This window comes from Nicotiana tabacum, chromosome 12 (assembly GCF_000715075.1).
Source record: "Nicotiana tabacum cultivar K326 chromosome 12, ASM71507v2, whole genome shotgun sequence".
NCBI lineage: Eukaryota > Viridiplantae > Streptophyta > Magnoliopsida > Solanales > Solanaceae > Nicotiana > Nicotiana tabacum.
This window is the reverse complement of record NC_134091.1, coordinates 117,068,580-117,212,758: the sequence shown is the minus strand read 5'-3', so window position 1 is coordinate 117,212,758 and position 144,179 is coordinate 117,068,580. Positions and strand designations below refer to the sequence as shown.

General features: G+C 37.8%; 4 protein-coding genes and 2 long non-coding RNA genes across 17 annotated transcripts; 5 read left to right on the top strand and 1 right to left on the bottom strand.

Annotated features, from left to right (window-relative positions):
- The first annotated feature begins 22,814 nt into the window (after positions 1–22,814).
- On the top strand, positions 22,815–24,629 carry LOC107760545 (putative late blight resistance protein homolog R1A-10). Its single transcript, XM_016578612.2, has one exon. The coding sequence runs from the start codon at positions 22,815–22,817 to the stop codon at positions 24,627–24,629; it is 1,815 nt and encodes a 604-aa protein (XP_016434098.2).
- A 10,747-nt stretch (positions 24,630–35,376) lies between these two features.
- Positions 35,377–45,208, top strand: LOC107760541 (putative late blight resistance protein homolog R1A-10). 8 transcript variants are annotated; one of them, XM_075226884.1, is made up of 4 exons: positions 35,392–36,264; positions 37,011–37,422; positions 44,095–44,815; positions 44,951–45,208. In XM_075226884.1, the coding sequence occupies exons 2-3, from the start codon at positions 37,086–37,088 to the stop codon at positions 44,805–44,807; spliced, it is 1,050 nt and encodes a 349-aa protein (XP_075082985.1). In that variant the 5' UTR covers positions 35,392–36,264; positions 37,011–37,085; the 3' UTR covers positions 44,808–44,815; positions 44,951–45,208. The 8 variants fall into 8 exon arrangements, with proteins under 8 accessions (XP_016434094.1, XP_016434092.1, XP_075082984.1 ...); XM_075226883.1 differs by having other exon boundaries at positions 35,383–36,264; positions 37,011–44,815; XM_075226881.1 differs by having other exon boundaries at positions 35,383–36,264; positions 36,844–44,815.
- Positions 45,209–50,416: 5,208 nt separating this feature from the next.
- Positions 50,417–50,857, top strand: LOC142167348 (uncharacterized). The gene has a single exon (XM_075227511.1). It carries the CDS (start codon positions 50,417–50,419, stop codon positions 50,855–50,857), a length of 441 nt encoding a protein of 146 aa, XP_075083612.1.
- Positions 50,858–73,618: 22,761 nt separating this feature from the next.
- LOC107760542 (putative potassium transporter 17) lies at positions 73,619–82,157 on the bottom strand. Of its 2 annotated transcripts, none has more exons than XM_075226880.1 (8): positions 81,886–82,157; positions 79,660–79,882; positions 78,759–78,992; positions 78,598–78,648; positions 77,880–78,140; positions 76,123–76,175; positions 75,662–76,031; positions 73,619–74,837 (listed from the first exon to the last, which is right to left on the bottom strand). In XM_075226880.1, the coding sequence occupies exons 1-8, from the start codon at positions 81,991–81,993 to the stop codon at positions 73,993–73,995; spliced, it is 2,145 nt and encodes a 714-aa protein (XP_075082981.1). In that variant the 5' UTR covers positions 81,994–82,157; the 3' UTR covers positions 73,619–73,992. The 2 variants fall into 2 exon arrangements, with proteins under 2 accessions (XP_075082981.1, XP_016434096.2); XM_016578610.2 differs by having other exon boundaries at positions 81,859–82,068.
- Positions 82,158–83,421: 1,264 nt separating this feature from the next.
- Positions 83,422–101,761, top strand: LOC107760543 (uncharacterized). Of its 3 annotated transcripts, none has more exons than XR_001642417.2 (4): positions 83,422–83,988; positions 93,854–93,920; positions 100,452–100,519; positions 101,483–101,761. It is a non-coding gene; the product is annotated as an uncharacterized LOC107760543 (long non-coding RNA). The 3 variants fall into 3 exon arrangements; XR_012697465.1 differs by lacking the exon at positions 83,422–83,988 and adding an exon at positions 88,679–89,995; XR_012697464.1 differs by lacking the exons at positions 83,422–83,988; positions 93,854–93,920 and adding an exon at positions 88,680–89,995.
- A 34,994-nt stretch (positions 101,762–136,755) lies between these two features.
- On the top strand, positions 136,756–141,872 carry LOC107760544 (uncharacterized). Of its 2 annotated transcripts, XR_012697463.1 has the most exons (8): positions 136,756–137,303; positions 137,395–137,757; positions 138,067–138,302; positions 138,399–138,607; positions 138,692–138,782; positions 138,879–138,980; positions 140,899–141,281; positions 141,585–141,872. It is a non-coding gene; the product is annotated as an uncharacterized LOC107760544 (long non-coding RNA). The 2 variants fall into 2 exon arrangements; XR_001642419.2 differs by having other exon boundaries at positions 138,399–138,782.
- Positions 141,873–144,179: the final 2,307 nt, after the last annotated feature.

The window sequence follows — 144,179 nt, the reverse complement described above, 5'->3', positions numbered from 1 at the left end:
AATAATATTTTTCCACAATAAAGAGCTCACGGCTCATGATAAAATAAATCATCAATAATAGTTTGCCACAATAAAGAGCTCACGGCTCATGTCAAAATAATTCATCAATAATATTTTTTCACAACAAAGAGCTCACGGCTCATGTCAAAATAATTCAACAATAATATTTTTCCACAATAAAGAGCTCACGGCTCATGTCAAAATAATTCAACAATAATATTCTTTCACAAAAAGAGCTCACGACTCCCTCACAATGAGTATAAAAATATTCAGGAGTAAATAATTTAGGAAAATAATATTTCAATATCAAGTTTAAAAATGTCAAATACTTCATATTAATAATATTTAATTTAAAAAAAATCAACCTTCAAATAATGCACAGAATAAAAGAAACCAAGTTTCAACTAAACATGTAAAATAATTAGTAAGAAAAGATCAAACAAATTTGAAGTATATATCTCAGATCAATGATGAAGAACATAACAAGATAAAATAATTTAATAAATGCGCAACAGTGATCTACATAATTTAAAAATATAATCTTTCACAATTTAGCCCGTGTAGACACTCGTCACCTAGTGCACACGACTTTCAATATATTTCAATAATCACATCAATACCAATCCTAGGGGAAATTTCCCCCACACAAGGTTAGACAAGTCACTTACCTCGACTTGCTCCAATTTAACCTAGTATTATGCTTTTTTCTCGATTTTCTGACTCCGATCGACTCGTATCTAGTCATAATTAATTCGATACAGTCAACAAAAATTATAGTAATCAATTTCATAAGAAAATATTACATTTTCATTAAAATCCAAAATTAGCTCAAACTTTGCCCGTGGGGCCCATATCTCGGAATCCGGCGAAACTTATAAAATCCGACAATCCATTCAATTACGAGTCCACCCATACCAATTTTACCAAAATCCGATAACAACTCGACCTCCAAATCTTAAATTTTTGTTTTTGGAAGATTTTGCAAAAATCTTGATTTTTCTTCCATAAATTCACGGATTCATGATATAAATGAGTATGAAATCATAAAATATAATCAATATAGGATAAGGAACACTTACCCCAATGTTTTCCCGTGAAAATCGCCCAAAAATCGCCCAAGAACCGTGCTCCAAAAATCCAAAATGAAATGAATGAAATGACCATTTTTGGTCCTTAAGTTTCTGCCAATCCGTCACTAAAAGTCCATTTTCTGTTACTAAAAGTCCATTTTCCGTCACTAAAAGTCAATTTTTCGTCACTAAAAGTCCACCAGAAACTGCTCTACCAGCCTTCCTTCAATTGATCATAACTTTATGTACAAATATCCAAATGATAAATGGTTTAACTTTTTGGAAACTATAATCCAACGACTACAACTTTCATGTTTTGAAAATATTCTGATTCCTTATGAATTGCAAGATATAAGCTTCCAAAATTAGCTCCACGCATCAAAAATTTTTGGCGAAACTGCTCTACCAGCCTTCATTCAATCCATCATCACTTTCTGTATAAATGTCCAAATAATGAATGGTTTAACTTTCTTGAAACTATAATCAAACGATTACAACTTTCATGTTTTGAAAAAGTTCTGATTCCTTATGAATTGTGAGATATAAGCTTTCAAATTTGGCTCCACGCACGAAATTTCTGCAACAGAAATTTCCAGCACTCTTTGTCCGAAATCCATTCCGTTTACCTTCCGAAATCCACCCGAGACCCTCGGGACCTTAACAAATTATTTCAACATGTCACAAAATACCATACAAACTTAGTTGAGGCTTCAAACTACATCAAACAACATCAAAACGACGAATCGCACCTCAAATCAAAATCAATGAACTTTGAACTTTCAAATTCTATATCTTATGTCGAAACACATCAAATCAATTCGGAATGACTTCAAATTTTGCACACAAGTCATAAATGACATAACTGAGCTATGAAAATTTTCAGAATTGGATTTCGATCTCGATATCAAAAAGTCAACCCCTCGGTCAAACTTCCCAAAAATTTAACTTTCGGCATTTCAAGCCTAATTCTACTACGGACTTTCAAATAAAATTCCGATCACACTCCTAAGTCCAAAATTACCATACGGAGCTGTTGGAATCATCAAAATTCTATTCCGGAGTCGTTTGCACATAATTTGACATCCGGTCACTATTTGAACTTAAACTTTTAATTTTTCATCAAAATTCCATATCTCGGGCTAGGGACCTCGGAATTTGATTCCGGGCATACGCCTAAGTCCCAAATCACGATACAGACCTACCAAAATTGTCAAAATACTGATTCGAGTCTGTTTGCTCAAAATGTTGACCAAAGTCAACTCAGTTAAGTTTTAAAGCTCTAATTTATATTTTAATTCATTTTTCACCTGAAAACTTTCCGAAAATTTTTTATGGATTGCACATGCAAGTCGAGTAATGGTAAATAGTTCTTAGATCACATAATTAATAATTAAATTTAAAGATAACATTTTGGGTCATCACAATAAGAACTTGATGCTGCAGGCAAAACTAGAACTGGAGTTGTGGTCAAGGCAGTCTTGAGCTTCTAAAAGCTCTCCTCACACTCATCCGACAACCTGAATGGAGCACCCTTCTGGGCCAGCCTGGTCAAAGGCACTGCAATGGACGAGAAACCCTCCACGATGTGACGATAATATCCGGCCAAGCCGAGAAAACTCCGAATCTCAGTAGCTAAAGACGGTCTGGGACAACTCTAAATCGCCTCAATCTTCTTCGGATCCACCTTGATCCCCTCACTGGACACCACGTTCCCCAAGAACTCCACCGAACTAAGCTAAAACTCACACTGGAGAACTTGGCATACAACTTCTTCTCCCTCAACCTTTGTAGTACAATCCACAAATGTTGTTCATGCTCCTCCCGGCTACGCGAGTACACCAAAATATCATAAATAAATAGTATGACAAACGAATCAAGATATGGATGGAATATAGTATTCATCAAATGCATGAATGATACTGGGGCATTGGTCAGCCCAAAAGACATAACAAGGAACTCATAGTGACCATAGCGGGTCCTGAATGCCGTATTCAAAATATCCAAGTCCCGAATCTTCAACTGGTGATACCCAGACCTCAAATCAATCTTAGAGAACACTCTAGCTCCCTGAAGCTGGTCAAATAAGTCATCAATGCACGATAAAGGATACTTGTTATTAATTGTAACTTTGTTCAACTGCCTATAGTCAATGCACATCCGCATAGTACCATCCTTCTTCTTTACAAAAAGAACCGGTGCACCCCAAAGCGACACACTAGGCGTAATGAACCCCTTATCAAGAAGCTCCTGAAGGTACTCTTTCAACTCCTTCAATGTTGTTGATGCCATATGGTACTGAGGAATAGAAATGGTTTGAGTGCCCAGCACCAAGTCAATACCAAATCGATGTCCCTATCGGGTGTCATGCCCAGCAGGTCTGCAAGAAACACATCCGGAAAATCTCGCACTACCAGAATAGAATCAATAATAGGAGTATCAGCACGAACATCCCTCACAAAGCTAAACATGACAAGCACCCCTTCCCAACCATCCGTTGGGCCTTCATATATGAAATCACCCTACTGGGAACATAGTCTAGAGAACCTCTCCACTCGATCCTAGGTAACTCCGACATCACCAATGTAACGGTCTTAGCGTGACAATCCAAAATAGCATGACATGGGGACAACTAATCCATACCCAGAATCATATCAAAATCAACCTCACAAAGCAATAAGAGATCAACTCTCATCTCCAATCCCCCAATGGTCACAACACATGATCGATACACACGGTTCACAATAATAGAATCGCCCACCCGCTTAGATATATAAACAGGCAAAACTAAGGACTCACGGGGCATATCCAAATAATGAGAATAATATGATGATACATACGAATAAATGGAACCAGGGCCAAATAATGTAGAAACATCCCTGTGGCATACTGAGACAATACATGTAATCACTACATCTGAAGCAACGGCCTCTAACCTAGAAGGGAAAGCATAGCATCGAGCCTAACCCCCACCTGATCGGCCTCCCCCTCTAGGGCGACCTCTATCTTCCTGAGCCCCGCCCCGAGATGGCTGGGCGGGTGGTGAAGTAATTGGTGCGGAAGTCATAACCTGACCCCTCTGTTGAACTGGACCTCCAAAATGACGGGTACACTATCTCCACACATGTCCAAACTCCCCGCACTCAAAGTAACTCCCCGATGGTAGTGGAGATTAAGTCGAACCTCGAGAGCCAGAGTAGCTACTAGAAGAACCTGGTACAGATGAACCCTGAACTGATGGAGCATAAGATGAACTCTAAGCTGGGAGGGCACTGAGGGATGACTAACCCAGGTGAGCACTGTATGAACCATGGCTAGTTGATGCACCACGATGAACCGGACGAGCCATCTGAGCGGGCCTATAAGGATTACCCCTGTTGTGGTGGAACTGCCCTCAAGAAGAAACACCGCTGAAACCACTTGCACCACGAGGCCTCTTGGCCTCCTTCTCCTCACGCTCCTGACTATGAACCTTCTCTAGCCGCCTAGCAATATCAACCACCTCGTCTAACCTATCACCTAATGCAATCTCCAGAGTCATGAAAAAGTGCAGTGCATAGTTGAGGCCATCAATGAACCTTCTAATCCTCTCCCTCTATGTGGGAACCAACTAGATCGCGGGATGAGCCAACTCTGAAAATCTCATCTCATACTGGATCGCGTGATGAATCTCCTGGCATAGCTGCTCAAACTGCCTACGCAACTCCTCCCTGCGGGTCTGTGGAACAAACTTCTCCTAGAAGAGAGCGGAGAACTCGTGTCTCTTCTACTGCTCATCACTCATAGTTGGACCCACCTGGGTATGAGCAACTACACGGCTGGGCTGGTAGTACCCCCGGTATCTAAAGTCCCTGCACCACCTGCTCTGGAGTATGAGCGGTGGGAATCTAAGCACCTCCCCCGGCCTGAGAAGTGGCTGGTGTGGCCGGAACTGAAACCGCCTGAGCAAGGCTAGTGCATACAGTCAATATCTGGGCCAAAGCCTCCTGAAGGCATGGAATCACAATGGGCACAGCTGGTGTCTGAGCTGGTCCTGTCGGCTCAGCTATATCTGGAATTTGCTCATGAGCAGGAGAAATTGGTAGCTCCACGGGTGCTACTTTGGCTGCTGTACGAACTGCACGTCGGCCTTGTCCCGACCCCAAATTCCCTCCGTAGGATGTCGTGATGGCACCTAGTCTCTAAGACTAGGTAAGCCTATCAATACGGAATAATAATAAATATCTTAAATAAATAAACTATAATTCAAATAATTTTAACTCCCAAAACCCGGTAGAAATAAGTCACAAGCTTCTAAGAATTTATTCTTTATGTGTCTATACATCAGAGTCTAAAGGAAATAAGGAAGATAACATAGTAAGATAGAAGGGCACTCCGGAGTCTGCGGACGCTGGCAGATATACCTCGAAGTCTCCATGCGCAGGTAACTCACTGACGTCTAGGCTGGTAAAATGTACCCGGATCTGCACAAAAAGATGTGCAAAAGCGTAGTATGAGTACACCACAGCGGTACCCAGTAAGTGTCAAGCCTAACCTCGGTAGAGTAGTGACGAGGTCAAGTCAGGCCCAGCTGGAAAATAAATAATGGCATGGTAAAATGTTTATCAATGTAGTAAAATAAAATGACATTGGAAATGAATCAAGTAGTATGTCATATTTAATTACATCAAATAATGGCAAATAAATACCTCGTTGAAACAAAATAGAATTCTTTTCAACTTTAAGAAAATCACAACAATAATCAAAGGCAACTACGGCCATAAATCAATATCAACAAGGGCACTCCCGAGGTACCGCCTCGTAGTCCCAAATCATAAATAAATTCACAATATCTCATTTTCTTATATCACCGCGGGAGCCTTCACAATTTATTTAAAGAAAATATTTTTCCCGAAATAGCATCCCGCGTTTTAGCCACCCTTATCACACCGCATGACTTCTAGTAGTTCCCCTACTAGCCACGCGTATCAAGCCACCCTTATCTCACCGCATGCGTTTCAACACCCAGACCTTATACCACCGCATGCGTATCAATATCACAATATATCACAATTTGCACCTCAAGTGCTCAAATAATTTAACTTGCCAAAATAATTCAACAATAATATTTTTCCACAATAAAGAGCTCACGGCTCATGCCAAAATAAATCATCAATAATAGTTTGCCACAATAAAGAGCTTCACGGCTCATGCCAAAATAAATCATCAATAATAGTTTTCCACAATAAAGAGCTCACGGCTCATGTCAAAATAATTCATCAATAATATTCTTCCACAATAAAGAGCTCACGGCTCCCTCACAATGAGTATAAAAATATTCAGGAGTAAATAATTTAGGAAAATAATATTTCAAAATCTTTACTACGTTGCTTCAATATCAAGTTTAAAAATGTGAAATACTTCATATTAATAATATTTAATTTAAAGAAAATCAACCTTCAAATAATGCACAGAATAAAAGAAACCAAGTTTCAACTAAACAGGTAAAACAATTAGTAAGAAAAGATCAAACAAATTTGAAGTATATATCTCATATCAATGATGAAGAATATAACAAGATAAAATAATTTAATAAATGCGCAACAGTGATCTACACAATTTAAAAATATAATCTTTCGCAATTTAACCCGTGTACACACTCGTCACCTCGTGCACACGACTTTCAACACATTTCAATAATCACATCAATACCAATCCTAGGGGAAATTTCCCCCACACAAGGTTAGACAAGTCACTTACCTCGACTTGCTCCAATTTAACCAAGTATTATGCTTTTTCCTTGATTTTCCAACTCCGATCGACTCGTATCTAGTCATAATTAATTCGATACAGTCAACAAAAATTATAGTAATCACTTTCATAAGAAAATATTATATTTTCATTAAAATCCGAAATTAGCTCAAAATTTGCCCGTGGGGCCCACATCTCGGAATCCGACGAAACTTACAAAATCTGATAACCCATTCAAGTACGAGTCCACCCATACCAATTTTACCAAAATCCGATAACAACTCGACCTCCAAACCTTAAATTTTCGTTTTTGGAAGATTTTGCAAAAATCTTGATTTCTTCCATTTAAAATCGGAAATAAATGATGAATATGACCATGGATTTATGAAATATAATCACATTTGGATATAGGACACTTACCCAAGTTGAAGTCTTGAAGAAATCCTCAAAATCGCCCAAGAACCGTGCTCCAAAACTCCAAAACGAAATGAAGGAAATGACCATTTTTGGTCCTTAAGTTTCTGCCCCAAAAATACTATTCTGGTCCCTAAAAGTCCAATCCCCTCGCTAAAAGTGTCACATCTGGTCGCTAAATGTGCACACCAGGACTATTTACACCAACAGTTTTATTTCACTAAAAAGGCTCTAACTCCATCATACGAACTCAGAATTTGACGATTCTTGTTCCTATGAGTCACAAATAAAACTACGAACCCATTCGTTCAATCGAAACTCAATTCGGAGCACATTTGCTCAATATGATACCAATTTCACTCGTTAAACAATTAACTCATATTTCGCGCTTAAAACTCAATCGCGACTTGATGAAATTAGACCAAACTTTCCAGATCACTCCTATAATTCATTATCAAAATGTCGAAAGTCTCGAAATCAAATTTTGATCTCTAGAACTAAAAATGGACTTTTGGATCATTACATGCTTATGTTGAAAACATCAAACTCTTCCTCGACAGCCTGTAGTCTATCAATCATAACTTCTTGTGCTCAACTCCAACTACCAAACGGGTTATCATTCTGGAAACTAGATACAAAGGGCTACAACTTTCATGTTTTGCTCATTGCCCAACTCTTTATAGATTGTGAGATATAAGCTCCCAAAGTCAGCCCTGTGCAGCAGAAATTTCTGGCGATGTACACTGCTGTAGCAAAAATCTGCAGTACTAGCTTCAGTCAATCGATCATAACATTTTGTATAAATGTCTGAATGATAAATGGTTTATCATTCTGGAAACTAGAATCAAAGGGCTACAACTTTTATGTTTTGAAAATTTTCAGATTCCTTATAGATTTCGAGATATAAGCTTCCAAAGTCAGCTCTGCGATTGCACCGGTTGCTGTCCAAAAACAGCTTCTGCAGCAGAAAAATTCCAGCAGCTCCTTTTTGTCCGAAATTCATTCCGTTAACCTTCCGAAATCCACCCGAGGCCCTCGGTAACTTAACCAAATATACCAACATATCCCAAAATACAATATAAACTTAGTTGAGGCTTCAAACCATGCCAAACAACGCCGAAATTACGAATCGCGCATCGAATCGAATTATGAGTTTTCAAATCTTTCAACTTCTATATTTTACGCCGAAACATATCAAATCAATTCCGATTGACCTCAAATTTTGCACACAAGTAACAAATGACATAATAGATTTATAAAAGATTTCAGAATCGGATTTCGACCCCGATATCAAAAAGTCAACCCCTCGGTCAAACTTCCCAAAAATTCAACTTTCGGCATTTCAAGCCTAATTCTACTACGGACTTCCAAATAAAATTCCGATCACGCTCCTAAGTCCAAAATCACCATACGGAGCTGTTGGAATCATCAAAATTCTATTCCGGGGCTGTTTGCACATAATTTGACATCCGGTCACTATTTGAACTTAAACTTTTAATTTTTCATCAAAATTCCATATCTCGGGCTAGGGACCTCAGAATTTGATTCCGGGCATACGCCTAAGTCCCAAATCATGATACGGACGGACCTACCAAAATTATCAAAACACTGATCCGAGTCCGTTTGCTTAAAAATATTGACCAAAGCCAACTCAGTTGAGTTTTAAAGCTCTAATTCATATTTTAATTCATTTTTCACCTAAAAACTTTCTGGAAAATTTTTTACGGACTGCACACGCAAGTCGAGTAATGATAAATAGTTCTTTTCGAGGTCTTAGAACACAGAATTAATTATTAAATTTAAAGATGATATTTTGGGTCATCACATTCTCCACCTCTAAAACAAATGTTCGTCCTCGAACGGAGTTAGAAAAAGTATCTGAGCTTGTGAATAAGTGTGGATAACGGCTACGTATATCATGCTCGGTCTCCCAAGTCGCCTCCTCGACCAGATGACCCCTCCACTGAACCTTCACGGAAGCGATGTTCTTTGACCTCAACTTTCGAACCTGCCTATCTAAAATAGCCACCGGTTCCTCAATATAAGATAGATCCTTGTCCAACTGAACCGAACTGAAGTCTAACACATGAGACGGATCCCCGTGATATTTTCGAAGCATAGAAACATGGAATACTGGATGAACTGCAGAGAGACTAGGTGGTAGCGCAAGTCTGTAAGCCACTTCTCCAACTCTTTCAAGAATCTCTAAAGGCCCAATATACCTAGGGCTCAACTTGCCCTTCTTCCCGAACCTCATCACACCCTTCATAGGAAAAACCCGGAGCAATACCTGCTCACCAACCATGAATGCAACATCACGAACCTTCCGATCCGCATAACTCTTCTGTCTAGATTGGGCTGTACGAAGTCGATCCTGAATCAACTTAACCTTTTTCAAGGCATCCTGAACCAAGTTTGTACCCAAAAGTCTAGCCTCGCCTGGTTCGAACCAACCCACTGGAGACCGGCACCGCCTACCATATAAGGCCTCATACGGAGCCATCTGAATGCTTGACTGGCAACTGTTGTTGTAAGCAAACTACGCAAGTGGTAAGAACTGATCCCAAGCACCCCAAAAATCTATCACACACGCACGAAGAATATCCTCCAGTATCTGAATAGTACGCTCGGACTGCCCGTCCGTCTGAGGGTGAAATGCTGTACTCAACTCTACCCGAGTACCCAACTCACGTTGAACTACCCTCCAAAACCGTGAGGTAAACTGTGTACCCCGGTCAGAGATGATAGATATTGGTACACCATGAAGTTTGACAATCTCGCGAATATATACCTGAGCCAGCTGCTCTGAAGAGTAAGTAGTCATCATAGGATTGCAATGAGCTGACTTGGTCAATCTATCCACAATCACCCAAGCTGCATTGAACTTCCTCTGAGTCCGTGGGAGCCCAACAACGAAATCCATAGTGATCCTCTCCCATTTCCATTCTGGAATCACTAACTTCTGAAGCAATCCACTAGGTCGTTGATGCTCATATTTCACTTGTTGACAATTTAGACACCGAGCTACATACTCCACTATGTCTTTCATCATCCGCCTCCACCAATAGTGTTGCCTCAATTCCTGTTACATATTCGCAGCACCCGAATGTATGGAGTACCGCAAACTGTGAGCCTCCTGGAAAATCAATTCACGAAAACAATCTACATTAGGCACACATAGCCTGCCCTGCATCTGTAATACATCGTCATCTCCAATTGTGACTTCTTTGGCATCACCGTGCTGAACTGTATCCTTAAGGACAAGCAAATAGGGGTCATCATACTGACGCTCCCTGATACGATCATAAAGAGAAGACTGAGAAACCACACATGCCAAAACTCGACTCGGCTCAGAAACATCCAATCTGACAAACTGGTTGGCCAAGGCCTAAATATCCAAGGCCAAAGGCCTCTCTGCTACCGATAAATATGCTAATCTGCCCAAACTCTCAGCCTTACGACTCAAGGCATCGGCCACTACATTGGCCTTCCCAGGATGATAGAGAATAGTGATATCATAATCCTTAAGCAACTCTAACCACCTCTGCTGCCGCAAATTAAGATCATTCTGTTTAAATAGATGTAATAGACTTCTTTGATCGGTGTAGACCTCACAATGGACACCGTACTAATAATGCCGCCAAATCTTCAAGGCATGAACAATAGCTGCTAAATCAAGGTCGTGGACCGGTTTTTTTTTTCATGTACCTTTAACTGTCTGGACGCGAAGGCAATCATCCTACTGTCTTGCATCAACATAGCGCCGAGACCAATACGCGATGCATCACAATACACAGTATAAGACCTTGAACATGTAAGTAATACCAACATTGGGGCTATAGTCAAAGCTGTCTTGAGCTTTTGGAAGCTCTCCTCACATTCCTCGGTCCATCTGAATGGAGCACCCTTCTGGGTCAATCTGGTCTTAATAGTTGTTCATAATCAATTACAGAATCATCAATTAACTTCATGTTAATGAAAATCTCATTTCAAACTTTCACAATACTGATAACGAGACACGAGGCATGAAGACCTCAAAATTATTTACCCGAATTGACGAGTCACATTTAACGCCACCTAGGCGGGCACCTACCTCGTAGGTTAAAAATTAATAATTACAACACGAATTTGACAACTATGCACAGAGAATTTCATATAAGTATTTTTAAATAAGCCTAACAGGCATGACTCCCTATTAGTACTATAGTACAAATTTAAATTTCACAAGGGAGAACTTAAACACAAGAATTTTCCTCACAAGGATCTCGTCCTTATATAACTTCCACCGTAGCTCGTAGCCCGGTTTAAATATATCAATTTATATAAAAATATGAGGATCTCGTCCTCAGTTCTGAATCACAAGTAATATGCACATCGTGCCAATTGAAAATTTCCATTTTCTACTTTTAAATAATTTCGGTTACACCAAATCACAACACATAATGAACCCCACGCCGCTAGGACATGTAATTCACAATTTGTAATTAATTATTCGGAATTTACATCAAAATTTACCGAAATGAGTAACAGAAAGCCACATTTAGACTCGCAACTCTTATTATGACCAACACGAATTGATAGGCGTAGTTATCTCCATAAAATCTCCCAACAAGGGTAAACACATAAGTAGATTATAGAATTATGAAGCTCACTCATAAGTGGAGCACCATAGAAGGACTCGTTTCGATACTGAGAACGGAATCAAGTTAAGGAAATTATTCCTTTATATTAAATCGAGGTCGTACCTGTAACGACACCATCTGATGCAGCGACATTTGCCATACCGTAAAATAAATATATCAACGGCTGGGTCTCCACCTCTAGGACGCCTTTTACTCATATGTCCTTCACCCCTAACTGGTCGTATGGGGTGGTGTAGTAACTGCAATAGGACACGTAGCCTGAGTGCTTTGATGAAATAAGTCTCTCCCAAGTTTTTGACAATTTTTCTCATGATGTGCCTAGTATCACCGTATTCATAACAACTCATTTGCGGGTTAGGCTGCTCATATTGTGTCTGTGCCAGATAACTGGAATAACCATTGTAGGAACTCATGTCGGTGGTGCATTAAAAGAACTTACTGGAGCACCCCGAGTAATCCGATGTGCATATTGGGCTGGACGACTGCCTGAGCCAAGTGGGCGGTGTTGCATTGGCTGGTCTGCCCTCTTTATAGGCTTACCACGAACACTGGTGGAGAATTATCTCTCCCAAGGCAAATTTCTTCTTTTGTTATGCTGACTCAACACTGTTGAGCTGACCCATTTCTTAACATACTCTTTGATTCTTCTTTGGGGTAACCCTTACCCCTATTTATACACAACGATCACAAAAGTAGAGCTCCATACAGACAAATCTTGGCACGAACCACATAGTCCAGAATCTCGTCAACAACTATACTTACTCCGAAGCACTCCAAAATCCGCAACAGTGACGTCCACGCTGAGTAGACCTTCTACAAATTTAGAGTTGTTTCTATAACTCCTTTGCTATTGAAGTATAGGATTATTAAGGAGGCGGACATACCGCAAGTCCCAACCTTATCCTCTACAAAATCTCAGGTCTTAAACATGTGTAAATTTTAGGGAACCTTTCAGTACCACATATATACATTTCAGGCCAAAACTGGTCGGTAAAAAAACCGACCAAAGTTGGTCTGTTTTTCAAAATATTTTTTTTTTTTACGAAACCGACCAACTTTGGTCGATTTTCTTTGGCGCAAAAATGCGGGAAACTATTTTTGAGTCCCGCGAATTTTATGTTTCAAGAAACCGACCAACTTTGGTCGGTTTTTCAATTAATATAAATAAAAATTAATATTAAAAAAATGACCAAAATTGGTCGGTTAATTCGGCGGGTCATTTAAAAAAACCGACCAACTTTGGTCGGTAATTTTACTTTTTAATAAAACCGACCAACTTTGATCTGTTATTTTCGTGCGAAAATACAATTAAAGAGTATAAATCAAATAAAAGACAGTCTTAAAACAAAATGTATCAATGATCTAGTGGTAGAATAGTATCCTGCCACAGTACAGACCCCGGTTCGATTCCCAGATGGTGAATCTTTTTTTTACATAATTAAAATACCGACCAACTTTGGTCGGAAAAAACCGACCAACTTTGGTCGGTTTTTTTTTGCAATATTATTTTTTTGAATTTAATTGACCGACCAAAGTTGTCAGTAATTTCCGACCAACTTTGGTCGGTATTCCTTTCCGACCACAAAAATACCGTCCACACGTAAATGGTCGCGTTTTGGTCGGTTTTTGGCCATTACCGACCAACGTTGGTCGGTTTTTTTGGTCGGGTTTTACCAGATTTTTAGTAGTGTTAGGGAACCTTTCAGTACCACATATATACATTTCAGGCCAAAATTGATATAATACATGACCCCGCAATCCACCCATTGGTAGTGGACTCCCCCTACTCAGCGCGAAGTCATAGGTCACAACGTCCGATAATCCACAATAATAATTTTCACAGCTTGTATAAATCTACCAGACGCCAACGTCCGTTGCACCCCCACATGAGTCACTAGGTGATCTCTCAATACGCCCATATCTTCAGTCGGAACCACACATTGAGGCAATGTTTGAGCATCTATGGCTCCCTCATAGTCCATATACGGCATTACAACCGTCGACGCACAACTGATACCGAGTGCGCAATGTCATATACGAGTGGATACAAAGGAATATAAGATATATGTTTCAAGCTAAATCAATGCCGCACGATAAGGAGTCAAAGAAGTGAATATTTCCTAACAGTTCCATAGCCTCTCGAAGATAAGTACAGACGTCTCCGTACCGATCCACAAAACTCTACTAAACCTGCTTGTGACTCATAACACCTATGAACCTAGTGCTCTGATACCAACTTGTCACGACCCCAAATTCCCTCCATAGGATGTCGTGATGGCACCTAGTCTCTAAGACTAGGTAAGCCTATCAATACGGAATAATAATAAATATCTTAAATAAATAATATATAATTCAAACAATTTTAACTCCCAAAACCCGGTAGAAATAAGTCACAAGCTTCTAAGAATTTATTCTTTATGTGTATATACATCAGAGTCTAAAGGAAATAAGGAAGATAACATAGTAAGATAGAAGGGCACTCCGGAGTCTGCGGACGCTGGCAGATATACCTCGAAGTCTCCATGCGCAGGTAACTCACTGACGTCTAGGCTGGTAAAATATACCTGGATCTGCACAAAAAGATGTGCAAAAGCGTAGTATGAGTACACCACAGCGGTACCCAGTAAGTGCCAAGCCTAACCTCGGTAGAGTAGTGACGAGGTCAGGTCAGGCCCAGCTAGAAAATAAATAATGGCATGGTAAAATGTTTATCAATGTAGTAAAATAAAATGACATTGGAAATGAATCAAGTAGTATGTCATATTTTATTACATCAAATAATGGCAAATAAATACCTCGTTGAAACAAAATAGAATTCTTTTCAACTTTAAGAAAATCACAACAATAATCAAAGGCAACTCCGGCCATAAATCAATATCAACAAGGGCACTCCCGAGGTACCGCCTCGTAGTCCCAAATCATAAATAAATTCACAATATCTCATTTCCTTATATCACCGCGGGAGCCTTCACAATTTATTTAAAGAAAAATATTTTTTCCGAAATAGCATCCCGCGTTTTAGCCACCCTTATCACACCGCATGACTTCTAGTAGTTCCCCTACTAGCCACGCGTATCAAGCCACCCTTATCTCACCGCATGCGTTTCAACACCCAGACCTTATACCACCGCGTGCGTATCAATATCACAATATATCACAATTTGCACCTCAAGTGCTCAAATAATTTAACTTGCCAAAATAATTTAACAACAATATTTTTACACAATAAAGAGCTCACGGCTCATGCCAAAATAAATCATCAATAATAGTTTGCCACAATAAAGAGTTCACGACTCATGCCAAAATAAATCATCAATAATAGTTTTCCACAATAAAGAGCTCACGGCTCATGTCAAAATAATTCATCAATAATATTCTTCCACAATAAAGAGCTCACGGCTCCCTCACAATGAGTATAAAAATATTCAGGAGTAAATAATTAAGGAAAATAATATTTCAAAATCTTTACTACGTTGCTTCAATATCAAGTTTAAAAATGTGAAATACTTGATATTAATAATATTTAATTTAAAGAAAATCAACCTTCAAATAATGCACAGAATAAAAAAAATCAAGTTTCAACTAAACAGGTAAAACAATTAGTAAGAAAAGATCAAACAAATTTGAAGTATATATCTCACATCAATGATGAAGAATATAATAAGATAAAATAATTTAATAAATGCGCAACAGTGATCTACACAATTTAAAAATATAATCTTTCGCAATTTAACCCGTGTACACACTCGTCACCTCATGCACATGACTTTCAACACATTTCAATAATCACATCAATACCAATCCTAGGGGAAATTTCCCCACACAAGGTTAGACAAGTTACTTACCTCGACTTGCTCCAATTTAACCAAGTATTATGCTTTTTCCTTGATTTTTCGACTCCGATCGACTCGTATCTAGTCATAATTAATTCGATACAGTCAACAAAAATTATAGTAATCACTTTCATAAGAAAATATTACATTTTCATTAAAATCCGAAATTAGCTCAAAATTTGCCCGTGGGGCCCACATCTCAGAATCCGGCGAAACTTACAAAATCCGATAACCCATTCAATTACGAGTCCACCCATACCAATTTTACCAAAATCCGATAACAACTCGACCTCCAAATCTTAAATTTTCGTTTTTGGAAGATTTTGCAAAAATCTTGATTTCTTTCTTTAAAATCCGAAATAAATGATGAATATGACCATGGATTTATGAAATATAATCACATTTGGATATAGGACACTTACCCAAGTTAAAGTCTTGAAGAAATCCTCAAAATCGCCCAAGAACCGTGCTCCAAAACTCCAAAACGAAATGAAGGAAATGACCATTTTTGGTCCTTAAGTTTCTGCCCCAAAAACACTATTCCGGTCCCTAAAAGTTCAATCCCGTCGCTAAAAGTGTCACATCTGGTCGTTAAATGTGCACACTAGGACTATTTACACCAACAGTTTTATTTCACTAAAAAGGTTCTAATTCCATCATACGAACTCGGAATTCAACGATTCTTGTTCCTATGAGTCACAAATAAAACTACGAACCCATTCGTTCAATCGAAACTCAATTCGGAGCTCATTTGATCAATGTGATACCAATTTCGCTCGTTAAACAATTAACTCATATTTTGCGCTTAAAACTCAATCGCGACTTGATGAAATTAGACCAAACTTTCTAGATCACTCCTATAATTCATTATCAAAATGTCGAAAGTCTCGAAATCGAATTTTGATCTCTAGAACTAAAAATAGACTTTTGGATCATTACATGCTTATGTTGAAAACATCAAACTCTTCCTCGACAGCCTGTAGTGTATCAATCATAACTTCTTGTGCTCAACTCCAACTACCAAACGGTTTATCATTCTGGAAACTAGATACAAAGGGCTACAACTTTCATGTTTTTCTCATTGCCCAGCTCTTTATAGATTGTGAGATATAAGCTCCCAAAGTCAGCCCTGTGCAGCAGAAATTTCTGGCGATGTACACTGCTGTAGCAAAAATCTGCAATACCAGCTTCAGTCAATCGATCATAACATTTTGTATAAATGTCTGAATGATAAATGGTTTATTATTCTGGAAACTAGAATCAAAGGGCTACAACTTTTATGTTTTGAAAATTTTCAGATTCCTTATAGATTTCGAGATATAAGCTTCCAAAATCAGCTCTGCGATTGCACCGGTTGCTGTCCAAAAACAGCTTCTGCAGCAGAAAAATTCCAGCAGCTCCTTTTTGTCCGAAATTCATTCCGTTAACCTTCCGAAATCCACCCGAGGCCCTCGGTACCTTAACCAAATATACCAACATATCCCAAAATACAATATGAACTTAGTTGAGGCTTCAAACCATGCCAAACAACGCCGAAATTACGAATCGCGCATCGAATCGAATTATGAGTTTTCAAATCTTTCAACTTCTATATTTTACGCCGAAACATATCAAATCAATTCCGATTGACCTCAAATTTTGCACACAAGTAATAAATGACATAATGGATTTATAAAAGATTTCAAAATCGGATTTCGACCCCGATATCAAAAAGTCAACCCCTCGGTCAAACTTCCCAAAAATTCAACTTTCGGCATTTCAAGCCTAATTCCACTACGGACTTCCAAATAAAATTCCGATCACGCTCCTAAGTCCAAAATCACCATACGGAGCTGTTGGAATTATTAAAATTCTATTCCGGGGCCGTTTGCACATAATTTGACATCCGGTCACTATTTGAACTTAAACTTTTAATTTTTCATCAAAATTCCATATCTCGGGCTAGGGACCTCAGAATTTGATTCCGGGCATACGCCTAAGTCACAAATCATGATACGGACGGACCTACCAAAATTATCAAAACACTGATCCGAGCCCGTTTGCTTAAAAATATTGACCAAAGCCAACTCAGTTGAGTTTTAAAGCTCTAATTCACATTTTAATTCATTTTTCACCTAAAAACTTTCCGGAAAATTTTTTACGGACTGCACACGCAAGTTGAGTAATGATAAATAGTTCTTTTCGAGGTCTTAGAATACAGAATTAATTATTAAATTTAAAGATGACATTTTGGGTCATCATATGCCTCTGCCGCGGCCCCAGCCTCTCGTGGCCCTAAATGATGGTACTGGTGGCTATACGACAAGAATACAAGAGTGAAGTTTTCCTAATGGTTCGGTAGCCTCTCGAAGATAAGTACGGACGTCTCTGTACCGATCCGCATGACTCTACTAAACCTGCTCATGGCTTATGAGACCTATGTAACTTAGGTTCTGATACCAACTTGCCATGGCCCAAAATCACACATGTCATGATGGCAACTATCGCAATACTAGCCAAGCTGATAATCACAAATAACCATGCATTTTTAAATTTGCAAACATAATGAAATAAGCTTAGCAGTGAAAATCTCATAAATAACATATAATAAAATACCGCGACTCAATAAAAAATCCCCAAAATCCGAGTGTCACTGGGTATATGAGCTACTAAAGTGTCAACATAGTTAGACTGCTAACACAAATGTCTAGAAAGATGGAACAATGCTAAATAAACTGAAAGGAATGAGAGTTGAGATATGCGGACGCCAAAGCAGCTACCTCAAAAGTCTCCAAGCAGAGGAAGCTCCAAATCTAGCAACCGCCGTGCCCAGAAGTACCTGGATCTGCACATGAAGTGCAGAGTATAGTATGAGTACAATCGACCCAATGTAATCAATAAGTAACAGGTCTAACATTGGGTTAAAAGTAGTGACGAGCTTAGATAGGTACAGTCCAAATCCAGATAATAACAATAATAACTCAGAGAGAAATCCAATAATCATTTATAGACAATACAGAAATGTAGACATGCTTTCTAGTTTTAACAGTTTGAGCTTAACACAAATAGAACATGCCAAGTATGACCAATATAAGGAATGCCACATCTCAATATCTACATGTCAAGTATGCATGTCAACTGTAATGCAACACAATGATAAAGTCATATACTCATACTCTCGGAGTACTCATCCTCACTCAGCATGCTCAATCACTCAGTACTCCCAACCACTCAGCACTCTCAATCACTCGGCACTCGCACTCGGCCCACGCCCTCGGTAGGTACATGCGCTCACTACTGATATGTCTAACTCAGGAGGGGCGGATCCTGCCCAAGAGCTAATATAAGCTAATCATGGCATGAATCAATAAAGCCTATTATGATGTGAAGCCCGATCCTATAAATATCACTCACAATCAGGCCCTCGGTCTCACTCAGTCATCAATCTCTCCAGTCTCTCGTGCTCACAAATCTCATGACAACCAGCCCAAACAATGACAATATGATGTAATAATAAATGGTAATAGAGACTGAGATATGATATTCAAATGATAGATATGACTGAGTACATAAATGCAATTTAAGCAAATAATTCAACAACAAAAACGACCTCTGTGGATCCAACCAGTACCAGTATATAGCCTAAATGTGAAATCTAATATGGATCACATCTCAATTCCTCTAATACATGGAGATTATATGAATAATAACAAGATTGGGTAGTTGCACAGTCCCACAGAATAAACCGAGTCATAATTACTACGGTGCACGCCTATACGCCCGTTAACTAGCATGTGTGTCACCTCAACACCAACCACATAACACGTAGTTCGGGGATTCATACCCTCAATATCAAGTTAGAAGTGTTACTTACCTCAAACCGTACAAATATCTACTCCAACAAGCCCTTGCCTCGTGAATCGACCTCCGAACGACTCGAATCTAGCCACATACAACTAAACAATCAACACAAGCTACAGGAATCAATTTCCTATGATAAAGCTATGTTCTTTAACAAAAGTCAAAAAGTCAACCCCTGGCACACGTCTTGGAATCCAACAAAATTTACAAAATTCGAATACCCATTCAATAATGAGTCCAACCATACCAAAATTACCAAATTCCGACATCAAATCGCCGCTAAAATCCCCAAATCTTAAGCTACTCTCCAATCCCTAGTCCAAAATTTTTCAAATTCGACCTTAAAAACACATAATCTAGTTGGGAAATTCAATGGGTATTCAATATTAATAGATAAACGACCAAAAGTTGCTTAGCTATTCAAATCTAGTGAAACCCCTCTCAAAATTCTCCTCCAATCGAGCTTGCAAAGTCCAAAAATGAAGAAATCTCGGAACCCTTAGAATTAATACACTGCCAGTTCCATCGCACATGAGGTTCACTTAACCGCATTTGCCTCCCCGCAGGCATGACCAAAATTCCTTTTCTATTATTTCCATGAAGGCCCCCTACCTTCTCTTCTGCTGACCAGACTCCGCTTCTGCGGAGTCGCACCAGCGACCTCCTCTCCGCTCGCACCAGACCAGAAACACTTCGGCATTTCCCTTAAGTCTAAACTCATTCTGATTTCAATCTGAATCATTCCCGAGGCCCTCGGGACCACATTCAAACATACTAACACATCCCAAAATATCATACGAACTTAGTCGCGGCTTCAAATCACATCAAACAATATCAAAAATATGAATTGCACCCCAATTCAAGCCTAATGAAACAAATGGATTTCCAACTCCTACAATTGATGCCGAAACCTATCAAACCAATTTCGATTGACCTAAAATTTTGTACATAACCCATAAATGACACAACGGACCTATTTCAACTTCCGGAACTAAAACCCGAGCCCGATAACAATAAATTCAACCGTCGGTCAAACTTCTATTTTTTCAACTTTTGCTAATTCAAGCCAAAATGACATGCGGACCTCCATATACATATCCGGACGCACTCCTGTGTCAAAAATTACCATACGGAGCTATCAGAATCATCAAAACTCCATTCTGAAGTAATTTACACATAAGTCAACATTCGGTCAACTCTTTCAACTTAGGCTTCCAATCTTGTGACTAAGTGTCCCAATTCATTCCGAAATATCCCCGAAACCAAACCAACCACCCTGCCAAGTCACATATTAATAATCAAACACATAATAAGCAATAAATGGGGGAACGAGGCTATAATACTCAAAACGACTAGTCGGGTCATTACACATATGAGCCTCGCTTTCCGTATCTTGTCATCCATACGAGCCACACGCACATTCTCCCGAATATCTTCATTCCTAACCTTATTCTTCCTAGTGTGTACGTACATCCATCTCAACATCCTCATTTTTGCTACTTTCATCTTCTGGATGTATGAGTTCTTAACTGACCAACACCCATCCCCATACAACTTGGCTGGTCTAATCACCGCTCTATAAAATTTAACTTTGAGTAACAGAGGCATTTTCTTATCACACAGAACTCCAGATGTTAATCTCTATTTCTTCCACCCCACCTCTATACGGTGTATGATATCCTCGTCGATCTCCCCATCCCCTTGGATAACCGACCCAAGGTACTTGAAATTGCCTCTCTTGGGGATGACCTGAGATTCAAGTCTCACTTCCGTGCCCGCTTCCCTCGGCTTCGCGTCGAACTTGCACTCCAGGTATACAGTCTTAGTCCTGCTCAACTTGAAACTCTTAGACTCAAGGGCCTGTCTCCAAACCTCCAACCTCTCGTTAACGCAGCCTCACGTCTCATCAATTAGAACTATGTCATCAGTTTCTAATGTTAGGGTAGACATTTATTATGTGATGTTCTCAAAATTTTGTGATGATTAGGAATAATATATGGCTTAAGAATAATTTTGTTATTCCGTTTACCAAATAAAATCGGTTTGTTGCTGTACATTTTATAGCATGCATAAAAACAGACAAATCAAATATTTAAGGTTGTAAGCATCGGTTAGGTTTACATTAATGGTTAAAATTTATTTTATAACTGTCGTCTTAGCTCTTTTCATGTCCATTAAGAAAAATAATAAATACAATATATAATTTACTAAGTTTTCCTATTAAATATTTTTTGAGAATTGAGTAGTATCAAAAAGAACTACTACTTCTTTAATATTAAGAGTATAGTTTGAAATAATTAATAAATTTAATCTTGAAATCCTAAAGTGGCAATTATTTTTGGACAAACTTTTTGTGTTAAAGCGACGCTTAAAATGAGACGGAAGGAGAAGATATTTTAAAAAGCCTTTAATCAAATGAAAATGGATGGAGTATTTATTGTTCCCACTATTCAACATAACTTGACAGATCGGATTCCACGAACCAACCGGCAATGAGTTAGCCTTTTTTTTAGTAAGTCAAGAAGTTTATTCATGACCACTAACATGGAGTTAGAAATAAATTAAGGGTGTTATACAACAGTTGGTGCCATTAAAAATTATTTACACACCCAAGGCAGCCCACATTATATTAGTTGTTATATATTAGTTGAGATATCTTGAATTAAATCCTCCCTATATATATTAACAGACAATACAGATTCCATCATTTCCACAATCTTATTCTTGAATTTGATGGCTTATACTGCTGTAATTTCTCTTCTTCAAATTCTTGAGCAGAGAAACCCAGAACTTATTCATGCTCAAACTACTAAAACGATCGAAACACTTCATGCTACTGCTAAATATTTTCAAAAAGTTCTTGAAGAAGCTGGCAATAGTAGGTTTGACCATGAAAAAATCAAATCTTTGGACGAAAAAATAAGAGTTGTTGCTAGTGATGCAGAACATGTTGTCGAGCTGAAGATTTGCCAAATCATCGAAGGCTTAAGTTGGACATTTGGAATTTTACAACACGAGGATTTGCTACCGGTTATTGCAAAAATGGATAAAACAAAGAAAGAAGTAATGGAGATTGTTTCTGATTTTAGTACAAGTACTCATAATGCTGACGGTGATCAAATTCTTGAATTATCCGAGGATTCCTTAATTGGCACTTCTTCTAGAAGTTATCCAATGCGGGAATATTTGGAATATGATATGGTGCAGGGACTTGATGATGACTTGGAGACCATAGTTCAAAATTGACAGGACCACCGTCGGATCTAGACATTGTCACAATAACAGGCATGGGTGGCATTGGCAAAACAACACTTGCCAGAAAAGCTTATGATCATCTCCCAATCAGGTATCATTTTGACATTCGTGTTTGGGTTACAATATCTCAAGAATTTCGATGTAGAAATGTGTTGTTAGATGCTTTACATTGTATTTCAGGGCCAAATGTTTTCAACAGAATAGATTATGATAAGAAGGATGACAATGAGTTAGCCGACTTGGTGCAGAAAAACCTCAAGGGTCGAAGATACCTTGTTGTTGATGATGATATTTGGAGTACGGATGTCTGGGATAGAATAAGGAGAATATTTCCTGATTACAACAATAGGAGTCGAATCTTATTGACTAGTAGGGAAACTGATGTAGCGATGTATGCAAATAGTAGCAGTCCTCATGAGATGAACCTCTTAAATTTAGATAATAGTTGGAAGTTACTTGGTGATAAGGTGTTTGGACCAAAACATGATCATCCTCCAGAGTTGGAAGAAATTGGAAAGAAAATAGTAGGAAAATGCCAAGGACTACCCTTAACAATTTCAGTGATAGCGGGACATCTTTCTAAAATCGCCCGGACATTAAAAAGTTGGAAGGATGTTGCCCGAACCTTAGGTGAAATCGTTGCTAGCCATCCAAATAAATGCTTAGAAGTGCTCGGTTTGAGTTACCACCACTTACCTAATCACCTCAAACATTGCTTTCTTTCTATGGGTAGTTTCCAAGAGGACTTTCAGGTTGAGACGGGGAGACTGATCCAATTATGGATTGCGGAAGGTTTTGTAAGGGCGTCTGAAAGTGGTAAAAACTTGGAGGAAGTGGCAGTAGATTATTTGGAGGATCTTATCAGCAGGAACTTGATATTGGCTCAAAAAAGGAGATTCAATGGTGAGATAAAAGTATGTGGAATGCATGATCTACTGCGTGAATTCTGTTTGATCGAAGCTGAAATGACAAAGTTTATGCATGTTGAGAGAACTGAGCTAGATGTCCCTACTCTTCCAACACAAAAGCATAATGTTCGTCGCTTCAGTTTTCAAACCCAATTTTATTCAGTTGACGATTGTTGTAAGCTATTACCCCCTGTTGCCAGATCTATCTACTTATTTTCTAGATTGGATCTACCTTTTGCGACACGTGTTAAGCTTCACGAGGTATTGCCCATCTACCACCGTCGTCCTATAATACATGAATTTTTCTCCCGTTTCCACCTTCTCAAGGTATTGGCCATCTTCCATGAACATGTAGGGTTCAATTCATTTCCACTAGTGATTACAAAGTTATTTCATTTAAGATATATCCAAGTTCGATGTAACGGCAACATTCCTGATTCAATTTCAGAGCTTCTGAATTTGCAAACTCTTATTACTCATAGGAACAAATACGAAGAGAAAACTTTACCAGGGAAGATATGGATAATGAAGAACTTGAGGCATATACATCTGGGAGGACCCAGTTATTTACCCAGTCCAAGAAGAGAAAGTATTCTAAACAAGCATCTCGTGTTAGGGATGCCAAATCTAGAGCAACTTTCTGGTCTTTGTTCCACCAGTTGTACAAATGAAGTCTTTTCTGTCATTCCCAAAATAAAGAGATTGATCGTACTTTATTCCCCAAAAGATCATATGGCCAATCGCCTCATTGATATGTCCAGCTTGAGAAAACTCGAAGCATTGAAGTGTTTCAGGAAAAGTATATTGCCAAGCTCCATCAAAAGTTCTATTTTCCCAACATCAGTTAAGAGGTTGACTTTAGCTGGCTGGTTTCAATTTCCTTGGTACGAAATATCAACTCTTGTCATGTTGCCAAATCTTGAAGAAGCTCAAAATTAAATATAATGCAGTCAGAGGTCAAACATGGAGATTGAGTGATAAAGACAAGTTCGAACGCCTAAATTAGTTGTTATTTAACAGCCTAAATCTTGAGTGTTGGGAAGCTAGCAGTGATAGCTTCCCAAATTTAAAACGCCTCGTTCTGAAAAATTGCAACTATATCAAAGAAATTCCAACAGATTTTGGGGAAGTTTATACTTTGGAGTCAATTGAGTTACATAATTGCCCGACTCCTGTTGAGGATTCTGCAAGAAAGATTAAATAAGAACAAGAGGACATGGGAAATAATTGCTTTAAGGTCTATATCTACAGCAGTCACAGTAAGTTTAAGATTTCTCAATAATATTCTTCGATATATTCTTTACATTATTAAGTACCTCATCTTTGTTAAAATTTTCCTCCTTGAAATTAAGATGATTTCTACTTTTTATCTTGCAATATATGCAGGTGATTGAGGCTTATTTTGAGGGATCATCTAACACTATCTTCCAAATACAAAAGTAAAATCTTTTCTTTTTTAATGTTCTTATGCATTGTTAAATTTTGGACAAGAGGGGTTGCTCTGATGGTAAGCAACCTCCACTTCCAACTAAGAGGTTGTGAGTTCGAGTCACCCCAAGAGCAAGGTGGGGAGTCCTTGGAGAGAAGTATGCCGAGGGTCTATTGGAAACAACCTTTCTATCTCATGGTAGGGGTAAGGTCTGCGTACACACACTACCTCCCCAGACCTCACTAGTGGGATTATACTGGGTTGTTGTTGTTTTTGTTGTTATGCATTGTTAAATTTATGTTTTAGGAATAAGCATGTTTCTTTGCATAAATAGCCGGCGATATTCATTGTTTATTTTTTATAGCCATATTAAATAGATTATATATTGATTATACATAATTATATACATATAATACATAAATTATGCATATATTATACCTCAACCAGTTATTTTTAGTTTAAATAGTTAGGTGGGTGGCTGGGTTAATTCTTTTTACCATACTATTAAACCTTTTATTTATTGTAATTTGAGCTCACCAAACTCCAATCCTTTTTACTGCTCTGCTTCAACTTCCTATTTCATGTGGTTCCATGCGCTCAAAGGTGCCTTATCTAAATCTTGTAGCTTATGAATTGTGTAAAAATATTGTTACTGGTCAAGCTGTTTAAGCTAATGAATTGTGTCGAAATGTTGATATTGACCAGTCCAGTTCACTTACATCAATTTCGTGAAATCACTCATCGAGAGCCCCAAAGATGTCAAAAAATAGTCAGAAAAGAGATGGAATCCTACTTTTGTACATGTGAGGAAGTGATGACGAAGTAACAGAAAGGATATAAAGAGCTAACCCAAACAACATAATCATTTTTCAGACATCAAAGACAAATCCAGGAGAATTTTGATAAGATAATTGTATTGGAAGGGAAAAATAAGGTTCGTTTTAGTTGGCAGAGAAAAAAGGGAATTGGCTATGAATTGGACTTAGCAAGTAAAGAAGGCTAGAGCAACTAGAGTACCATTATTCATGTTAAGAATTATTCAGATGCGATGCTTAATATTTTCCGATTTTCCCTTGGTTTTAACTATAAGTTATATAGCTTTAGCTCTCTGCACCATCCCTATGATGTTCCATACATCCATATCAGGCCAGAACTGTTATTGACCTTAAAAAGGGGATTTTTTTCATTCCTATACCATAATTCAAACTTATCTACTAAAGTTCTCCAAAGTTTCAAATTTAGCTACTTTTTTACAATTTATATACAATCCATTATTAGTGCCTTAAATTAGGGGGTTTAGTTATACTCTTTTTCCTTTTTCTCTTCTCTCCTCTTTTTCTATTCTCTGCCGCTTCCCTCCACCCAAAACTCCCTTAATTGAGTGCGCACATATTGATCAATGGAGACATAGAGGACTTGGAATGTCACATATCCATCTCGAATGGAATCAGCTCTCAGCAACAAACTCACAGTACGTAACTTAAGATGCTCAGAATTGGGAACACTTGTCGATGCATAACTCTGCAACGTACCACTCTCTGTTCTCTACTTCCGTTGATGTAGCACCAGCAGCAACAACAGTTGAAACTCAACGATGACGCTTTTAATGTGAAACTCGAAATTTCTCCACCCAAACCATTTAGTTCCCATCAATATTCAAGTTTTTCAGTTCAAACAAACATGAATTAGTGCACATGAGTCGATTTGAAATTCATTCTCTATTTTTCTTTCTTTAACAAATTGAGTAGAAAAGAATAATGTATGATACAACAACATACAACAAATTCCGTACAAATTTGATACAAATATAATATATCTACAATAAAATACAATAAATTTCATACAACTAATTATACAGTATACGACCTTTTTTTTAAAATCAAAAGGGCCAGATTTTATTCATTTGTGGGAGTAAAAATTCTACATTTGAGAAGAGAGTGCTCAACACCTGCCCTTTCTTTGTCTTTGTAGGATTGATAAACAAATCTATGGAAATAGAAGATAACCAAAAAATAAGAAAGACTCCTACTTGAAACTATCAGCTAATTCACCATGTTATGAAGGTTCGAATTGGATTTCTGTTGCTTTCATTTGCTTGTAAATTTTGTGATTAATTGGTTGATCAATTAGTTATTGCATCCTTTCTCAGCTTGTTTCTATAAGCAAGCTGCGAAATTTTTGTCTAACTATTTTTGAGAGATTTAGAGATATCAAGGCTATTGACCTTTGGATAGAAGGAGCTCAGAACCATGTTTACTTGCACATCTTGATCGCCACAGTTCCCACATAACCATTGGAGGTAAGACTTTGGCTACAAAAGAAGTCACTATGTTGATGGATCTGTAATTCCACCATGAGTATAAAAGTTGTACTAAGAGCACATTCCTGCACTAATACCAAAGGGAGCACAAAAGTTACTCTAGGCTGCCTTTACAAACTATCCTGAGCAAAATAAATACTACTTAGTATTTTTCATAGTATGAGAGTTACAAAAGTAACACTTTGCCACCATTTGAAACCCCATTTTTGAAACTCTTTCATCCGTAGGAATGCGATTATGGACTGCTCTCCAAGTTAGGAATGTCATTTTAAATGGTACTGACTTGTGCCATATCTTTGCATCAGTAGTGTGATGGTTTCTCTTTTTCTCTTAGCACCTCCCAAGCTGAAGAGATAGTAAAAACTCCCTTGCTATTTGGTTTCCATATTGGCTTATCTGGCTTATCATCACCTAATTCAATATCTACATTTTGCAGTATGTCTTTGATAGAATCATCAAGTCCTAACTAGAAATATCTTAAGAGAGGAAGAGAAATCATTTGGATTTTAGGCGAAACCCTTCTCCGCAGTTACGGACTTGAGTCCTCTCTATACCTCTCATGTCCTTCTTTCCTTCGCTTGGGACTCACTAGCACACTCCTTGCTGCTTTCGTGCTTGATGGCTTCTGATGAACTAATGATAGAGATCCTTCCCTAACAGTTACTGTTCAATCCGTCCTTGAGAGTAGAGAGTAGTAGTAGGAATTCACATTGCCTCCATTGCACTCCAGTGTTGTCCTCTTGTCATTCCCCATTTACAAGAACTTCATTTAGCTTGGTGTCTCTGCGTATGCTCCCCTCTGCTAAATGACTGTAGGGTGTGTCGTGTGAGGACCAATTATCATACCAGAAAGAAGTGTCTCCTTTCTTTACTAGCCACATCATCTGCTCCTCCACTTCATCTCTAATCCTACACAGTTGTCTCCAGTTATGAGATGAGTTTTGTCCAGGTTGCTTCACTACTAGGTGTACCATCCTACAATACTTTGCTAGCATGAAGTCCCTCCAGAGTCAATCTTATGTCCTTAATTTCTACCATGCCTTTGTGATAGAAACTAATGGTCCAACAAACTAATATAGAGAACTAGAGAACTAGGTTCTCTATCAGTTACCACAGAACACACACACATGGTTGTAAGTAAATAACTCAAGATAATTTTACGTGAAAAACTCACATCTCACGGGATTAAAAACCACGACCTACCCTTGTAGGATTTCAACTTCACTACTGAGCAAACTTCAGATTACAAATTGTTCTAACCTAGGAATTAAATCCCTCACTAACTTGTAATAACTCTAATATAAGCTCCTTATTTCTCAAGTGAGCCTTGCATTTTGCATACACAACTGTCAGATGCATTGGCGTTTGGCTCAAATAATGACTGATCTGGCATGTTACTTATTGTTCGGTGTCCTCTAAAATATTTACCACGTGACCGTGCCAAATCTTATTTTTACAATTGAAGAGGTTATGTTGTACTCCGAGCTGCCTGTGAAATCTTCCTATCTTAGTAGATTTTTTCATGGGTTCTTGCAGAGCAATAAAAGTAAGGTTATGTTGAAGTTTGACAGTTTTAAGTCTCTCATATGATTTTTGAGCTTTTATGCCCTAATATTACAAGAAATTGTGTTAATCATGGGAAACATCATGGGTTGAATTTTTTGTTTTATTTCTGTTTGTCTTTCGGGCCTTAGAAGAAAACCAAGGTCCTTTAACTCCACCAATACTTTGATTCCCCCTGGTAGATAGGTTATTAAACTTTGCTATTCTATCTTGAACACTTTGTGTAGCGTCCATAATATCAAAGTCGAATGTGGGTCTTCTTGTAAATTCATCATCTCACCTGACCTCCACTTCGACATACTATAAATGAAGCATCACCTCATCTAGATTGTCAAAAATTTTCCTTACTTCTGTTTGCATCATATTTGTATTCTACACCTTGTTACCCTCCGACACCACTGCTCCTAGTTTTGAATACATTTCAGAAGTCCCAGAGTGCACTGCTAGTTCTAGCTCAATATTCAGGCTGTGTTTTGATTTTCACTAGGTGAATCCTTATTGTTTAGATTCAACATTGGAAAATCAATCTTCCCAGCATTTGATTTTGGCAATTTGGTCTTTGGTACATTTTGTAGGTCAATTTTAGACTTGAACTTCTGCTTTTTTGTCGCATACAACTTTCTAGTTTGATCTATAGCTACATTAATCAGTTCTTGCCCGGTTGTCTGCAAATGTTCTTCCATTTGTTCTGGCATTATGATTCTCTTCTTTTTGCTCCTTTTTGCTTTAGTAATAGAACTTGTCTTTGCTTTCTTCTTCTTATTCTTCTTCACATTTTTATGTTTTTTTTCCGACATCTCCTCTATACTTGTACCCTTTATCACTGGAACATGGTCATATGTAGGAACCACAATCCCATCTCCCTGAATTGTATCCTCATCTATACCTTGCTTGTCAGATTCTATAACCTCCATAGCACTAAAGCCATTAGTTAACTTCAATGGAATTGTGTCATTAGGAAGTGCCTCATGTGTCTCTTAGATCTGTTTGTCGCTACCCTGCTTTCCTTAATTCTTTTGATTCTTACCAACACATTTTTTCTTTGAACTAGTAACTTCCACTCATTCTTCTATTTTTCTGTTATCATATTGAACGACCTCCTTCAGTTTTCCATCCTTAGATGGTCCCTGAGCAGACTCCTTGGGCAGTTGCAACCTACATTCAGCATCAGAATGCCTTTGGATCTTGCAATAAAAATAGAAATTCGGCCCTTGCTCATATTCCACAGGTTGAAGGAAGGTTTGAATCTCCCCGGAGTTATCTAGCAATGCAACTTCAACCTCCTTAAGCATCCGCCGAGTCAAGTCAGTTTCTATTCGTTCCTTGGCAGTTGTAGGTCTAGTGCGAGCAAGTGTAGCTTGTTCCAAGGCAATTATCGTACCGATCAAATTTGATTTGGTCTTGGTTTTAATTTTACAAAAATAACCAGAAAAATCGAACCAAACCGACTATAGAAGTAGCTATTTAAAATTTATTATTACACATATACATATGTATTATTTTATGTAAAGTTTTTGAAATTTTATGGTACATGTTAATAGCTATTATAATAATCTAGTTCCTTGCCTTTAAATTCTAGTTTGATTGGTAGTTTTCTTTGCTACGTATAACAACATATTTCATGTTAAAAATAATCTATTTTTAATTGAGTCCTTAAATTATTCATCACTATTTGATTTAATTATCATCAATATATTTTGGTAAATAATGAATTTCTCAAAGAGCAATTGGTTTGATAGTGTTACTTTGAAAATGTAGTCGCCGGAATATGTGTTTGGTAATATATGTCTCATATTTAAGAAAAAACCCGATAAATAACTGAAAAATCCAAAAAATCGACATAAACCGAATGGATAAAAGTAATAAATTTCATTTAAAAAGAGGCAAAAAACATGCCCATTTTGGTGTACAAGGAGTATACCAAGAAATAGAGAATCTCACAACAGTTCTAATTTATGTTATAATAATACATGATTTAAGTTTTCCATCAGCAGGAAAAAATCATAGATCTGTCTCTAGTTGACTCTCTCTCTCTCTCTCTCTCTCTCTCTCTCTCTCTCTCTCCGTCTGTAGTCATGTAAGTCTTTATATTTCAAATTATGTTTCTCTACCACTCCCTTGTTTGTATGTAATATTAAGAGTTATTATTTCTTGCATATTAAATGCTGCTTTCTATCTGCATTACTCTTGGTATATGGTTAGTCCCCTAACTCCTTAATAACAACGATGGATTAACCTGTAAATTCCTAGGTATTGAGGTCTGTATATACATAGTGAGCCATTCCCGTGAAAAATATACACATGGGGCAATGCAGTACTTTGTCTAGTTTTGATGAATGGAAAGAGATGAACAGAGTAAAAAAAAAATAATATATATATATTGTTGTTGTTGTCTTTTGTTCTTTTTTCTTTTTGCTGGTACCAAAGGGGGAGAAAAAATTTACAAGTTTAGGGGGAGCACACCTTCAAGACATTAATTGGTTACTACGTATTGTTAATATATTAATAATTGTCATCATTAAAAATGGGAGACAGCTTTTAGTTTTAATGGTGACATTAATAAGTTCAATTCTAAGCATATTCGGGTAAATGTGCAGGAATACAATGATGCTTTGATCATACACTGGGGAGTACAAGGAAGGAAGATGTGCAACGGCCGAAAAAAAAACTGAGTCAAAGACCCAAAAAGGAAAATATCAAGAAGATCAAGTACGAGACTGGAAGGCGTGCAGCTTAAGGAAGACGGTAACCCAGAGGAATGCAAGAAAAGGAAAATAATGATTTGAATAGAAGCAAATTACAGTGGTCGAAAAAGGAAAACAAATGAGAAGCTGATCAAGCTGTGATTTAAAAGGTTCCAACTTTATTCTTGGAAAGATTTCCAAGGATCAAATCTCTTGGGTTGTTTTCTTTCTGTCAATAGCAGGTAAGCAAATCATCTACAGAAAATCAAGGACACCAACGGGCTCCATATCCAGTATATAAAAGACGAAACAAGTCCAGAAGCAAGACATATTTTTGTCTAACCATCTTCAAGCTCTTTGTTCTCATCTTAGCAATATTGTAATACTTTTGATTTACTGTGTAAAAGAAAGAGATAAAAGAGAGAAAAATTATTGGTAAAATATTGTATCAAAATTGAGAGGAAAAATAGAAGAAAATTGAAGAGCTCATAGAAAACGCACAAACTAACTGTAACCAATTTACCAAGTAGCCATCATATAGAATAAAACCCTCTTGGAACATAAAGGGATTGGACTAGGATTCAGAATTCGATCCAGTATAAAATATCGTTGTACAATTCGGAGTACTTTTCTACAATTTAATTTCTGCACCCTTTATCCTATTCAGTTAGAACACCGAGAAAGCATAAAATCATTCACCCTCTATCTTGAACTTTCACCTCACAAGACTTGAACCTGCTAGGTAATAGCTTGTTTGGTCAAAGCTTCTCCCATGCCAAAACTATTTTTTTTCCAAAAAATTCTTATTCTCAACTTGAGGTGTTTGGCCAAGTTTTTTATGGGAAAAAAGTATTTTTGGATAAAAGCATAAGCAGTTTTTGAAAAACAAAAAAAAGTAGTTTCTTCTCAGAAACAGAAGCAGTTTTGAATTTTTTTCCTACCAAAAATACTCTTAGAAAAATATTATATTTACCAAAATAATCCTACTTAGCTTAAATTATTAAGTAATTATAAATATGGGATGAACTTTATATTTGTTGAATAATTTTTTGATATTTTTAAATCATCTTGAAAGAATAAAATACTTTCAATTTTATTTTTATACTTTACTTAAATAAAATAAAAAAAACTTCATTATTATCTTTAATAATAAATATTTATAATTATTTATCTATTTATATAATATTAACTATTTGATAAATATTTTTGCGTCCTTATTTGTAATTTGATACTTCGAAACACTTTTTGAAAAGTTTGACCAAACACAAATTGTTGCTCAAAAATACTTTTCAAATTGATTAGTCAAACACAAACTAAACTATTTTTCTTTGAAAATACTTGTTGAAAAATTACTATTAAAAAAAAATATTTCTAAAAATAAACTGATTTTTTCAATTTGGCCAAACAAGACTACAAGTCTCCGGAAGTTTTGCAATGACTCGCTCAGACGCGAGTCGAGAAAAAGCATTTTAGGACGAGTCTCCTTCAACGCCACGCAACCTTCGTACTGTAAAGATGCTTGTGTACTCCTCCAATCAGAACACATACACAAATTGATGCATTTTAAATCAAGTAAAAACTGTCCATTGGAAGAAAGAAAACATTAATCAAATGAAAACGATATACATAACGCGACAGATCTGATTCCACGCACCCAACTGGCATTGACTCTTTTTTTTTAATTAAGTCAAATAATTATTAATAAACATTAATTAGGAGGTGCGGAAAATAATTAAAGGTACAAGGTTGCTACACAACAAGTTGCTGTGTTAAAATATTGCCAAACTCAAAGGCAGAAACAATTTTTGTTTTTTTTTTATAGATTTTAACATTGTTAGTCTCTTTTTAAAGAATATCTATATAAATAACATTACTTTTCCCTTTATTTTAAAAATAGCACATTTATTTACGGTTACAACATTTTTTAAGATACTTTACATGGCAAGGGTGTACAAATAAAACCAACAAACCGCACCAACCCAATAATCCGAGTCAAATAGAGGAAAAAAATCCGACTATGGTTTGGTGTTGGAAAAAAAACCGACCATATTTGGTTTGGTTTGGTTTTAACTAAAAAAAGTCAAACCGAAAACAAACCAATCCGGCATTATATGTATAGAAGTTTTAAATATATTTAATACATAAAAATATTTATGGTAGCGTAGTTTATAAAAATTTCTTAAGCTTTTTCATAGTTTTATCTTTTAATGTATTATTTTAAGTTTGGACTTATACTTTTTGGATGCTCCAATAAGTTTTATAGTCCATAAATATTAGTAACTCAAATAAATCCTAAACCAAAATCAAATCAATATTAATATTAATAAAAGACATTCAATTCAATTGTACTATGAATGAAAATAGTATTGGATATCTAATTTTTAAGTTTTTTCATGGTTTAGATAAAATGTAAAACTTATTTTTCTTTTAGTGATTAGTCATGTAAATAATTGTACTTATTAGTCATAATTTTAATTTATGTTTGTTTTTATTATGGCTTATTGATAATATTTATTTTATGCGATTTTATTATCTTTATTGTTGAATATTTTAGTACAATGCCATTACTCATCTCATATTTATGTTATTTTATAGAAAAACACCATATATAGTTCTTTCTTTCTAGGATTAAAGAAATATTTGGAGCAAAAATTTTACGTTTTGTGCTATGAAGTCTTTATGAAAAAAAAACGAAAAAACCCGAAAATCGAAAAAAAAAAAAAAAAAGAAAAACCGAGATTAGAAAACCCGACTTTTATTGGTTTGGTTTGGTATTTAGATTTAATAACCCAATACAATTGGTTTGGTTTGGTAATTAGAAAATCTGAATCAACCCGACCCATGTACACCCCTACGTGACATTAAATTTTGAAACGTAAACACTAACCACAATTTATTGTTGTTACATGTGGTTTCATAATGTATCGTATTTTATTGTACTGTATTGTTTGATGAATACAACGTTTGGATAGACTGGGTTATTTCATGATATCATGCACCAACAATATGAAGAATAAACTTGTAATATTACTAAGAAAAAATAGGTTACGGAGTAAAATTATTATATAAAAAAGTAGGGTAAATGATAGAATATGATTATTTAATAATAAGAAATGGTAAGACGAGTAAAAAAAAAAGCAAGAGAACGATATCACCACACCAAATTCGTCGTTCCATAAAGTGACACTTTTCGTCGTTACGAAACGATAGATTTAACGATACGATACAATAAAATATAAGTAACAATCAAAACAAATATTTTATTTAAAGTAACAATACGATACAATACAACAGGCAACGATTAACTACGAATTTTGATACTAAATTAGTTCAAATCACCTCTAATCTTTCTCGAATTTTGTATATTGCCTCATCTATGTGTCTTCAGCAAATTCCAACCAAATTCAACAACAACAACCCAGTAAAATTTCACAAGTGAGGTCTAGAGAGGATAATGTGTACGCAGACCTTACCCCTGCCCGAGGGAGTAGAGAGGATGTTTCCAACCAAATTCATTAAAAATATATATTTTTGCTTAGGTTTTTAGAATGTTGTAAATTATTGACGCCTTTTTCTAATTATTTTTGGTAGCATGACTTAATGGCTAATTGTTGGTAGATACTATCTGTTGCTATTTCTGTAGTTCTCTCAAGAAAATTTCAGTTAAAAAGAAAAAGCCTAATCTCCCATCTGCAGGCAACCTACACTGCTCCATTAATAAAGATGCTTGCTTACTCAAGTGTTGAGAGCAAATAAACAAATCGGTGATTTTTTTTAGTCAGGGAAAACCTGTCTATCAGAAGAAAGAAAATGTTAAGCCTTTAATCAAATGAAAATGGATGGAATACTATCATTCTACCATATCTCGATAGATCTAATTCCACAAGCGGCAATGACTTAGAGGGTGTTTGGATTGGCTTTTAAGCTGATCAAATCAGTTTTTAAGTGTTTTTTTTTTTTAGTTTTTTTTAAGTGTTTGACAAAGTTAAAAAGTACTTAAAATAAGTTAAAAACTCCTTAAAACAAGTCAAAAGCAATAAGATGGGCAATATGTTGAAGAATCGAGCTGTCACTAGCTAAGTTAATAGAGGTAGTTAGTGGAAATTAGTTAGAGTTGGTTAGATGTACTTGTATATATACATAGCTTCTGTACAAAAGTTAGTTGCAGATTTCATTATATGAAATGAGTTCATTCTTCTCTCTAACTCGATCAATTAGTTCTATAATTCAATATGGCATCAGAGCCCGTGAAGACGATCAATTCACGCAGATTGCTTGAAATTGATTTCTGTATCTAGAACTCGTTGGTCGTCATCTATGCAATTGCTTTGATTCACCTCGTCTTAGGTTGAGTTGTCCTTGAGCAATTAGGTATTTTTTTGGTTTCTCTGTGTTCGATTCTATCCTAAGATCTCGATTTTTTATCTTCAATGGTGATCGGAGCTGGTGGTACAAGCTCAGGCACAGGAATTGAAGATACGACTGCTGATGCAACTCCAGTGGCAGATCCAAGTCGTGTGGGTGCTATAGTTGTCGATCAATATCATCCTCTATTTCTCCAACCGTCTGATACTCCAGGTAGCTCTCTCATCTCAATTAAACTAACTGAACATGAAAATTATGCTCTGTGGAGCAGCTCTATGCGTATTAGTTTACTAGGCAAGAGCAAACTAGGTTTTGTAGATGGAAGATGTTCTAAGGATAAATTTGATCCTTCTATTCATGATCTGTGGGAAAAGTGTAATGTTATTGTGCTTTCATAGATAATGAATTTTGTGAGTGTTGAGCTATTAAGTGGAATGGTGTATGCTACAAGTGCACACAAGGTGTGGAGTGACCTTAGAGAAAGCTTTGAAAAGGTGAATGGCTTGAGGGTCCTATACTTGCACAAACAAATTGCTACTCTGTCACAGGGCATCTCATCAGTGTCCTCTAATTTCTCTAAATTGAAGGAGTTTTGGGCTGAATTTGATGCACTTATGCCTTGTCCTGGTTGTGGTTGTGAAGAATCAAAGAGATATATAGAACACTTTGAGTATCAGAGGTTGTTACAATTCTTAATGGGACTGATTGAGTCCTATGCACAGTCGAGCAATCATATTCTGAATATGTCACCTATTCTCTCTATAAACAAAGCCTATTCTATGATCATTTCAGAAGAAAGTAGAAGGTCCTTGGCTAATCATTCCTCAAATGTAGCAGAAATTCATAAGGGAACAGCCTTGTTCACCAGTAAAGGTCACCCTAATTCATCTCAGTTTACCAATAAGACTGGTCCTGCTCCATACTCCTCTAATCCTGCCTCTTATTCCCCTGGCCTTCAGAATCATAATCAAGTGATGTTCAATAATAAAGGAAGCTCATACCCTACAAATAATTTCAAGTAGAGGAAGAATCAGATGCATTGTGACTACTGCAGTTTCAAAGGTTACACTAGGGAAACCTGCTATAAGCTTCATGGCTACCCCTCAGATTTCAAATCCATGAAGAAGCATCCTTCAGAAAACTCAGCTGCTTATACTGGAGAGAATCAGTTCTCCAACAATGTTATGTCAATCTATGGGAATTCTTCAACATCACAAGCAGTAGGCCATCTCACCAACAACCAGTTTGCTCAGAACCAGCTTGCTCAGGCTGCAATAAGTGGAATCCCTCAATTTACACAGGAACAGTACAATCAAATCATTCAGATGCTTGAAAAAGGAAGTGAGGATAATGGCTCAGCCATGGCAGCAGGTATGATACATAATGCAACCCTTCCTGAAGATTAGCCTAAGTGGATAATTGACACTGGAGCTTCTAATCATATGGTGCATAGGATTGATATGTTGTTTGATTTAAAACACTTGGGACAGACTAATGTAGGGAAAGTGTGTCTACCTATAGGAGAGCTAGCCACAGTAATACATCTAGGCTCCACATACATATTTCTTGGCCACAAGATAACTAATGTTATGCATATACTTGAGTTCAGATACAATCTGTTATTTGTCTCAAAGATTACAAAGGAGCTGAAGGGTGTAGCTATGTTCTTTCTTGAATTTTGTATATTTTAGGATCTCTTCAGTGGACAGGTGAAGGGGATTGGTAAGGAAGACTATGGATTGTATGTGCTCACATCTCGGAGTATAATACAAGCAATGGAGGATGCACCTACTACAAGAAATTTAAGTTCTGTTCCAAAATCTCTCACTGTGAATACCACTGAGTATACTAGAATAAATGTTGCCCTATGGCATAGGAGGCTAGGTCATATACCTTTGGATATACTGAAGAAAGTAAGTGAATTTCAGTCTGTGAAATTTGATGATACTGAACACCATTGTACTGTCTGCCTAGTTGCTAAGCAAACAAGATTACCCTTTCCTCTGAGTACTTCCACTGCTCATTCTAACTTTGATATCATTCATGTTGATGTGTGGGGCCCTTACAGGTTACCTACCTGTGATGGGAAGAGATATTTTTTTAACTATAGCTGATGATCATTCTAGATTCACATGGCTGTATCTATTACCCTCAAAAGCTGAAGTAATTATGGTTCTTAGGAAAGTCTTCTTAATGGTTAAAACTATTCATTCCTCTACTGTCAAAGTCCTAAGAACAGACAATGGTTGTGAGTGTTTTAATACTCAAATGACAGAACTGCTCAAGTCACTAGGCATCACTCATCAAAGCTCTTGTGTTTACACTCCACAACAGAATGGAGTAGTTGAGAGAAGGCACAAGCATATACTCAATATAGCAAGGACACTCAGATTCCAAGCCTCAGTTCCACTCAGATTCTGGGGAGAATGTGTTACTACTGTAGCTTATCTTATAAGCAGGCTACCTACCTCAACTCTTAAAGGTAGAACGCCATATGAAATATTGCATAGTGTTCCTGCTTCTCTCACTCATAAATTTGCTCCTAGAGCTGTTCCTGCAGTTTTTCTTGAATATTCTATGGTTCAAAAGGGCTATAAGATGTATACACTAGTCTCCAGGAAATTTATAGTCAGTAGAGATGTGGTGTTCAAGGAGGATGTCTATCCCTCCAGACACACTATCTATCCCATATCATCAGTATTTCCTATTTTAGATTTCTCCCCTAACACTAGTTCTGGAAGCAATATAACAGTATCTCCTCAAAATACTATAGACCTATCTAATGCACAACCTGCTGATCCCTTAGTATCTGCTGAAATTCCAAACTTATCAGCTGCTTCAAACACCAGTACATCACCAGATATAGAGTCCTCTACTTAGGCCTCAGCACTAGTGCCTCATCATGAAGTACCTAGCAGAAAATCTCTAAGAATGTTTAAACCACCACTGTGGATGAAGGACTTTGTGGTTTCAACTCATGGGAAGTCCAACTATTATTATCCCATATCAAACTATGTGAGGTACAACAATATTTCTTCTGCCTATAGTGCTGCACTCAATGTCTACTCATCTATTATTGAACCACAGTCCTATAATGAAGCAGTTCAGAATCCTAAATGGATTGCTGCTATGAAGTGAGAAATCACAACACTAGAGGAGAACAAGACTTGGAGCATTGTTGATTTGCCAGAAGGAAAGGTGCCTATTGGATACAAATGGATTTTTAAAATCAAATATACAGCCTCAGGAGTAGTAGAAAGATACAAAGCAAGGATAGTGGCTAAAGGTTACAATCAGCAAGAAGGGCTTGACTATACATAAACTTTCTCCCCTGTGGCCAAGATGGTCACAGTCAGGTCAGTTATAGCAGTTGCAACTGCTAAGCATTGGTACATCTTTCAAATGGATGTGCACAATGCCTTTCTTCAAGGGGATTTGCTTGAAGAAGTGTACATGGACATCCCACAAGGTTTTTCTACCCAGGGAGGGACAGGCAAAGTTTATCGATTACACAAATCATTATATGGCCTCAAACAGGCACCACGACAGTGGAACAAGAAGCTAATTGATGCCTTGCTACAGATTGGTTTCACTCATAGTCATTTTGATTACTCCTTATTCACTAAGAAAGTGCAGGACAGACTGGTTCTTGTCTTAGTCTATGTTGATGACCTTTTGGTTACAAGGAGTTGTCCTCAGCTTATTCTGTAGGCTAGATGTGATCTACAACTCAAGTTCAAGATGAAATATCTTGGTGAGCTCAAGTTTTTCTTAGGCATTGAGTTTGCCAGATCAAGGGAGGCTATTATCATGAATCAGAGAAAATATGCTCTAGAACTAATTGTTGAGCTGTGACTTGGAGGAGCTAAACCTGTTAGTGCTCCATTAAAGCACAATCAAAAGCTCACCTCTGCAGACTATGACAGCTTCATCAACACTCAAAGCACAGACAAAGACAATGCAGATACAGATCATCTTCTACCTGATGCTAGCCAATATCAAAGGCTAGTAGGGAGACTTCTGTATTTGACAATGACCAGAGCAGACATTGCCTTTGCTGTTCAACTCCTTAGCCAGTTTATGCATAAGCCCAAGCAATCTCATATGGAAGTTGCACTAAGAGTAGTAAGGTACATCAAGAGTGCACTTGGCCTAGGATTGTTGATGCCCTCTGAAAGCTATGGAAAACTAAGAGCCTACTGTGACTCAGACTGGGGAGGCTGTCTGTAGACTAGAAAGTCTGTTACAGGTTATCTAGTGAAGTTTGAAAATGCCTTAGTCTCTTGGAAGTCAAAGAAGCAAGACACTGCGGCAAGGAGTTCTGCAGAAGCAGAGTTCAGAAGCATGGCTTCAGTAGTGACTGAATTAACCTGGTTAACAGGTCTATACAAAGAATTAGGAGTGGAGGTTGAAGTTCCTATTGATCTATACTGTGACAGCAAGGCTGCAATCCAGATTGCAGCCAACCCCATATTCCACGAACGCACAAAACACATTGACATAGATTGTCACTTTGTGAGAGAAAAAATTATTCAAGGATTGGTAAAGACACACTATGTTTCTACAAAAGAACAACAAACTGATCTATTGACCAAGAGTCTGGGAAAGCCACAACATGATTACCTACTATCCAACCTGGGGTTGAAAGATGTGTTTCAACCATCAGCTTGAGGGAGGGTGTTGAAGAATCGAGTATGAGCCATAATAGTCAAGCAGCTCTTCCAGCTTATTCTGTTAGGCAGTTAGGAGCTTAGGTGACAGCTGTCACTAACTAAGTTAGTAGAGGTAGTTAGTGAAAATTAGTTAGAGTTGGTTAGATGTACTTGTATATATACATAGCTTCTGTACAAAAGTTAGTTGCAGATTTCATTATATGAAATGAGTTCATTCTTCTCTGCTTTGCTTTCATTTCATCTCTCTAACTCGATCAATTAGTTCTATAATTCAAAACAATCCCAACTTATTATATTTTGGCTTAAAAACTATTTCTGCTGAAAATCTACTATTTTTCTAGTCAATCCAAACGGACTCTTAGTTTTATTTTAATAAGTCAAACAATTTATTAATAACCACTAAGGAACTAACATGGTCTTGGGAATTATGTAAAGGGTATTGTACAAGTTGTGGGATTAAAAATTTACACACTCAAGGCAGCCCACATAATAAATAGGGGGTTTTCCATTATTTGAGAGAAAAATTAGTTAAAGAGCTGTTCCTTCAAAAATTCTTTTGTTCCTTCCTCTCCATATTAATCTGGAACTATTCCAAATCTTTCTCCTTCTTGCCATCATTTCCACAATCTGATTCTTAAGTAGTTGATGGCTGCTTATATTGCTGTAATTTCTCTTGTTAAAACTCTTGAGCAACTTCAGCAGAGAATTAATCCAAAGCTCATTCAAGGTCAAACTGCTAAAACGCTCGATTCTCTTCATGCTACTGCTGAATATTTTCATAATGTTGTTGAAGAAACTAGAAAGAGTAGGTTTGATCCTGAAAAAATCAAATCTTTGGAGGAAAAAATAAGAGTTGCTGCTAGTGATGCAGAAGATGTTGTTAAGCTTAAGATTGGTCAACTAATCAAAGGCTCAAGCTGGAAGTTTGGAATAGCACATATAATTTTACACAGGAATTTGGTATCACTAATTAAAAAAATCGATACAACAAAGAAAGAAGTGATGGAGATTATTTCTGAATTGAGCACTAGTACTGTTACGCGGCGCCTTCCTGAAGTTCCTTGGAAGGGCGACGTAAGGCTAAGCAACTGATGTCAGTGCGGTTGCTATGCGCCAACTGAGGTCCTCGCCGTACGCTAGACTAGATTGTCTGTGCCGTACGGGAAAACCAATGTCGTGAGCAATTGAGCAGCGAAAAATGAGCAATTGATGATGAAAGCTGATGATTGTATTGATGATGATGAAAGCTATTACAAGATGCACTGCGGTATTGGGGGGAAGAGACACCAGTACAGAGAATTGTTTGAATGCTTGAATGTTTGAATGCTTTGGTCCCCCTTAATAATGCTTAAAAAAAATAAACCAAAGTTACATGAGTTGACCTAAGAAAGCTGTAGAAGCACACTGAAAATGAATGAAGTAAAACTACTCTATAATTACAATGAAAAGGACTTAGTCTTCTATGGAAGCAAGTCCGATGGCAGCAACTTTGTCTTGAGCATCAGGGTCTGCGCGCGCATTGCTGTGGGCGCGCGCGGCACTATTTGGTTCTGCCAGCGGCGGGGCGCTGGTGCTTGGCATTGGGTCTGCGCGTGCGGCATTGTCGGTGCGCGCGGCGCTGATGGCATTCGCCAGCCGCTGGGCGCTGGCACTGATTGTCGGTGGGGCGACAGAGGCGCATGCTCGCTTGTCACTTGGCGCTGCCGAGACCACGGGGCCGACCGTGGCGCTAGGCGTTGGGAGTCTTGCCGGGACGCCACGGGGCGCGTCCAAGGGGTCATGGGTCGATGATGGAAAGCAGCCCATGACAGTACTCATGATGCTGATGATGAAATTGTTGAATTATCTGGGGATTCCATGATTGGCACTTCTACAAGTGATTCAATGCTGCCAAATTTGGAAGATGCCATTGTGCAGGGACTTGATGATGACTTGGAGATCATGGTTAAAAGATTGACAGGACCACTGTCGGCACTAGACATTGTCACTATATCAGGCATGGGTGGCATTGGCAAAACAACACTCGCTAGAAAAGCTTATGATCATCTCACAATCAGGTATCATTTTGACCTTCATATTTGGGTTACAATATCTCAAGAATTTCGATTTAGAAATGTCTTGTTACATGCTTTACATTGCATCTCAAAGCATACAAATTTTTTCAATGCAAATGATTATGATAAGGTGAAGGACAATGAGTTAGCCGACCTGGTGCAGAAAAAACTAAAGGGTCAGAGATACCTTGTTGTTGTTGATGATATTTGGAGTACGGGTGATTGGGATAGTATAAGAGGAATATTTCCTGAGTACAATAATCGGAGTCGAATCTTATTGACTACTAGGGAAACTGCGGTAGCTATGTATGTGGATTCTATTAGCCCTCATCACATGAACCTATTGAATTTAGAAAACAGCTGGAAGTTACTTCGTGATAATGTATTTGGACCAGAAAATGATCATCCTCATGAGTTGGAAAAATTTGGAAAGAAAATAGTAGAAAAATGCAAAGGACTACCATTAACGATTTTAGTTATCGCAGGGCATCTTTCTAAAATGGCCAGGACATTAGAAGCTTGGAAGGATGTTGTCCGAATCTTAGGTGAAATCGTTGCTAGTCATCCAGATAAATGCCTAGGAGTGCTTGGTTTGAGTTACCACCACTTGCCTAATCATCTCAAGCCTTGCTTTCTTTCTATGGGTTGTTTCCCAGAGGATTTTCAGGTTGAAACTAAGAGATTGATCCAACTATGGATCGCGGAAGGTTATATAAGGACGTCCCGAAGTAATAAAAGCTTGGAGGAAGTGGCAGTAGATTATTTGGAGGATCTTATTGGCAGGAACTTAATGATTAGAAAACGGAGATTCAATGGTGAGATAAAAGCATGTGCAATGCATGATCTGCTGCATGAATTTTGTTTGATAGAAGCTGAAATGACAAAGTTTATGCATATTGATAAAAACTACTCTTCTCTTCTAACACAAAAGCAAAATGTTCGTCGCTTCAGTTTTCAAAGCCAATATTATTCAGTTGATGATTGTTGTAAGCTATTACCCCCTGTTGCCACATCTATCTACTTATCTCGATTGGATCTACCTTACGCAACACGTGTTAAGCTTTTCGGGATATTGCCCATCTACCATCCTCATACTGTAGTACATGAAATTTTCTCCCATTTCAACCTTCTTAGGGTATTGTCCATCTTCCATGAATCTACAAATTTCACCTCCTTTCCACTCGTGATTACAAAGTTATTTCATTTGAGATATCTCCAAGTTGGATTTGACGATGATATTCCTGCATCAATCTCAAAGCTTCAAAATTTGCAAACTCTAATTCTTATGAATCAACGTCGTGATAAAACTTTACCAGGGACGATATGGATGATGAAGAACTTAAGGCATATACATCTGGAGGGAGCTACCAGTCTTAGAAGTGACATTCTAAATAAGCATCTTGTGACAGAGATGCCAAATCTACAGGAATTTTCTGTTCTCTGTTCCACCAGTTGTACAAATGAAGTGTTTTCAATCATTCCCAATCTAAAGAGCCTGATTGTCTGTGACCGTTTGGCCAATCGCCTCATTGATATGTCAAGCTTAAGAAAACTCGAAGCACTGAAGTTTTTCGTGGGAAATTCGCCGAGGTCCCTCGCGAGGTTTGTCTTCCCAACATCACTTAAGAGGTTGACTTTAACTAGACGGTTTTATTTTCCTTGGGAATACATATCAACTCTTGTCATGTTGCCAAATCTTGAAGAGCTCAAACTTAAAAATTTTGCAGTCTGGGATAAAGTATGGAGATTAAGTGATGAAGACAAGTTCCAAAGCCTAAAGTTGTTACTATTTAGCGAGATATATTTTCGACATTGGGAAGCAAGCAGTGATAGCTTCCCAAATCTAAAACGCCTTGTTCTGAAGAAATGCAAGTACGTGGAAGATATTCCAATAGATTTTGCGGAAATTTGTAGTTTGGAGTCAATTGAGTTACATAATTGCAGTACTCTTGCTGAGGATTCTGCAAGAAAAATTGAACAAGAACAAGAGGACATGGGAAATAATTCCCTTAAGGTCTACATCCTTTAGCACTCACGGTATGTTTTACTCTAAGATATTCTTCTTCTATTATTCACATTATTAATTACTCCATCTTTTGTTAAATTTTACCTTCTTGAAATTAAGTTGATGACTTCTAATTTTTTTTTTGTATATCTTTCATATATATGCAGGGAAGTGAAGCTTATTTTGCGGGGACCATCTGGCACTACCTTCCTAATGCAGAACCTTTTAGTTTATATTTTGAAAAGTAAAATGTTTCTTTTATGTTCTTATCAGATGTTATATTTATGTTTTAGGAATAAGAATGCTAAATGCATGTCTCTCCCATTTGTGGTTTTTTTTTTTATTTAGTATTTTGTAAACCATAACTATTGATGTACTGTAGTATCTATATGTCAGTAACTCATACGAGATACTTTCTCTATTCAGTTTTACTTGTCCATTATACTTCAAATATATTTTCATTTTTACTTGTCCACTATACTAAATTAAGAAAAGACAATCTTTTTTTCTGTTTTATCCTTATCATTAACTACTCATTCCCCAAATTATTTCTCAAGACTTTTGAAAATGCTATCATTATTATGAGTAAAATGGTAAAATATATATTTTATTTATTATTTCTTAAGGGGCATGAAAAATTCAAAATTGACAACTAAAAATGAACGGAGGGAGTAGTTCGAAATGAATAAGGTTTATGTAATGCATTGTGCACAAGAATAGGAGGTTTCACATTTGAGTCTATTTTCCTTTGTATACTGTGCCATTATTTTTTATATCACACTTTAAATGCCATGCCCCAAAAAGATTAGCACAACCGGCACCTGGATCCTTCAACTTATACTTAGCGAACCACTTAAACCTATCTACCCATTATTGGATCATTTGGTTAAAAGACATTATTTTAACTCCAACCTTAACTAGACCTTTGGCCAAAATACATAAGTGCGGAATGAATATGAGAAATAAAAGTATTAATCTCACCTACATGATTAGACCTTCCCAAAGTGTCACTGGAACCTCTTTGGATATAAACGAATATAATAAATCTTTAGACATTGATCCACCAATAAAAGAATTATAGTTCACCAAGTATAGGAGAGAATGGAGTAGACACCTAGCTCGTGCTATCAACTCCAGTGCCACAATATGTGAAATATCAAGTTGCCCAACATAAGAGGTTGAGCGCAATTTCTATGAATTGTACTCTCTAAGTATTATTGACTATTTTCCGATAAGGTTGGAGCGTTTCTTTAAGAAAACGTAAAATACATGAAGTACAGTAAGTATGAAATTTTATAAAATCAATAATGAAAGGCAATAACATTTTCATGTATTGTTTAAATTATTTTTATAAACTATACATGTTACGAGTCCCTTAATAGAAGAAGGGCATATTAGTCATTTCAGAAGGAAAGTTAGTTAGGCGGTTACACAATGTTGGTTGTGGGGAGCTGACAGTCAGTTAGAAGAGAATCTTGACTATATAATATAAGGGAAGAAGCTCAGTTGTAATAGCTATTCAGATTTACTTCAATAACATTTCTCTCTCTTTAATCTCTCTGCATTCTTAATTCTCTTCCAAGAATAGCTTAGTTGAATATTGTTCAAGAGCTATTCTCTCAATTGGCTCTTTAGGTTTATAGTTTTGTACTTAATTCGATTAGGTAAGTAACATTAGTATTAGAGCGACGGTCTTGGGCGAAACTATGCCGGAGACGACAACCAGAAACGGCGAAGTCCGACGGGAATTGGATGAGCTCCGCAAGCAAATTCGTTCCATGGCGGAGAAATATGATGAGCAGGTTCGAACAATGGGGGAAAGGCAGGAGGATGCGTTGGGTGAAATCCGTCAATTGATTGCGGCGATGACAACCAACCCTAGGGTGGTCGCCGGGGCTCCGGTAGAAAATGGGGGAAATCATGGTCATGGTAACAATAATCCGTTTGGAATGAGGTATTCTAGGGTGGAATTTCTTGTGTTTGGGGGTGATGATTTGGATGGACGGATTTACAGGTGTGAACAATTCTTTTAGGCTGACGGAACAATGGAGGAATCTAAGGTACGCTTAGCCGTCATTAATTTATAAGGTCGGGCGTTACAGTGGCACAAGGCTTTGATGCAAGCCAAGATGGAATGACTATGTGTGATCTCTACAACTGAGGTTTGGTGACAATTTGTATTATGATCCAATGGCGGAGCTAGTGGCATTGAAACAGATAGGGACAGTGCAGGAATTCTTGGACAAGTTCGATGGGATGATGAATCAAGTGGAATTGACTGAGGAGTACTCGATTAGTTGCTTCTTGAATGGGTTGAGGGCCATACATTGAAGTGCAAGTACACATGCTAGCACCAAGAACTCTTATGAGGGCTTACAACTTGGCCAGATTAGTAGAACAATCATTGAAGTTTCAAAGGGAACAGAACCGAGTAGCCATTAGGAGTTCCAGACCATTGCTTCCTAGCCCCAATTCTTCATGGAAATCGAGGAACTATTCTAACACTAGAGTAATGACAGCCATAAATGAGGAGGGAGAAGCAGGGTTCCTAATCAATCTGTAGTCAAATACTCTAGGAAACTGTAAACTACTGAAATGGATAAGAAGAGAGCACAAGGCTTATGTTATTGGAGTGATGAGAAGTATTCTCCTAATCATGTCTGCAAGAAGAGAAAGAAATTGTACCTCTTAGAAGTGGAGGAGGAAGTGGAAGAGTGGCAACTGGAGGATAATATGAAGGAAGAGAATTTTGAAGAATCTGCCTTACAACCCCAAATGCATGTCCATGCTTTGGATGGTATAGTAGATTATAGAACTATGAGGGTGATAGGAGGGGTTAAAGGTAAGATGGTGCATGTTTTGGTTGATTCGGGGTCAACACGCAACTTCATGGACTTAGCCATAGCCAAGAAGTTGAGATGTAAGTTGGAAACAATCCTCGCCTTTTCAGTGTTTGTTGCAAATGGTAGCAAAGTGCATAGTTCTTACATGAGCAGGGGAGTTTCATGGAAAATGCAAGGTGTAGAGTTCAAGGCAGATATGTTAGTGATGCCTTTGGGAGGGGCTGATGTAGTTTTAGGGATTCAATGGCTTATTGCATTAGGAGACATAAGATGGAATTTCAAACTTCTAAAATGGAATTCCATATAGGAGGCAGGAAGGTATCATTAAGGGGCAGTCAACCTATGGGGGTCAAGAATGATTGATAACAGCAAAATGGAAAGGTTATTGCACAAATCAGCAGGATTAAGTATGATGATTGTAGCACATGTGCAATTAGTTGACACATAAAAGGCATGCCTCAACTTACATCAAGTAGAGATACATGGTGATTTGCAGGGCCTGGTGGACCAATACTCGACAGTGTCTGCAACTCCTACTAAGCTACCACCCCATAGAAGCCATGATCACAAGATAACTTTGAAGGAAGGAGTACCTCCAGTAAATGTCAGACCTTATCTATACCCAACCTTGCAGAAGAACGAAATTGAACGTATGATACAAGAGATGGTGGATGTAGAAGTCATCAGACCTAGTGTAAGTCATTACTCTTCCCTATAGTCATGGTTAAGAAGAAGGATGGAACATGGAGGCTATGCATTGATTATAGACAACTAAATAACCACACTGTCAATGATAAGTTTCCTATTCCTATAATTGAAGAATTACTAGATGAATTAGGAGGGGCTGAGTATTTTTCTAAGTTGGACATGAAGTCAGGATATCATCAAATCAGAATGCATGAGAAGGACATTGAAGAAAACAGCTTTTAGGTTGCATCATGGGTACTATGAGTTTGTCGTGATGCCATTTGGTCTAACAAATGCCCCATATTCCTTTCAAAGTTAAATGAATAAGGTTTTTCAGCCCCACCTTACGAGGTTCATCCTAGTCTTTTTTGATGATATATTAGTACACAGTTCTTCATAGAAGAAACACATGATACACCTGCAGAAAACCTTTGAGATTTTAAAGAAAAATTGCTTATTTGTTAGGATGAGAAAATGCCAATTTCTAGAACCCTCTAAGATCAAAGTCATGGTGGACTGGCCCATTCCTAGAACTGTCAAAGGAGTGAGGTGAGGAGATTTCTAGGATTAACGGGGTACTACAGACGATTTATCAAAGGATATGGAGTGATATCCAAACCTTTAACTGAACTCCTCAAAAAGGATAAGTTCACCTGGAATGAAATGGCTTCCACAGCTTTCCAGGAACTGAAGGTAGCAATGATAACAACACTTGTGCTGGTCCTTCCCAATTTCAATCTGGAATTTATTATAGAAACTGATGCATGTGGTATTGGCATTGGGCCAGTGCTAATGGAAGAGGGACATCCTTTAGCTTTTATGAGTAAAGCATTTAGTAATAGGCATCAGCAACTTTCAGTTTATGAAAGAGAAATGATGGCCATAGTAGCAGCTATACAAAAATGGAGAAATTATCTCAGTGGATGAAATTTCACTATCAAAACTGATCACCAAAGTTTAAAATACCTTATGGAGCAGAGGATATCAACTCCCTAGTCAACAAAAGTGGTTAGCTAATCTTATGGGGTATGATTATACTATCACCTACAAGAAGGGTAGAGACAGTGTGATTGCAGATGCATTGTCTCGACTGCCTAAAGAGGAGGTTCAGCTGCACACATTTTCATTTGTGTCTTCTGACTTCTTAGAGAAGATCAAAGCTTCTTATGAGAAAGATGTTGACCTACAGCAAATTATCCAACAATTGTAGCAGGATCCTCCGTCTAAACCATTGTATATGTTGAAGGATGGTATTCTCTATATAGGGGGCAAGATAGTAGTGGGTGCATATTAGGAAGTAAGGCAGGAAATACTAAAAATTTTGCATAATGGAGCAGTAGGAGGTCACTCAGGAATAGCTGCTACTCTGAGAAGGGTCACTCAGTTTTATCATTGGAAGAAACTAAGGGTGGATGTCTATGAACACATCAGAGGGTGTGAAGTTTGTCAAAGATTTAAGGGTGAAAAGGTGAAATCACCAGGGCTACTACAACCCTTGCCGATCCCAAATAAGGTGTGGCAGGACATTAGCCTTGATTTTATTGAGGGCTTACCAAAATCCAATCAATATTCAGTGATCATGGTAGTGGTTGATAGGTTGAGCAAGTATGCTCATTTCATTGCCATGAAACACCCCTACAATGCTGCCTCGGTAGCTCAGGTTATTTTGGATAATGTTTACAAGCTCCATAGACTGCCTTAAACAATAGTCAGTGATAGGGATGTGGTCTTCCTCAGTAAATTCTGGCAGTCTTTTTTGATGTCCAAGGAGTGCAACTGCATCATTCTACAACTTACCATCCTCAATCGGATGGCCAAATTGAGGCAGTGAATAAATGTTTGGAGGGGTATCTCAAGTGCATGTGTAATGATCGACCCAAAGATTGGGCACGCTGGTTGTCACTGGCTGAATGGTGGTATAACACCACCTACCATTCTGCTACTAAATTGACCCCATTTGAGGTATTATATGGTCAAAATCCATCCACGCATGTTCCTAATGTCCCATACAGTTCATTGGTAGAATAAGTGGATAGGAGTCTGCAGGCTAGGGAAAGCACTATCAGGTTACTCAAGCATCACCTACCGTTAGCTCAATCTAGAATGAAGATTCAAGCGGATAAAAATAGATCCTTCAGAGAGTTTTATGTGGGAGATCAACTGTTTGTCAGGCTGCAACCTTACAGGAAGATGTCCCTGAAAGGCCACTCTTATCACAAACTAAGTCCCAAATACTTTGGTCCATTCCAAATTATTAAGAAGGTGGGATCTGTAGCCTACCAGTTGCACTTACCTCCTCATGCCAAAATCCATTCCACATTCCATGTCTCACAGCTCAAAAAGCATATTGGATCTGCTCCTATAGTACCTGATCTACCAGTATCCCTTTCTCCTCATGGTAATATTGTTTTAGAACTAGAGCAAGCACTGGAATTTCAATCCATTTCCAAGCATCACAGGCAGGTCAAGCAAGTGTTGGTCAAGTGGTTCAACTGTCCACTTGAAGATAGTACTTGGATAGATGTCCATGCTTTCAAGCAATAGTTTCCTCATTTTGTTCTTTGAATAGTGTTAGTATCCCACTGTTACGAGTCTGTTAATAGAAGAAGGGCATAATAGTCATTTTAGAGGGAAAGTTAGTTAGGCGGTTAGACAATGTTAGTTAGGAGAGGGATATGACAGTCAGTTAGAAGAGATTCTCGACTATAGAATATAAGAGAAGAAGCTCAGTTGTAATAGCTATTCAGATTTACTTCAATAACATTTTTCTCTCTTTAATCTCTGCATTCTTAGTTCTCTTCCAAGAATAGCTTAGCTGTAGATTGTTCAAGGGCTATTCTCTCAATTGGCTCTTTAGGTTTACAGTTTTGTACTTAATTCGATTAGGTACGTAACAATACACCTTTGAATAAACTGTATAAGCATTTCGATAAATTGTAAAACTTTTGATAGGGAGTTCCAATAGTTATAACTATAATGATAACCAATAACTATATATTGCCCATTCCCCGATGAAGTATGGTGTCTTACTTGAAAGATATTGACGATAGTGACTATCGCCTGGTCACAAGGCCGCCTCACCCAGTGTTGTTCATTATCACGGTAAGATGTCTTTACGGACGAACAAATGAAACACACACTGGCACGTGTAGGACGGATCTACATTGAGGGAGTGGGTTCACGTAAATCCATACTTTTCTCCCTGAACCATTTATAGCACCACTTGTTTCCTGCTCCTATACTTACATATATATGAGTGAATGCATGCTCATGTGAGTATCTTAGTACACTGGTAAGTAATTAAACCTTCCGCCTGCCAGGTCAAGGGCTTGACCGTCGTGCCATTCTCTTTTTTAGTTATTAAATATTGCTCTTAGATCACTTTTTTAATAAATAAAATAGGAAATTTTTCCTGTTATAAAAAAAATACCAATAAATTATATATTTAGTTAATATAGAAAAGACAAAAAACCGACTACATGAATAAACAATTAACTATATATACTGATAAAATGAAATTATAAATATTTTTAGTGGAATTAGAGCTTAGTAAACTATATTTTAACCGTCAATAACTTTTTAAATAAAAAAAATTATAAGAAAAAAGCTAATGTATTCTGTTCGTGGGGGAAGGTTAATAGGAGTAAAAAATAGTTTTTATATTCCTATATTTTTCTATCTTTGTTTTCTTTTTCTTTCTGTTACCATCCCTTAATCCCTCTTATTTTATAATCATCTAACAACCCTTATTATCGACTTCCTCACTCTATTATTATTTTTTTCTTTTCCTTTTCTCCTTCTTTCCTATTGCTATCTGCTACTAACTTTATTATATCCTTTTCTTTTTACCTCTTCCTCCCTCACTCCTACAGTTACTCCAAAAAAAAACTTTTGCTCCCTTCTTTATGCTTACAAATGTCTAATTTTTCTTAGTTCCCTACAAAACATATAATACATTTTCCGTATATGCAGATATTTTAGTCACTCGTCTTATAAATAGAGAAAGTAACTCTCCAAAACAGACATCAAGAAAGGCAAGTTTGGGAGAAGCGAATAATACAAATTAAAAAAAGAGCACCCAAGAACTCACGAGAGACATCTAGATAATGAGCAAATAGAGAAGAAATATATGAATATGTAGACCTTAGATCAAATAGTACTGAGACATCCCTAGTGCAGACAGAAATAATACTTGTGATCACGACATCTGAGGCTACTGCATCTAGTCTGGCTGGAAAAGTATAGAAACTAGCTGGAGCGCCACCTGACTGGCCTCCACCTCTAGGGCGACCCCTACCCGCCAGCCCTCCACCTCTGGCAGGCCCGACGATCGGTGCGAAAGCTGGTGCGGTGATCATAGGGTGATGGCCCTGCTGCACTGCCTTGCCCCGTAACTTGGGGCAAGATCTCCTCATGTGACCAAGCTCCCCGCACTCATAGCAACCTCTCGGTGCGGAAGATGACTAACCTTGAGGACCTGAATACCCGCTGGAAGAACCCTGAATAGCCGGTGGACGGTAGGAGCTCTCTAGAATGTCACTGAAATAGGGCCGCACAGGTGCACCCCGAGAAGGCGGTGGTGCTGAATAAGTGGGTCTGCTGGACTGACCCCTCACAAACTGACCTCTGCCCCCAGAATGGGCGCCGTTGAATCCTCCAGAAAGCCGAGGCTTTTTCTCCCCCGTCGTATACAAACGACCCTGGGTGCGGATACCCTCAATCTACTGATCTATCTCCACAACCTGCTCGTAAGGAGTCACCATCTCCACCTCTCGGGACATAGTAACCTGAATACCATAATGCAAGCCCGCAATAAACCTACGCACTCTCTCGGCATTAGTGGGGAGTATCATAAGTGCATGGAGGGACAACTCAGAGAATCTCACCCCATAATCGGTCACAGATATCTAACCCTGCTCGAGCCGCTCGAACTGACCCCGTAGCTCTTCCCTCTGAGAGGGTAGAATATATCTCTCCAGAAAAAGACGTGTGTACTGATCCCAGTCAAGGGAGGTGAACCCGCTGGTCTGCTAAGAAGATAGGACTGCCACCATGTACGAGCCCTGCCCTCCAACTGAAATGTGGTGAAGTCCACCCCGTTAGACTCCAATACTCTCATGTTCTGCAGCCTGTCTCTACAATGGTCAATAAAATCTTGGGGGTCCCCATGTCGCTAACCGCCCAAGGCACGAGGATGTAGTCTGGTCCATCTATCCAGCAACTTCTGCGTCTCGACGGTCGCATCTGGTCTGGGCTCTGGTACAACCGTTGCAACTGGATGGGCTCCGCCCATAGGTAATGCACCTGGGGTCTGATATACAGTAGCGACGTGCCCTGGAGCTTGAGTGGTAGGGGTCTGTACTCCCCCTCCAGCCTGAGATATGGCTGGGTCCGCTGGAAATAAACTAGCCTGCATTATAGAATCCATGAACCACGGCATATGGTCCATGACCTCCTAAAATCCCGGCGCGGACGTGAAATCTGCAGGGACTGGCTCAGCTGCAGGCACCTCACCCTGCGCCACAATGACAGGATCCTCCACTGGATCCGCTGGTGGTACAACGGGAGCAACTCTAGGATGCCCTCGTCCTCTAGCAGGAGATGGAGTCCTCCCCCGGCCTCTGCCTCGTCCTCTAGCAACAGGGGGAGAAGCTCCTCCACTACCGGGTACATCTTCTGCGCGCGTTCTCACCATCTGTGAGAGAATAAGAGAAAGACACTTAGTACAACATCAACTTCCCGATAGGAGATGAAGAAAAATAAGTATCATAATACCATATAGCCTCTCGAAGATATGTACGGACGTCTCCGCACCGATCCGCAAGACTCTATTAGGACCGCTCATGACTTATGAAACCTATGTGAACCTAGAGCTCTGATACCAAGCTGTCACGACCCAATTTTTACTATAGGCCGTGATGGCGCCCAGCATCGCTACTAGGCAAGCCAACAGTAAACTACCCATTGAATTGCTCATTTTAATATTTTTAAAATCTTTGATTTTTATTTAATAAGAAAACAAATAGTAAGTGAGCATAGTAATATAAAGCATAAACTAAACGTGAAAGTAAGATAGTGTATTAAATAATCAAAACCTATGAGTGTCTACTAGAATTTCCAAAATTCGGTGTCACAAATGAACGAGCATCTAGTAGAATATACAAAATTCCCTAAGAACTATTGTCTGAAACATAATAGACAGAAATGATAAAACATATCAAGAGAAGGCTCCGGGTGTTGTAGAACGGAGCATGAGAAACAACTCACCACTAGGCCTCCGGGTAATGCGGATGCGCGCCTGAACGAACTCCAGGTGCACTTACCTCAGAACCTGCACAATATGTGCAGAAGTGTAGTGTGATTACGTAAACAATATGTACCCTGTAAGTATCTAGTCTAACCTCGAAGAAGTAGTGATGAGGGGTCGATATCGACACTTACTAGTGGGCAATATACATAATGTACCAGAATATTAAATAAGCATGAGATACAACATCAATAATGGAATAAGAGGCAACAATTAAATAATCCTTTAACAAAATAACAATTAAAAGTCCCCCAATATCACATGCTAATCTCAACAAGTAAGAGGCCAACATGTATTTATAAATTCTCAAGTCATGAAAGACATATCATGTATAATCGGACTCTAAGTGACAACACGCACGAGTTATGCAGAGGTCGTACGGACCGATCCATAATAATCATGTAAATACACTACCGAGCTCGTACGACCCGATCCATGGATGCATCCCATAATATATATAAATATTGTCGAGCGTTTGGACCGATCTACAGGAATAGGAAAAACTCTTCGGATTACGAATTATGTATTTACAACTTCAAAGCAAGCCTATAAAACAATATAAATTTCCATCAATGATTAAACATTCCGCTAAATCTTTAAGTAATGAAGCTCGATTTAACATAATCTTTAACCAAAGTTTTACTTATTAATTTAAGCAATTAAACTAGCAAAACTAAGTTCAAATAGTGCAAGTAATAGCATAATAAAGGCCTATGTCTACCCGGGCATAACATGAATTTTAGCTACGTACGGACTCTTGTCACTTCGTGCATACGTAGCACCCACAATTAGTAGCAAATAATAATTTAAACACCTATGAGGTTAATTCCCTCTTACAAGTTAGGCAAGAGACATACCTCGTTTCCAAGTCCTCTCTCCGGTCCACAAATCACTCTAAAAGCCTTAAGTCTGTGCCGAACAATCCTAAACTAGTCAAAAATTGTACAAACTAATCAATAATTGCTCAAAAGTTCATAATTTAACTATTATAGTGATTACCCAACCCAATTTGGAAGGTTTCTAAAATTCACCCCCGGGCCCATGTGCCCGGATTTCGAAAAATTTTATAAATAATTGTAACCCACAACCTCACGAACACAAATATATAATTTTTACCCAATTTCATAATCATTTTCGTGGTCTAATCTCATTTTTTATCAATATCTAGGTTTTTCAACAAACTGCTAAAACTTTCGCATTTTTCATGTTAAAATCTACCCATAATCTATGTATTTAATTTGCATTGTATAGAAATCACTTACTTTCAATAGCTAGGTGAAAACCCATCTCGGAACACATAAAACAACATCGAAACTAAGAATCGCACCCTAAAATCAAATTGAATCAACTTATGAACTTCAAACTTCTCAACTAGCTCCGAACGCGCTGAATGATACTTAGACTACTCGGAATCACCCCAAATTTTGCATACAAGTAATAAATTATCATACATAATTATTTCCGGGCTCGAAATCCCAAACGGACCTCGATAACAGTCTACTCCAAATCAAATTTAAAGAATTAGAAAACCTTCAATGAACCAACTTTCAACATTAACCGTCGAAAAGCTCCCGGATCACCCGAAACCCGATCTGAACACACACTCAAGTCCAAAATTATCATACGTATGGATTGGAACTATCTAATCCCGGTTCCGAGGTTGTTTACTCAAAATATTGACTCAAGTCAAACTTGGCCATCATAGGCCACTAATAAGGAACTAAGTGTTCCGATTTCAACCCGAACCCTTTCAAACCTAAACCAACCATTCTCGCAAGTTATAAAACAATAAAAATACATACGGAGAGTCTTAATTAGGGGAACGGAGATCTAAAAAGCAAAATAATCGGTCGGATCGTTACAATACTAGTCAATATATCTACGCTTCGCGTGATCATAAGAGAAAATAATAAATATACAATATATCTTGTTATAAATTTAATAGAGAGAGAAGAAATACAATTTTCACGCATCATGCACAAATATAAATATTTTCTCTTATGACCGCGCAAAGCGCGGATAATTTGGCCATCTTCAATGGTGTGTTTAGCTAATTTCCACTAGCGATTACAAAGTTATTTCATTTGAGATATCTTGCAGTAACATATGGTGGAAATCTTCTTGCATCAGTTTTAAAGCTTCAAAATTTGCCAACTCTAATTCATGCACAATATCGTTCAGTTATAACTTCATTACCGAGGAAGATATGGATGATGAAGAACTTAAGGCATATACATATGGAGAGAAACAGTTATTTACCCAGTCCTAGAAGAGAAAGTATTCTAAATACGCATATTGCGACAGGGATGTCAAATCTAGAGGATATAATTCCCTTAAGGTCTACATCCATAGCAGTCACAGTAAAATTTAATTAGATCTCTCTAAAAGATACTTTAATTCTTCACATTATTACTCCATCTCTTTTAAAGTTTACCTCCTTGAATAAGCATGTTAATGCATGTCTTGCCCATTTCTGATTTAGTATTTTCTAAACCATAACGACTAATGATGTTCTGTAATATTTATTTTGTTTTGTATGATAATTCGAAATGAATGAGGTCTCTAATATGCATTGTCTATGGGGTATAAGAATCGGAGGTTTCACACTTGAATCTGTATTCCTTTGTTCAAGTATCATATGGTGTTGGTGAAAATACAATTAATTACCGTTGAAAAATAAAATGAAGAAAATAAAATAAATATTCTTTAGGCTGAGGCGCGAATATTTCGCTCTCTTTAAGGAGATTCAAGTCTACTGCGGTGTCACAACCCAAAATCCTAACTTATCGTGATGACGCCTATCTCAATAGTAGGCAAGTCAATAACCTCAATAAATCACAACAATCTCTTAAGTTTGAAAATATAATATTTGAATTCAATTGAAAAACTCATAATTTCATATACAAAACACTCCTAAAATCCGGTGTCACTGAGTACATGAGAATCTAAATAATGATAAGTCTAACTGATAAGAACACTGTCTGAAAATATAGAACAGTACAAAAACTGAAAGGAAAGAGGGTCAAGGTCTGCGGACGCCAAGCAACTACTTTGATAGTCTCCAACAGATAAATCCTCAAATCTGGCAATCGTCGTATCCGGAAGTACTTGGATCTGCACATGAGGTGCAGAGTGTAGTATGAGTAAAACCAACTCAATAAATAACAAGACTAACCTCTGAGCTGAAAGTAGTGACGAGCTCAACAGGTACAATCCAGTACAGAAATGTAGGCATGCTTTCTAGTTCAACAGTTAAACTCAGTACAGAAAAAATAGATAAAATATGCATGATATGAGGAATATGACATCTCTATATCTACATGATAAAATATATGATGAATGTGATGTACCACAATGGAAATCTCATGTACTCACACTCTGAGAATATCGTCACGTAGCCTAAACATGATCTTTATCATGAGACTCAGCTCAAATTCCACTAACACGTGGAGGATATGTGGATAATGACATGATTCTCTAATTATACAACTCCACAGAATTTATTTAAGTCTCAATTTGTATGGTGCACGCCCACACGCCCGCCACCTAGCATGTGTATCACCTCCAAACAAATCACATAACACGTATAATCAGGGTTCATACCCTCAGAATCAAGTTTAGAAGTGTTACTTACCTCAAACTGTGTAATTCTTAACTCACCTCAAACCGTGTAATTCTTTACTCACCTATGCCTTTGCCTCACGAATTGACCTCCGAAAGCCTCGTATCTAGTCACAATTAATTCGATTCAGTCAATACAAATTATAGGAATCCTCTTAAATAAACATTCATCCTCGAACGGGTTTAGAATCATACCTGAAACCTTAAATAGGTGTGGACATTTTCTCTGCATCTCCCGCTCAGTCTCCCAAGTAGCTTCTCTGATTGGCTGACCTCTTCACTGTACTTTCACTGAAGTTATGTTCTTTGATCTCAACTTTCGAACCTGCCGGTCCAAAATGGCAACCGTCTCCACATGATATATCAAATTACCATCCAACTACACTGTACTGAAGTCCAAAATATGAGACGGATCTCTAACATACTTCCGGAGCATTGATACATGAAACACTGGATGAACACCCGATAGATTAGGTGGAAATGCAAGTTCGTAAACCACCCCTCTAATCTTCTTAAGTATTTCACAAGGCCCAATATATCTAAGACTGAACTTGCCCTTCTTCCCAAATCTCATAACACCCTTCATAGGAAAAACTTGGAGTAGTACCTTCTCTCCTACCATGTAAGCAATATCGCGAACCATCCGGTCGGCATAACTCTTCTGTCTAGACTGCGCCGTGCGAAGTCATTTTTGAATCAATTTAACCTTTTTCCAAAGCATCCTGAACTAAATCAATACCCAATAGCCTAGCCCCACCCGGCTCAAACCTACCCACTGAAAACTGACACTGTCTCCCATATAAAGCCTCATACGGAGCCATCTGAATACTCGATTGGTAGCTGTTATTATAGGCAAACTCTGCCAGTGGCAGAAACTGATTACAAGAACCCCCAAAATCTATAACACAAGCACGTAAACATATCTTCCAATATCTGAATAGTGCGCTCGGACTGTCCGTCCGCCTGAGGGTGAAATGTTGTACTCAACTGAACCTGTCAGCCTAATTCTCGATGCACTGCTCTCCAAAACTGTGATGTAAACTGCGTGCCCTGATCTGAAATGATGGACACTGGCACACTGTGTAGGCGAACAATCTCGCGGATATAAATCTCAGCCAATCGCTCCGAAGAATAAATAGTACCAACTAGAATAAAATGAGCGGACTTGGTCAGCCGATCTACAACTACCCAAACAACATCAAACTTTCTCAAAGTCCATGGGAGTCCAACTACAAAGTCCATGGTAATGCGCTCCCATTTCCATTTCGAAATTTCTAGTCTCTGAAGTAATCTGCTCGGTCTCTGATGTTCGTAATTCACCTGTTGACAATTTAAGCATCGAGCTACAAACCCAGCTATAACTTTCTTCATTTTTCTCCACCAATAATGTTGTCTCAAGTCCTGATACATCTTTGTGCCACCCGGGTGAATAGAATACCGCGAACTGTGGGCTTCTTCAAGAATCAATTCACACAACCCATCTATATTTGGCACACAAATCCGACTTTGCATCCTCAACATCCCATCATGTCCAATAGTAACATCTTTGGCATCTCCGTGTTGAACTGTGTCCTTTAGGACAAGCAAATGGGGACCATCATACTGGCGCTCTCTGATGCGATCGTATAAGGAAGACCGTGAAATCACACAGGCTAGAACCCGACTGGGCTCCAAAACATCTAACCTCACGAACCGATTAGCCAAGGTCTGAACATCAACTGCAAAAGGCCTTTCGACAACAGGAATGAATGCAAGGCTACCTATACTCACCGCCTTTCTACTCAAGGCATCGGCCACCACATTGGCCTTCCCGGGATGATACAAAATAGTGATATCATAGTCCTTTAGCAGCTCCAACCATCTACGCTGCCTCAAATTTAGAACCTTCTGTTTGAAGAAGTACTGAAGACTCCGATGATTTGTAAATACCTAACAAGACACACCATAGAGATAGTGCCTCCAAATTTTCAATGCATGAACAATGGCTGCCAATTCTAAATCATGGACATGATAGTTCTTTTCATGTGGCTTTAACTAGCGCGAAGCATAAGTAATCACTTTACCCTCCTGCATTAAGACACACCAAATACCAATCCGAGAAGCATCACAATACATTGTATATGAGCTTGAAGCTGACGGCAAAATTAGAACTAGAGTTGTGGTCAAGGCATTCTTAAGCTTCTGGAAGCTCTCTTCACAATCATCCGACCACCTGAACGGAGCACATTTCTGGGTCAATTTAGTCAAGGGCGATGCAATAGACGATAAGAGACGATAATAACCAGCCAAGCCAAGAAAACTCTGAATCTCAGTAGCTGAAGATGGCATGTGCCAACTCTGAACTGCCTTTATTTTCTTCGGATCCAACCTTAATTCGTTCATTGGACACTATGTGTCCCAAGAATTCCGCCGAGCTAAGCCAGAACTCACACTTAGAGAATTTGGCATAAAGTTTCTCCTCTCTCAGCCTCTGTAGTACAATACTCAAGTGTCATGCATGCTCCTCCTGGCTACGTGAGTACACCAGGATATCATCAATAAATACTACGACAAATGAGTCAAAATATGGCTAGAATACACTATTCATCAAGTGCATATATGTTGTTGGGGTGTTGGTCAGCCCAAAAGACATCACGGGAAATTCATAGTGACCATAACGAGTCCTGTATGTCGTCCTTAGAATATCTGAATCCCGAATTAGAATTATTAGCTGGTGATACCCAGACCTCAAATAAATGTTGGAGAACACCCTTGCTCCCTGAAGCTGGTCAAATAAGTGATCAATACGCATCAAAGGATACTTGTTCTTGATTGTAACTTTGTTCAACTGCCTATAGTCGATGCACATCCGTATAGTACCATCTTTCTTTTTCACAAACAGAATCGGTGCACCCCAAGGTGACACACTAGGTCCAATAAACCCTTTATCAAGAAGTTCCTGAAGTTGTTCGTTCAATTCTTTCAATTCAGCTGGTGTCATACGATACAGAGGATAAAAATAGGCTGAGTGCCCGGCACCAAGTCAATACCGAAATCAATATCCCTGTCGGGTGGCATATCCGACAGGTCTATAGGAAATACATCCGAAAAATCTCACACTACCGGTACAGAATCAATTGTAGAAGTGTCTACATCAACATCTCTCACAATGGCCAAATATGACAAACACCCCTTCCCAACCATACGTTGAGCCTTCAAGTAAGAAATTACCCTGCTGGGAACATAATCTGGAGAACCTCTCCACTTGACCTTTGGCAATCCCGGTATCGCCAATGTCACTATTTTTGTGTGATAGTCCAGAATAACATGACATGAAGACAGCCAATCCATACCCAAGATTACATCGAAATCAACCATACTAAGCAATAAAAGATCAACCCTAGTCTCCAGTCCCCCAATAGTTACCACACACGACTGATATACACGGTCCACAATAATAGTATCGCCCACCAGCGTAGATACACGAACAGGTGAAACTATGGACTCACAGGGCATATCTAGATAACGAGCAAAATATGATGAAACATACGAATATGTGGAACCAGGGTCAAATAATATAGAAACTTCCCTGTGGCACACTGAGACAATACATGTGATCACTACATCTGAAGCAACGACATCTGGCCTAGCAGGAAAAGTATAGAATCGAGCCTGACCGCCACCTAATTGGCCTCCCTCTCTTAGGCGACCCCTAGATGACTGAGTCCTACCCCGATCTGGCTGGGCAAGTGGTGAAGCAACTGGTGCTGAAGTCATAGACTGACTCCTCTACTAAGTTAAACCTCCTGTAAGGCGGGAGAAATATCTCTTTATGTGACCCAAATCTCCACACTCAAAGCAACCCCTCTCTGAAAATGTCGGCAAGTTCTGAGGCAGACCTCGAGAACCAGAATAACTACCAGAAGGACCTGCTACAGATGAACCTTGAACTGATGGAGCACGAGATAAAATCTGAGCTGGAAATGCACTAAGAGAAGACTAACTCTGTCGAGCATCATATGAACCATGGGTAGCTGATGCGACACGATGAGCTGGACGAGCCATCTGAGCGGGCCTATAAGGACGACCCCTACTGTGATAGGGTTATCCCCCAGAAGGAACACCGCTGGAATTTCCCAGACCTCGAGACCTCTTGGCCTCCCTCTCCTCACGCTCATGAGTACGGACCATCTCTAGCCGTCGATCATTGTCAACCACCTTGTCGAATTTAGCACCTGCTACATTCCCTAGAGTCATAACAAAACGGAACTGATGGTTGAGGCCATTAATGAACCTCCTGATCTTTTCTCTCTCAGTGGGAACCAACCAAACTGCATGATGAGCCAGTTCTGAAAATCGTATCTCATACTGAGTCACGGACAAGTCCTTATGACGCAAATATTCGAACTGCCTACACAGTTCCTCTCTACGGATCTGTGGAACAAACTTCTCCAGAAATAATACGGAGAACTCATGCCATGATAGTGGTGCTACACCAACTGGTCTGCTCCTCTCATAAGTCTCCCACCATCTGAAGGCTACTCCGGTCAACTACAAAGTAGTAAATGAGACCCCACTGGTCTCCAGAATACTTACTGTATGAAGCATCCGCTGGCATCTGTCCAAGAAATCCTGATCATCCTAGGACTCAGTTCCATTGAAAGTTGGAGGATGGAGTCTCTCAAACCTCTCTAATCTCTTATGCTCCTCATCATTCATAATAGGACCCACCTAGGCCTGAGCAGCTGCAACGGGCTGGACTGGTAGTGCCCCTGGTATCTAAAGTCTGTGCACTACCTGCTCTAGAGTACAGGCAACAGGGGTATGAGTACCTCCCCCGGCCTGAGAAGTGGTTGGTGCGTCCTGAGCTGAAACCACCTGACCAAGGCCAGTGCAAACAATCAATATCGGTGCTAAAGCCTCTTGAAGACCTGGAATCACAATAGGCACAGCTGGTGCCTGAGCTGGTCCGGTCGGCTCAGCTATATCTTGAATCTGCTCCCGAGCTTGAGCAACTAGTGGTGCTACAGGTGCTTCTCTAACTGCCATACGAGCTACACCTCGACCTCTACTTCGGCCCCGGCCTCTCACAGCCCTAACTGGTGGCGCTAGTGGCTGACCGTCCGATCTGGTAGTACGTGTCCCTCATCATCTGTGAGAGAATAGTATAACAAAAATATAGTTTCCAGAATGAACAAATTTGCACGACAGAATACAAGAAGATGAAATGTTTTCCTAAGGGTTTGGCAGCCTCTCGAAGATAAGTACAGGCGTCTCCGTACCGATCCACGACTCTACTAAACCTGATCATGACTCGTGAGACCTATGTAACCTAGGCTCTGATACCAACTTGTCACGACCCAAAATCCTAACCTCTCGTGATGGCGCCTATCTCAATACTAGGCAAGTCGATAACCTCAATAAATCACAATAATCTCTTAAGTTTGAAAATATAATATTTGAATTCAATAAAAAAAACCTCACAATTTCAGATACAAAATACTCCCAAAATCCGGTGTCACTGAGTACATGAGCATCTAAATAATGATAAGTCTAACTGATAAGAACACTGTCTGAAAATATAGAACAGTACAATAACTGAAAGGAAAGAGAGTCAAGGTCTGCGGACGCCAAGTAACTACCTTGATAGTCTCCAACAGATAAATCCTCAAATATGGCAACCGCCGTATCCGAAAGTACTTGGATCTGCACACGAGGTGCAGAGTATAGTATGAGTACAACCAACTCAATAAGTAACAAGACTAACCTCTGGGATGAAAGTAGTGACGAGCTCAACAGGTATAGTCTAGTACAGAAATTACCGTACAGAAATATAGGCATGCTTTCCAGTTCAACAGTTAAAATCAGTATAGGAAAAATAGATAAAATCTGCATGATATGAGGAATATGACATCTCTATATCTACATGAAAAAATATATGATGTATGTGATGTACCACAATGTAAACCTCGTGTACTCACACTCTCAGAATACTCAATCACTCAGTACTATATATGGCCAATCCAGCCCAGTTTCCATATCCCATATATATATATATATATATATATATATATATATATATATATATATATATATATATATATACACACACACACACACACACACACACACACACACACACACACACACATTAGTCACTCAGTACTGTATAAGGCCAATCCAACCCAGGGGAAGGTCTATCCCCAAATATAAATGATTCGGACAAGATCCATGTCCAGGGAAGATCTATCCCTCAATATAAATGCTTCAGACAAGATCCATGCCCAGGGAAGATCCATCCCTCAATATAAATCAACCGTACTCACTGTGAGGGGTGCAGCCTCCGGATGGGGCCCTTCAGCCTAAGCGCTATAATAGCCAGATCCATGCATAAATAAATAAAATATGTTGCGGCGTGCAGCCCGATCTCATAAATATCACTCAAAATCTCCAGTCTCTAGGACTCTCAGTGACATTAAAATCAACCCGACACAATGATATGATGTATTAATGAATGGCAACAGAGACTGAGATATGATATGCAAATGATAGATGTGACTGAGTACAAAATTATAATTTAAACAAATAATTCAACAGTAAAACGACATCTGTGGGTCCCAAAATATTGGCACGTAGCCTAAACATAATCTTTAACATGAGTCTCAGCTCAATTTCTACTAACACGATGAGGATATGCAGATAATGACATGATTCTCTAATTATATAACTCCACTGAATTTATTTAAGTTTCAATTTATATGGTGCACGCCCACACGCCCGTCACCTAGCATGTGCATTCACCTCCAAACAAATCACATAACACGTATAATCAGGATTCATACCCTCAGAACCAAGTTTAGAAGTGTTACTTACCTCAAATCGTGTAATTCTTCACTCCGCTATGCCTTTGCCTCATGAATTGACCTCCGAAAGCCTCGTATCTAGTCACAATTAATTCGATTCAGTCAATACAAATTATAAGAATTTAATTCCACATGAAAATACTAATTTTCTAACAAAATCCGAAATTTAGCTCAAAAGTTGCCAGTGGGGCTCACTTCTCGGAACCCGATAAAAGTTATAAAATATGAACACCCATTCAACCACGAGTCCAACCATATAAATTTTACCATATTCTGACATCAACTCGACCCTCTTCAAATTAAACCAAGAGGGTTTTCTAAATTTTTCAAATTAAATCACCAATTAAATGTTAAAAATAACCATGGATTCGGGTAATTTGACCAATATTGAGTTAAAAACACTTACCCAATTGTTTTCCTTAAAAATATCCCGAAAATCGCCTCTTCCCGAGCTCCAAATCGATAAAAATAGAAAATGGGACGAAGTCCCATTTTCAGAACTTAAACTTTTTGTCCATGTCTTTCCTCTTCGCGTTCGCGAAGCACAAAAATGTGCTGCCAAAATTTTCTCCTTTGTGTTCACGACCTCCTCGTCGCGTTCGCGAAGCCTTCCGACCTCTGCCCTCCGTGTTCGCAAGCCACGAGCCGCGTTTGCGAAGGCTTAACACCAGGCAGGCCCCTAGCTCCCTTTACTCTTCGCGTCCGTCCACTCGCGTTCGCGTAGGCTTCCCCAGCCTCTTCTTCGCATTCACATCTTCTTCATCGCGTTCGCGTAGGCTTCCCCAGCAGCCCAAAAATCCTTCTTCATGAACGCGTGAGACCCTTCGTATTCGCGAAGAACAACACCAGACACCAGTTCTAGCAGTTGCAAAACAAGGAAAACTGATCTGAAACCATCCCGGAACTCACCCAAAGCTCCCGGGACCTCAACTAAATATACGAACAAGTCCCAAAATATCATACGAACTTAGTCGAAACCTCAAATCACATCAAACAATGCTAAAAATACGAATCATACCCCAATTCAAGCTTAATGAAACTAAGAATTTTTGACTTCTACATTTAATGTCGAAACCTATCAAATCAAGTCCGATTGACCTCAAATTTTACACACAAGTCATAAATGATATAACGAACCTGTTCAAATTTCCAGAATCGGATTCCGATTCCGCTATTCAAAAAGTCAAATCCCCGGTCAAACTTCCAACCTTAAATATCTGTTTTAGCTATTTCAAGACTAATTTAACTACGGACTTTCAAATAATTTTTCGGACACGCTCCTATGTTCAAAATTACCATACATAGCTATTGAAATCATCAAAATTCTATTTCGGGGTCATTTACACATAGGTCGACATCCAACCAACCTTTTCAACTTAAGTTTTAAACCTTGAAACTAAGTGTTCTAATTCATTCCAAGACCTCACCGGACCCGAACCAATTGCCGTGGTAAGTCATATAATAACTGTAAAGCATAAATTGAGCAGTAAATGAGAAAAATAGGTTGTAATACTCAAAATGACCGGCCGAGTCGTTACATGTGATAGCATCTTCACCGGTTCAGCAGTAATACTCTTGACTTGTCCCCTCCAAGATACAACAGCCTAACAATGTCGTATGACTCGAACAACTCTAGATAAGTTGTTGAGTCCAAAGCTCCACTAAAATGAACACATTCCTTCCACAAACTAATATTCTCTTTTGTAGAGAATAAGTTGGAGACTTAGATTTTCTCCTTCTCTTAACTCTCTTTTTCACTCCACCAAGTTTACTTTTTTCATACACACTATCATATTTTTTCCATTCAAACACAAGAAAGAAATACCACTATTTATAGGTATATAATCTCTTCCATAAAATAAATAATAAGGCAGTGGATAATAAAATTGTAGAATATGGTTGGTGGTTATAAAATATAATCTTTAATGGGTAATTAGTGATAGATCATGGCATTAGTGGTTTCATGAGTTACACCAAAGTGATACCACTCTCTTTTCAATTTATAACTACTACCTCACAAGAAATAATACACTTTAATATTATAATTTTAATATTAAAATGCACTAACACCAACATATGGTGTGCCCTTCTTCTTCTTCTTTTTTCATCATACTATAAATACCCCCATATTCGGGGGACAAGGGGCGGAACGACCTCTCAAGTTTTCCTCTTTACTGCTTTGCTTGAATTATGACAAGATATTGTTACTATCCAAGTTGTTTTAGGCTTTAAGATAATGAATTGTGATGGAATGTTGATACTCGCAAAGCCATTTCAACTCATCAATTTCGTGAAAGATAAAGCCTAATTCCACTGTCCTTTGAAGATTGGAAGATAGTGAAAGACGACTCATACGTCTTTCGTTCTTCCGTTTCTTGGTTTGAACTGTTAGATGAATTATTTCTTGATACCATCCGTTTATTCATTCAATATATTCACCGGAATAAATAAATCAATTAAATTTCAAGATGCTTCATGAAGTGCTTCTTTCGGAGTTAAACTTCCATTTATCCATATTTCGAGAAAAAATATTTTTTATTTTTCATTCCCATTACCGGGCCAGGAATGACCGTTAGTTGACACCAACCACTTTTCACTGGTAGAGAGGCCTCTTAAATATATTAAGAAAAGATGTTCAGAGGGGCTTCCAAAATCAGGTGATTCTTGGTCCAATTGAAATATCTTCTCTACAATTTCACAACTTGAGTCGAACGATCGATCGCACCGCTAATTGAGAGCCCCAAAGATGTCAAGGGATAGTCAGAAAAGAGATACTTTTCAACATGTCAGGAAGTGATGAAGAAGTGACATAAATGTATAAAAAGCTAAACCACGTTTGGCTGCAGCATAAAAAGTTATTATCTTGTAAGGACCTTAATTCAACAGTTACTGTAAGAGCCTGGTTCTTAGCACATATTTATTGCACATACTTATTAATCATCAAAACACATAACTCAACATGAACTAAATCACACTTACTTTATCACTCCATAATATGAGCTCAGGTAGAACAAGCCTCTTTATAACTTTAGCTTGGTAGAATTTGACACCATTTAGTATCCATTTATGCCATCGTATTCAATTTCAGTTGTTTCCTATTAACCCTTCCATAAGGTTTATCAAGATCTTTAGTTGTATTGTCATTAATGTACACAACCTACATAAGCCTTAGGACATTTTGCAATCAGAGCAAATCAACGAGTCTCGAGCGTTAGGCGTGCTTGTAGCGCACAATCAGATACTTGATGCATAATCCTCGCAAGATTTGAGCCCGCCAGGTAAACCTCAAGGCATCTGCAATACGTTAAAGGCGAGTCCAGAAAAAGCCTTTTAGAACACTGGCTATTATAACGAGCCTTCTCCAACACCACACAACATACATATTGTCTCCATTATGTCAACCGTAAAGATGTTCTTGTTTACTCCAATTAGAGCAAATAAACAAATTGTTGCATTTTAAATAAAGTAAAGAAAGAAAAAATAGTAAAGAAAACATTAAACAAATGAAAATGGATGGGAGAATATTATACCTACTCATCTACTCCCTCCGTTTCAATTTATGTGAACATATTTTCTTTTTAATCTGTGCCAAAAAGAATGACGTATTTCCTTATTTGGAAACAATTTACCTTTATGCAATGATTTATAGCCACACAAAATATATGTGCCTCATTTTTAACCACAAGTTCAAAAGTCCTTTTTCTTTTCTTAAACTTCGTGCTCAGTCAAATGGGTTCACATAAATTGAAAGGGAGGGAGTATATAAGTCGACCGATCTGATTCCACGCACCCAACTGGCATTGACTTCGTTTTTCTGCCAAAGTCAAATAATTTTACTCATAAATATCAAGGTTGTTAATTGTTATACAACAAGTTGTGGGTTATAAAATTGCCACATCCAAGGCAGTGCACATTTTTTATTTCCTTAGCAGCCAGATAAAAAAAAATTGGTGTTTTTTAGTCAGGTAAAAAAATGTCTATCCAAAGAAAGAAAATATTTTTAAAAAAAACTTTAATCAAATATCTGAACAGATCTGATTCCACGCAACAACTGGCAATGACTTATCTTCTTTTAGTAAGTCAAAATAATTTATTGATAAACACTAACATGGTAGTGTCTGACACAACAAGTTGTGGGATTAAAAATTAAAAATGACATTCTAGAGCCGCTCATAAATAATAGCCTTTATATATATATTATATACAAAAAATATACTTTTATGAACTTTTGCGCCTACCGGATATAAATATTTATATTGGGAAATTACAAAAAGTGTTCGAAAACTTTGTGATACTCGAGTGTTAACTTTAAATTTCTCTATCTATATTTATATGAGTTTGATCTTTTCAATTTATTACTTTTTCTTAGTTGTGAAGGGTTTCTTCAAGTGAAATTTTTTGTGCTATCTCCTTGTTTTCTTTTCTCTAATCCCACACAAAAAAAAAATGCGTATTTGATATCTTTTATTAAATCCTCTCTACTCCAATTATTTTGTTCCTTCCTCTCCATATTAACCTGGCAATATATAGATTCCAAGTCTTCCTCTTCTTGCTATCATTTCCACTATCTGATTCTTGACTTGATGGCTTACACTGCTGTAGTTTCTCTTCTTCAAACTCTTGAGCAACGAAACCCAGAACTCTTTCATGATCAAACTGCTAATAGGATCGAATCTCTTCGTGCTACTGCTGAATATATTCTAAATGTCCTTGAAAAACTTAGTAAGATCAGTAGGTTTGACACTGAAGAAACCAAATCTTTAGAGGAAAAAATAGTTGCTGCTAGTGATGCAGAAGATGTTGTCGAGCTGAAGATTTATCAAATCATCAAAGGCTTAAGTTGGACATTTGGAATTTTATAACACCAGGATTTGCTACCAATTGTTGAAAAAATGGATACAACAAAGAAAGAATTGATGGAAATTGTTTCTGCTTTTAGCACAAGTACTCATGATTCTGCTGATGATCAAATTCTTGAACTATCTGAGGATTCTTTGATTGGCACTTCTTCTAAAAGTAATCCAATGTTGTCAAATTTGGAAAATGATATCGTGCAGGGACTCGATGATGACTTGGAGATCATAGTTAAAAGATTGACAGGACCACCGTCAGATCTAGACATTGTCACAATATCCGGCATGGGTGGCATTGACAAAACAACACTCGCTAGAAAAGCTTATGATCATCTCCCAATCAGGTATCATTTTGACATTCTTGCTTGGGTTACAATATCTCAAGAATTTCGAAGTAAAAGTGTGTTATTAGAAGCGTTACATTGCATTTCAAAGCAAACAAATATTATAAACGAAAATGATTATCTTAAGAAGGATGACAGTGAGTTAGCCGATCTGGTGCAGAAAAAACCTAAAGGGTCGAAGATACCTTGTTGTTGTTGATGATATTTGGAGTATGGATGTTTGGGATAGTATAAGAGGAATATTTCCTAATTGCCACAATAGGAGCCGAATCTTATTGACTACTAGGGAAACTAAGGTAACGATGTATGCAAATACTAGTAGCCCTCGTCATGAGATGAACCTCTTGAATGTAGAAAATGGTTGGAAGTTACTTCGTGATAAAGTGTTTGGACCAAAACATGATCATCCTCCTGGGTTGGAAGAAATTGGAAAGAAAATAGTAGAAAAATGTCAAGGACTACCCTTAACAATTTCTGTGATTGGGGGACATCTCTCTAAAATGACCAGAACATTAGAAAGTTGGAAGGATGTTGCTAGGTGAAATCGTTGCTAATCATCCAGATAAATGCTTAGGAGTGCTCGGTTTGAGTTACCACCACTTGCCTATTCACCTCAAACCTTGCTTTCTTTCTATGGGTAGCTTCCCAGAAGATTTTCAGGTTGCATCTCGAAGATTGATCCAATTATGGATCGCGCAATGTTTAATAAGGACGTCTAGAAGTCGTAAAAGCTTGGAGGAAGTGGCAGAAGATTATTTGTAGGATCTTATCAACAGGAACTTGATAATGGCTAGAAAAAGGAGATTCAATGGTGAGATAAAAACATGTGCAATGCACGATCTACTGCGTGAATTCTGTTTGATAGAAGCTAAAACGACAAAGTTTATGCATGTTGAAAGAACTTACCATACTCCTCCAACACAAGCATAATGTTCGACGCTTCAGTTTTCAAACCCAATATTATTCAGTTGATAAGTGTTGTAGGTTATTTATTTTCACGATTGGCTCGAAATTATGAAACCCCTGTTAAGAGAAAGTATTCTAAACAAGCATCTCGTGTTAGGGATGCCAAATCTAGAGGAACTTTCTGATCTCTTTTCTTCCTGTTGTACAAATGAAGTCTTTTCTGAGACTCTCCCAATCTAAGGAGATTGATTATTCGTGTAACAACTTCAGCCAATGGACAAAACTCGAAGAATTTAAGTGTTCCAATGGACTTGTTTCCTGCTCTATCAAGAGTTTTGTTTTCCCAACATCGCTTAAAAGTTTGACTTTAATTCACTTCTTTTGGTTTCATTGGGAAGATATATCAACTCTTTGTCATGTTGCCAAATCTTGAAGAGCTCAAACTTAAGGTCCACTGGTGATCAAGTATGGAGATTGAGCGACGAAGGCAAGTTCCAAAGCTTGAAGTTGTTATTTAAAGGCATACATCTTGAGCGTTGGGAAGCTATCCCAAATCTAAAACGCCTTGTTTTGAAGAATTGCAACTACCTAAAAGAAATTCCAATAAATTTTGGGGAAGTTTGTACATTGGAGTCAATTGAGTTACACAATTGCAGCAGTCTAGCTGAGGATTCTGCAAGAAAAATTGAACAAGAACAAGAAGCCATGGGAAATAATTCCCTTAAGGTCTACATCCATAACAGTCGCAGTAAGTTTTACATCTCTCTAAAAAATTCTTCGATTCTTCACATTAATTATTACTCCTTTGTTAATACCTCCTTGAAATTAAGATGATGACTTCTATTTTTTATCTTTGCATATATATGTAGGGGTGTTCATAAAAAAACAAAAAATCGAACCAAACCGAAAACCGAACCAAACCGATCAAAAATATCGATACTTTTTATGTTTGGTTTGGTTTTGGTTTTGAATTTTTAAAATCGATCAAATTTGGTTTGGTTTTGGTTTTAATAAAAAAATAACCGGAAAAAACCGAACCAAACCGACTATAAAAGTAGCTATTCAAATTTATTATTACACCTATATATATGTATATTTTTATATAAAGTTTCTAAAATTTTATGGTACATATTAGTCATTTATATTTTTAGTCTATTTCTTTGCTATTATAATAATCTAATTCTTTGCCTTTACATTCTAGTTTGATTGGTAGTTTTCTTTTGCTAAGTACAAAAATTTATTTCATGTTAAAAATAATCAATTTTTAATTGAATACTTTAATTATTCATCACTATTTGATTCAATTATCATCAATATATCTTGGTAAATGATAGATTTCTCAAAGAGCAATTAATTTGATAGTATTACATTGAAAATATAGTCGTCGGAATATGCGTTTGGTAGTGTATGTCTCATATTTAAGAAAAAACCGATGAATAACCAAAAAAACCTAACAACCAACAAAGACCGAATCAAACCGAATCGATAAAAAACCGACTTAATTGGTTTGGTTTGGTTCCAATATTTAAAAAATCGACTTAGTTGGTTTGGTTTCTTTTTCGGGAAAAAACGACCCAAACCGAACCATGAACACCCCTACATATATGCAGGGCAATAAAGCTTATTTTGAGGGACCATTTCCAAATGCGAAACCTTTCATTAGTTTATATTTTGAACTTTTATGTCCATATCTGTTGTTAAATTTATGTTTTAGGAATAAGCCATATTTAATGCAAGTCTCACCCATTTCTGATTTAGTATTTTGTAAACCACAACTAGTGATGTACTGTATTTACCTCTCTATAACAGCATCGTTATATAACATTCATTAAAGCTTAGCTTTTTATAGAACCAATTTTTATGAAATGTTATAATATATGTTCGCTATAGCAGCCAAACAATCTGGAACAAATGAGGCTGTTATAAAGAGGTTTGATTTCTATTTTGTTTTATGTGATAGTTCCAAATGAATAAGGTGTCTATGCATTGTAGGTTTCACACTGTTTTCTATGACAAGTAGTGTCCTTGCGCGCACTTCTACCATTACTCTTTCATTTTAACAGAGTAAAATATTTTGAGCAAATCTCACCCTGTTTTGTAATTTTGGGTAGAACAGAACAAATTGCTGTAGTCTCAACTCAATGATCAATGGAGGTTCAGTTCAAATTTGTTTTAAAAAAATAATAGAGTATAATATTTGTTTCCTGCTTCTATAGAGTATAGAGAAATGTCCATCGAATTACCAAGAAAGGGTGTGGTGGAGTATTAACTATTCCTTCATCCGTAACCAAAGTTCTCAAATTCGAGTCGCTTTTGTTAAGGAGCGCTTTACCCCTAATATGGGGCTTCCCCGCAATCTTGATTTAGTCGAGTCCCAAACCAAAAATAAGAAAAAATGTCCACCGAGTTTCACACTAAACAATACTTTCAGCTTCTCTATTGAACTTCTCTTCCTCCATAGCTTTTGTCAATTGCTTTCTACGCTACTACATCAGTATATATATATCAACTACAACATGCCTCATTCACACATGCGGATTCCCTACCCCACTAAAATATACATCTTTTAACTTTTGAAAAATGAAAACATATATGCATTGAAACTAGATTAGATCAATATGTTGAAAGCATCAATATTGATCTTACCTGTTATGGTTGTGATCAACCTTCTTGGTACTGTACCAGTGCCCTGTAATCAAGCCTCATAAAGCATACCAACCTCGATACGTTTGTTGAAAGCATCAATATTGATCTTACCTGTTATGGTTGTGATCAACCTTCTTGGTACTGTACCAGTGCCCTGTAATCAAGCCTCATAAAGCATACCAACCTCGATACGTTGAGGTAATGGCACACCCAAAGCAGGCAGTGCAGATCTGCAATTGCTGTGCAAAACTTCATAGAAAGCAAGCATTGTTCTATCAAACCATCCACAATGCTTACCAATATAAAACCTCGTCTTTCCACGAATATGGACCACCCCAGCAAGCTTTGCCTCTTCCAACTCGGGAATTTCGTCTTCTTCCTCCGTCGAATTATGGCTGGAGCACTGAAGCAGATGAGCCCGTAAACTCTCAACAACTTGATTAACCAAATCATCACCTTCAAGACTAAGCTTATCCGCATAACCATACCGGATCACACATCTATAAACCCCTTTGAGACCTAGTTTGCTAACAACTATCCTTTCACCTGGTGCTACTTTAGGTACTAGAAAATACCGAAGAGTTGTAAATACAGTAACTTTGTGAAGAGATCTCATGTTCTTTATGTAATGACCTAATATTGGGGTTAAACCGTCTTGAATATTTGTATAGAAGAAGCAGAGTCCTGGAACTCTCTGAAGACCTGGATCCATTAGCAGTGTCGTTAGTGTCTCCAAGTCTATCTTGTGCATCAATTCATACTCGAGCTTTCTCTGCCTACCATAGAACCAGCCAAACATAATGAAAGCAAGGATGAGAGAGATGGCAAAAGGAATCCAACCACCTTCTGGAATTTTTGTGAAGATTGCACTAACATATACACTTTCCATCACAAAGAACACGATGAAGTAGAGTGCAACCAGAGCAAGTGGAGTTCTCCAAATAATGATCATAACCAATGAAAGCAATATAGTGGTTATAAGCATAACCAAGCTAACAACAACACCTGTTAGAGAATCAATTTTAAGTAGTTAATGCAATATTTACTACACTGACGATAGAAAAGAGGTTAACAGTTGCAAGGACAATAAAGGATGAGATCTCCTTTAGCACAATGACTCCATATTGTAGTTTATTTGTCAGTCAGAAGAAAATTCATTCCACTAATCACTGCTGTTACATGCATACATTGGCCAACATAGAAGCATATCAAGGGTATGCATATCACATGTAGATGATATCAGGGGAAAAGCCCAGTTTGCTAATGTCTTCGGCAGCACACTCGTCATGACTACTATCAAAAAAGCTCCTAATGAAGATGAATATTTCACATGGAGGCGTGTGTATCTTTATGCTGGGTGTGAAGTAACACCAATCAGACGAAAAGATTTCCACCTCAAACTATAGAAAAAATGCAATTTATTCCTTAATAAACATAAAATACATATATGTAATTTTATCTGGACAATGCTAAACAAGACAAGAAAATTTAGTTGAACTTGATTTGCACCACATATATGAAATGTATCACTACTATTCATTCATGAAATTTCTATTTTGACAATGCTAAACAAGAAAATTTCTGAAAACAATGAACCTAATAGTATGAGAAAATTCAGGTTCACAGTTTGTTTAGCCTCAGTTCATTACACCAGTTCCTCCTTGAAATATCATCACCAAGTAGCAGTGAATTAGGTGAAGAAACTGCAGTAGTCAATGTCAGGCCACAGTAACAACCACCTCCTATGAAGAGGAATCCGTAAAGGAATTAATTCAGGTAAAATAATCACCAAGAATACAAGATTAAAAGCAGGATTTAGAGAATCTTACCAAAGGCATTTCCGATGTCTTGTCCGTCTCCAAAAATTAGTATGACTGCAACACAGAGAATCATGAGGATGTAGTTAACTTCTGGTGAGTAAACCTCACCTTCTTTGCTGGAGGATGTGTGAACTACCTTCACCCGAGGAAAATAATCCAACACAACTGATTGCTTAATAACAGAAAAGGTGGCTGAAATCAGCGACTGACTTGCAACTATTGCAGCTAATGTGGCTATCACAAAAATTGGCCAGTACACAGCAGATGGTATAAACTTGTAAAATCCATCAAAATGGTCGTTTGGATTTCTGATCAAATATGCCGTCTGGCCCGCATATGTCAGCACTAATGATGGATATATAGTAAAGAGAAATGCTATCTGCCAGAAAATGAGGTCCCGTAAATAATAAAAAACAAGCAAACAAGAAGAAGAGACTAAGAGAAATTCTAAGACGTAGCAAGTATTTTACCCGAATCGAACTCCTGTTGAAATGACCAAGATCAGCAAACATTGCTTCAGAGCCTGAAAAATATGATATGATTGTACTATTAAACAGAGGATGCTTACTAATCTACTTGTGTATACTCAAATACATCTATCGCCTTCCCAAGATGCGGGAAACAAGAAGACCAGCATCTGTTGAAAATAAATAACAGGAAAATTCATAATTTTCCTCCAGAACATGTCCAAAGTCAGTTACACTTAAAACTTTTTGGACAATTTGGTAGCCCCATTATTTGTCAAAAGTGTACCTAATATCACATGGAGAGGACACGTGGCATAGAAATTATTCTCACTTTCAGTCGGTGTGTGAAGCTAAAAGAAACATGTGGTGCTCCAATTGGTAGCTAGTAAACGTGTTTCCTTCTTTTTTTCTTTTGACTGATGCAATGTGTTAATAATTCATTTTTTTTGAATTTGTACTTTCCTGGATAAGATTTTACTTTCATTGTTGTTCAGGGTTTCCGCTCCACACAACTTCCTATTTCAATAATCTTGAATCTACCTAATAAGATCTTCATTTAATTGTAAATAACTTAGTGCCTTGTTGAAGAAAGAAGATAAAGAAAATAAACGAAGAACGAAGTTGATTAGAGGAGGCCAAACCACAAAAAGATTTAAAAACTATATATTAAAAGATATCGAAAAGCATCCATGTCTCCTACCAGATCTTGGCCAGAAAATAACTCTGGCAAAGGTACTCTCCACCCCCTAACCTCTTGCATCCTGTCTTTTTCTCTAGCCCTCAAACCCCACAACACAAAAATAAAAGAAGAGTGAAGAATCCAACATCTTAGCCACAAAAAGGACAAGGTCGACGTTGGAACTCTCTGAGCTAACTAATCTAGAACAATCTCCACCTTTTGTCTCTCTCAAACCACACCAGTTCGATGAGACGGCGGTCTCCAAAGAAAGAAAGCCAAAAGAATTTTTGTACTGTAAACATACTTCACAATAATGTTCACCTCCACTCCATCTGATTTTGAGTTCTTGTGAATCTGAATTGAGCAAGACACCGGCTATGAGCCTTTCCCGCCAAGGGTAGACATTGCATACATGTTAATTGGTCCAAGTTTTCCCCAATCTTAATTGCAAAAATAAAAGGAAAAGAAGAAAGTGAAAAACTCCAAGTTTCTGCTGAAAACAAAGAGAGAGAATATTTAAAAAGGGAAAAGGAGGGGGAAAAAAATAGAGGTAAATAGCACGTGACAGCGCGTGCATAAACTCCCCCCTCTCTCATCTCGTTATATCTATCTAGTCACCACTCAGGGAGGTATAGATACACTTTGGACTAGTAAAGAGGAATATTAGGTCAAAGTTTATGCAAGTAACAGCCATTTCAGAACTAGTTGAGGGAAAAACGTTATGACTTTTTCCAAAAATAAAACTAAAAGTGAACAGTGAATAATGTGATAAAGCAAGACATGTTTAAAAATACAGATATTTGAAGACCCAAACAGTGACCTTGGGTCAAAATGGAGCTACCGCATGATAGGATCAAGGATCATCTCTGCTTATGTCATACATCACATTCAGCACATAACCCAGTTATCAATAAAGCAAAAAAGTCTTCCCAATTTCACAGTTACTCCTATCATAAGAAATTGATATTTCAAGGCCCATACCATGTGAATTTCCAAACAACGAGACAAAACATGAGGAAATGGATTTATATCTTAATCCAAATGAAGAACTATTTCAGACCACACCAATATTAAGTCTTACCCGTAATGCAGAGGATAGTACCACCAAGATATATCCATCCTTGCTTTCCATTTCTTAAGAAGAAGTGGACTATGTAATGGGGTGATATTGCCTTGAATATGCTAGGATAATGCTTAATGATACTGTATATCCCAACGAGAGGAGTGGTAAGAGTCCATGCACCCATGATAGGAGAGAACAAGAAACTCACTCCTGAAGTACCAAATTTCTGCAGGAGGAATAGAACAATGAGAACGATTGCTGAGAGAGCTTCGACCAATGCTGCAAGTAGCAAACAGAGAAATTGTGAATATCAAGAGAGAGAGAGAGAGAGAGAGAGAGAGAGAGAGAGAGAGAGAGAGAGAGAGAGATGTTTAGATTAAGGGGGCCAAGAAACATGGTTCGCGCACGATCTAGTGTTTAAAAAGACTTCCAACTTTCAGCAACTGCTCTGCATCTCCTTTTTGTTAATCTGACTTATTGACCTTAAAGTGTTCTATCATCACTTAATTACTTCAAACAATTACTAGAATGAGGATTCAAGTGATTTCAAATAGTTACCAGAATCAGGATTCAAGAAACATCAAATGTAAATCTGTGAAAGGTCGCTTTTAACAACAAGCACAATACCTTAAAACCAAGAAACTACAAGTATCAAATTTGCTCCTCTACCACTTCCCAATTACCCTCAAAACCTTAAATGCCTCTCCATACAATGAATAATTTGTGCCATACTTACATTTACTGACCGACGGAAAACGTGCTCTTAAGCCATCCATTGCAGACAACACTAACAGAAAGAAGGGACAATAAATGAAACTGAAACTGAAAGAGAAAAACTGATGAGAACTCAAAAAGATGCTGAAAGCAAACTAGACGGCCCAACACAAGCTAATATACCTGAGATGGCAGGTGTAAGTATGCCATCACCGATTAGCATGCACATACCCAACATTGCAATGAAAAGCAGTACCCTTCTGGCAATCAAACTCCTCTCACAAAATTTACCCAGCTTACTTGGCTTTTTTGATTGGTTAACATAGGAATGGCTTGAGTTCAAACTGGCAGTCTTGGAAGAAAGAATCCCAATATTAATATTCCTGCAGAGTAATGAATATAGAGCAAATGTTCCACCTGCAAAAGACCATGTTCCAGAACTAAAATTTCTAGAATGATTACGTCAAAAGCGCAATGAAGAAACACTGTAGTGGCTTTTAAAAGGAATTTCAACCGAAAAATAAAGAGAATTTACTCAACATTATAAACTGTTCAATCTTTAATATATAGAGTCCAACTCTTATTTTATGACCCGGAAATCCTTCTGGAGCCATCCTTTGGGCCAACTTCAAAACTCGGGGATGATGGGCCAGCCCCTCAACCCTACTCCACTTACATACCAGAGTTAGTTCGCTTGGCACAGGGCTCAAACCGGTGATCTAAGACACAAGTCCCTCAACCTTTGCCAATTGAGCTAACCCCTAAGGGCTGAAGTCCTATACTTCAGCCAAAACAAGATCTCTTATGTCTAAAATGTGTAGGATAACAAAGATCAGAAACTATCTGAAAAAGAGAACCAAAGAACAAAATTAATAGGAAAAGAATAGGAACATTCTCATTTATCTTTACCTCAAAAGTCCAAACAGCACTAATGCAATAAAATAATTATAAACATCCTTCATCAACACCTCCAACATTCTCAAAAGGTTAGTTTTTAGTATGAGTTCATAGGAACAGTTTCTTAATCCCCGAGGTACCGAATTCATAAGTAGCAAAAGTACAAAGAGACAGAGATCAGCAATACCTTCGCCCTGATCATCAGCGTTGAGAGCTATGGTAGCGTATTTGACAACACCAATTAGACTGAGCGTCCAAAACATTATGCTGTAGATCCCCAAATAATCATCCTCAGTTGGAGATTTTAATGGCATTGATGGATATACATAAAGTGGAGATGTGACAAGACCCCCAAAAACAACTCCTAAGGTCTTGTATGCAAGGACCAGGTTCCCCCATCGTCCAGTGTCCTAAACCAATAGAGTTTCCGAGAAAGAAAATGAACGAAAAACAACTGTAAAATAGATACTAGTAGAGACAACTTAACTTTGAATGTAAAATTGTTGGTCGAGAAATGACAAATTCCCTAAACTAGTAAACTACAAATCAAAGGAGTTCAAAGTAATTGGATTTTCAAGACTCTGTTTGACTTGATAGATTATTTGATTTCAAATATGAGGAAAACTTCGTCGCAGAAATATTTGAAAAGCCACCTTTTCTTATTCATGTAAAAGGGTAGCAAATGTTATGAATAATATCCAAGTGGAAAGAACCTGAGGCCAATTGAAAATTATCATAAAATTCCTTGGACAGTAAGATTCATGCAAAACACCATTAGCGTATACATGGATTTGAAATTGATGCATCCAAAAGGAGTGGAGTCAAATTTGCGAGAGATACCAGATAAATTGTTATAGGCATTAGTTAAGGAGATAAACTCTCAGCAACTCTCACCAATAAAATAAGTTGTCTCCGCTCTCAATCATCATATTACCATTGGGTGAAGCTCGGTAGGTTAGCTTCATCATCAGAGATATAACTCTTTTTAAATTTATGTTATTTGTAAAGATATTTCTGTAAATTTTTCAATATCATCACATTTTATCCAAACTTTCATCATTTGAAGATAATAGCTTTTTAAAGTTTCATAGAATCTCTGTATGAAATGTTCATAGTTATACACCCTTCCAAGCAGCCTAATTCAGGAAGCTGAAGTTCAACCTCACTTAACGAAAGCAGAATGAGAAATTTCCCCTACGACCAATAAACATCGTAAAAGATTGTTTAAATACATCTTTCATATCACGACCTTATCAAGAATAAGCTTATATCCTGGGGAGATCACCACTTTAAAGCTATAAATGATGTCACAATTGACTATTATATTTTCTAAATTATAATCATGTAGCCAACTTTAAAAACAACATTTTTCCATTTCTCAATTGACTAGGGGTGTCAAATGCTTGATTTGAATGTTTGCAAGCCAACTGAATTTCCAGCTATATTTTGTCACTAAAAGAGAAGCTTTACACTTACTTCAGCCAAAAGACGAGAAAGGTAAATCAAAAAATATGAAAGATATACTGTATCTAATCTCTAGCATAACAATCTGAAGATAATAAAGGAGTTGGAATAAGGAAATATTATCATCATCATTAAAAATTCACCTCAATTCAAATTTACCTGTGCTTGGTTATATGAATCTAATTAATCAATTTTTTCAAATGGTGGTTCTGAGCCAATTTGCTTACACCTCGACTATTTCACCGGTACTTACGTCCTCCCACTATATATCAGGTAACTCTACTCACCTAGACTTAGGCGGATTGAAAAAAAACCATTCATTGTTTTTGCCCCTACTGGGGTTGGAATCTTGGTATCTTCTTCATTACAGCTTCATCAACCACTAGATCATTCCACAGAGTGCCTTATTCACTAATTTGTTTTAAGTTATATCACTGACAGTATAAAATATTTTACACCGAGTGAATTTTAACTAGTGATAATAAGTTGTTTACCATTTTTACTAAGTAAACTTTAGAAGTGACCTGATTGTATAAGTGACCTGATTGTATAAATAATAGGGCATAAAACTTAAAACTTATAAGGCAAATATGAGCTCTCTAGACCATATGCTATCCTTACACTTTCCCAACAGTGGAATAGAAGTCTCTAACCAGATTAAAAGGACTACACCTATTCATGGAAAACACCAGACCTAATAAAAGTGTTCATATAATCAGTTTTTCCTTCAAGGCAGCTAAGAATTTGGAATACACACAAAAATAATGTAGAAACAAAAAATCCAAATAAAATAAGGCACAAGATTTTACGTAACACAAACAAACAAACAAACAAAAAGGAACTGCAAAAAAACAAAGCACATTGTCCCATAATAATAAATAAAATAAAAGTAAAAGATATTAGATAATAGAAATATAGAGACCGCGTGGAATGTGGTTAACCACTGAACCTTTTGGTCATGACAATTGTTAATGGTGTCACCGTCATGCACCGATACCACAACGGTTGCATCCGACTGATTCGCCGCCGAGTCATGCTTTCCGGGTTGCCGATCCATAGCCCCTTTTAACTTAGCAGAAAATAAGCGGGGTGGGGTTGGGGGTGGGGGTGGGGGACGTAGAGTTTGCTGCAGGCTGGAAGACTGAAGTGTGTGTGGGATTTATAAACGGAAGATTTGGAAAGCTAATTGAATTTGTGTGTAATTGGGTCTTGGTCAACATAAAATTAGGAGCCTCTTTTGCAAAGCCACTTAGCAACAATTGTATGTTTGTTTGGGAAAATAATTACGTGGTTAGTATGGAATTTGACGTAATTTGAGGGTTTAATTGCACTATCTAATTCTCAATGGGAGACGAGAATTGGTGTTATTTACACTGTGTAATTACAAGGTTGCTTTTTAGTTTTTTTTTTTGTTTTTTATTTTAATTTATTTTCTTTATAACTTTTTATTTCTAATTTTTAATTTATTTTTTTTGAAATTTTAAGATATATTTTTCTTTGTACATTATTTATCTTTTATTTCTCTACATTTACTTCTTGTGATTCTATGTAATTGCTTATTTTTTATTTATTTTATTATTCTATTTTTTGAAACCACACCTCCTAATATTAGAAATAACAAGTCATTAACAAATTTGGCATATAACGAGTGATGCAATTAAAGTGAAATTTTATTGCTAAATGTGGTTATAAACTTATTATGTTTCCTGATCTTAAGTTGTAGTGGAACTTACTATTATTATGTTGGAATTTGACATATGTTAAACTATTTTTTTTTAATTTTAAAATTGTGTTATATTCATGGTTCCAATTTAGTTATTTTAGTAGTATTGGCTCACATTGCATGTTGTTCATTTTTTAGTTAGAATTGATAGATTAGTTTTGTCAAGCATTTGAATAATATTATGACATTATATTTATAAATATTAATTTATTTTATCAGATATGAATTTTATGATTTTCTTACAAAACGTATGTTTTTAGTTTTTGTAAGTATCAAAACTAAATATTACTTGTAGACATGAAATAATTTACCCTTCCCTAGATTTTATACCGTTTGTTGCTTAGATGCTTATTTTAGGTGTAATATTGATATTTTAACTTTCAGTTCATTTTTGTTTTGTTTTATCTAAAAGTATGAAAACTACAAAAATATTTTTCTTTATTTTAACTAATTGATATTTATCAGCTAGTTACTTTTAGTTTATCTTACTTTTCATAAAATTGAAAAATACAAAAATAGTATTGACAGAAAATAATATTATTTTACTTAGTTTAGTGTGATTCTTAAGTTGTAATCTTAATAAATAGTGAAGTATTTTGAATATTGTCTATTTACTTTAATCAATAGCATTATTAGTCCAAGACATTTTGGTTTATCATTAGCAAAAAAGAAAAGTAGATAAAAAGAAAGGGATATCATGTTATTTTCATATAACAAAAAGCGCACGCATACACATTTGCAAACTCACTCTTAATATTTTTCTTCACATCACCTCTCACACATATAAACAACAAAATCATCAATTGAATTTCGATAGTATTCCACTCATACTTTTAGCCAATGATAAAATACACACATAAACAACAAAATCATCAATTGAAATCTCAATGTATTCCACTCACATAAATGGAGTCCACATGGTTTTGATGTTCATTTCTTCTTCTCCAAGATAATTCCAAAGGCCGAGGATATATAAAAAATACCCCAAAAGCAGAAAAAGGGGAGGTCAAGGACGGAGAGGGAAAAAGGCGAGGGTTTAAAAAGTCTTGATTTCCAATTTTTCCTTTCTGATTTTCCATTCTAGTTCGTTCGTATTAAAAAAATCAGTTCTTGCCTTAAAATTCGAAAATACAAAAGAATATTTCTATTTTTCTTCTTCCGCTTTAAATTTTTGAATTTTCAATTATGGAATTTGATTGAGCTGAGGGGGTTTTGAGTTCGTCATCGTCGTCGTCGTCGGTTTCCGTCCGAGTTCCGTTCGTAATAATTGGGTGCATTTTGCTCGTGTAATTGCTGAAAATCCCCATTTATATAAACTTCAATTTTCAGGTCCATCTCTCTTTCCCGTTTTTTATCTTTTGTTTGGATCTTTGTGGTGATAAGCATGATATTGGCCCTTTGTTTATCCTCTCTCTTTGGTTGGTTTCTTGTTCTGTTTGAATTATGAGAATGTTTGTTTAAAATATCATATGGTTTACTCCTGTCAAATTAAGGTTCAATCATTGTTGTGGGATTAAGCTTGCTATATTTTTATTTTATTTTTACAATTTTGACCATGTTTGCTAGAGAACATTTCTTAGTAGATTAATAGGTCTTCTTTGTGTATAGTTAGTGTTAAAGAATTTCCTTCGATAGTACTTTTAAGTTTCAGTAGGTCAATTTTGTTTGTTTGTTGCTGCTCGTTTTGGGTTACTAGTTTCTCGAGAGTCATATAGTATATAATTTTATAAAGTAATATTAATATTATTAGAAAAGTTTTGAATAAATAATTATACATAAAAAATAACGTACAAGGTTCTATGAATATTTAATGTGGATCATATATGGTGACTTGTTACTTGAGGTCTAGATGATTGAATATCGCCTGAACCTACAAAGATAAATAATCAAAGTTTAATTAGATACATGTGTTTTGCTTATTTTGATTTTATGAGGTACAAACATGGATAATGAAGCGTATATATCGCCTAATATTTTCTTATAGATAATATTGCTGGTATATGCTTCTTTCATTTGTTTCGGTTGCTATGTCGTGACCAAAATTCTTGTTATTGATATTAATATCCCTCCTAAAAGTATAAGTTAGCCACATGAGAAAACATGTTGCGAATTTCGCTAACTAATATATTTCACTTTACCTATAAATACCTTCTTGAACTTTATATACAAAATTAAAAATTATTTGACAATTGACAGAGATATACTACATAATAGTAATCAAGGTACGTGTTCCAACTGTTAACCTTCGAAATCATGAGAATTGACATATCTTTCTAAAGTTTATAATTTCTTCATTACCTTTTTGTAATTTGCATATTTTCATTCCTAGGCATATTTAATACTAATGATTATTTTGACTTCTCTTCTTCACGAGAACAAATGCACGGAAAATATCTTGTAGAAGTCATAATACTCATCTCTCTTTTTTTTTTCTCTAGAATAGATCCAAGGAAAGAACTTAAACCAAAGACTTATTATTATATTTGACCAAAAACGTATTATTATAATTGTAATCTATGGATACAAAACTAAACCAGCATATGCAAAGTAAAGAAATCCAAAATCGTACTTCAATGGATACCTAGTAATGTAAGTTAATCACCTCCATTTAACACACAAGAAAAAAAGTCCATAATCACAAACAATACATATTTATGGACATGCAAAAAGAAAACTGCACTCTTATATCTTTTTTCAGCCACAAATAACTCCAAAATAATTCAACAAATTAATAAACACATATAAGCAGCATGCAAATGCAAAATTAGAAAACCATAGTTAGGAGGAATAAAAGAATATAAACAAAATTTCATTCACACCATAAGAATTGATAGCGTATAGTACAATAGAAAATTTTCAACACAAATTTGTGCAAATAAGAGACCAGGGCAGCATAAGCATGAATGCATGATTATTGAAATGATTAATTTTGTATATCACGTTAGTTGTGAAATCATAACATTCAAACAGATGTGGCTTTTTTTCTTAAAGCTAAGGTTAGTAATAATAAGAATATTATAGAATGTTTAGAGAATTTCTTCGTAAAAAAGATGTCTTTTGATTTAAGAGCCACCACTGCTTAAGGCACAATTGATAATTCAGAAAATTCAGTTACAAAAGAAGGGATATAACACTTGTAGTTACTCTGTAAAAGATAACAGCTTTTAGAGGAGGCACTTTAAATTAGATTTTCTTCCTTTTATTTAAATATTATTATTTTTTCAGTGTTTATTACTACTGAAATCAATATGTAAAGAATCAAATTTACACCACGCCATGTCAGACACTCCGTTTCGGAAAAGTCACCTTAACAGGACGTTTCGTAAAAGTCCAAAAGTCACCTTCTTTAATTTAAATATTATTATTAAATAACTAAATAAGGTATATTTCAATTATTTTAGAAGTTTATTTTAGTAATTCAACTTTTAACTTTTGTGTTTCCCACCTTTATAATAACTAATCTCTATGAATGTGCGTTGCACGTTAATAATTACACGCAGATATTCAATCTGTTTAATAATTACACGTAAATATTCAATCAATAATTAATATGAGTAAAATATACTTTAACCAAACGTTCAAATTTTTCTTGAATTCCCGTCAATGCTTAAGGTTGTACGATAAAAATCTTCCATTGAAATCAAAATTGTATTCACATGCAACATATATATACTAAATCTTGATGAATATCAGATGGCTACTAATACCGAGTGCTGGATTCGTAAGAATATCTATTATTAGTTAAGCAGGACAATTGTTTTTGAGTCTAAATAAAGAAATTTACCGATTTGTTTCCCACATAATTAGCATACTTTAAGATATCAATGCATCAAAATATTTTATTCTTTCCTTGTCTTTTGCTTGATTGGCTTGGACAAGATAAGAGCTTTACTTCTTAAAAACTTTACTAATGATTAGTGCAATATACGCCATGTTGCATCACAAACTAAGTTTTGTCCAAAAATGTTGAACAAAAAAGAAAAACCTTACAAATCCTTTATGATGACAAAGCAATTAATTACCTGCTCTATCTTTTGAGTCATGGACAATATAATATCGAGATCAAATTGACTTTGTTTCCTTCACGGCGAAAATAAGATCGTGATCAAAAGTACACATATCAAGGAGCTAGGCAAAGGTCTACCGGATATCAATTTTAATTAAATCATACAAAAATAAAAACATTAAATCATAAGTACAAAATCTTCCATAAACTTGAATGGAAGTAAAGGAAAACAAAGTCACACAAATAATTAGAATGGTAGAGATAAATGCGTGTTTCTTATTTCATGCAATATTTTTATCGTCTGCAATTAATGTTATCTTGTCTGCCATCATAATAGATAAAATATTTATAAAATCTTACCAACAAAAAGGACATTATCTTATGACTTTGAGAGAATGACAGAGAGAACAGATATCCCATATTTTTCTCTTCAACAAGACCTACAATTGGTCTATAAAAATTAAATAATTAATTTTAATAGAATTAGTCTTCTTCTATGATTATTAAACTTTATCTCAACTCAAAATCGTGCTATCCTTTTAAAACTTTACTTCTAAGTCCGATTAAATTTGATTATGATTAGAATTCGGTGCAAATTAATATTAAGTTACAATTTTATACAACATAGAATTATGTTTTGAAGGACATAAAAGTCAATCAATTTATTGAGGGTATTTTTGTCTTTCAATATTTAGCGTAAAATATTCGTGCTTTTATAATTATATAGATATAGAATAGATATAGATAGATATAAATATAAATAGATAGATATTCTAGCGGCTTTTGTTTTTTTAATCAAAATATTAGTTTCTCCCGTAGTAATAATCATCTTAAGAGTGCTAATCATGAAACTAATAGCGGAAATCTATCAATAGATAATATTTAAAATATCATTAGAATATTAATCAAGTTTGCTTTTCTCTTAGTGCATGTTATCTAGCCGCTTTTGTTTTTTTTTTTAATCAAAATATTAGTTTCTCCCGTAGTAATCATCTTTAGAGTGCTAATCATGAAACTAATAGTGGAAAATAATATTTAAAATATCATTAGAATATTAATCAAATTTGTTTTTCTCTTAGTGCATGTTACTACTGTTTAGTAGACTTATTTGAAGTCTAGTGTCTTTCCTTTAGTGATTTGCTTTAGGAGTTTTAAAATATCATTAGAATACTATTAAGTTTGCTTTTCTCCAAGTGCATCTTACTACTTTATTTTAAAAAGTAAAATATACCTATTTACTTTCTAAAATAGTTTAAGAATACCCTTCGCTATACTACTGAGTTATCTATACCCCTACAGTCATACTTTGGGTTCAAATATACCCCTCATTTAAACGGAGGGACACATGTCATCGTCCTGTTGGTCAATTTTAAATATCTCCTAATTAATTAAAACGACCCATTACCCATACCCGAAAAGTAATTTTCTAAAGTAATTTATTTTTTGTAAAAACTGGAAAAAATTGGATTTATTTTTTACTAAAAACTGGAAAAAATGAAAATATTTTTTCCCCAGTTTTTACAAAAAAACTGCTTTAAAAAAAACTGAAAAATATTTTCTAAAATAATATTTTTGTAAAAACTGAAAAGTAATTTTCTAAAGCAATATTTTTGTAAAAACTCGAAAAACTGAATGTTTTTTTTTTTTACTAAAAACTGAAAATATTGAAAATATTTTTTTCCGGGTTATAGAAAAATATTGCTTTATAAAAAACCGAAAATTAATTTCTAAAGCAATTTGTTTTTTTGTAAAAATTAAAAAAAATAAAAAATAATTTTCTAAAGCAATATTTTTGTAAAAACTGAAAAAAAATATTTTCTTTTTTCAGTTTTTAGTTAATTTGTTTTTAGTTTTTTTCCAGTTTTTAATTGCTTTAGAAAATTGCTTATCAGTTTTGGTTTTCAGTTTTTACAAAAAAATTATTTTTAAAAAAAAAAATCAGTTTTTTTTAAAGCAGTTTTTTGTAAAAACTGGAAAAAAAAATATTTTTATTTTTTCCAGTTTTTAGTAAAAATAAAAATCAGTTTTTTTCTAGTTTTTACAAAAAAAAAAAGTTGCTTTAGAAAATTTCTTTTCCGGTATGGGTGATGAGTCTTTTTAATTAATTAGGAGATATTTAGAGTTGGCCAACAGGACGATGACACGTGTCCCTCCATTTAAATGAGGGGTATATTTGAACCCAAAGTATGACTGTAGGGGTAATAATAATCCAATAATATAACGAGGGGTATTGTTAGACCATATTCAAAAGTACATGGGTATATTTGTCTCTTTGCCATATTTTAAATGTATTTGTAATGACCCGGCCGGTCGTTTTGAGTATTACAACCCCATTTTCCATTTACTGCTCAATTTATGCTTTACAGTTATTTTATGACTTACCGAGTTAATTGGTCCGGGTCCGGTAAGGTTTTGAAATGATTTGGAACACTTAGTTCTAAGGTTGAGAACTTAAGTTGAAAAGGTTAATCGGATGTTGACTTATGTGTAAACGACCTCGGATTTGAATTTTAATGATTCCAATAGATCCGTAGGGTGATTTTAAACTTAGAAGCGCGTATGGAAAATTATTTGGAGGTCCGTAGTGGAATTAGGCTTGAAATGACGAAAGCTAAATTTTTGGGAAGTTTGACCCGAGGGTTGACTTTTTGATACCGGGGTCGGAATCCGATTTTAAAAATTTGAATAGGTTTGTTACGTCATTTTATGACTTGTGTGCAAAATATGAGGTCAATCAGACGTGATTTGATAGGTTTCGGCATCGTTTGTAGAAATTGGAAGTTTCAAAGTTCATTAGGCTTGAATCTATGTGTGATTCGTATTTTTGGTGTTGTTTGATGTGATTTGAAGGATCGACTAAGTTCATATGATATTTTAGGACATGCTGGTGTATTTGGTTAAGGTCCCGAGGGTCTCGGGTGAATTTCGGATGGTTAACGGATCAAATTCGGACTTGGAAGAAATTTGAAAATTTTTTATCTTCTATTGTGATCGCACCTGCGAGAAATTGGCCGCAGGTGCGATGCAGCAGATGCGGCTCATGTTGTGCAGAGGTAGGAGGGCAGGCGCGCAGGTTCGATGAAATTTTCCGCACCAGCGAAGTAGCAGATGCGGTCCAAGGCTCGCAGAAGAGGAGGCAGCTGGGCTAAGTAACTTCCGCAGATGCGGTGTTTTACCGCAGAAGCGGGACCGCAGATGCAGAAATATGGCCGCAGGTGCGAAAGCGCTGGGCAATGTACAAAACCGAAGGGTCCGAGAAATTTTATCATTTTTGACATTTCCAAAGGGGGTGAGGCGGTTTTTGAGCGAGAAATTACGGGAAATCTTGAGGTAAGTCACTTGTGATCATTTCTACTCCATAATATTGAATTATCATCGAATAATTCGACTAGATTACATGTTATTTACTAAATCGAATTATTTGTGGCTATATTCGAGGCGTTTGGAGAGTGATTCGCGAGGCAAAGACATTGGAGATTAAAGAATTACATGGTTTGAGATAAGTAACAGTTCTAAATTTGGTCCTGAGGGTATGAAACTTCGGATTATGTGTTATGTGATTGGTTTTGAGGTGACGCACTGTCACGACCCAAAATCTAACTATGATCGTGATGGTGCCTATGTGTTACAAGGCAAGCCTATTTTCCAAAATATTGCTACTAAATCGATTATAAGAATTTAATAAAACAATACCAACATTTGAATTTCTCATAAACTAAATCAACTCTAAATATAATATAGAAAATATGGAAACGAGCCCCAAACATCGGGGTATCACTAAGTCATGCGCATCTAAAACTATGAACTAAGATATATAAGATGTCTAACTGTCCAAAAGAAGAAATGACAAGAGGAGTAACAAGATCCTCTGGACGCTAACAACTACCTTGTAGTCTCCAAAGATAGTTGGCCTGAACTCAATGATCGCTGTCTTCTAACTCACCTGGATTTGCACATAAAGTGCATGGTGTAGTATGAGTACAACCGACTCAGTAGTAACAGAAATAACTAAGGAACTGAGCAGTAGTGACGAGCTAAGCAGAATAATCCAATTATTTATTTTCACAATTTACAATAAACATGAATAAACAGGTAAATTCCATAAAACCAACAAATGCCACAAAGAAATTAACAGGTAAATGCAGCAACAACCAAAGCAATGAATCCTCATAATAATGTCACTCCATCACTCAGCACTCGCACCCAACTCACGTGCTACACGGATAACTCACGCGCTATGGTATCAATACCTGGACCCGCACGGTCAACTCACGTGCTATGCGGACAACTTACGCGCTATGGTATTAATATCCTCACGACCAGGCCCTCGACCTCACTCAATCATGTACCTCACTAGCCTCACCATCATCAACAAATAAGGGAACATAACCTACATCAAGTATCACAATATATTAGCAAATAATGGAGACTGAGGTAAACATGTACAATAATTTCTATGACTGAGTACAAATAATGTGAGCATGAATAAAGCCTAAGCATGATCTCTAACATGAAGGCATACAAGTTCAACAACAAGTAACTACGTAAATATAGATGATGGCCATGAGGCCTCATGGGACGGACCAAGTCTCAATACCTCGCGTTGCAAACTCACACGCCCGTCACCTAGTGTGGGTATCACCTCCAAACAATCACGTGATATCAAATCTCCGGGTTAATACCCTCAAAGTCAGAGTTAAAACTGTTACTTACCTTAACAGCGTAAAATCCTACTCCGGGATGCCCTCGTCTCTGGACTCGGTCTCCAAAAACTCCAAATCTAACCATAATCATATTAATACCATCAATATAGGCTAACGAATCGAATTCCACAATAAAAATTATAAAATATGCCAAAAATCTGAAACAAGCCAAAACTCGCCCTCGGGCCCACATCTCGAAACCAGTCAACAATGACAGATTCAAAACCCTCGTCCTCTCCCGAGTCTAACCATCAAAAATTTATCAAAATCGGACTCCGTTTGGTCCCTCAAATCCCTACCTAAAACTCTCCAAAACTCAAGCCCTAACTCCCTCAATTTCACTTTGAAATCATCAATCAAATCCCAAAAATGAAGATGAATTCATGAAATATAATCAAAACTGAGTAGAGAACACTTATCCCAATCCTTATGGTAAAAATCGCCCCCAAAATCGCCCAAATCCGAGCTCCCCAACTCGAAATATGACCGAATGAACAAACCCTCGTTTTATATATTTTTCTGCCAGCTATTCTTCCTCGTTTCTCATGCCAAAACGATCCCAAAACTCGTTTTTTATACCTCCAATGGATTCCTTGTGAAATTTTAGTTAAGTTAGGCTTTTGAATCACTCAATTTGACCTTATAATGAAGGAGATATATAGGTTTTAATATTTGCAAATAGTGCAGATTTTTAAATACGAATTCAATGGCAATTTCGTAATTAAGCTGAAAAATCTGGCAACATAATTGTTTAGTAAAATGACCATAAATTCCATATACGATGCCCAAATTCGACGATTCTTTTTGCTATGGCTCCGTAATTATGATACGGATTGCTTCAATTAAATCAGAAATCGGAGCTCATTTGCTTAATGTGGTACCATTTATGCTCTCAAAACGACGTTGAAACATCAGAAATACGAGCACAACGCAGCCCAAACATATCCGAAACTCATCCGAACTCCTCGGGACCCCGTACGAACATACTAACAAGTTTCATAATATAAAACAGACCAACTCAAGGCCTCAAATTATGCATAACAACATTTAAACGACGAAACGCGCCTCAAATCAAACTAAATGAATTTTCGAACTTTCGACTTCCAAAAACTCGCGCCGAAACATATCAAATCAACTCGAAATTAACTCAAATTTTGCACACACGTCACAAATAACACTAGAAACCTAGTCCAACTTTTGAATTTCCATTCCTACCCCGATACCTAATTTTCCACTGCCGACCAAAATCGCCAAATTTCTAACTTTTGCCAATTCAAGCCTAATTCTACCACGGACCTCCACATTACATTCCTGACACACTCCTAAGTCTAAAATCACCCAACGAAGCTAACTGAATCATGAAAATCCCAATCCAAATTCGTTTACTCATAGGTCAACTTCCAGTTGACTTTTTCTAACTTAGCTTGCTAACTAAGAGTCTAAGTGCCTCATTTTACTCCAAAACTACTCCGAACCCAAACTACCAATTAAAAATAACTCAACACAGCTGAACAACACACAAATAAGCAAAAATGGGGGAAACAGGGCTATAACTCTCGAAACGACCGGCCGGGTCGTTACACGCACATGCTAGGTGACGGGCGTGTGGGCGTGCACTGTAGGAATTGTGACTTGGTCAAATTCTATAGAACTCTGTAATTGAATAATCTGTTGATATCGGTACATTCTCTGTGTGTTAGAGAAAATTGAGCTGAGACTCGTATTAAAAATTATACTTAGACATATGTTGTTATTATTGGTACCTACTGGGTCATTTCTGTGGTTGAATTATATGTTCAAATTGTAATTTCACACTCAGTCATGTTCATTCATTTCATATCATATCTCATTCTTTGTTGCTATTTATAATACATCATATTATCATTTTTGGGCTGATTTTCATGACATCTTGAGCGCGAGAGACTGGAAAGGTTGATGACTGAGTGAGGCCGAGGGCCTAATTATGAGGATATTTATGGATCGGGGTGCACGCTACAGCATGTTTCATTGATTTATGCCATGATTGACTTGATATAGCGCTTGGGCTGAAGGAGCCCATCCGGAGTCTGTACACACCCCCGGTAAGTGTAGGTACCTACTGAGTGCGAGTGCCGAGTGTTGAGTGATTGTGAGGAATGAGTGATTGTGAGGAATGAGTGACTGTGAGGAAAGAGTGAATGGGAGAACTGAGTGACTGTTATTCTGAGAGGATGCATTGATTTCATTATTGTTGCATTTAAGTTGTCATATATCATTGTTTTGGAAATTTTTTCTAAAAGGCATTTTCTTCTGTCTCAGTCAAATTTGAAATGAAATTTCTATGAAATTTTAAAAATTGAACTTGAGAGCATGGCTACCCTTTTATGTTGGAAAGTAATGTGTTTGGACTTAGCTAAGAAACCCGTCACTACTTTCAGGTCCTTATTTAATATTGTTACTTAGTGAGTTGGTTGTCATCATACTATACCCTGCACTTCGTGTGCAGATCCAGGTGATCCCGGACACAGTGGATGTTAATGTTTTCACACAGTTAATTTTTCGGAGATTCAAAGGTAGCTGCTATGTTTCGCAGATCTTGTCTCTCCTTCCCTATCCTTTTGTTTATTGTATTTTGTCTCGGATTATTACAGACCGAGATTTCCAGACTTGTAATTTATAGATGCTTATGTACTCAGTGACATCAGGTGTTGGGAATATGTTTTACCTAGTAATTGTGGGATTTTCTCTTAAACTTAATTATTATTTTTCTAATATTTAAAAGAAGTTGTGAGTTATTGATGTTGTTGGCTTACCTAGTATCGGGATAGGCGCCATCACGACATGTATGATTTTTGGGTCATGACAAGTTGGTATAAGAGCCTAGGTTATATATTTCTCAAGTCATGAGCAGGTTTAGTAGAGTCTTGCGGATCGGTACAGAGACGTCTGTATTTATCTTCGAGAGGCTGTCGAACCCTTAGAAAAATTTCACTTCCTTGTATTCTATCGTGCGGAATTGATTCAGCTTGAAATATAACTCTTTGAATTCATTCCACGTATTTGTGTTCGCATGTGAGCGCTCAGTATCAGCAGTGTATCGCTGGCTTGTGATTCCATGAACAAGGTTCGAGATGAGTATTCTATGTTTTGTTGATGCTCCATTCTGGAGTACTTGAGGCCGGAGTTAGACCGCAGATTAAGCTCGGTAGTTTCGGTTGTGAGAACCTGTGCAATTGGATTTATGTGTTCGGTAGTATTCCTATAAGTGTAATTTGTGGCTCGATGAGTGGTTGAATGACTATATGATAAGTATTATGTGAATGCAGGATGTGTTCATATGGGTTGAATGAGACAAATAAAGTTTACTTGTGACTCAAGAGTTTGCTATTGGGTACTTGATTCCTGTTTTGATGTGACGTACAATCTTGAGTTGTGAGTGCGTTGAGGGATCTGTCATGCTGTTTAATTGTGGAGCGAAGTAGATTTTTATGTCGCGTTGATGAGTTCAAACTCAGAAATATTAAGTGATTCCGTGGTAATCGTGGTTGCGAAAGGGTATAACAATATGCCAACTTGAGGCTAAGCAGATGGGTTATCTCCTGCGGGGTAATCTATGTAGGTGTGTTCCTTATAATATTGAGTGGAGAATTTCTTTTCTACATCTAGGCGTATGTGTTGAGATTTGAATTTGAATCCGGTTGAGAAGGTTGACTTCACTATCACGAGAATAAATGCGAACTTAGCGGATGATTGAGGTATTTTATGGTGGGTGTTGCGTAAGCTTGAGAAGAATTTTCGTTGAACTGACTACAATATTATGGTAGTAATAAAGTATGGGTATTGTGAGTTATGAAGTGTTTTGTTGTATGGCTTTGAGCCAAGTGGGGAGCCTGCTATTGACAATTCAATTTCATGGATATATGTTAAATTTTAGTTTTGGTATGAGGCATACTTGTAGGTTAGTTATGACTTGCAGAGGTGGAGATCGAGGATGACTCGGGTACGAAAATTTCTGGATATGGGTTACATTGCACTTTATGAAAATATATAAATTATGGAATGATTAAGTTGTTATTTTGAAGAATATAGTGCGCATGAAGTATGAATTTGATTGGTCATGTTAAGGCAAGGTTACTTCTTTGAGTGTTGATTGTGCTAAAGGAGCACGTGTCTTTCGACCCGTTTGGGCGGAGCAAATTAGATTTGAGTAGAGTGAATGACTCTCGAGAGGGTTCTAATGGATTCAAAATGTATATGTGGAAATTAAAAAAAAATTGAATTTGTATATCACTAGAATCGGTTACTTATACTGGATGGTATCGGTATGTGCGATAATTCTATTTGACTATAAATTTTACATTTCAGTATAAGAAAGGAAAGAGGAACAATTTTAAATTCACATAAGGTCCTTAAGAGTGGGTGTCTCAGTTGTTGTATTTATGGATATGCTTAAGAAGAATACAATGGTTTATGGGACTTAGGGCAGTGCCATTTTATGTTAGGATGTCTTGTAGTGAGTTTTGGGTAAGGATCGTAGCGTTATGACAAGGAGAAGTATCAACTTGAGGGTAATTCAGAAGAAACTCAAAAAAAAATAGGACAACTAGGTAGTAGGCTAGAGCAGTATGGTAATTGTATGTTCGCTTCTTTTGGGATAATTGTGATGTGGTGAGACTTTACAGATGTTTCGGTGGCAATATTCTTGGATTTGGTGACCTGCATGGCTTGGTGGAGTTAGAGAAATTCGGTTTTGATAGCTTGGTTATGTGCAAATGGATTTGAAAGTGTTATTAATGATTTCTACCATGGTTTAAACTAGATATTTTCTACCGACGTGGGAGACATGTTGTGCATTGTGAATTCCTCATGGATGAGAGAAAATATAAGGTTTCTAATTGACTGGGTATGTAATATACTGGTGACTCAGAGTTAATAATGAGATTTGTGTGCTTGTCACATGATGGCAATAATAGATATGGTGTGTTATGTGGGATTAAGACTTATATTTACAAGGTGGCAGTTCATTCTGGAAATCAAGACCACGAATTATAGACAGAATGATCGATTTCATATGTTTAAACGGATATTATAACTACTCAGTAATCCCTGAGAAGGGTGTGCATTACAAAAGGGGCATTGTGTTTTGACTTTCGGAAGTCATTAGTATTGCGATGCTCACCTGGTTAATAGACTGCTGATATTCCAATTATCTCTATGTGGAACGGGAGGAAATGTGAAAGTATTCCTCATGGGATGATCGTGCGTGAAAGATGTGTTAGTCATTCAAGTGCTGGAGCTGGGACCAATCATGGTGATTCCTATGTTCTATGAATGTGGAGACTGGGGGTTCTCAGAAGCATATTGTTTCAGGTTGCGGCCTGTTTGAGGTGAGTATTTTATTTTAACTCAGTGGAGGCACTAGTTTCCTTTGTGATGACTACGCGCTACGTGTGTGTGTATATATATATATATATATATATATATATATATATATATATATATATATATATATATATATATATATATATATATGTGAGGTTTGAGCCCATGTGCGGGCATCGGGGCAAGTATTCAGACTTGGGAAAATGTTTAGACTATGATATGCCTAGAGTTGACGGTTAAGCGTAAAGTTATGACGTTTCTCGTATTCGAACCTTTGTTGAGAAATATCTAGGCTATACTTGAGGTTACAAAGAGGCTAATTCCCTTAATAAATTGGGTAGTTACTATTTCTGCATTAACTTGCCGATTTGAGTGGTGATAGCACACTTTGCACCTGCCTACTATATGGCGTGTTATTTATACCAGTCCAGGATCATGTGAATCTTATTTCATGTATCATATACATGTGTACTTGATTGATTGCTCTTGTATGATATGCCGGGACTGGAGGCATGTGACCATAACATGTGATTTATATTATTGGCAAGTGAGTTGTTCGTGCAGATCTACATATTGGTATCAATGACACATGAGTTGTCTGTGTCGCACGCGAGTTGTCCGTGCAGTGTATGGGAATTTTATTTCTTTGATAATTTATCTGATTTTATTGCTTTCCTTCCTCTACGATAAAAATTACATCAATGACGTATTTAAGGAATTGTGTACATGCGCCTACGGTTATCCTCTTCACAAAATTTGAGGAGTTGGTTGTAACATTGTAGTTGTGGTGGTACTTGTTGAACTTGCAATACGGTTCTCTTCCTTGAGACATCTCCCATAATTAGGTACACATATTGTGCAGTTGTGGCTGGAGTTATATTGATGTGGCGTGTCTGTAGGATAGTTGTGTTTAATAGTATAAGGTCATTGGACCTAGAATGGGTACTATCAGGTTTGATTACGGTATATTCGGGAGGATAATATTGAAAGTCAGCTTAGAAAATGATTATGGTTCTAGTTGGGGAGAGAGAACTTCATGACTTGCTGATCTGATAAGGGGTCATGAGATTTCCGCGTGTTTCTTTCATTATCAGCAGTGTACGAAGGTTTTGGAATGAGGGTTTGATTGATATGGGGTTTAATATCAGTACCAAGTTGGTTTTAGAGTAGTTACTATGATCGGAAATGGCGCTACGAGTATGCAAGTGGTGTAGTATGTTATGCGATTGTATCAGTGGTTATGGTTATTGCTCGATGCAGCTTGTTCAGACTTATACAGTGTGACAATGTGAGATTCGGGTCCTGTAAGAAATTCAGAATGTTGGAAATTGAATTCCAAGATTTTCGGGCTAAGGTTAAATTAATGATTTTCAGTTATGTTGTGTTGTTAGGCTTACATAGAATATGGTGATGTGGGATCACCCCAGGTATGTGCATGGTAAGGTGGAATAGTGATTCAAAGGTTTAGGAACAACTCTTAGAACGCAATTTACATCACAGTTTTGGATGGTAGTACCGCAAGAATTAGGTACACAGGTTCAGTTGAGTATAACATTTCACCCTCAGACGGACGGGCAGGCCGAGCGCACTATAGGATATGTTAAGCGCTTGTGTCATTGATTTTGGGGGTTCTTGGGATCGGCTTCTGCCCCTCTCGGAATTTTCTTACAATAACAACTACCAATCGAGCGTTTAGATGGCTCCGTATGAGGCTTTGTATGGGAGACGGTGTCGGTCTCTGGTGGGTTGGGTTGATCCGGGTGAGACTAGGCTATTGGGTACTAACTTGGTTTAGGATGCTTTGGAGAAGGTCAAAGTGATTCAGGAACGGCTTCGCACGACACATTCTAGACAGAAGAGTTATACCGACAGGAAGGTCCGTGATGTTTCTTACATGGTTGGGGAGAAGGTTCTGCTCAAGATTTCACCCATGAAGGGGGTGTTGAGGTTCGAGAAGAAGGGCAAGTTGAGCCCTCGGTATATTGGGTCGTTTGAGGTACTTAAGAAGATTGGATAGGTGGCTTATGAACTTGCATTGTCACCTAGTCTATCGAGTGTTCATCCAGTGTTTCATGTATCTATGCTCCGGAAGTATGTCGGGGATCCGTCTCATATTTTGGATTTTAGTACAGTGCAATTGTACGGTAATTTGACTTATGATGTGGAGCCGGTGGCTATTTTAGACCAGCAGGTTCGAAAGCAGAGGTCAAAGAACATAGCATCAGTGAAGGTACAGTGGAGAGGCCAGCCAGTCGGAGAAGCTACTTGGGAGATTGAGCGGGAGATGCGGAATAATTATCCACACCTATTTGAGACTCCAGGTATAATTCTAAGGCCGTTCGAGGACGAACATTTGTTTAAGAGGGGGAGAATGTAACGACCCGAACGGTCATTTTGAGTATTACAACCCTGTTCCCCCATTTACTGCTCAATTTATGCTTTACAGTTGTTTTATGACTTAACGGGTTAATTGGTTTGGGTCTTGTGAGGTTTTGGAATGATTTGGAACTCTTAGTTCCAAGGTTTAGAACTTAAATTGAAAAGGTTGACTGGATATTGACTTGTGTGTAAACGACCTCGGATTTGAATTCTGATTATTCCAAAAGCTCCGTATGGTGATTTTGGACTTAGGAGCATGTCCGAAAAATTATTTGGAGGTCCGTAGTGGAATTAGACATGAAATGGCGAAAGTTAAATTTTTGGAAAGTTTGACCAGGGAGTTGACTTTTTGATATCGGGATCAGAATCTGATTCTGGAAATTTGAATAGGTTAGTTACGTCATTTATGACTTGTGTGAAAAAATTGACGTCAATTGGACGTGATTTGATTGGTTCCAGCGTCGTTTGTTGAAATTGAAAGTTTCAAAGTTCATTAGGCTTGCATCTATGTGATTCATGTTTTTGGTGTTTGATGTGATTTGAAGGCTCGACTAAGTTCGTATGATGCTTTAGGACATGTTGGTGTATTTGGTTAAGGTCCTGAGTGTCTCGGGTGAATTTCAGATGGTTAACAGATCAAATTCGGACTTAGAAGAAATATGAAAAATTTCTATCTTCTGGTATGATCGCACCTATGAGAAATTGGCCGCAGGTGCGATGCCGCAGATATGGCTCATGTTGCGCAGAAGCGGGAGGACGAGCGCAGTTGCGGGCGGGCGCGTAGGTGCGAGGGAAGTTTCCGCACTTGCGAAGGCGCAGATACGGTCCAAGGCTCGCAAAAGCGGAGGCATTTGGGCTAAATGACTTCCGTAGATGTGAAAATATGGCCGCAGGTGCGAAAGCACTAGGTAGTGTACAAAATAGAAGGGTCCGAGAATTTTTGACATTTCCAAAAGTGGGTGAGGCGATTTTTGAGCGAGAAATTAGGGGCAATCTTGAGGTAAGTCACTTGTGATCATTTTTACTCCATAATATGGAGTTATCATTGAATAATCCGACTAGATTACGTGTTTTGAAGTGTAAATTAAAAATTTGGGCCTAGGGATTTGGAAATAAGATTTGATGATTTGGAGGTCGAGTTGATGTCGGATTTTGGTAAATTGGTATGGTTAGACTCGTGGTTGAATGAGCTTTCGGATTTTATAACTCTTGTTGGGTTCCGAGATGTGGGACCCACGAGCGATTTTTGAGCTAAATTTTGAATTTTTGTTGGAAAATTAGTATTTTCTTATGGAATTAATTCCAATAAATTTTATTAACTAAATCGAATTATTTGTGGCTAGATTCGAGGCGTTTGGAGACTGATTCGCGAGGCAAAGGCATTACAGAATAAAGAATTACACGGCTTGAGGTAAGTAAAAATTCTAAATTTGGTCCTGAGGGTATGAAACCCCAGATTATGCATTATGTGATTGGTTTTGAGGTGATGCATATGCTAGGCGACGGGGGTGTGGACGTGCACCGCAGGAATTGTGACTTGGTCAAATTCCATGAAATTGTATAGTTGAATAATCTGTTGATACCTGTATATTCTCTATGTGTTAGAGAAAATTGAGCTGAAACTCGTATTAAAAATCATGCTTAGACATATGCTGTTATTATTGGTACCCACTGAGGTCATTTTTGTGGTTGAATTATATGTTCAAATTATAATTTCACACTCAGTCATATTCATTCATTTCATATCATATCTTATTCTCTGTTGCTATTTATAATACATCATATTATTATTTTTGAGCTGATTTTCATGACATCTTGAGTCCGAGAGACTGGAGAGGTTGATGACTGAGTGAGGCCGAGGGCTTAATTGTGAGGATATTTATGGATCGTGCTGCACGTCGCAGCATGTTTCATTGATTTATGCCTTGATTGGCTTGATATAGCACTTGGACTGAAGGAGCTCCTCCGGAGTCTGTACACACCCCCAATGAGTACGTGTACCTATTGAGTGCGAGTGCCGAGCGCTGAGTGATTGTGAGGAATGAGTGAATGTGAGGTTGGAGTGAATGGGAGAACTAGGTGACTGTTACTCTGAGAGGATGCATTGATTTCATTATTACTACATTTCAGCTGTCATATATCATTGTTTTGGAAAAATTTCTAAAAGACATTTTCTTCTGTCTCAGTTAAATTTGATATGAAATTTTTGTGAAATTTTAAATGTTGAGCTTGAGAGCATGCCTACCCTTTTAAGTTGGAAAGTACTGTATTTGGACTTAGATGAGAAGCTCGTCACTACTTTCAATTCCTTATTTAATATTGTTTAACTACTGAGTTGGTTGTACTCATACTACACCATGTACTTCGTGTGCAGATCCAAGTGATCCCGGACATAATAGGTGTTGATTTTTTCACACAGTTAATTTTTCGGAGATTCAAAGGTAGCTGCTATGTTTCCCAGACCTTGTCTCTTATTCCCTATCCTTTTGTTTATTGTATTTGGTCTCGAATTATTATAGACCGGGTTTCCCAGACTTGTAATGTATAAATGCTCATGTACTCATTCACACCGGGTTTTGGGAACATGTTTTACCTAGTAATTGTGTGATTTTCTCTTAAACTTAATTATTATATTTCCAATATTTAAAAGAAGTTGTGGGTTATTGATGTTATCGACTTGCCTAGTATCAGGATAGGCGCCATCACGACATGTGTAATTTTTGGGTCGCGACAATATTTGAGTCGTAGGGGCTAGTATCATGTTTAAGCCATTCTGCTCCTTATTTCAGCTTTAGCAATTTATATTTTAACGTGTTTTCCCTACCCTTTTATGTGATCTCCATGTGTTCATGTTATTCTTTAGTTGAATATATAGCATATGCGTTTTTAACTAGTTAGAGAAATTAAGACAGGGAATTGCTTGTAGAGCCGGAAGTTTGGATTGAAAAATAAAATAAAATTAGTACTACGGTGTTTATTGTGTATTACTCGCTTATACTCGCTAGGAGCATGCTTAGTCCGGTAACACTAGGTATGCAAACTTTAGGCCCGTTTCTTTCGAGGTTAGAGGATTTTCCTTAGTTCGTTATTTTATAAGGAGAATACCCCGAAGTACATGTAAATGAAGGTCAAAGACAGGACGATACGAGGAAGCTAGAATAGAACTTTAGTATTTTTATTTCTTCTTTTATTTTCTTTCATTTAGGTGGGGACAACTTCAAACATCTTTTGTGTTTATTTTCTTTTTGTGTGTTTTATCTCAATTAGAATATTCTTTAAAGACAACTTGATCATGTATACAACCGTACTTGTTTATTTAATTTTAATTTTTAGTTTTTAATTTCTTTTAATTTCTAAATATATTTTTCTTTGTACATTATTTATCTTTTATTTCTCTACCTTTACTTCTTGTGAGTCTATGTAAGTGCTCGTATATTTTATTTCTTATTTATTTTATTTTCTTCATTTAGCGTAACTATATTATTATTCTAGTTTTTGAAACTACACCTAATATTAGAAATAACGAGTTATAAACAAACTTGGTATATAATGAGTGATGTCACTAAAGTAGAAATTTGTTGTTGAATGGGGTTATAAACTTATTATGTTTGCTAATATTAAGTTGTATTGGAACTTATTTTTATTATGTTGGAATTTGACATATGTTAAACTATTTTTTTATTTTGAAATTATGTTATATTTATATTTCTAATTTACTTGTTTTAATAGTATTGGCTTGATATTTTACATTGCATGTTATTCATTTTTTAGTTAGAATTGATAGATTAGTTTTGTCAAATATTTAAATAATGTTATGTCATTATATTTATAAATATTAATTTATTTTATCAAACATGCATTTCATAATGTTTTTACAAAATGTATGCTATTAGTTTTTATAATTAATTAAACTAAATATTTTTTATTTGAAAAATATATATCAATTATTTTTACAAAATTAATTATAAATATATAATTACTAATTAATGTATATTAAAGAAAAAATATGCATCTTAAATACCACATATAATATCCTTTATACTTATAAAAAATTGTCACGACCCGAAATTTCCACCTTCGGACTGTGATGACACCTAACATATCACTTGCTAGGCAAGTAAATGTTAGAATAATATTATTTATTTTTAAAACAATTTTAAATTTATTAACAACAAAGAACAAATGCGGAAGTGAAATCTGAAATATAGTGAATAATCCATAAAACAAAACGGTGTCTAAATGTCATCCCAGAATTTGGTGTCACAAGTGCACGAGCTTCTAGAATAAATACAAATAAAGGTCTGAATAAAATAAAGCTGTCTGAAAATAAACACACAGCTAAAGTAAAATAGACGGGGACTTCAGAACTGCGGACGCCATGCAGTTATACCTCAAGTCTCCTCTGGTAGCTGAAATCCGAGCAAGTCTATGGTACGCCGCTGGGACCAACTCCAAAATCTGCACAAGAAGTGTAGAGTGTAGTATCAGTACAACCGACCCCATGTACTGGTAAGTGCTGAGCCTAACCTCGACGAAGTAGTGACTAGGCTAAGGCGGTTCACTTACATTAACCTGTACGCAATATTAAAGACAACAACAAATAATAAAAATAAAACAGGTAACTCATTTATAATAATTGAAGCCAACTCAACAGTCATAATCCATTATTATTTCAACCAATTCTGTTGCAGCGTGCAACCCGCTCTCACAATATATTCACATTCATTTCTGTTGCAACGTGCAACCCACTCTCACAATATATTCCTTTTAATCAAGTCTGTCATATATTTATTTCAATCAAGTATATATATAGACTTTTAAATAAGTCTGTTGCGGCGTGCAATCCGATCCCCCAATATTGACTTTTAGATAAGTCTATTGCGGCGTGCAATCCGATCCCCCAATATTGACTTTTAGATAAGTCTATTGCACCGTGTAATCCGATCCCCCAATATTGACTTTTAAATAAGTCTATTGCGGCGTGCAATCCGATCCCCCAATATATATATATACTTTCATTTCCGTTGCGGCATGCAACCCGTTCCCCCAATATAATCTTAAACAACTCATAAATGTAATAAAATTTACTCCAATAAATACTATATCCAATGAGAAATTATTAAGTATCAAGGCACACAATAATTATAATTTATTTATGAACCAAACAATGACAAATAACAATTTATTATGAAAATCATAGAGAAAATAGACAGTTTAATATTTAATATGCTAAATGTCAAGTAACAATTAATGAACATAATTCAAATAAGCATGTAGCAATTATTACAGGAATTTAAGAATTAATATTTGGCATAGAACATGAGAGAAATAATTATTATAATAATTAATTTATGATTTTAAATAATTTATAATTTTTCAAGTAAGCAGACAAACAATTAATTTGACGACGTACAGACACTCGTCACCTCGCCTATACGTCGTTCACATGCAATTCACATAACAAATCATTTAAGTGTTCTATTCCCTCAAGTTAAGGTTAACCACGACACTTACCTCGCTTAGTAAATTCCAACCAATTACTCAACCACAACTTTTCCTTTTAAATTTGACTCCGAAAGCTTCAAATCTATTCACAAATAATTTGATATATTCAATACTAATCATAGGAATTAATTCCATATGAATTTACAAATTTTTCGGATAAATATCCGAAATTCATTTAAATATTCGATAGTGGGACCCACATCTCAAATCCCGAAAAAACTTGGGAAATCCGAACACCCGTTCCTCTACGAGTTCAACCATATAAATATTATCCAATTCCGATATCCAATGGATCTTCAAATCTAAATTTCTCGTTTTTGGAAGATTTTAGAAAAATCTGATTTTTCTTCCATAAATTCACGGATTCATGATATAAACGAGTATGAAATTATGAAATATAGTCAATATAGGATAAGGAATACTTACCCCAATGTTTCCCATGAAAATCACCCAAAATTGTGCCTTAACCGAGCTCAAAACGACCAAAATATGAAAATAATTTCGGACTCTTCGATATATACACTGCCCAGGCATTTCCACACCTGCGGTGCCTGGGCTCCCACATGCGAGAAACTCTCGCATCTGCAGAAAAGGGTCTGCCAGCGTATGTCCGCATCTGCGAGATTTGGTGCGCATCTACGGACACGCTTCTGCGAGAAGCTGTCTGCTTCTGCGAATGTGCGGGTGCGTGCAGATTTTCGCACCTGTAGACTTTTGTCCAGCCACGTTCGGACACATCTACGATCGAAGGCTCACTTCTGCGAGCTCGCACCTGCAGTAAAAAATCCGCAGGTGCGATTATAATAGAAGGCAAAAATTCAGATTTTGTTTAAGTCCAATTCTTGATCCGATTTCAATCCGTATCACTCTCGGGGTACCCGAGGACCCCGTACAAATATACCAACAAGTCCAATAATATAATACGGACTTACTCAGGGTCTCATATCATGTCAAGCAATGCTGGAATTACAATTCACACCCCGATTTGAACTTTGAGTTTTAAACTTTTCAATTTGTAAATCTCGTGCCAAAACATATTAAATGAATCCAGAATGACTTCAAATTTGGCACACAAGTCATAAATGACATAACAGAGCTGTTCAAATTTCCAGAATTGGATTCCGGCTCCGATATCAAAAAGTCAACCCCATGGTCAAACTTGAAAATCTTTAACCTTTAAATTACTAGTTCCGTTAAATGGTCATAACTTGAGATAGGGACCTCCAAATTAAATTCTGGGCATACTTCTAAGTCCCAAATCACGATGCGAAGCTACCAGAACTGTCAAAACACTGATCCAGATCCATTTCCTAAAAATATTGACCAAAGTCAACTCAGTTGAGTTTTAAAGCTTTATTTCACATTTTAATCCATTTTTCACATGAAAACTTTCTGAAAATTTTTTCGGATTGCGCACACAAGTCGAGGAATGAAAATGGTGCTTTTTGAGGTCTTAGAACACAGAATTACTTATTAAATTTAAAGATGGCATTTTGGGTCATCACATTCTCCACCTCTAAAATAAACGTTCGTTCTCGAACGGAGTTAGATAAGAAATACCTGAGCTAGTGAATAAGTGTGGATATTTACTCCGTGACTCGGACTCCCAGGTAGATGCCTCTACCGGTTGACCTCTCCATTGCACCCGAACTGAAGGATAACTCTTAGACCTCAACTGTCGGACCTGCCGGACTATAATAGCCACCGGCTCCTCCTCATAAGTCAAATCTTTGTCCAATTGGACTGAGCTGAAATCTAACACATGGGACGGATCACCATGGTATTTCCGTAGCATAGACACATGGAACACCTCATGAACCACTGATAAACTAGGTGGTAATGCAAGCGTGTAGGCTACTTCACCCACCCTTTCAAGAATTTTAAAGGGTCCGATATACCTAGGGCTCAACTTTTCCTTCTTTCCGAACCTCATTACACCTTTCATAGGTGAAACCCGGAGCACTAATCTTTCTCCAACCATGAATGCAATATCATGAACTTTACGGTCGGCATAACTCTTTTGCCAACACTGAGCTGTGCGAAGTCGATCCTGAATAATCCTGACCTTATCCAAGGCATCCTATATCAAATCGGTACCCAACAACCGAGCCTCTTCCGGTTCAAACCAACCAATTGGCGATCGGCATCACCTTCCGTATAATTCCTTATATGGAGCCATCTGAATGCTCGACTGGTAGCTATTATTATAAGCAAACTCCACAAGTGGCAAGAAATGATCCTAAGAACCTCCAAAGTCTATAATACAAGCGCGGAGCACATCTTCCAATATTTGAATAGTGCACTCTGACTGTCCGTCTGTGTGTGGATGAAATATTGTACTCAACTCCACCAGCGTGCCTAGCTCAAGCTGTAAAGCCCTCCAGAAATGTGAGGTAAACTGCGTACCTCGTTCTGAAATAATAGACACGGGCACACCGTGAAGGCGGACAATCTCACGAATGTAAATTTCAACTAACCTCTTTGAAGAATAGGTAATTGCCAGTGGAATGAAATGTGCTGACTTGGTCAACCTATCCACAATGACCCAAACTGCGTCAAATTTTCTCAGAGTTTGTGGAAGCCCAATAACAAAATCCATAGTGATATGCTCCCACTTCTACTCAGGAATTTCTAATTTCTGAAGCAAACCACTAGGTCTCTGATGCTCGTACTTAACTTGCTAACAATTCAGACACCGAACTACATATGCAACTATATCCTTTTTTCATTCTCCTCCACCAATAATGTTGCCACAAATCTTGATACATTTTAGCGGTACTTGGAAGAATAGAATACCTGGAACTGTGTGCTTCTTCAAGAATTAATTCACGAATCCCATCCACATTAGGTATACAAATACGACCTTGCATTCGCAGAACCCTATCTTCCCCCACAATAACCTGTTTGGCATCACCGTGCCGCACTATGTCCATAAGGACAAGTAAATGAGGATCATCATACTGCCTCTCTCTGATGCGCTCATATAGAGAAGAGCGAGCGACTGTGCAAGCTAGAACCCGACTGGGTTCTGAAATATCTAACCTCACGAACTGATTAGCCAAAGTCTGAACATCTGCAGCTAATGGCCTCTCACCAACCAAAATATATGCAAGACTGCCCATACTCACAGCCTCTCTACTCAAAGCATTGGCCACCACATTGGCCTTTCCGGGGTGATACAAAATGGTGATATCATAGTCTTTCAACAACTCCAACCATCTTCTCTGCCTCAAATTAAGATCTTTTTGTTTGAGCAGATACTGAAGGCTGCGATGATCAGTAAATACCTCACACGAGACACCGTAGAGGTAATGCCTCCAAATCATCAACGCATGAACAATGGCTGCCAATTCTAAGTCATGAACAGGATAATTCTTCTCGTGAACTTTCAACTATCGCGACGCATATGCAATTACCTTGCCATCTTGCATTAATACTACACCAAGCCCAATGTGAGATGCGTCATAATATACCGTATACGATCCTGAACCTGTAGGTAATACCAACACTGGCGCCGTAGTCAAAGCGGTCTTAAGCTTCTAAAAGCTCAACTCACACTCGTCTGACCATCTGAACGGGACACCTTTCTGGGTCAATCTGGTCAATGGGCTTGCTATATATGAAAATCCTTCCACGAACCGACAATAATAACCTACTAAAACCAGGAAACTCTGGATCTCTGTAACTGAAGTAGGTCTAGGCCAATTCTAAACAGCCTCAATCTTCTTAGGATCCATCTTTATGCCTTCTACCGATACAACATGCCCCAAAAAGGCATCTGAGTCTAACCACAACTCACATTTTGAAAACTTGGCATATAACTGATTGTTCTTCAAGGTGTGAAGCACACTTCGAAGATGTTGCTCATGTTCCTCTCGACTGCTGGAGTACATCAAGATATCATCAATGAATACAACCACAAAAGAATCCAAATAAGGCTTGAACACCCGATTCATCAAATCCATAAATGTTGCTGGGGCATTTGTCAACCCAAATGACATCACTAGAAATTCGTAATGCCCATACCGAGTTCGAAAAGCTGTTTTAGGGACATCAGATGCCCTAATCTTCAATTGATGGTAACCAGACCTCAAATCGATCTTCGAAAATACCTTGGCACCCTGAAACTGATCAAATAAGTCATCAATTCTTGGCAGCGGATATTTGTTTTTAATAGTGGCCTTGTTCAACTGTTGATAAACTATACACATCCGCATTGAGCCATCTTTCTTCTTTACAAATAATACTGGTGCACCCCAGGGTGAGACACTGGGTCTAATGAATCTCTGGTCAAGCAAGTCTTGTAATAGAAATGGGCTGAGTGCTCGAAGCCAAATCAATACAGAAGTCAATATCTCTGTCGGGTGGCATCCCCGGCAGATCTGTAGGAAATACCACAGGTTTAAATAAATTAAACTCTCATAAACTAGATAGAAAGTCAAAAATCAATACGGAAGTTCCCAAAATCAGGGTGTCACTGAGTACATGAGCATCTACACAACACACGTATGATAATACTGTCTATGAAAAGTTGAAACTAAATACATAAAGCTGAAAGATAGGGAGGGAGAGTCAAGGTCTGCGAATGCCAGGAAACTACCTCAAAATCTCCGAATGATCAAAATGCTCATATAATCCACACCCACCGTGTCCGGTAATACCTGGATCTGCATACAAAGTGCAGGATGTAGCGTGAGTACTACCAACTCAGTAAGTAACAAGATTAACTATTGGACTGAAACTAGTGAGGAGATAATTCAATTACAAAAAATATAATACAGAAAAATAGACATGCTTTCAAGTTCGACATTTAAGGCCAAAACAATTAATTCATGTCAACTTTAATTAAAACATGATATAATATCTCTCAAAAACTACATGACAGTGATATATACCAGCTGAAGTACACAATAATGAAATCAAGTGCATATTCTCAGAATAACAGTCACTCAGTCCTCCAATTCACTCCAACCTCACAGTAACTCATTCCTCACAGTCTCTCAATTCTCCATTCGCTTGGCACTCGTGCTCGGCACTCGCACTTAATAGGTATCTGCACTCACTGTGGGTGTGCAAACTCCAGAGGGGCTCTTTCAGCCCAAGCACTATAATAAGCCAATTGTGGCATTAATCAATAAAATATGTTGCGGCGTGCAGTACGATCCCAATAAATATCCACATAATCAGGCCCTCGGCCTCACTCAGTCATCAAACTCTCCAGTCCCTTGGGCTCTCAATAATCATGATAATCAACCCAAACAATGATGATATAATGTATCAATAAACAACAACAAAGACTGAGATATAATATGTAAGTAAAACCTGTGACTGAGTAAAAAGTGGCAATCTAGCAGATAATTCAACATGTAACACGGCCTCTGTGGGTCCCTACAGTATCAACACATAGCCTACGCATGATTTTTTAACATGATTTGCAGCTCAATTTCTATAACACATGGAGAATATACGGATTCCAATAGATTATACAACTATATAGTTCCATGGAATTGACCAAGTGACAATTACTATTGTGCACGCCCACACGTCCGTCACCTAGCATGTGTGTTACCTCAACACCAAGTAGATGACACATAATTTGAGGGTTCATACCCTCAATACCAAGTTTAGAACTTATACTAACCTCAAATCATGAAAATCTCTAATCCAACACGTCCTTGCCTCACAAATCAGCCTCCAAAATGCCTCGAATCTGGCCACAAACAGTTCGATACAATCAACACGGGCTAAAGGAATCAATTCCATAAGAAAATACTAAGTTATTAATCAAAAATCAAAAAGTCGACCCATGTCTCGGAAATCAATTAAAATCAGAAAATCTGAAAAAGCATTCAACCAAGAGTCCAACCATACCAAATTTACTAAAATCCAACACCAAATCGACACCCAAATACCCAATTTTAACTCTCCAAATCCCTTGCCTCAACTCCCAAAATTACACCTCAAAACCACACAATCTACGTGGGGAATTCAATGGGAAAACAAAATTATTGAATAAATTTAACCACAAGTGACTTACCTCAAGAAAGCCCTCAAAAATCTTCCCAAAAATTGCCCAATCACGAGCTTGAAATGTCCAAAATGAAGAGAATCTTGGAAACCCTTGAATTTAAACACTGCCAAGTGCTTTCGCACCTGCGGGCCAAATATCCGCACCTGCGGAATCGCTTATGTGATAGAATTTCCGCTTCTGCGGAAGCCACTTAAGTCCACAGGGTACGCACCTGCGCTCCAGGTTCTGCACCTGCGGAAGCGCTTCTACAGCCCATGATCCGCTTCTGCGAAGACAGCCTACGCCCCCTTTCTCCGCATCTGCGTAGCCTTGCTCACACCTACGGGTTCGCAGATGCGGATGAACCCTCGCTCCTGCGTCCTATCCCAGGCCAGTCCATCCTAGCTCCGGACCTGTGCAACATGAGCCGCACCTACGGCATCCCACCTGCGACTAAGACCCTCGCAGGTGCGATCACACCAAAAGGCTCCCAGCTTCAACAATGCTCTAAGTCTCATTTTCGATCCATTAACCATCCAAAATCAACCTTAGGCCCCCGGAACCTCAACCAAACATACAAACAAGTTCCAAAACATGATACGAACTTAGTTGAGCCCTCAAATTACATCAAACAACATCAAAAACATGAATTGCACCCCAATTCAAAGCCTATTGAAACTAAGGAATTCCAACTTCTACAAATGATGCTGAAACCTATCAAATCACGCCCAATTGACCTCAACCTTTGCACACAAGTCACAAATGACACCACAGACCTACTCCAACTCCCAGAACCTCATTCCGAGCCAGATATCCATAATGTCCACTCTCGGTCAAACTTCTAAATTTTTAACTTTCGCCATTCCAAGCATAATTCAACTACGAACCTCCAATTCACAATCCGGACACATTCCTCAGTCCAAAATCACCCAACAGAGCTAACAGTACCATCAAAACTCTATTTTGGAGTGGTTTACACATAAGTCAACAACCGATCAACCTTTTTAACTTAAGCTTTCAACCTTGAGACTAAGTGTTTCAATTCATTCCGAAACCTCATCGGATTTAAACCAACTACCCCGACAAGTCACATAACAATAATTAAGCAAAGAATGAACAGTAAATGAAGGAACGGGGCTGCAACTCTCAAAATGATCGGCCGGGTCGTTACATCCTCCCCCTCTTAAACAAATATTTATCCTCGAACAGGTCTGGAAATGTACCTGGAGTCTCAAATAGGCATGGATATATGCTCCATATCTCCTGCTCGGTCTCCCAAGTAGCATCCTTAACTGGCTGACCTCTACACTGCACCTTCACTGAAGCTATGTCCTTTGACCTCAACTTTAGAACCTGCTAATCCAAAATGGCCACTGACTCCACATCATAAATCAAATCACCATCCAACTAAACCGTGCTGAAATCTAAAACATGAGACGGATCGCCGACATACTTTTGGAGCATAGAAACATGAAATTCTGGATGCACACTCGACAAACTAGGTGGAAAGGCAAGCTTGTAAGCCACCTCTCCAATCCTTTGAAGTACCTCAAACGGCCCAATATATTGAGGGCTCAACTTTCCCTTATTACAGAACCTCATAACACCCTTAGTGGGTGACACCTTAAGTAATACCTTCTCCCCAATCATAAAAGCAACATCACGAAGCTTCCTATCGGCGTAACTCTTCTGTCTAGACTACGTCGTGCGAAGCTGATCCTGAATCAATTTAACCTTGTCCAAAGCATTCTGAACCAAGTAAGTACCCAATAGCCTAGCCTCACCCGGATCGAACCAACCCACCGTGGATCGACACTATATCCCATATAAAGCCTCATATGGATCCATCTGAATGCTCAACTGGTAGCTATTGTTGTAGAAAAACTCCGCGAGTGGCAGAAACGGATCCCAAAAACCCCTGAGATCAATGACCCAAAAACTCCAGGTACACAAGTGCGTAGCATGTCGTCCAATATTTGAATAGTGCACTCTGACTGTCCATCCGTCTCAGCGTGAAATGTTGTGCTCAACTTAACATGGGTCCCCAACTCTCACTATACTGCTATCCAAACTGCATGCCCCGATCTGAAATGATAGACACTGGCACACCGTGAAGGCGAATAATCTCGCGGATGTAAATCTCAGCCAACCACTATGACGAATAAGTAGTCTCAACTGGAATAAAGTGCGTGGACTCGGTCAGCCGATCCACAATCACCCAAATAACATCAAACTTTCTTGAAGTCCGGGAGCCCAATAAAAGAACTTTAATGAAAGAATCTACAAGTATTTCAAAAGTATCAATTTACTATTCAGGTAAAAGTGAATACCATTTTAAAGACCCTTTTTTAGAGTTTTGCCAAATTTCTTTAGTAAAACTAATTATATCTCATGCGGAGCCAAATCATTCCCCTTCACAACTGTGGTGTAAGTTGTTAGATGTTCCTGTGGATTCGATGTTTCATCATACTTTGGAATATTCAGCATTTTGAATCTTTTTGGAATCAACTCCGGAGACGCACTGAGTTTGAACGACAATTGTATATACTTCATAGAATCTAGGCCCTTTAGGACAGGAGATTCTCCCGGAATTCGTTCTATCCGAGCATGAAATTCTTTAGAATTTTGATCCATTCGTGCATTTATTTCCCTCATAAACCTCATGAGTTTGGCTTTAAGAGAATCATCTGCATTATTTTCATTTTCAGATCCACTACTAGGTCCACTTAGTTGATTGTTGTTTCTTCAAAACTTCCCCCGATAATGGTGTTACCGATTCTTGGTGCCGTTTGATTTATAGGGGCGCCGGTAGGGACTCGAACTCCACCATTTGAATTATTTATGTAACGATCCGATCGGTCATTTTGAGCATTTGCACTTCGCTCAGTGATTTGAAGTCTCTAGTAGCTTCATGTGATGTATTATGACTTATGTAAATTATCAATTTTAGTTTTCAGATATTTTGGAATTGATTTAGAAGAATGATTTTCAACTAGGAAGCTTTAAGTTGGTAAAGATGACCAAGTTTGACTTTTGTATATTTGACTCCGGATCGGAGTTTCGATGGTTCCGTTAACCAACATGGCCCGCTGTGGTGTGCAGCCTGATCCCATATAAACTTGAATTTTGGGGTATTTAACCCTGAGAACTATGTTATAAAAGATGTATTGAGGTGACGCACATGCTAGGTGACAAGCGTGTGGGCGTACATTGAGGAAATCATGATTTTAGTCAACTATTGGACTATGACCAGACTTGTTTTATTGTTATATCTTGTTACCTTAATATTCTCCCTACTTTTTTTATTATATGATCTTTGAATCATGTTAGAAATCATGTTTAGTATATACGTTTATTCCGTTGGGACTTAATAAGGTCATTTTTACTGTTGAGTTATTTGCTTAAATTGCAATTACATATTCATTCATTGCATATAATATCTCATTCCCTGTTATCATTTGTTGTCATATGATGTTATCATTGTTTGGGCTGATTGGCATGAGATTTGTGAGCCCGAGAGGCTGGAGAGATTGATGACTGAGTTGGGGTCTGAGGGCCGGAGTGTGAGTGATATTGATGGTATCGGGCTGCATGCCGCATCAGGTTTTATTGATTCATTATGGGATCAGGCAGCACACCGCAGCAGGTTGAGTGATTCATGATGAGATGGGGTTGCTCACGGTAACATATTTATTTTTCTTTATGATGGGATCAGGCTGCACGCCGTAACAAGTTTTATTTATTCATGATGGGATCAGGCTGCATGCCGCAACAGGCCATGTTGGCTTATATTAGCGCTTGGGTAGGATCCACCCCTCATGAGTCTGACATACCAATAGTGAGCGCATGTACAGTACAGTGTTGGGTGATTGATCGTGATGAGTGGGAGTGCGAGACAGTGAGATTGAGTACTCTGAGAGTCTAAGTACATGATTTTATCATTGTGATGCATTGCATTTGACATACGTACATACTTGACATACACGTATATAGATGTATTTCCTTATGCTATACGATTTTATTGACACTTCCCATGCACATTGACATGTAGGCATATAGATGTACTTTTCTCATGCTTTCTAAGAATGAAATATCTTATCTGTTGTTGAAAGTTTTTGGGAAAAATCATAGTTTTCTGATATACTCATATTTTGGTGATTTCGATGAAAGATTTGGGTTTTAATGTTATACCTAAAAAGCATGCCTGCTTTCCGTAACTGTGAATGAGTTGAGCATCATATGTTTGAGTTATTACTTGTAATGCTTTTATTATTTGGTTACGAGTTGTTCTTGGCTATTTATGTTGGACTTTGACCATTTCCAAGCTCGTCACTGCTTTTAAACTGAGGTTAGGTTTGTTACTTATTGAGTACATGGGGTTGGTTGTACTCATACTATACTTCTGCACCTTGCGTACAAATTTTGGAGCTGATGTTGCTGCGTATGGAGGGAGTTGCCATTGTTGATGTACCTGCGTTCCGGTTACAACTGCCTCTTATTCTTGGTAGCTTTAGATTTATAAATCTATTTATGTATATTTCGAACAGATGATGTATTTATTTTATACCAACTTTGTAAACTCTAAATCTTAGAAGCTCATGATTTGTACTACCAATCCTTGGGATTTTTGTATAAAAGCTCAGTTATTTCATCATTTATTTTCTCAGTAAATCTCATTTGAATTGGATTGTTGCTAATTGGCTTACCTAGCGGGTTGGTTTAGGTGCCATCATGACTAGTTATATTTTGGATCGTGACAAGTTAGTATCAGAGCTCTAGGTTCATAGGTTCTACGAGTCATGAGCAAGTGTCTAGTAGATTCTTGTGGATGGGTATGATGATGTCCATACCTATCTTCGAGAGGCTACATGGCATCTAGGATAAACTTCTTGTCTTTCTTTCCTTATCGTGCCGCATTGATTCATCTTGAAGCGTATCTCTTTGAATTCCTTCCATCACTTGTATGCGTATGTGAGCGTTCGATATTAGTTGTGCATCAACGACTTGCGATTCCATGGATAAGGTGCGAGATGCGTTTTTTGAGTTTTAGTGATGGCCCAGTCTGGAGGACTTGAGGCCAAGTTTAGACCGCATCTTAGACTTGGTAGTTTCAGTTGTGTGAGCATGTGTTTTTAGGCTTATATGTCCGATAGTGTCCCTATGCGTGGAATTTATGGCTCGGTGAATGGTTGGATGAATGCATGGAGGGTATGACATGATTGCGGTATGCGTTCAAATGGTCTAGATGTGGCGAGAAGAATTTGCTTGGGATGTGGAAAGGACTATATGATGCTTGAATTTGTTTGGATGTATTGTACAATCTCAAGTTATGATCGTGTTGAGGGATATTTCATGTTGTTTATTTGTGGAACGAAGTAGATTCTCATTTTTTGTTGATGAGTTCAAACTTAGGAAGATTAAGTGATTGCATAGTAGTTGTGGCTGTACAAGGGTATAGGGAGATGTCAGTTTGAGGCTAAGTAGGTGAATTATTACCTGCGGGGTAATCTACGGATGTCTGATCCTTATGATGTTGTGTTAAAGGTTTCTTTTCTTCCAGTGGGTTATATGTGTTGAGATTTGAGTTTGGATTGGTTGAGAAAGTTGACCTGACTGCCACGAGGATGAATGTGAGCTTAGCAAATAATTTGAGGCATTTTTATAGGTTGTGTTGCAGGAGCTTGTGAAGGATTTTGTTGAATCTCACTGCGGGATTATGGAAGTAATAAAGTATGGGTATTATGAGTTATCAGAAGTTTTATTTTATGGCTTTTAGCCAAGTGGGGGAGTCTACCATCAGCAATTAGATTGCATAGTTACGTGTGGTCTAAGGCATACTTGTAGATCGGTAATGACTTGCAGATGTTGGTGTCGAGGATGACTTAAGCAAGGAAATTTTTGGATGCGGGATGCATTTCCCCTTATGGATATACAGAGGTCTTGGAATGGTGTAGGGTGTTATTCGTGATGAATGTAATGTACTAAGAAAAGGTGTTAACACGGTTTCTTAGAGGTGTGGATTACTTCTTTGGGTGTTGCCGTGCTAATGGGGCATAGGTCATTAGCCCCTTTGGTCGGTGCAATTGATATTTGAGCAGAATAGATGACTCTCGATAAGGTTCTAATAGATTCAAGATTTATACACGACAATTGAGAGTTTTTCGGATTTGTATATGGCTAGAATTTGAGATTTGCATTGGATGGTGTCGAGGCTCGCGGTATTTTGATATCATTATGGATTCAACATTTCAGTATCAGGATGGTAAAGGAAATAACTTTAGATTCATAGAATGTTTCTTTAAAGTATGTGTCTCGATTGTGGTACTTTTGGGGTGTTTAATAGGGAATACAACAGCTTATGGTCCTTAGGGCGGTGTGGTTTTATGCTAGGATCTCTTGTATTGAGCTTTGGGTTAAGGATGGCAGTGTACCGGTAAGGAGGAGTGTAACTTGATGGCAATTCGGAAGGAATTCGGAGAAATAGGACACCTTGGTGGTATATTGGATTAGCATGGTAATGGAAATGATCATTTTTTTGTTCTTACGATGTGCTGAGGCATTACATGTGTTTTGTGGAAATATTATTGGGTTTGGCGGACCTGCGTGACTTGGTGGAATTAGAGGGGTTCAGTTCTAATGGTTTGGTTATGTGCAAATGGGTTTCGAAGTGTTCTTGATGATTTCTACAACAACTTAAGATGTATATTATCTACAGGTATGAGGGGTATGTGGCGTGCTGTGAGTTTCTCCTGGATGGGATAAAGTGGAAGGTTTCTAACTGATCGGGTATGTATTCTACTTGTGACTCAGAGTGGATTATGAGATTCTCATAATTTTCATATGATTGCATGATAAATGAGGTGCGTGGTGTGAGATTGGGATTTGCATGTGCAAGTATACAATTCAGTTTCAAAAGGAAGGTAATGAATTCTTAGACATCATGGGCAGTTCCGGATGATTATATGAATGCTATTACTACTTATTATTTCCTGAGAATGGTGCACATTTCAGAAGGCGCATTGTGTCTTGACTTACAGATGCTTCATTGGTATTGAGGTGCTCGCCTTGTTGATTGACTGCTGATGTTCAGATTTTGCTCTGTGGCACGAAAGAATTATGGAAATATTTTTTGTGGGATGATTGTGTATGGGAGATGTGTTATTCATTCGAGTGGTGGAGTTGGGATCGGCTATGGTTATCCATGTGTTCTATGGATTTGGAGACTGGGAGTTCTTAGAAGCAAATTATTTCGGGGTTGCGGACTGGGAAGATGTGGCCAAAGTTAGCTAGATAGTGATACGTGTTATGGTTAGATAATTGTGGACTTTTATTTATCCATTTGGGGATGATCGAAGTTGATTTGGGCCCCATGGGTAGGCCCAATGAGGATGTGCATTCTACACGGGGTCAGATTTGTTGACTCAGAACTGCTAGTGTTGAGGGGTGGGTCATTCGGTTAGAGTTGAACTTGTTTGTGTTCTAATAGGTTCTATGTGATACTCCTATATACTACGAGGGGTTACGATTAGTTGGTTACATGAATACATGATGTGTTTCTTTCATCATCAACAATATACAAAGGTTTTGGACGAGGTTTTAATTGATATGAGGCTTATTACCGGTACCAGGTTTATTTTTAAGCAGGTGGTGATTGAAAATTATTGCTACGAGTATGTGAGTTATGTGGTATATCATATGATTTCATCTTGGATTATCGTTGTATCTTGATACAACTTGATCAACACAGTGTGCAAATGCGAGATTCGGGTCTTGGAAGGAATTTAGGATATTGGAAATTGGGTACCAAAGTTTTTGGGCTAAGGTTGAAGTAATGGTCTTTAGTTATGTTTTGTGGTCAGGCTTACATGGATTGGGGTGGCGTGGGATCACCCCCGGGTATGTGCATGGTAAGGTTACACAGTGATTTGACGGCTTTGGAATAACTCTTGGCACGTTCGAGGATGAACGCATGTTAAGTGGGGGAGAATGTAACGACCCGTCAAGTCATTTTGAGCATTTGCACTTCTCTTGGTGGTTTGAAGTCCTGAGTAGATTCATATGATGTATTATTACTTGTTTGAATCGTCGGTTTTGATTTTCAGGTGTTTCAGAATTGATTTGGAAGAATGATTTTCAACTAGGAAGGTTTAAGTTGGAAGAGTTGACCAATTTGACTTTTGTGTATTTGACCCCAGATCAGAGTTTTGATGGTTCCGTTAGGTCCGAATGGTGATTTTGGACTTGGGCGTAAGCCCGAATTTGTATTTGGATAGTTCTAGAAGGTTTCGGTACTATTTAGCAAAAGTTGGCAATTTGAAGTTTTGGAATGTTTATAAGTTTGACCGAGAGTTGACTTTGATGATATTGGATTTCGATTGTGGTTCCGGGAATTGGAATAGCTTTGTTATGTCATTATGGACTTGTGTGCAAAGTTTGAGTTCATTCCGAATTGATTTGATATGGCTTGACACGAGATTTGGAAGTTCAAAGTTCAAAAGTTTATTAAGTTCGATTTGAGGTATGATTCATGGTTTTGATGTTGTTATGGATTATTTGAAGCCTCGAGTAGGTCTGTGTTATGTTATGGGACTTGTTGGTATATTCGGACGGGGTCCCTAAAGGCTCGGATGAGTTTTGGACGAGGCTCAGATTGTTTTTTATCATTTTGGCTAGGCTGGTTTAGTAGGGGTTCTGGTGTGACTGCATCTGTGGAGCTAGAATAGGAGTTCACAATTGCGGAGGACTCAACGAATCTGTGATGGCGCAGATGCAGGCTTCTGAATGCAAGAGCTGGACGTTGCGTAGATGTGCGAACTTTGTCGTACATGCGATGTCGCAGAAGCGAATATTTTGTCCGCAGGTGCTAGGATTAATTTTTCATCTGTTTTCGCAGAAACGGATGTCATGTCGCAGAAGCAGCTCATTTATCGCAGATGCGAAAAGGTCTGGGCAGAATAGTTTAAACTCGAGAGTTAGTGCATTTTGTCATATATTGAGCTATAAACCTCGGATTTGGGCAATTTTCACCACATGAATTGGGGTAAGTATTTTATATTCGGTATTGATTTTATTTCGTGATTCCATCTTTGTCTTTGGCTCTTAATTGATGAATTCGAAAGATAAATTTTTTTTTTGGGGGGGGGGGGGGTTGTCTAAACTTTCATAAAGTGGATTTGAGTTTTGGACATCGATTCGGAATCAGATATGAGTGAAACTAGTATGGTTAGATTCGTAATTGAATGAGTTGTCGGATTTTGTGAGTTTTGTCGGGTTGCGAGGTATGGGCTCGGGTTTGACTTTTTGGTTGACTTTAGGCTTTTGATTAAAGATTCAACCTTTATCGATTGTGTTTGTTTCCTTTGACATTAATTGATGTTTTTGAGTTGCTTTTGGCTAGCTTCGAGTCGTTCAAAGGTCGGTACGCGCGGGATGACATTTCTAGAGTACTGTTTGGCTTGCTCGGTATTGGCTTCGGCTTGTTCGAGATAAGTAACATATCTAAACTTGGATTTGAGGGTTATTTAACCCTGGGAAGTGTGTTATAAAAGATGTATTACGGTGACGTATATGCTAGGTCACGAGCGTGTAGGCGTACACTGAGGAAATCATGATTTTAGTCGACTATTAGACTATGATCGGACGTGTTTTGCTATTATATCTTGTTACCTCCATGTTCTCCCTATTATTTTGATTATATGAGTTGTGAATCATGTTAGAAATAATGTTAGAAATCATGCTTAGGCTATACGGGTATTGATTTGGCTTGCTTGAGGTAAATATCTGTCACGACCCCAATTTCCCTCTGTAGGATGTCATGATGGCACCTAGTCTCTAAGACTACATAAGCCTAATATTTATGCAGAAATAACTGAAATGATGATTAAAGCCTCAATAACTCAACAACTAATATAAAGGAAATTCCGCAACTCAGTATATACAACTTCACAAAACCAGCCGAATACAAGTCACAAGCTTTATAAGATGGTACTAAACATCCCTATACATGAGTGTCTATAAAAGGATACAAAAATAAAATAGTGTAGATAGAGGGGAACTCTGAGGCCTGTGGACACCGACAGGTATACCTTGAAGTCACTAAACTGAGCTCACCTTACTGGTTCCTAGACTGGTAGGAGGTACCTTGATTTGCACAAAAAGATGTGCAGAAGCGTAGCATGAGTACACCACAACGGTACCCAGTAAGTGCCAAGCCTAACCTCAGTAGAGTAGTGACGAGGTCAGGTGAAGGTCCTACTGGAATAAATAAGAAATAGAACGAGTAGTTAATAGTGTAATGATAATAACAATGGAAATGAAACAAGTAAGGAATATACCATGATTAACTACACTGACTAAGACTAATAATGCATCACGGAACAAAACAAGGGATGTGTCACGACCCAAACTAACCCCTGTCGTGATGGCGCCTATCGTGGACCTAGACAAGCCGACTCATTTCCAAAATAAACCAATATTTTTATTTCAAAGATAATTTCAATGCCATTTAACATAAAAAAAAACCTTCGTAAAGGAGTACAAATCAAAACAAAAGTGCGAAAAAAAAAAGCCCGACATCGGGGTGTTACTAGTCATGAGCATCTACTACCATTTATCTGACAATATCAAGACTAACATAGTTTGGAGAATAGCTAAATACAACTAAAGGAAGATAAGAGGGAGAAGAGCAGGGGATGCGATCGCCAAGCAGCTACCTTGCTATCCCCGAGAAAATCTGCAACCAGAATAATCAACAATCGCTACCGTGCCACACTACACCTGGATCTACACGCAAAGTGCAGGGAGTAACGTGAGTACGCCAATTCAGTAAGTAACAATAATAAATAAAGACTGAGCAGTAGTGACGAGCAATAAAGCATATCAAGTTCATATCACAAAATTCAGTAAAATACAGCATGCTTTAAAATTAGTGTTTGAATCAAATCATCTCGTTTAAACCCGGTTCCAGTAAAAATCATTTAAAGATATTTTTCAACAATTTTTCAAACAAAGGCTCAATGCAAATGTTAGCAAAAATGATGAAATCATAAACAACCCCTCGGGCAAAACATCACTCCTATACAGCCCCTCGGGCAAACCTCACAGTCACTCATGCCTATCGGGCATACCTTACAATCACTCTTGCCACTCGGACATACCTCACAATCACTCATGCCTCTCAGTCACTCAATACTCAGTAGGTACCTGCGCTCACTAAGGGTGTGTACATACTCCAAAGGGGCTCCGTCAACCCAAGCGCTATATCAAGCCAAATCATGGCATAAATCACTTAGGCCCTCGGCCTATATCGAACATGCTACAATGTGCAGCCCGATCCCATAAATATCCTCACAAATCAGGCCCTCAGCCTCATTCAGTCATAAACCTTTAAAGACACTCAGACATTTCAGTAAAAATAGGGATTCAACCTAAAACGACTTTTATATGCATCAAAATAGAGTTATAAAACTGAGTTATGCAGTAAATAAGTACAACCATGACTGAGTATAGATTTTCCAATCGAAAGCAGTGAGAGAATAGTAAGAAAAGGCCCCTAAGGGTCTAAATAGCACTGGCACAAGGCCTAAAACATGGCATTCAACCCAATTTACATAAACTCTTTCTAAAACATATAAGTATCATATAGTTTCAACAAAATATGCAACTTCTCGTTGCTATAGGATGGACCAAATCACAATCCCCAACAGTGCACGCCCACACACCCCTCACCTAGCATGTGCGTCACTTCAAAATAGTAAAATGATACGAAATCCGGGGTTTCATACCTTCAGGACTAGATTTACAATCATTACTTACGTCAAATCGGTCAAATCTCTACCCCACAATGCTCTTGTCTCTGGGCTCGGCCTCCAAATGCTCCAAATCTATTCACAATTAGTACAATACCATCAATATACGCTATTGGAATGTATTCCACAAGAAAAACTATCAAATTAACCCCAAACCCGAAATTGGCTCAAACCTGCCCCCGGGCCCACATCTCGAAATCCGACAAAATTTACAAAATTTGAAAGCCCATTCACTCACGAGTCTAGTCATACCAAATTTACCAAAATCCGACAACAAAATCCCCTTCAAAACCTCAAAATTCCATCTCAAGAACTCTTCCACTTTTCCCCCAATTTTTCACCCTAAATCACAATTTAGATGATAAAAATCAAGATATAATCATGGAATTTAACTAAAACCAAGTGAGAAACACTTACCCCAATCTACTCCCTAAAAATCCCTTCAAATATCGCGTAAATCCGTGGTCTCTAGCTCAAAATATGAAAAATGAATCCAAACCCTCGATTTTGGAATTTAACCCTACTGCCGAGATTTTCCTTAATCGTGATCGCGGAAGAGTCCTTGCGATCGCGGAAGAGTCCTCGCGATCGCGAAGAACAACTTCGCCCCTTCAGAAATTTACTCTACGCGAATGCGTAATACCTCACGCGAACGCGATGCACTAACTGCTCAAACCTACACGATCGCATCCTACCTCACGCGATCGCGTAGAGAAATCACCTCACCTCTTCACCAGCTCGATACCTCTACGTGAACGCAACACTGGACACGCGTTCGTGAAGCACAACTTCACACACTTACGTGATCGCGTCCCAAACTCTGCGATCGCAGAGAAAAACTCGCCTCTGCCCCAAATAAGCCTACGCGATCGCGGACTTGAACACGCGATCGCGTATAAGGAAACCAGAATGTTCATACCAGCAGATCAGCCATTTCGCAAAGTCCAAAAATGATCCGTTAACCATTCGAAACTCACCCGAGGCCCTAGGGACCTCAACCAAACATACCAACCAATCCTAAAATACCATACGAACTTATTCGAATCTTCGAATGACTCAAAACAACATCAAAACACAAAATTTCCCTTGGATTCAAGCCTAAGAACCTCTAAATTTCCAAATTTGGCAACGGATGCCGAAACCAATCAAACCACGTCTGAATGACCTCAAATTTTGCACACACATCACAAATGACTCTACGAACCTACTCCAACTTCCAGAATTCCATTCCGACCCCGATATCAAATTTTCCACTTCCGACCGAAATCTCCAAATTTCCAACTTTCGCCAATTCAAGCTTAATTCCACTCCAGACCTCCAAATTACATTTCGGTCACGCTCCTAAGTCCAAAATCACCTAACAAAGCTTATGGAACCATCGTAATTAAGTTTCGAGATCGTTTATATATAAGTCAACATCCGATTGACCATTTCCAACTTAAGCTTCTACTTTTGAGACTAAGTGTCTCATTCCACTCCGAAACCACTCCGTACACAAACCAACTAACCCGGTATATCATAATATAGCTTAAGAGCATAAAGGAAATAGAAATGGGGGAAATGGGGCTATAACTCCCGAAACAATCGGGTGGGTCGTTACATCCTCCCCATCTTAAATAATCGTTCATCCTCGAACGGGTCTAGAAACATACATAGAGTCTCGAATAGGCATGGATATCTGCTCTGCATGTCCCGCTCAGTCTCCCAGGTGGCCTCATCCATAGGCTGGCCTCTCCATTTCACCTTCACTGAAGCTATATCCTTTGACCTCAACCTTCGAACCTGCTAATCCAAAATAGCCACCAGCTCCACATCATAAGTCATATCACCCTCCAACTGAACCGTGTTGAAGTCTAAAACATGGGAAGGATCTCCAATATACTTCTGGAGCATGGAAACATGAAACACTGGGTGCACACTCGACAAACTGGGTGGCAGGGCAAGCTTATAAGCCACTTCCCCTACCCTCTGAAGCACCTCAAAAGGCCCAATGAACTGGGGGCTCAACTTGCCCCTCTTACCAAACCTCATAACACCTTTCATGGATGATACCTTCAGTAAAACATTTTCCCCAACCATGAAAGATACATCACAGACCTTCCTATTCGCATAACTCTTCTGCCTAGACTGCGCCGTGCGAAGTCGCTCCTGAATCAATTTCACCTTATCTAATGCATCCTAGACCAAGTCTGTACCCAAGAGCATAGACTCACCCGGATCAAACCATCCAACCGGAGATCTACACCTCCTCCCATATAAAGCCTCGTACGGAGCCATCTGAATACTCGACTGATAACTGTTATTACATGCAAACTCTGCGAGCAGCAAGAACTGGTCCCATGAACCCCCAAATTCAATGACACAAGCACGCAACATGTCCTCCAATATCTAAATAGTGCGCTCGGACTACCCGTCCGTCTGAGGGTGAAAAGATGTGCTTAACGTAACTTGAGTACCTAACTCTCGCTGCACTGCCCTCCAAAACTGCGATGTAAACTAAGTGCCTCTATCTGAAATGATGGAAACTGGGACACCATGCATGCGAACAATTTCTCGGATATAAATCTCAGCCAACCGCTCTGAAGTGTAAGTAGTACCAACTAGAATGAAGTGAGCGGACTTGGTCAGCCAATCCACAATAACCCAAATAGCATTGAACCTCCTCAAAGTATGTGGGATCCCAACTACAAAGTCTATGGTGATCCGCTCCCACTTCCACTCCGGAATGCCTAATCTCTAAAGCAAGCCATCCGGTCTCTGATGCTCATACTTAACCTGCTGACAGTTGAGACACCGAGCTACAAACCCAACTATATCCTTCTTCATCTGCCTCTACCAATAGTGTTGTCTCAAATCCTGGTACATCTTCACGGCACCCGGATGGATGGAATACCGTGAGCTGTGGGCCTCCCCAAGAATCAACTCCCGAAGCCCATCTACATTAGGCACACATACCTAGACCTACATCCTCAACACGTCATCATCACAAATAATCACATCCCTAGCATCACCTCTCCGAACCCTGTCCTGAAGAACGAGCAAGTGGGGGTCATCATACTGACGCTCCCTGATACGGTCAAAAAGAGAAGACCTGGAGACCATACAAGCCAACACCCGACTCGGCTCTGAAATATCCAATCTCACAAGCTGGCCCGCTAAGGCCTGAACATCCAATGCCAAAGGTCTCTCTACTACCGGAAGATATGCTAAACTCCCCAAACTCTCTGCCCGGCGACTCAAAGCATCGGCCACCACATTGGCCTTCCCCGGATGGTACAAAATAGTGATATCATAGTCCTTAAGAAGCTCCAATCATCTCCGCTGACGCAAATTAAGATCCTTCTGCTTGAACAGATGTTGCAGACTCCAGCGATCAGTATAGATCTCACGATGAACTCCATATAAATAATGATGCCAAATCTTCAAGTTGTGAACAATAGTTGCTAACTCAAAATCATGGACATGATAGTTCTTCTCATGGGGCTTCAACTGGTGCGAGGCATAGGCAATCACCCTACCCTCCTGTATTAAAACACAACTAATGCCTATCCTCGAGGCATCACAATACACGGTGTAAGAACCTGAAACCGATGGCAGAACTAACACTGGAGTTGTGGTCAAAACAGTCTTAAGCTTCTAAAAGCTCTCCTCACACTCATCTGACCACCTGAATGGAGCACCCTTCTGGGTCAATTTGGTCAGGGGCGATCCAATAGATGAAAATCCCTCCACAAAGCGATGGTAATAACTAGCCAAACCAAGAAAGCTCCTAATCTCCATGGCTGAGGACGGCCTAGGCCAACTCTGCACCGCCTCTATCTTCTTCAGATCCACCTGAATACCCTCACTCTACACAACATGCCCTAAGAATGCTACTGAACCGAGCCAAAACTCACATTTGGAGAACTTTGCATAAAGTTTCTCCTCCCTCAATCTCTGTAATACAATCATCAAATGCTGAGCGTGCTCATCCTACCTACGAGAGTACACAAGGATGTCATCAATGAATACAACAACGAATGAGTCTAGATAAGGCTGAAATACACTGTTCATCAAATGCATGAACGCTGCTAGGGCATTGGTCAGCCCAAAAGACATCACTAAGAACTCATAATGGCCATATCGGGTCCTGAAAGTCGTCTTAAGAATATCTGAATCCCGAATATTCAGCTGGTGATAACCGAACCTCAAATCAATCTTGGAGAACACCTTCGCTCCCTGAAGCTGGTCAAATAAATCATCAATACGAGGCAAATGATACTTGTTCTTGACTGTGACCCTGTTCAACAGCCTGTAATCAATACACATTCTCGTGGAACCATCTTTCTTCTTCACAAATAGAACCGGTGCACCCCAAGGTGACACACTAGGCCGAATAAACCCCTTTATCAAGGAGTTCCTGAAGCTGTTCTTTCAATTCCTTCAATCCGCTGGTGCCATAGGATACAGTGGAATAGAAATGGGCTGAGTGTCCGACACCAAATCGATACCGAAGTCAATATCCCTGTCAGGCGGCATGCCCGGCAAGTCTGCAGGAAACACATCCAGAAAATCACGTACCACCGAAACAGAATCAATGACATGAGTCTCTGCACTAACATCCCTCACAAAAGCCAAATAAGATAGGCAGCCCTTCTCAACCATACGACGAGCCTTCAAATATGAAATGACCCTACTTGGTAATCTATAGAACCGCTCCACTCAACCCTCGTAAATCCCGGCATAACCAATGTCACAGTCTTAGCGTGACAATCTAGAACAACATGACATGGAGATAACCAATCCATACCCAATATCACATCAAAGTCAACCATACCGAGCAACAAAAGGTCCACTTGGGTATCCAGACCCCCAATAGTCACCACACATGACCGATATACGCGGTCCACAACAATAGCATCGCCCACGGGAGTAGATACATGAACAAATAAAACTAAAGACTCACAAGGCATATCCAGAAAATGGGCGAAATACGAGGAAACATATGAATACGTGGAACCAGGGTCGAATAATACTGAGGCATCTCTGTGACAAACTGAGACAATACATGTAATCATTGCATCTAAAGCAATAGCATCTGGTCTAACAGGGAGGGCATAGAAACGGGCCTGGCCACCCCCTGATCTGCCTCCCCCTCTAGGGCGACCCTAGTTGACTCACCTCTACCCCGAGCTGACTGGGCGGGTGGTGAAGTAACTGGTGCTGAAGTCGAAGGCTGACTCCTCTGCTAAGATAGACCTCCATGATGATGAGGACACTTCCTCCACATATGCCCAAACTCCTCACTCTCAAAAACACTCCCTAGTGCTGGTGGCGGAAACTGAAGGAAACCCCTAGCACTGGGATAACTGGTTGAAGAACCTGTCATAGAGGAGCCCTGAACTGGTGGAGCACGGGATGAACTCTGAGCTGGAAGGGCACTAAGTGATGAGTGGCCCTGATGAGAACTGTGAGAACCATGTCCAGATGATGCACCACGGTGAAATGGCCGAGCTGACTGAGCTTGTCTGAAATGACGACCTCTACCGTGCTGAAACTGACCCCCAAAAGGAGCACCGCTGAATCCACCCTGTCCACGAGTCCTCTTGGCCTCCCTCTCAACCCTCTCCTGACCACGAACCATCTCAATCTATCAAGCAATGTCGATAACCTCATCAAAGGTAGCACTAGACACCCTCTCTCTGGTCATAAGTAACTATAGCTGAAAAATGAGACCATCAATAAACCTCATGATCCTCTCCCTGTCCGTGGGAACCAACCAGATCGCATGACGGGCCAACTCGGAGAACCACATCTCGTGCTGTGTCACAGATATATCACCCTAGCAAAGCCGCTCAAACTATCTGCGCAGCTCCTCTCTGCGGGATCAAGGCACGAGCTTCTCCAAAAAGACCACGGAGTACTGCTGCCACGTAAGGGGTATTGCGCCAACGGGCCTACGTCTCTCGTAAGTCTCCCACCATCTGAGTGCAGCCCTGAAGAACTGAAAAGTAGTGAATGAGACCCTACAAGTCTCCAAAATACAAGCAGTATGGAGTATTCTCTGACACCTGTCCAAGAAGTCCTGAGCATCATCTCTCTCCGTGCCACTAAAAGGTGGTGGCTGGAGTCTCCCAAACATCTCCAACCTACGCTGATCATCCTCAGGCATAGCAGGAACCTCATAATCTTATGCAGCTGCAATCGGCTGGGCTGGTAGTACCTCCTGTGTCTGAAGTCCCTGAACAACCTGCTCGGGTGTGCGAGCAATGAGAGTCTGAGTGCCTCCCCCAACCTGAGAAGTGGTTGCGGCCGTCGAGATAGAGACCGCTTGAGCAAGGCCGGTACACGCTGTCAGAATCTGAGCTTGGGCCTCCTGATGGCATGGACTCACAATAGGCATAGGTGGTGCCTGAGCTGGTGCATCAACAACTGGAACCTGTTCCTGACCTAGGACAATTGGTGGATCTGCAGGTACTGCCTCGGCTGCTGTACGGGCTGCACCTCTGCCCTTACCATGACATCTAACGCAGCCTCGGCCTCTCGCGGCCCTAGCTGGTGGTATTGGTGGCTGGCTCTCCTGACCGGTAGCACAAATCCTCACCATCTGTGAGAGAATGAAACAATAGATGTTTAGTTACTAGAAACAACAGATTCGCACGACAAGAATTCAAGGATGTGGAGTTTCCTAAAGGTTCTGCAGCCACTCGAAGATAAGTACAGACGTCTCCGTACCGATCCGCAAGACCCTACTAAACCCACTCATGACTCGTGAGACCTATGTAACCTAGGCTCTGATACCAATCTGTCACGACCTAAACTAATCCATATCGTGATGACGCCTATTGTGGAACTAGACAAGCCGACTCATTTCCAAAACAAATCGATATTTTCATTTCAAAGATAATTTCAATACTATTTAACATAAAAAAAACCTTCGTAAAGAAGTTCAAATCAAAACAAAAGTGCGGAAAAGAAAAGCCCGACATCGGGGTGTCACTAGTCATGAGAATCTACTACCATTTGCCTGACAATATCAAGATTAACATAGTCTGGAAAATAACTAAATACAACTAAAGGAAGATAAGAGGGAGAAGAGCAGGGGATGCGATCGCCAAGCAGCTACCTTGCTATCCCCGAGAAAATCTGCAACCAAAATAATCAACAACCGCTACCGTGCCCAGCTACACCTGGATCTACACGCAAGGTTCAGGGAGTAACGAGAGTATTCCAACTCAGCAAGTAACAACAATAAATAAAGATTGAGCAGTAGTGACGAGCAATAAAACATATCAAGTTCATATCACAAAATTCAGTAAAATACAGCATGCTTTAAAATCAATGTTTGAATCAAATCATCTCGTTTAAACCCGGTTCCAATAAAAATCATTTAAAGATATTTTTCAACATTGTTTCAAAAAAGGCTCAATACAAAGGTGAGCAAAAATGATAAAATCATAAACAACCCCTCGGGCAAAACATCACTCATATACAGCCCCTCGGGAAAACCTCACAGTCACTCATGCCTCTTGGGCATACCTCACAATCACTCTTGCCACTCGAGCATACCTCAAAATCACTCATGCTTCTCAGTCGCTCAGCACTCGGCGCTCACACTCACACTCAGTACGTACCTACACTCACTGAGGGTGTGTACATACTCCGGAGGGTCTCCTTTAACCCAAGCTTTTTATCAAGCCAAATCATGGCATAAATCAGTCAGGCCCTCAGCCTATATCGAACATGTTGTAGCGTGAAATACGATCCCATAAATATCCTCACAAATCAGGTCCTCGGCCTCACTCAGTCGTAAACCTCTTAAGCCACTCGGGCATTTCAGTAAAAACAGGGCATTCAACCAAAAACGACATTTATATTCATCAAAATAGAGTCATAAAACTGAGTTATGCAGTAAACAAGTATAACCATAACTGAGTATAGATTTTTCAATCGAAAACAGTGAGAGGATAGTAAGAAAAAGCCCCTAAGGGTTCAAACAGCACTGGCACAATGCCCAAAATATGGCATTCAGCCCAATTTACAGAAACACTTTCTAAAACATATAGGTATCATATAGTTTCAACTAAATATGCAACTTCACAGTTGCTACAGGATGGACCAAGTCACAATCTCCAACAGTGCACGCCCACACGCCCGCCACCTAGCATGTGCGTCACTTCAAAATAGTAAAATGATATGAAATCCGGGGTTTTATACCCTCAAGACTAGATTTACAATCGTTACTTACCTCAAACCGGTCAAATCTCTACCCCGCAATGCTCTTGCCTCTTGACTCGGCGTCCAAATGCTCCAAATCTATTCACAATCAGTACAATACCATCAATATATGCTAATGGAATGAATTCCACAAGAAAAACTATCAAATTAGCCCAAAATCCGAAATTGGCTCAAACCCGCCCCTAGGCCCACGTCTCGAAATCCGACAAAATTTACAAAACTTAAAAGCCCATTCACTCACGAGTCTAGTCATACCAAATTTACCAAATTCTGACAAGAAAATCCCCTTCAGAACCTCAAAATTCCATCTCAAGAACTCTTCCACTTTTTCCCAAAATTTTCACCCTAAATCATAATTTAGATGATAAAAATCAAGATATAATCATGGAATTTAACCAAAACCAGGTGAGAAACACTTACCCCAATCAACTCCCTGAAAATCCCTTCAGAAATCGCCTAAATCCGTGGTCTCTAGCTCAAAATATTAAAAATGAGTCCAAACCCTCGATTTTGGAATTTAACAATGCTACCCAGATTTTCCTTAATCGCGATCGCGGAAGAGTCCTCGCGATCACGGAAGAGTCCTCGCGATCGCGAAGAACAACTTCGCCCCCTCAGAAATTAACTCTATGCGAACGCGTAATACCTCACGTGAACGCATAATACTAACTGGTCAAACCTACGCGATCGCATCCTACCTCACGCGATCGCGTAGAGAAATCACCTCACCTCTTCACGAGCTCGATACCTCTATGCGAACGCGGCACTGGACATGCGTTCACGAAGCACAACTTCACACACTCACGCGATCGCATCCCAAACTCTACGATCGCAGAGAACAACTCGCCTCTCCCCAAATAAGACTACGCGATTGCGGACCTGACCACGCGATCGCGTATAAGGAAACCAGAAAGTTCATACCAGCATATCAGCCATTTTGCAAAGTCTAAAAACGATCCGTTAACCACCCGAAACTCACCCGAGGCCCCCGGGACCTCAACCAAACATACCAACCAATCCTAAAATACCATACGAACTTAATCGAACCTTCGAATCATTCAAAACAACATCCAAACACCAAATTGCCCTCAGATTCAAGCCTAAGAACTTCTAAATTTCCAAATTCGGCAACCGATGCCGAAACCAACCAAACCACGTCCGAATGACCTAAAATTTTGTACACATGTCACAAATGACTCTACGAACCTACTCCAACTTCCGAAATTCTATTCCGACCCCGATATCAAATTTTTCACTACTAACCGAAATCGCTAAATTTCCAACTTTAGCCAATTCAAGCCTAATTCCACTCCGGACCTCCAAATCATATTTCGGCTACACTCCTAAGTCCAAAATCACCTAACGAAGCTAATGGAACCATCAAAATTAAGTTTCAAAATTGTTTACACATAAATCAATATCCGGTTGACTTTTTCCAACTTAAGCTTCTACTTTAGAGACTAAGTGTCTCATTCCACTCCGAAACCACTTCGGACCCGAACCAACTAACCCGGTATATCATAATATAGCTTAAGAGCATAAGGGAAACAGAAATGGGGGAAACATGGCTATAACTCCCGAAACGACCGGCCGGGTCATTACAAGATGTTATGCCAAGGAAATGAAACAATCAAACACAAGTGAAACAATAGAGAAGTATCTACAAGAGTTACTATCGAGGTACTGCCTTGTAGTATCAAATCACAAAATAATTTACAATCTTTTCAGAATTCACTACAAAAAAGGGTCAAATAGCGGCACTTAATTAGCAGCATTCATCGGTAACTCCCGCAGATTGTATCAAATTGTGGGACTTTCTCTAGCTGATGCAATTAATTATAATTTAGAGGGGGGATGGGGGATCTGGTACATTAAAAGCAAAAGAGCGCCAAGCTTCCAATTTTTCCCACTATATTTTTGTTTTCCTTCATTTGTTTCTCCCCCAAAACTTTTAGACCTCATTTTGCTTTTCCACTTTCCCGTCTCTCTCACTCTCTCTCTATAGTCTCCAAGCGGCAGCCTCTCTATTACAGTATTGAAAGAGCGTAGCAGTCAAGTTTTTCCAATTACAGTAATTTCTTCTTTTGTTTATTTGCAATTTGTCTTTCATCTTCTCCGATTCTAATTTTGTGTAACCAGGTATTTTTGTATTTTGTAAATTGCATGTGGGTTTTCACTTTATTTTTGTGTTATTTTGGGTATTCTCTGTTGGATTTGAGGTTTATCTATTTATTTGGAGTTTTTGGTTGATTTGGGGTTTCTATGTTGATTTTATGCAATTTATTAGCTTGATTTCTCAATAAACCTAGAATTTTCTGGCATGCAATCTGCTTTATTGCCTCAATATCCTAATGTATTTTTTTTATGCTTCTTTTTTCATGTTCTGTAATGTAAAAAACATTCACCAAAAAATTGATTTGTCTCTGTGTTTTTCAGTTTTGGTAAGCTTTTTCTCCATTATTTCTTTAATTACTGCACTGGTATGCCTAATTATAACCTTCATTTTACTTGATTCTTACATGTATGTTCATGGCAGATACCTAGGCACATGTATGTATAATTTTGGTTTTGTGATGATGCTCTATTTTTATTTTTCAGTTTGTTAATTAGTCAAGTGGCATATTTTTGTATAAAATGAGAATGAAGTTTTACTCTTTCTCCTTCTTGGTTTTAGATAGATTATTTTTTAGCATTACTATATTATTTTTTAGCATTACTATATTACTATATTATTACTTGTTAGAATATGCTAACATCTATTTTAACTCTATTAATCTCATCGTGCTTGATTTCTTTTCTTTTCACCGCTTCTAGAAAATGATTGATTGTTTGTTTGTAAACTTTTGTGTTTCTATTACTGTTTACATTTGTCATTTAATTTACTAATTGCGTCGACGAGCTTGCTATTTAATGCAAAAGGCTTGTTGTAATGTAGTCAATTAAGGAAAAATTAAGTAGCATGTTGTAGCATTCTCAGTTGATCTTATCATGCTAGATAATTAGTAGAACATTACCTTTACTTTTTGTTGTCTTATAAAGTATTAAAATATGTCTCTAATCTTATGGCTTTGAAAATCTTGTAGGTAATATTGTTTCACACTAATCGTTTTTTCAATGGATAAGTCTTGGACTAGAATGTCGAGGAACACACATGAATATTTGCTTGGTTTGAATCAATTTATAGAATTTGCATTTAAGAATGGAGCTATAAGAGATAGAATAAAATGTCCATATCCTAAATGTGGCTTTAGAAAGTGGAAGACTAAAGATATAGTATTTGACCATTTAGTCTGCAAATCATTCCCTCAAAATTATGTCACTTGGGTTATGCATGTGGAAATGAATGTGGTGCACAGTTCTAACAACATAGAGGTTACCAGTGATACAATACCTCCTGAAAATTCTATAGAATTATTGATTAATGAAGAATTTGGGGGCTTAAGATATGAGAGCATTGATGTAGGTCTCTCACAAGTAGTGAGAGAAGAAGAAGTCTTAAACGAAATGCCAGCTTCATATAACAAAGACTTTTTTATTTGCTTAGAGATGAAAATCAAGAACTGTACGAAGGGTCCAAGTACTCAAAGTTAAGAGTTTTTGTTAAAGTTATATCACATAAAGTGTTTGTCTGGGCTAAGTGACATGGTAATGACTATGCTACTATATCTACCTAGGGATGCATTTAAATTTGCAAAAATCCCTAATTATTTTTATGAGGCCAAGAATACCATCAATAAGTTGTGTCTTGATTATGTTAAGATCGATGCTTGTCCGAATGACTGCATGTTATGCTGGGAAGATGATATTGATAAGCAAAAATGCAAGTATTCTCACACTTCTAGGTGGAAGCCTGATAAGAAAAGCAACAAAATTTTTGTGTCTGCTACAGGTAAGAAGAAGCAGTCTGCTACAAATAAGAAGCAAAAGAAGAAGCCTGCAAAAGTTCTGCATTACTTTCCATTAAAATCAAGGTTACAAAGATTGTTCATGTGTTCTAAGACGGCAGAGCATATGAGATGGCATGCGGAGGATGGTAACAAAGATGGAATCATAAGGCATCCTAGAGACGGTGAGGCATGGAAGAGGTTTGATACAACGTTTCCTGAATTTTGTTCTGATCCTCAAAATGTTCGATTAGGCCTAGCTAGTGATGGTTTTAACCCTTTTGGGATGATGAGTACTAATTATAGCATTTGGCTAGTGATTTTGGTTCCATATAATCTTCTACCTTGGTTGTGTATGAAGCAACCAAATTTTATCCTCTCAATGATTATTCCAGGTCCATGTACGGCGGGGAATAATATAAATGTATACCTGCAACCCTTTATTAAGGAGTTGAATGAGTTGTGGAGTGAAGGTGTGAAAACTTTTGATTCATCAAAGGATGAAATGTTTAGAATGCGAAAAGCTCTTATGTGGACAATCAGTGATTTTTCTGGATTTAATATTTTATCTGGTTGGAACACACATACCGGTTTTGCATGTCCCTCTTATAATTTTGATACAGAACCTTGTCGACTTCGGCATAGTAGAAAGTGGTGCTTTATTGGCCATCGTTGATTTTTGGCAAGAAATCACAAATTTAGATTGATGAAGCTTTGCTTTGATGGAAATGTGAAAGAGAGGACCCCTCTAAATAAGTTATCTGGGTCCGACATTTTATAACAAGTGAAAGATATTGATATTACATTTGGAAAACCAGCAGAGTTGAATGATAAAAGAAAAAGAAATAGGCAAAAGAGTGTTGGGGAAGATGTAACTCAGCAATGGAGAAAAAAACCATATTCTTTAGTCTTCCATATAGGGAATTCAACTCATTGCGCCATAATTTAAACCCTATGCATATTGAAAAGAGTGTGTATGATAATATTATATACTCTTTGCTAAATGATAAGAAAAATCAAACGATCATGTTAAAGCTCGAAAAGATCTACGAGATATGGGTATAAGGCGTGATCTTTGGCCAGACGAGAAAGGTGATTATCGGCTTACTGCTTTTACAATTCCAAAAGAGAAGAAAGTAGCTTTCCTAACAACTTTAAAGAATATCTCAATGCCGGATGGTTACGCAAGTAGTATATCTCGTTGTATTGATCTGGATCAAAACCGAATCTTTGGATTAAAAAGCCATGATTGTCACATAATTATGGAATAATTGTTGCCGATTGCAATTCGTAATGTGCTTCTAAACCACGTTGTAGTTTTGGTAGAGTTTTCTTCCTTTTTAGACATCTTTGTCTGAAAAGCTTGAGCCTCTCGGGCCTAGAAAAGCTACAAGATTGGATTGTAATCACTCCTTATCACCTGGAAATGTTGTTCCCTCCATCATTTTTTACTGTAATGGTACACTTAACTGTCCATCTAGTGGATGAAGTAATACAAGGTGGCCTAGTACATTATCGGTGGATGTATTTTGTTAAAAAGTACAATATTTCTTTTTTGAAATTATTTTAATCGATCTTGTAATATTGTTTCAATGTAAATACTTGTTCTAATACGATGCCTTTTTTGTTACAGATTCTTAGGTCATTTGAAGTCCCTGGTAGGAAATAAAGCACAAGCAGAAGGTTCTATAGCTGGAAGTTACATAGTTGAAGAAGCTCTAACTCTTTGTTCTCGGTATTTTGAGGATATTTAGTCAAGAGTAAATAGGCCTAAACGTGTAAGTGATGAACCAAATCATAGCAAGGCTTCTGAAAGGCCATCTATGTTCCCTCAACAAGGTAAATTTGTTGGAGGCTCCACAACATTCCCCATGACTCCTTTGGAGAAAACTCAAGCTCATCGCTATGTGTTACTCTATTGTGCTGCAGTGAAGCCATCTATTGAGTAAGAAATTTAATTTTATTTGATATATGAAATAAGTTTTAAGAGTAACGTGAATTTAATTAATACGTATAAATCTTCTTTAGTGAATTTAGGCAACACATCAAAAGCAGTTCAAGAGGGCGAAGACCTTCAACAACAGAGGTATAGAGAAGAGTCACTAAAGAGTTCTCTGATTGGTTTCCAAAGCGAGTGAGTGAATCGTATTAGAATGTGTTTTCATAGCTTTCTTATTTTAATTTATAAATTTTGACAAAATTATTTGTTGTATTTAGATTATGAATCCAGATATATCAGACACAATATCTGATGATATGAAGTTCTTAGCACAAGGTCCAGCGCCAAATGCAAAAAGATTCACGGCTTATAACATTAATGGATTCAAATTTTGGATTTTGTCTAGAGAACAAGGATTGCAAACTCAAAATAGTGGAGTTTTTCTTATTTCTGACACTTATTGCATTGCATCTAATGCTGATAGAAATGCGAGGCAAGCAGACTTACCATATTATGGGAAGCCGGAAGATATTATTGAGCTTAATTATTATGGCTGGTTCAAGGTTGTGCTTTTCAAATGCCAGTGGGATGACACTACTCGTGATAGAGGGTTCAAAAGAGATGTTTGGAATTTTAATTGTGTCAATTTTTCTAAATTGATTCACACCGGTGATAGTGAGGATCATGATCCTTATATTGAAGCATCTCAAGAAAATATGGCCTATGTTGATGATGAAAATGATGAGGATCATGATCGTGATGTTTTGTTTCATCTATGATAGTTCAATGTTTATATCATATGTTGAAGTGATCATAAAATATTCTATTTTTTGGTAACCTGTTCCTAGTATTTATTTTATTGTTCTCAGCATATTGATTGTATCTCAGTATTTATTTAATTTGCTTATCTTTTCTTAATTACAGATATAACGAAGACCAAGCATTGGCAGAACTTCAAAATGTCAAATCAGGGGAATGCACAACCAGCCCCGTCAGTTCAGGCAACAACAAAGACGGCTTCATCGGTTCAGGCTACATCACAGTTCGGTTTGTCAGTTCAGGCCACATCACAATTGGCTCCTTTGGTTCAAGTCGCATCACAACCGACTTCATCCTTTCCGTCCGCATCACAGCCGACTTCGTCCTTTCAGACCGCATCACAATCGACTTCGTCCTTTCAGGCCGTATCATAGCCGACTTCATCAGTTCAGGTCGCATCACACCCTGCACCATCCAGAAAGCATATTGAACGTGAGTCGATGCAACATTGGACTGTAGATGCTATAGGTAAACTTTCTTCTTCTTCTTTGCTAAAAGTTCCCAAATTGCTGCTGGTTTATTTTTAAAATTTTTTTTTCTTCTTCTTCTTCTTCTTCTCTGCTAAATGTACCCAAAATGTTGCTGGTTTATTTTTAATTTTCTCTTATTTTTTCCTTTTTATTCTTCTTCTTCTCTGCCAAAAAATTCCAAAAGGGACTTATCACTTTTTCTCTCTTTTAACTTCCCACAACACTGGTACTAATGTAAAGTAACATATATATGTAATTATTTTTTTCTGTTTGTTTAAACTTGGCTTTTTTTAAATTAAAAATTCAGAAGAAAATAGGAAGAGGCTCAAAGTGAAAGTTAGGGATGTTCTAAATTTATCTGGTGAAGAGCGCATCGTGCTTGAATTCGATTACCTGGACGAACCATTTGGAGAAGCACAAGGCCTTCTTGCTGGCTTTTGTGGAATTTTGGCAACTGACTTCTCCTTATTTCCAATTCTCTTTGAGAAATGGTCAGATTTACCTATATCATACTTCGACCATGTATTTGATCTAAGTGTAAAGGTATAAGCTCTAATTCTTTCTGCTACACGTCTATTTTATTGTTGGACTTCATATTTGCATGTAACAGATAAGCTAACCAATGTTTTATTCTTGAAGCAACGATTTTGTTTAAGACAGTCGAGTCAGTTGCACGAGGTTATGTTTATAATTCTATTTGGAAAAAGTGGAGCGCGGATAGGCTAAACTTGTGGAGAGCATTCTATCCACTCAAAAGTAAAGCTCAGATTATGGAAAATATTCCGGCTGGGATTCCACGGGATCAGTGGACTTCGTTTGTTGATTACCATTTTAAAGAAATAATTTTGGTATTTATTTAATTACTTCAACTTGTATGTTTGATTATATTTAGTTATTTGTGTGATTGGCTTTCAAGTATTTTTTTTTGTAAGGAAATGTGCAAAAGGAATACTGAAATTCGAAAGAAACAAACATTTACATATAGGTGGCTCCAAACCTAACTCCAGAAGAGGGGCTGAAATGGTGAAAGATGTTAATTCATGTCATTTTACTTTAATTATTAAACTAACTTATGTAACTATTCCAGTTAAGTTATTCCGTTGGTTATTTTATTTGTAGATGGTTGAGACTGGACGAAGGCCTGGACACGCACAACTTTATTTTGATACTCATAAGAAATAAGATGGAACATATGTGAATAAGGCGGCAAAGGAGATATGTGTAAGTTTGTTCTTTATCTTTGTGATTGTTGAAGGTTATTTTTTCTTTTTGGGTATGAAATCTAATATATGTATCTGTCTGATTCACTATTATTGTGTGTGTCAAAAGTACCAAATTGTGTTACAAATTGGTCGCAAATTCAGTTGGAATGTGCATTATGGTCTGGCACTTATTCAGTTGGAATGTGCATTATGGTCTGACAGTTATTCAGTTGAATCTCCCTCATTCTACTTTTCGGAAATAGCATCTCTCTATTCATCTGTCTTGTGGCTAATTCAAGTAGTTTCAGCTTCTTCCAGACTCTATATATGGTATTCCCATGAATGTTCTACTCCCATATGTCTTGAACAACACCCTTTGAATTTTTCATGTTGCAACAGCACATTGAGTAATCGAAATAACGTAGAGATGTATTATTTAGCTATATTAGCTTCAATAATAATTTTGGTATGGTATGAGCATTCTAGATTGTGGTAAAATGCTTCCAATCTACTATACATTAGAAACTATTGGTCATTACAGAAAGCTCAATCTACTAAACTATAGGTTCTCTCTTCTGCATCTCTTTTATTACTCTAAGAGTATTAACTCCCTTTCCTATTGATTTGGCCAAGTTCAATATCTTGTATACGTCTTTGAAAGTTGATGGTGTCTGATTATTTTAGTCCATTCAGTCTATTATGTACTGAGAGGATAATATTAAAATCTCCTACAATAAGAAAGGATTCATTAATCATAGTACCTATCTGATGTGATAACACAACAAGAATAGCTCAGAAAAAAAGGAAATTTGTTTCAGAAGAACAAGAGACAGCCAATTGATTTCTCTTGTTCCATAAATATTAATTCACCATTAATCTGTTTTTGTGTATATTTCCTTCATTTCCATATTCTTGATTCACTCAGCTTCTTGCATTGAGGTAAAAAAAACTCCTTTTCTTTTTTATTGATTCTCTGTATTGGTTTCTTATGAAAATAATGGTAGTAGTTCTTGAAATTCTGTTTTTTGACTAGTTGGATGCATGATCTGTGTTTTGCAAACATATTCTTTTCTTAATGTATGTGTGTGTGTGTATTATGATCATTGTTTGAAATGGGGTGTCTGAAATTTTGTGTGTAATATATATTATGATATAGTTTATGAGGTGTTTAAGATGTTAGAATTTTTTTTTTTTTGAAATTTGGTTCTTGTAGATTCTTTTTTGATATTTACCGATGGGTTGTAATGTCAAATAAGTCGTACACTTTTGTTTCTTTCTTTCTTGTTTGAAACATTCTCTGTTTTTTCTTGGAAATAACATTATCTTTTTGACCAGTCCAATTTTTTGTAAATCTCTTCTATTGTTTAATTATTACTAGTACAAGAGTTGGTTTCATAGTATAAAGGGTATTAGTACAGCTGCATAATTATTACTAGTACAAGAGTTGGAATTGCTGTGTGAATCCGTGCATGTATTGTGCCTTTAGGCAGATTACCCTCTTCACTAACAAACTTCATTACATGCTTTTCCCAGAATCTTCCACTACAAAATGCCTTCTCCCCTCTGCAAATATAAAAAGGAAAGGAAACAAGTTGTTAGTGTATGTTTAACTATTTACTGCTTCAGCTTGTGCAGAAATAATAGGTAGTTCCGCCGCAGAGTATTAAGTACTGATCTTGCTTATTCAAATGCAAAAGGAGTCAGTAAAATGAACTAGACCACCATATAGTTCTAAAAAATCATCATGTATCTTTTAAGTTCATTTTACTTACAATGAGACCTATAAGGATGAAGTTCTTTTTTGGTGTTGCTTTTGTATTTAGGTGTATTTTATAGTTTTAAAGTATCTGGCTTGATGCATTTCAGCAGCTATCTCTTTTTTGCTTGTCTTAGTGTGTATTTAGTTACTTATTAATGTTGTGATAAATAATATTTAGGAAAAAATTGAACTTGCTTTGAGCCAAAGCACGGTGGATGAGTCTGGAGTTTTGCCGAATGCTGTTGTTGTTAAAGTGCTAGGAAAAGGGCACTCTGGAAGGGTAAGGTGCTTAGGATTAGGAGCTGTCCCAACAAAGTTTTTAAACATGCAAGACCTCGTTTTGGTGGTATGAATGCTTTAAGTAGTGATGCTTCATGTTTGAACCATTGCTAAGAGAACTTCAATAAATTGTTGAATGCTCACAACCAAAGCCAAGAGAACTACAAAGAAATAGTGAATTCACACAAACAAATGACGAATGCTTTCAAGGCATATATGATAATGAAAGAAGGGACAATACCAGAACAATTTACGAGGTTCTTTGCTTCTCCTCCTACAATGGTAAATAAACTTCTGGGTTTTTTTTCAACTGATATTATTTGCATCAGGAGCAACTGATATAAAAAAAACTAAAGATCTTCTTTCTCCGCACTTCTTTAGTGGATCGATTGTACTTTATTCATGTTGAAACTTTCTTGTTTCTGGGATTATAGTTATGTATGTGTACTGCTGAATTCCTAGTATCACGCGTTTTAAAATTTTGACTAGAGAATAAAGTATGGAATTGGTTCAGATTTTTATTCAAGAAATAGCTCAAGTTATAATTAGCATTCAAAAGATCTTATTATTTTATTTTGTTTGCAGCCAAGAGATGCAACTAGTGGATCTCTATCACCCATGGACGCAAGAAGATCATCTGATGGCAGTAATTCAGGTGACAACAATTGAAGTTCTTTATAATTGAATATTAGATAATTAATTATGACAATGTAATTACGTGATTGGAGCGGATGTTAGAATGGCTAGGGTGAATATTTTATGTTAAAATTTAGTTTGAAAACTACTGAATTACTTTATATATGAAAGTAACACTTTTGTGATGCTAAATATGTTGATATTTCTAAGTGTTGATATATATATCTTTTTTGGTTAGATTATGGTGTGTATAGGTTCATAAGTAGATAATATTCAAAGTTCAATATTTGTAAAAAATGCAGTAAAAGAAATTAATACGTTCAATGAATTGCGTGAGTTTTGACCGCCGCACTTTTTGTATTGTTAAATAATTATTTCCTATGTTGCACAGGTTCAGACTGCCGGAACTTGTAAAAAATATAAATTTTTTAATAATTTAATAATCAATTTACGGTGGTTGAACTACCACAAATTAATTACTGCTAATTAATTAATGCAGTCGCGGTAGAACTACTGCAATTTGATTGCGGCGAGCCTTCTTGTAGGAGTTTTGTGAACCGCTGCAACTACAAATTACGGGAGTTACGGACCACTGTAATTTGTAAAAATAACTGTCGCAATTTGGCTTTTTTTTTTTTATAGTGATTGCATTTATTTTTGAAAATCATTTTCCCAAAATAGCTTCCCGCGTTTTAGATCACCTTATCACACCGCGTGACCTCAAATAGTTCTCCTACTAGCAACACGCATATCAAGCCCACTTTATCTCATTGCATGCGTTTCAATCCCAAAACCTTATACAACCGCATGCATATCAATATCACAATATATCACAAATCGCACCTCAAGCACCTAATATCGCAACTTGCCCAGAAACCAACAACAATAGTGCTTTCACAACAAGTATCTCATGGCTCAACCATAACATGCACAAGAGTATCAACAATAATAACCGGAAGTGAGTAACTCAACAAGAATAGTGTTTCTCAACTCTGCAACTTTGCCTCAAAGTAAATTACAACCTTTATAACTCAATACCAATTTCAATAACAAGATACTCCAAGAATGACAACTTCAAATAAAGAATTCACGGTTAAATAATAAATAAGGAATGAAGGAAACAACAACTTCAACTAAACATGTAGAGCGATTAACAAGTAAGAGATAAGACAAGTAGAGCATGTGAAGATAGCCTGATGATGTAACATGTTAAGGTAACTCAAATAAGGAATGAAAGGAATCTACATAGCTGACATGGGTAATTTTCATATTTAGCCCGTGCACATACTTGCCAACTTGCGTACATGGCTTTCACACATCAAAATTATCACGAACAACACCAATCCTAAGGGCTAATTTTCCCACACAATGTTATGCAAGACACTTACCTCAAAACACACAAACTTAATCCACTAGTAGGTCTTTCCCTTAATTATCCATCTCCGAATGACTCGAATCTAGCCAAAATAACTTCATACCATAAATATAAACTATAGGAAACTATTTTTAACAATAAAGTTACGATCTTTACACAGAAAGAAAAAGTGAAATCACAAAGTCAATCAAGGCCCGCGTCTCGGAACCCGACCAAAATTATAAAATTCGAACACCCATTCGATAACGATTTCAACCATATAATAATCAATCAAATCCGACCTCAAATCGCCTTCCAAATCCCAAAAATTTTAGCCTAAGAAGTTTCACAAATATTTTTCCAAATTTCCAACTCAAAACACTAATTAAATGATGAAAACAACAATAGATTCGTGTAATATAGACAAAACCGATTTAGAATTTCTTACCCCAATGATTTCCTTGAAAAACTCTCAAAAAAGAACCACAAACTGAACTCTCTAGGTCCAAAAATGGATAATGAATCAAACCCTCGAACTTAGGCCTTTTCTACCTAGTGAATCCGCATTTGTGGTCACCCAGTCGCATATGTGACGTCGCACCTGCAAAACATCCATCACAGGTATGGTTCCCACTAAAGTCCAGAGGTTCTGATTCTGCGGACAACTGCTCGCACCTGCAATCCTCCTTCTGCGGAGAAAACAACTGCACCTGTCGTCCTGCCCCAAAGCCTCTCTCCAAATTCTGCTTCTGCGGAAGACAAGTCTGCGCCTGCAGAGGCGCACCTACGCCCAAGTGTTCGCGCCTGTGAGCCCAGACTTGGGCAGCCTACTCGAGTTCTATGCTTCACCACTCGTACCCATGAGTCCTCACCTGCGACCAATCCCTCAGCAGGTGCGATTACACCAGAAGGGCTGATGCTTCAGCAACATGATCAAGTCCAATTTTTTTATCCAGTTTCAATCTAAATCACACCCGGCGCCCCAGGGGCCCCGTCCGAATATACCAACAATTTTCAAAATGTATAACGGGTCTACTCAAAGCCAAAAATCATATCAAACAACATCGATTCTACGAATCGCAACTCAATTCAAGTCTATGAAACTATGAACTTCCGATTTCCAAAACAAATGCCGATTCATACCAGAACAATCCCAATTGACTTCAAATTTTGTACACAAGTCATAAATG

Coding starts and splice junctions, on each gene's coding strand:
- LOC107760545 (XM_016578612.2), top strand. CDS start 22,815: ATGGGTGGCATTGGCAAAACAACACTTGCCAGAAAAGCTTATGATCAT.
- LOC107760541 (XM_075226883.1), top strand. CDS start 42,582: ATGATTGGCACTTCTACAAGTGATTCAATGCTGCCAAATTTGGAAGAT.
- LOC142167348 (XM_075227511.1), top strand. CDS start 50,417: ATGAAGATTCAAGCGGATAAAAATAGATCCTTCAGAGAGTTTTATGTG.
- LOC107760542 (XM_016578610.2), bottom strand. CDS start 81,993: ATGGATCGGCAACCCGGAAAGCATGACTCGGCGGCGAATCAGTCGGAT. Junction 78,993..79,659: donor CGCTGATGATCAGGGCGAAG/GTATTGCTGATC, acceptor GGTCTTTTGCAG/GTGGAACATTTGCTCTATAT. Junction 76,176..77,879: donor TACTATCCTCTGCATTACGG/GTAAGACTTAAT, acceptor CATATTTTTCAG/GCTCTGAAGCAATGTTTGCT.